Source organism: Leptodactylus fuscus, chromosome 2, assembly GCF_031893055.1.
Source record: "Leptodactylus fuscus isolate aLepFus1 chromosome 2, aLepFus1.hap2, whole genome shotgun sequence".
Taxonomy (NCBI): Eukaryota; Metazoa; Chordata; class Amphibia; order Anura; family Leptodactylidae; genus Leptodactylus; species Leptodactylus fuscus.
The window spans coordinates 130,681,245-130,825,423 of record NC_134266.1 but is presented as its reverse complement, the minus strand read 5'-3'; the positions used below and the strand labels follow the sequence as shown (position 1 = coordinate 130,825,423).

The 144,179-nt window shown below is 41.9% G+C and overlaps 3 protein-coding genes across 5 annotated transcripts in view; 2 read left to right on the top strand and 1 right to left on the bottom strand.

Moving 5' to 3' along the window:
• The window catches only part of GRHL3 (grainyhead like transcription factor 3), a 15,805-nt gene extending 2,538 nt beyond the window's left edge, over positions 1-13,267 (top strand). Inside the window, exons 2-16 of the mRNA XM_075262747.1 lie at positions 3,611-3,797; positions 4,092-4,153; positions 4,403-4,724; positions 4,815-4,894; positions 5,179-5,326; positions 6,165-6,276; positions 6,417-6,511; positions 9,161-9,319; positions 9,473-9,548; positions 9,754-9,887; positions 10,450-10,478; positions 10,600-10,688; positions 11,078-11,163; positions 11,776-11,840; positions 12,786-13,267. Coding sequence (XP_075118848.1) covers positions 3,611-3,797; positions 4,092-4,153; positions 4,403-4,724; positions 4,815-4,894; positions 5,179-5,326; positions 6,165-6,276; positions 6,417-6,511; positions 9,161-9,319; positions 9,473-9,548; positions 9,754-9,887; positions 10,450-10,478; positions 10,600-10,688; positions 11,078-11,163; positions 11,776-11,840; positions 12,786-12,900 — 1,759 coding nt within the window. The 3' untranslated portion in view covers positions 12,901-13,267. The remainder of the gene's footprint in view (positions 1-3,610; positions 3,798-4,091; positions 4,154-4,402; positions 4,725-4,814; positions 4,895-5,178; positions 5,327-6,164; positions 6,277-6,416; positions 6,512-9,160; positions 9,320-9,472; positions 9,549-9,753; positions 9,888-10,449; positions 10,479-10,599; positions 10,689-11,077; positions 11,164-11,775; positions 11,841-12,785) is intronic.
• Positions 13,268-49,509: 36,242 nt separating this feature from the next.
• On the bottom strand, positions 49,510-111,312 carry STPG1 (sperm tail PG-rich repeat containing 1). Its single transcript, XM_075264633.1, has 7 exons — positions 111,208-111,312; positions 101,879-101,977; positions 97,512-97,691; positions 87,088-87,199; positions 74,772-74,940; positions 70,802-70,992; positions 49,510-49,597 (listed from the first exon to the last, which is right to left on the bottom strand). Exons 1-7 carry the CDS (start codon positions 111,310-111,312, stop codon positions 49,524-49,526), a joined length of 930 nt encoding a protein of 309 aa, XP_075120734.1. The 3' UTR covers positions 49,510-49,523.
• Positions 111,313-119,692: 8,380 nt separating this feature from the next.
• NIPAL3 (NIPA like domain containing 3) lies at positions 119,693-142,419 on the top strand. 3 transcript variants are annotated; one of them, XM_075264598.1, is made up of 12 exons: positions 119,693-119,736; positions 124,477-124,696; positions 127,093-127,161; positions 129,615-129,786; positions 131,316-131,375; positions 134,288-134,433; positions 135,702-135,798; positions 135,944-136,079; positions 138,303-138,391; positions 139,075-139,138; positions 140,920-141,014; positions 142,026-142,419. In XM_075264598.1, exons 2-12 carry the CDS (start codon positions 124,610-124,612, stop codon positions 142,211-142,213), a joined length of 1,203 nt encoding a protein of 400 aa, XP_075120699.1. In that variant the 5' UTR covers positions 119,693-119,736; positions 124,477-124,609; the 3' UTR covers positions 142,214-142,419. The 3 variants fall into 3 exon arrangements, with proteins under 3 accessions (XP_075120699.1, XP_075120700.1, XP_075120698.1); XM_075264599.1 differs by having other exon boundaries at positions 119,694-119,736; positions 124,459-124,696; positions 134,312-134,433; XM_075264597.1 differs by having other exon boundaries at positions 119,694-119,736; positions 124,459-124,696.
• The last annotated feature ends 1,760 nt before the right edge of the window (positions 142,420-144,179 follow it).

The window sequence follows — 144,179 nt, the reverse complement described above, 5'->3', positions numbered from 1 at the left end:
CACACTACACATCTCAGTCTTCCTAAGTGTCACCTTAATTAAAATACTATTGTCAGAATGGGCAGTAGGTTCATGGACATGAGATGTTACCCTAGTAACATACGAGGGTAGTCTGATAAGTTTCCGACCTAACAAAGAAATAAGACATTTTTTTTTTTCAAATTTATTTTTATTTTTCAACATAATCTCCTTGTAATTGTATACACTTCTCCCAGTAATGCATCCCATCTCTTTAACCTGTCCAAAAAAAAGTTGGTATCTTTCTCTTCAAAATAGTTGTTCACGAAAGTTATGACTTATTCATTTGACGAAAATTTCTGTCCTCCGAGCTCAACTTTTAGCCGAAGGAACAAAAAAAAGTTGTTTGCAGCTAGATCTGGTAAGGAGGGTGGTCAAGTAGTTCAAACCGCAGTTCATGGATTTTCGCCATGGCAGCCGCTGAGGTGTGGGCTGGCGCATTGTCCTTTTGCAAATGGGGCCATTTTTCCTCAATTTCGCTCTCAGCTTGTCAAGTAATGTCGCGTAGTATGCTCTTGTAATAGTTTTTCCTTTTCAAGAAAATCTATGAAGATAACTCCATGACTATCCCAGAAAACAGTTGCCATCACTTTCCCAGCCGAAGGAACTGTCTTTGGCTTTTTTGGAGCCAATTCTTCTTTCGCAGTCCACTGTTTTGACTGTGTTTTTGTTTCTGGGGTGTAATGGTGTATCCAAGTTTCATCCACAGTAATTAATCGGCACCAAAACTCCAATTTATTGCGCCACAGAGCTTTTCAAATGTTCATCCGAACACGTTTTTGGTCCGGAGTGAGCAATCGCAGCACCCAGCTTTCTCATCCCTAAAATTTGAGCCAATATGTGGCAAACACGTTCTTTCGATATGCTCATAGCCTCTGCTATCTCTCTAACCTTAATTTGATGCTTCTCTAGCACCATTTGGTGAACTTGAGCAATGTTTTCATTCGTGGTTGCAGTTTTTGGCCGTCCCGAACGTTCATTGTCAATCAAGCTGGTACGACCACAATTAAATTCAGCTGCCCAAAATTTGACGGTGGCACATGATGGTGCAGAGTCCCTGTACACAGCGTCTAACTCGTCTTTAATTTACGAAGCCGTATTGCCTTACAAAAACAAATGTCTAATGACAGCTCGGTATTCAATTTTATCCATTTTCACAAAATCACTCGCATCGACTCACTTCAGTGACTGTCAAAGAAGAACCGCTGGTGCAAAATGGCTGAAATTTTTGTGAGTACATTCCAACGCATGCGCGAACACATTCCCCAACTTTGGTTGATGAGTGTTGCCATCTACATGTGGAGGTCGGATATTTTTCAGACTACTCTCGTATAGTTAGACTTGAGTATCATATACGAGTATGTTTACAGGGTGGAAACCTTTTCCGGCATGTGAACTCTCCACGCGGCTAGCCGCAATGGGATGCCGATGCAGCATATTGGCTTTCTGTCACAGCATCCTGCTCTTGATTAGGCCTGAATGAATGGGCCTAATTGGGAGTGAGTTTTGAGTCGCAGATGCCGTAGCTGAGTCAGCTACGGAATCTGCGGCAAGATAGGGCATGTTGCTGCTTTTTCACCGCTAACTAGCGGGAGGGGGGGAAGCGAGCAGCTCCCATTGAAGTGAATGGGAGCCTTTTTCCAGGAGGATTCTGCGTCAAAATCCGCCTGCAAAAAAACTGTGTGAACATACCCTAAAAGCAATATATAACGCTGTCTCTTTAAAGTTATTGTTTGATTGTTTTATTCACGTGTCTCTTCCTAGTAAATGTATGTGATGAATATTTATGCATGACTCATATGACATGACAAGAATAAGTAGCAGGAGCACCTGCATAAATAACAGAGTTAAATGGATTGGTGGTGATTAGATATGAGCGAGTATATTCGATTGAATACCTCCCCTCCATAGACATTGGTGTTAAAAAAAAAAAAAGGCGCCAGGGGAGGTTGGAGGGGAAACGAATATTTCCTGCCTTTCCGTATGGTATTCGACAGAGTACACCAATAACTATGCAAATGGAGGTTTTTAATCAAATACTACTATTCGATCGAATACTATTCGCTCATCTCTAGTGGGGATCTGTTAAACAGCAGTGATCATCTGCAGAGCTTCTTGGCCTACACGTTATTTAGAACCTGAAGATGTTCAGGTAATAAGTTTTAGATTGGCACGAAGTACCATAAGCCAGGAATAATTTGCCTCTTCAGGAGGTGAAAAAAGAGTAGATACACCCAACAGAGCATATAACATGAATCTTTCAGTAGCTGAGCCCACCTACACAATATTCGTGAAGTAGAACACACCCTGAGCTCTCAGCCCACACCTTCAGTTAGTCCCTCAAACATTCAATTACTTCATTGCCTACCTTTGCTGATACCAGACACAAGTGGAATTGTTAACACTTTCTAGCAGTATTGGATATTGTTCACCCTTTAGTGTAAAGAAACAGTCACATGTTCATTTTATATCTGGTTATGGTCATTTCTTGAAAAATTGGATCATTGTGTTCTTGAATGTGATTCAGTCCATGTAAAACATATAATGCATTATAAAAAGCATATAAAGCATTAATGAACCCAAAGTGATTTTAATTCGAGTATACTATGATTGAACTACACTCCCTTTTATTCATTCAGAGACTAAGGTCCAGGGAGAGGGCACTATTTGTAGTGTTCTAAGTATAATATGACTGACATACACTTTTCTTCAATTCATGGTAGGCCAAGGCCAAAAGAGATGAGTCATTTTAGTGTAGAGGCCCATCTAAAAGAGGTCACCTTGTTTGCAGATGGGTGTACACTATTTAATCAAAATGTAGACCAAGAGCCTCATTTCCATGTGTTTTTATATACAGTAGGAATTAGCAGTCATGCTTTTGATGCTAGCAGAGGGCCGTTGTAACCTTTGGTGTAAGCATTGACTGACCGTATTTCTGGTTGTGCATATTATTAGTGCCAGTTGGGCACTATATATCACAAATATGCATGTTATTTATATGCAATCATGTTAGCAATGCTCTGGCCAGAAGGCTCTATATAGTAATATAGCTTATCATGATTTCCAAACTGGATTAACTATAGGCATGTTAGAGTACACATTTGTCCATTTCATTATGCTGGAGGGACTGAAAAAAAGTGTTTTCCTGGCTAACAAAAGGAGCAAGTTAGGAGCGGCAAAAAGTACAGAAATGACAGGCGAGAACAATGTATAGAGTACATATGAAAGGAAGAATGATTGAAGATAGATAGGTATTAAAATAACACCGGCAGGTGCCTTTCCAGTCCACTGAACCTGTAACCTCTCTAAGACGAGCTGGAAGCCCTGAGCAACCTATGTTTGCTTTACCATAAAGCTTCGGCTTGTGGACTCATAGGAGGAAAATTAGTAACAATACAAGCTTGTCACCCCATTAGCAACTGTCTGTCTGACTTAAGGGTTGTGGTAACCACATTCCCCTTCTAGGGATCATATTTAGTAGAGATATGAAAGCCAGGGAAAGAAAGGTTAATTATGTAAAACTAAATAAATTCTATATAAATTACATGTATATTCATATGTATTCACAATCTGAGTTTTCTGTTGTCCTTAGTTATCGGCCGGTCATGCTCCTGCAGAATGATAACATACACCTTCAGAAGTACCCGTGCTCCAGCGAAGATGAAGCTTGGTCTAAGTATTTGGACAACCCTATGACAGCAGCTACCAAAGCAATGATGAGAGCTAATGGGGATGATGAGGGAGTTGCTGCCCTGAGTCTTCTCTATGATTACTATAGGGTAATTATTGCCATTGTGCATTTATTTTCAATAATCACAATATCTGTTATCCCCTGGCTAGACTGAAAAGACATCCATGAGTGACATAATGTTTATGCTCTATTTATCAGTCTCAGACATGTCTAATCCATCTCTTGTCTGGTTTCGCCACTGATGCGTATCATTGTCCTTCATTTTAACACTATCATGTCTAAATGTCTAATACATGATAGCTATATAATAGTCAACATTCATACGTGTGGAGCATATATTAAGCAATTGGTATTTTATACTAACCATTGTTATATTTCTTAGGTACCTAGAGAAAAAAGAATAATTTCTCCCAGTTCAGCAGACCGTTGTGAACAAGTTAAAAGGTGAGACTCTAGAACTAGACGGAGAGGATCCGAATTAGTATATGGTGACGGGAACGCTGAGTACTTGTGACTCATGCCTGTCTCAGAATCATAGAACAGTCATCACACCCTACTATTCCAGAATAAGTTATAATACCTATTTCATAGTAATGATACATTTAGTATAGTGGGATAGTTAAATATAAAAATGAACTTATAATGCAACTGTAATACATCATTATGTGTCGTTTTTTTTTTTTTTCTCTATAGGAACAGCATCGACTATGATTCAGACATTTCATCCTTTGATAACTCTACCCATATTCTGAAATTTCTAACTGATACCCAAGAATATACAGAAGCACCCAAAAAAAACAACTATGTAACACTGGACTGTCTTATTAACCCTAACAAACTGTCTTTATCAGCGAATGGCAACAAAGTAGCCAATGATACACATCAAGATTTTATGACTACACCATGTGATGTGTATGAAAAGAATCCACTGAACAATCTCTTTGAACCTCTGCATATATCACAATCTCAACAAAGATGGCAGCCAGACAGTACCTTCAAAGAGGACCCACCAGAGGTACATATTATTATTATTATTTCGTTACAGAGCCCTATATACTGTGCCTAAAAGATCAACTCTAATAAATGCACTTTTCTTTGGTTGTAGCCTCTTATATTCAGTGACATACTTAGAAGTCAAGCAGGAGCCACCTGCCATGAAAACTACGTACCTGGGGAACCAAATCAGTAAGTCTCATGCAGTGGTCTTTAAGGATACTTTCACTCTACATACAATCTAAACTCAAGGGAAACAATAATATGGGTGGGATCACCAAAGTAGTTAAGAAGTAATAATTTTGCAGATGTGAGTCACATTGTATTCCAAGCAGTTCCTGGAAAATAACCTCCACTCATTTGTGCCATTAGAAAGTATACTTTCATCATGGCCATTTCTACAATCTATTTATACGTTAATGCTTAAGAAATGGGCATCTATACTGAAAGTCTTAATGTTTGTGTTATTTCTGCAGTGACTTTGAGTACACACTGGAATCCCCCAAAGCTATTCATGTGAAGTCTGGAGATTCTCCAATGGCATATCTCAACAAAGGTCAGTTCTACCCTGTCAACCTGAGGATGGCGGACACTAGAAAATGTTTGTCTTCTAATAAAGTCAAGGTATGTCACAAGTGCGAACCTGGGCCTTCGGCTGTTATCAATTCAGTGAATAAATAATACATTCATAAGAGCTACACTAATATTTATGAACCTGGGAACATAAAAGACGGTAGACTATGCAACCAAACAGTTAAAACTGCACTTAAGGTATAATAAATGGGCAGAAATATAGTGAACATTGATAAATAGGACCACACAATACACAAACTCAGGGACAAAAAGACATTATGGAATGGAACAAATGCATCTATTTCTGATAGTCTAGTAAAATGCCATGAGTCATTTACAATACAAGCTTCATTCTCCAACACAAACAGAACGAGTCCACAAGCGGCGTTTACTTACGGAGATGTCTCCCCTGACAAACTACCTGCTTTTCAGCCTTTGTAAAAACCCCTTTTAGATGTTAAAACAATCTATAATGAAAGACTAATGAATATCAGTCGCCGTTTATGTGTGCTCAGCAAACTGTGTATGTTGTCTAGTGGGATATTACTATGCATATGGAACCTTAACTCATGATAAATCTAGCCTTCCATAAAATTGTCCTTTTTTCGCACTAACATGCTCATGGATGCCAGAAAGGAGATTGTAGGAGACTTGTTTGAGCACTTGGCAATTTAAAAAGCATACAAGTGTATTATTGAGCTTACATGTACTTTACAAGCATAGCATAAAATAAATACATAACCCACTAAGTAAATCCACAGACGCACAGTAAATTAGTCATAACATATCCTCCACTAGTCAACAAGGTTGGTTAGTCAGACGTATAACACTATTTGATTTAGATCCTATGGTTCTATATCTATGTAACCACATATCCCTTCTTTAATAGAGTGTTGTAATGGTGGTCTTTGACAATGAGAAGAATCCAGAGGAACAGCTAAAACGTTGGAAGCATTGGCATTCCAGGCAGCCAACAGCTAAGCAGAGGGTCATAGATGTTGGTAGGTTGAGCTTTCTGTAAAGATCTATTTATCTATCTATATGCTTCTAAGTTTAAATATACTAAATTAGATTGCTTTTCAATTTGGATATGTGAAATAGAGATCCACAGACTTATGTATATCAATATTATTCCCTTTAGCTGACTACAAAGAGAACTGCAACACTGTAGAGAGCATTGAAGAAGTAGCTTATAATGCTTTGTCCTTCGTGTGGAACATTAATGACGAAGCTAAGGTACAGTCTAGTTTATGCATATTATGCTATTAGTGTTAAACTGTTTGCTTTATTCTATCAAGTAAGTGCGTAGTAACCTTGTTCCAGACCCTAACAAATCATAAGAAAACAAAGTCATTTGATGGTGCTAAGTACTTTAACCCCTTCCCGACATGCGCCGTAATAGTACGGCGCGTGTCGGGTCTGTAACTATGGCGACCGCCCGGGAGCCGGGCGGCCGTCATAGCCGCCGGGTGTCTACTGCTTCAAGCAGTAGACAACCGGCTCTAATGCCTCCGATCGGTCCCCGGACCGATCGGAGGCATTAACCCCTCCGGTGCTGCTTTCAAAGGCGCCGGAGGCGCCATTTTCCCGGCGGCGCATGGGCGCCGCCATTTTGGCAGGGATCGCCGGCTCCTGGAGCATGCTCCAGGGCCGACCCCCCGTTGCCATGACAGCCAGGAGCCTTGTTAAAGGCTTCCAGCCGGTCTGCAAATTCTCTCTTTTGCAGGCTGGTGTATACAGCCTGCAAAAGAGATGATGCTTTTTTGCAATGCATTGCAATGCATTAGCATTGTAATGCATTGCATTAGTGATCAGACCCCCTGGGGCTCAACACCCCTAGGGGGACTAATAAATGCAAAAAAAAAAAAAAAAAAAAGTAAAAAAAAATATAAAAAGTATTAAAAGTTCAAATCACCCCCCTTTCCCTAGAACAGATATAAAAGTAGTTAAAAACTGTGAAACATATACATGTTAGGTATCCCCGCGTCCGAAATCGCCCGCTCTACAAATCTATACAAATATTTTTCCTGTTCGGTAAACGCTGTAGCAGGAAAAATAGTCAAAAGTGCCAAACCGCCGTTTTTTCACTGTTTTAATTCTGATAAAAATTTGAATAAAAAGTGATCAAAGCAATAACATTTCCCGAAAATGGTAGAACTAAAAAGTACACCCGGCCCCGCAAAAAAAGACGCCCTATGCATCCCCGTACACCTATGTATAAAAAAGTTACGTCCGTCGGAATATGGCGACTTTTAGAAAAAAAAAATTTTAACACCGTTTTGGAATTTTTTTTAGGGGTCAAAATGTAAATAAAACCATATAAATTTGGTATCCCTGGAACCGTACCGAAACACAGAATATAGGGGACATGTCATTTTGGCTGCACAGTGAACGCCGTAAAACCAAAGCCCGTAAGAAAGTCGCAGAAATGCATTTTTTCTTCAAATCCACCCCATTCTGAATTTTTTTCCTGCTTCCCAGTACATTATATAGAATAATTAATGGTGGCATCATGAAGAAAAAATTGTCCCGCAAAAATTAAGACCTCATATGACTCTGGGAGCGGAGAAATAAAAAAGTTATGGGGTTTAGAAGGAGGGGAGTCAAAAACGAAAAACGAAAATCAAAAAATGCCATCGGTGGGAAGGGGTTAAAAAAAAACGACATTGATAAGGTCAAAGCCGTGTTTGACTAATTGACCAATAATCCCTGTAACTGTCATTGTCCTAATTGATATGAGCTAAGGGTTAACGACGAGGTATCAGGAAGAGGTAGCAGAGGAATGTGTGCTGACGCACTTTTTATTAAAAACACAGGGGTTAAATAGTAGCAGAGAAAGGAAGTGATATAACAACAACATAAATGTTCATATTCATTCCTGATTGGTATGGTACATCTCAATCAAACAGAAAAAGTTTAAGCAGTTCCATATATAGCCAGCTACTACTGATTCTGCGTGTTAACCTTGGGGAGCTGTCTTCTGGCAGCAAGCCAATCATTTGTTTTTCTTGCTCCCATCCTAGATACAGGCGCCATCTTATCATATAACATTATACCAGTTTCAAGCATAAGCAACCATATCTAGCATTCAGCTTTTAAAGATAACAATGTTTTTCATACATTACATGATTATAAACTTCACAACATCACATATTTGTTTTCAAGAAGTTAATTGGGTTTTTCCACAAGCATAACCATAGTTGGCAACCGATAGAGACAACAGATGGCACCACTAAGATGAGTTAAAATCTTTAAAACTCTGCAATTTTTTAATTATTCACATTTGCAAAAATCTTTAACTTTTAATTGCCTAAAAATTGAAATATTATGTTCATCTGAAACCCCGTTTAAGTTAGAAAACCCTTTTAAAAGACATAAACTAATGTGAATTAGAGGTTTGTTTGGTTTTTTTGGCTATTATTGAATTCTTCTGGATAAACCCTGAAATCGTATAGTGAGTTTCCAGCTTTTAAAAATAAAATGTCTCTTTAGGATAGATGAGGTTGATATACACCCCTTGGAATAAGGTAGAGAGACAGTTACTTGGCAGTAGAAAAAAAATATGAGAAAACCGTTTTTGATGCAATCTTTATTCCCACGCTGAGAAGAGGCTCTCTCTATGGGTGGGTTTGCTGCCTCAGGCAAAGTGAATTGTTAGGATTTGCACGGATTATCTCTAAGGGAGGAAACTGTTGGAAACATTGGCATAAGGACAGGTGAATTGACTGTTTGAAGTTTAGATTTACTTAGCAACAAGGCTTAGCTATTGTGTTAGGTATATACTACTGCAGCACTTCCCAATTACCTAGATTATAAGTAGTGAATTATATTATATATGTGTTGTTTTTATAGTGTATTAATATGTTAATTCATGCTTTCTTTCAGATATTCATTGGTATCAATTGTCTGAGTACAGACTTTTCATCTCAGAAGGGTGTTAAGGGCGTGCCTCTAAACCTCCAGATTGACACTTATGACTACGACACTGGAGTGAAGAGACTCATTCACCGGGCCGTCTGCCAGATCAAAATATTCTGTGATAAGGTATGACTAGCTGCAAATGAAGCATGTAATAGTGGTTATTTTCCCGAGGACGGTATGCAAATAAGCCTGACTAGATGATGATCAGTCTACCGGAACTAGCAATTTAATGTGACCTCTCCAAAGATTGATAACACGTACTCCTTAAAATTTCAGGGTGCTGAACGGAAGATGCGGGATGAGGAACGGAAGCAGTTTAGAAGGAAAGGAAAGGGTGCAGATGCAAGCAAAGGTATATATACTTCAACAGACATGTAAAATGTTACGTTTGTCATTCCTTATTTCTATTATAATAAAATCCAATGGTAGCCTGTGGGAACACAATGATATTGCTGACGTTTTATATCTCACATCTCTCTACATAAAGAAAATAAATATGGTTTCTTTAAATGCTTATTCTCAATAACATGATAATGATCAATGCCTTAATTGTACAGATATAAAAACAAATGTGCTCCCGGGATACAGAGGAACAGATATTACATATTTCAGGCCAGTGACAGATATGGAAAGCCAACCAGTCTTGTTCATCCCAAATATTCACTTCTCCAATCTTCAAAGATGCGGCATTGTAAGTATCTTTATTCATGCTATTGCAAAGAACATAGACATAGGGGTACAGTCTCAATCAGGTTCTATGGGTAGAATGGGTTGCTGCCACATAAAATGGCACCAGTATTAAAAATGACACTGGGTAGGCGGTCACCTTGGTACAGAATTTTGCATAGGGCGCAAAGGCTTAAAGTCACACCTCTGAAAGGGATTATGTATGTTGGGTTTTTTAAAGACTAGCTGGTATTATGTATCTGTGTAAATGTTACCAGTGTCATACATATATCCAGGCGGGAGGCTTTGTTCATTGTGTCAGGATCAGTCAGCCCTTCTATGTTGTGTTTAGAATGTCGACCACTTGTGTTAAACCATCTTCTGAGTCAACAGCAGCCGCAGGAATTCAACAAGACAAACACACCTTTCAGTGTAGGATTTGGCTAGGAGAGTTATGGACAAAATACAATGGCTGCCCTTTTAAACACAGACAGCATGGAAGCACTAGAGAATGTGTTAGAAATCTCCAATTATTTCAGCATTTCCATGAGTGTGACTTGACACATTTTCCTTTACTATCATTGCAGGTACTTCCCACTGTTACAGATAATGACAGGTAAGGAATTTTTTCATGTTATCTCGCCTTTTCTCTAAATTAATACTTCTAAGACTCAATAGAAATTATAAAGTATATTTAATTACTTTCATTAATATATTTCATTTGTATTGATTTACAGGTTAGCATTAAAGAGAAATTGTCCGTCGTTCACAGATACTTTTGATATTACACCTCCAAAGCAACAGACATCGGAAGAGTCTCAAAGAGGTATACAAGTGTCTAGACGTAAATCTTATAATAATGTACATCATTACTAAATTGCTGAATTCCATTGATGATCAGTTAAGTTCAATCAGCAGATAGAAGTCAATGCCGTAGCTCTTCCATGTTTAACCAAAAACAATAGTTTGCCCATGTACATCTATGCCTAATACTGCAGCTCAGCCCCCTCCATTTTTCTGACTGGTAGGGTGCCAATGATTTGACTCCCAGCATCAATGTATACTCCAAGAAACCTCCGTAGACATCTCCTTTTTACTTAATTTCTGTGAAAAATATATGTTAGATAGAACCTCAGTATTCATAAATACAATAAAGTAATAAAAAAATCTCAAGGTCTTCTTTGCTAGCTTATTTTAAATTATTTTTACCTGCAGTGCTATTGTATGTACGACGGGAAACAGAAGAAGTTTTTGATGCCCTCATGTTGAAAACGCCAGATCTTCCAGGTTTACGGAAAGCAGTAAGTGTAATTCTTTTCTGACATTAAATAGTAATCTTTAGGCAGGGGTGTAGCTAGCAAACACTGGTAACTAGTACACTTTTGACTTGGGCCACCCCACCCTCACACAGTATAATACCCCATTTCCTGGCCTCCACGCAGTATAATCACCCCTTTACTGGTGTCCACACTGTACAGTATAATGTTCCATAATGGCCTCCATAATGTATAATGCCCCAAAGCAGCCATTCACATAGCATAATGTCCCATACGACCCCTCCACACAGAAAAATGTCCCACAACAGTGACCTCTTGCGCGCTTGGCTGAATCTCAAATTTCTGGAGTTCTTCACCCACTATTATACTTTGGGGTTTCTACCAGGCCCCCAATGTCGTGGGCCTTATAGTAGCTTCTATGGCTGCTACAGCAGTAGTTCCACCACTGTTTCTAAGACTATTTCAGAAGCACAGGTTCCCTTCAGAAGTTCACATTGGCTTTGACTATCCCTCTATTATGTAAATGTTAATTATTGCCCCTCACCCTGAATTATCAATAGATCATCATAAAGCTTCATAAGGCAAGGTCACAAATGCTAGCACTTAGCTAAAATACTGGATTTTTTTTTTCACCAGCTCTCAGAAAAGTATGGTGTACCAGAAGAAAGGATCAGCAGAGTGTTCAAGAAGTGTAAACGAGGGTAAGACCTTTTTCTTTCATCGCTTTTGTCTGATTCGTAACTTGTACAGACATATTAGCTTCCTACTGGAAAGCTTTGCGTTTTTTCTTATTGGAACTACTCATTATCAGCCCAGACCCTCCCAACAGATAAGGGCAGGTAGAAACAAGTAAACTTTAATAAGGTAACTTTATATAAACTGAAATACTGTATTGCCAATGTTTTTGGCAGATGAGATATGTGTGTTTGAAAATCAAAGGTTATGTTTGAGTCAGGTGGAGGTTTAGGAATGTTTAACCCATAAAAAACCCATATTGTGCTGGCAAATACAGTTCTGCCTCTGTCATTCCTTCTGCAATATATTAACTTGGCTTCTTGTAAATGTGCTCTAGAAGGGGATAAATGCATTTATATCAGTGTGGTTATTACATATGTAGTAAACAAATAAAAAGATTACATGATGCATTAACATGCTTAAACCAAAGTATATTTTTTAGCACATGGCAATATGCAAATAAATACACATATTCAGGAAACCAAAGCTGTAACACAAGGAAGTATAGAAATCTGAAAAATCTGAAGACAGAAAGATATAATCAGGTTGCAAGCCCTGCTGACTTTGTTTAAAAAAAAAAAAAAAACGAAAAAAAAAGAGGCAATGTTGTTACTGGCCACCAGCCAAAGGTCTACTTTCCAGCAGTATGAAACTAAAGAATGAAATAAGTAGTTAGCTCCTTAGGTTACACAATCAGCTTCACAAGAAAAGTCACGCATCTGAAATACATCTTCAAGACATGAGATTCTCAGACAGTCTTGGTTGTAAATTGAATACAAAAAAAAATCCTTTTGGCATTACCATAGAAGCTCCTCAAGGTCAACGACTCTCTTTAGGTTACACTGATATAGAAAATACAAGTCCGTTATGCTTTTTGTGACTTTAATTTATTTTATATGTTTCTCTTGAAGGATCCTGGTGAACATGGACAATAACATTATCCAGCATTACAGCAACCATATGGCTTTCCAGTTTGAATGTACAGATATAGATGGGAACATTCAAATTATGCTTAAAGAATTATAACATTCCTTATGGACAATCATGAAAGACTCATAAGCCAAGGGATGAGACCCCAGCATAACTGACCTCAAAACATTGCTCAATGCTTGCACTTGACCCAAGTGAACAGAGCATCATACCACCAAGTATTGTGAAGCCAGTGCTTCTTGGGAAAACTGATATAGGAACGTCTGTGTCAAGCATGCTGTCTAAAGAAACTTTGTAAAATATGGAATTATTATTTTATGGTATCCATAACTCTGGTGGATTCAAGGCTTGGGAAGACAACGGAATGGACATTAGCCTCACGTACATCTAGTTTCAGCATGAAGATGAATGTTTGTAAACTTTTAGCTCATGCACCAACAAAAGAGTGGTTGTGTAGTCGTAAAACGCTAACATAGACCTGCTTAGGTAGCAAATAGAGATGAGCGAGTAGTACTCGATTGAGTAGGTATTCGATTGAATACTACGGTATTCGAAATACTCGTACTCGATCGAGTACCACTCGCTGTTCGAATGTAAAAGTTTGATGCAGAACCAGCATTGATTGGCCGAATGCTATACAGTCGGCCAATCAACGCTGGTTCTTCTCCTACCTTTAGAAGTCTTCTCCGTGCAGCTTCCCCGCGGCGTCTTCCGGCTCTGAATTCACTCTGCCAGGCATCGGGCCTGGGCAGAGCCGACTGCACATGTCTGCTTGTAGTACGGGCATGCGCAGTCGACTCTGCCCAGGCCCCATGCCTGGCAGAGTGAATGAAGAGCCGGAAGATGCCACAGGGAAGCTGCACGGAGAAGATTTCTCGGAGGATCCAGTCCAACCCTCACTCGTGGACTTGGTAAGTATAATTTGATCGAATGTTGCCTACCCCTTAAACGAGCATTCCCCCCCCATAGACTATAATAGGGTTCGATATTCGAGTAGTCGAATATTGAGGGGCTACTCGAAACGAATATCGAACCTCGAACATTTTACTGTTCGCTCATCTCTAGTAGCAAACTGAATGTCACTTACAGTCATGGCCAAAAGTTTTGAGAATTATACAAATATTAATTTTTACAAAGTCTACTTCTTCAGTTTTTCTAATGGCAATTTGCCAGAATGTTATAAAGAGTGATCAGCTTAACAGCAATTACTTGCAAAGTCAATATTTGCCTAGAAAATGAACTTTATCCCCCAAAACACATTTCAACATCATTGCAGCCCTGCCTTAAAAGGACCAGCTAACATCGTTTCAGTGATTGCTCCATTAACACAGGTGTGGGTGTTGATGAGGACAGGGCTGGAGATCAATCTGTCATGATTAAGTAAGAATGACACCACTGGACACTTTAAAAGGAGGCTGGTGCTTGGCATCATTGTTTCTCTTCTGTTAACCATGGTTATCTCTAAAGAAACACGTGCAGTCATCATTGCACTGCACAAAAATGGCCTAACAGGAAAGAGTATCGCAGCTAGAAAGATTGCACCTCAGTCGACAATCTATCGCATCATCAAGAACTTCAAGGAGAGAGGTTCCATTGTTGGCAAAAAGGCTCCAGGGCCCAAGAAAGACCAACAAGCACCAGGACCGTCTCTTAAAAGTGTTTCAGCTGCGGGATCGGGCTACCAGCAGTGCAGAGCTTGCTGAGGAATGGCAGCAGGCAGGTGTGAGTGCATCTGCACTCACTGTGAGGCGGAGACACTTGGAGCAAGGCCTGGTCGCAAGGAGGGCAGCAAAGAAGCCACTTCTCTCCAGAAAAAACATCAGGGACAGACTGATATTCTGCAAAAGGTACAGGGAGTGGACTGCTGAGGACTGGGGTAAAGTCATTTTCTCTGATGAATCCCCTTTTCGATTGTTTGGGACATCTGGAAAACAGCTTATTCGGAGAAGACGAGGTGAGCGCTACCACCAGTCTTGTCTCATGCCAACTGTAAAGCATCTTGAAACCATTCATGTGTGGGGTTGCTTCTCAGCCAAGGGAATCGTCTCTCTCACAGTCTTGACTAAAAACACAGCCATGAATAAAGAATGGTACCAGAATGTCCTCCAAGATAAACTTCTCCCAACCGTCTAAGAGCAGTTTGGCGATCAGCAATGCCTTTTCCAGCATGATGGAGCACCTTGCCATAAAGCAAAGGTGATAACTAAATGCCTCAGGGAACAAAACATAGAGATTTTGGGTCCATGGCCTGGAAACTCCTCAGATCTTAATCCTTGCAGAGGTCCTGAAGAAGAAGTGTCAACACTGCAAATATTGACTTGCTGAATTAACTCATTCTAACTGTCAATATAAGCTTTTGTTACTCATAATATGATTGCAATTATATTTCTGTATGTGATAAAAACATCCGACAAACACACATAAAAACCAGAGGGCAGAAGATCATGTGAAAATATAATATTTGTGTCATTCTCAAAACTTTTGGCCATGACTGTACATCTACGTCTTTCTTTCATACTAGCTATGAATTCACCCTGGTGGATGCACCAACAATATTCTGTGCATATTCAGTACCATTAATACGTCAGCTATCCTGTGGTAGTCACATACTTATATCATGTGCCACACATACTGCTGCTTATGTCAGTAAGTCTGGAAGCTTATCACATTGTTACATTAGTGTATATTTTGCCTTGCTGCTGATATTAATATTACATTTTTAACACTTTTATATGCTAAACAGCTGCCAGTTTTGCCTTGAATGTCCTTTTGATTTTAAAACTACTGTTTTATACATTTCTCATTGCTGGTTTATATTATTTTTACAAATATATAAATGTATATATGTTTTCAGTTTTATTTGCTTTATTTACATGCAGAAATGCATGTTTGCCATTTCAACAACATGTCTTATCACATTTCCATCTTTGTATATTTTATTCTTATGATTTTATAACTTACAATCACTTGAAGGGGCAAATAAATGTTCCTTGAAAGTTTTAAAGTGTCATTTAAAATATGTCTATTAACCACATATAAAAATGTGGTGTGGTTAAGGCCCGTATTACAAGTCTAGCTTATCTCCTGTTTGTATACCATGTTTCTGGTAGAAATGACTTGTGTAATAAGATTATTTATGGCTTTCAATTTTGCAACTGCTTAAATATACCTCCTTAAAGTGGCCACCTAACTATTATCATGTGTCACCCTTCCACAGTGTAGGAGATAAATGTTTATCAGTAAGAAGGTGCAGGTTAATTTCCTTAGTTAGGCAGCCTGAAGTAGAAAGCAGTGGATGGCCATACTCTATCCAGTACAGGTTCGCATTCCCTGGGTCCTGAGTAACAGTATCTGTCAAGTTTATTTGTGACTCTTGTTGGGCATGTCCCATGGTAAGACCCCATGGTAGCCCTGGCAAGACTTTTGCACTCTTTTGGGAGAAGTAGTCAGGCTGGTCCATTCAGTTGGTTGATTCACACCATCCTCAGACGGCTACTGCATTATGAGGAACCGGAGGTCTAGTCCTTGATTCGTAGTATGAAGCATCAACTGGGCAAATAAAGTGATTCCCGTTTATGTCTAAGGTCTGGGTGACTGAAGCTTCTGGCCAGAGAGTGTTTTACCTTGTGTATCAATCACTTGTCTTGCATGCCTAGAGTCAAGATTACAAGTTTTAGCTACAGTATACAAGAGAAGCTGGTGGTTTTCCTTCTAACATAACTACACTACACCCCCAGGTCCCTGCCGGGTCTATAGCTGTCTGGGATATTACAACACTACAACTTTTTGCAGTTCAGAAAACTGAGAAGTCCAGGGACAAGCCATAGTATATCTTGTGTAGAGGTCAAAGGCAAAAGACACTTCAGTGGTGTTCTTATCAGGATCAACACTGGATAAAGCCACACCATTTTGAAAATCAACTGAAGGTGAATAATGAGGAACCCTGAGTCAAAGGAACATTACACATTCAGGCGATACAACACCTATCACATGCTGCCTAAAGGGAGTTGAGAGCCTGTCACTATAGTGAGGATAATCGCAAAACTAAAGCCATGGACACAGATGATGGGTAGAAGAAGTGACACCGAAAGATGGAAGGACAAACTAGAGGAGCCTTTGACTAAGTGAAGAGAAATGGAATGAAGAGGTACCAGGGATGGAGCCCTTTGCCTGGAGCAAGTAACACTTGGGGGGTTCTGTGCACTGGAAGAGGTGGCAGGGGCTCAAGGCCAAGATTTACCAAAAATCTAAGTCTATACAAGAACAGCAGGAAGACTGATTGCTGTTGACTTCCTGGGATGGAAAAACAATACCCAGTTGTTAAAGACTGTTATTGCTGTTATGTTTGATATATACTGTCAAAACACTTGGAGCAGCCAGTGATAGAAAAGATGTAGCCAGAGAATGCAACTGATGGTTTGGGCAAGAAGCACCCAACCTAAAAGCACTGTCTCTGGCAGGATTTGTATAAGAACCATGTCTCCCTAAGCATGGGGTGGTTTAGTAAGGGTAAGTTAACCTCTATGGCAGCATCATTTTCCACAACCCAGAGAGGTAATGGTTAATTTTAACTTAATTTGATTTGCAGACCCTAGTTTATTCAGGGTAAGGTAAACAATAGATAGAAGTGAGGCAAGGGTTAACTTTGTTGCTCCTCTGTCTCCAGAGCTCCCTATTGTTGAGGACCACAAACTTCTTAGTTAGGCAGCCTAAAGTGTGAGAGACAGTGGATGGCCACACAAACAGGGTAGCATCCCCTGAGAATGGAGATGGTTCAGTGTTATATTTGTATGTGATCATTGTAAGGATGTGCTGTATAACCACTAGTGATGCAAAGTGTATATTGTTGTGTTTCCTTTTCAGGTATAAAGTGTAGAGGCAGGGCATTACTATCTTCAGGTGACAATTGGTTATTCTAGGATAAGGACTCTTTATAAATTGGAGAGCCGTCATGCTTTTTCAGGGAAACATCATCAGTTCCATTTGGTTGGTCAGTCCACACTATCCTGGAAAGCAGATACTGCATCATGAGAAAGTATAGACCTAGTTCATGTGTGTTAGAGAGTTTCACCTATTGGAACAAACGTTTTACTCACTGGCTTGTGTGTAAGATCGGGGAAATGGAAGTTTGTGAACAAAGAGTACTTTACCTTGTGTATGCTGATCACTTGGCTTATTTGCCAACAATCAACATTAATAAAATTTTGTTTCTGGTATATAAAAGTGGCTGACGGACATGCGCAGTCAGTGATTTTGTATGAAGACGCAATGGGAGCATGAGAGAAAAGATGGTCCGAAAAAGAAGACTGAGTCATTGCTGGAGAGTTTGTAGACAGTACAGGGGACGCCCCCAGTATCTTTTGAGTGCAGGGGAAAGCACCCAGTGCTGTCTGAAAACTCATTTACATATGGAAGAAAGAAGAAATTTCTTCAGAACAGTGGCCTGGATCAGAATAATAAAGGTAAGAGAAGAATAGCCTGTCTTAAGGCTACTCCGACATGTACTTCATGTTTGACGCAGACCTTCACCCCTCATGTTGAATCACTAGCACGTTCATGTCACCTCCACCTAAAAAACATCTCCAGAAAAACACTTATTGTCTCTCTGATTCATTCTCGCCTTGACTACTGTAACTCTGTACTAATCGGTCTTCTCCTCACTAAACTCTCCCCTCTACAATCTATTCTGAATGCAGCGTCCAGGCTCATCTATCAGTCTAGACGCTACAGCGATGCCTCTGGTCTGTGCCAGTCACTACATTGGCTGCCTATTCATTATAGAATAAAATATAAAGTTATCACTCTCATCCACAAGGCTCTCCATAATGCCGCATCTCCCTACATTTCCTCCATCATCTCTGTCTGCCGCCCAACCCGTGCTCTCCGCTCACTCAATGACCTAACACTTACATCCTCTATTATCAGAACCTCCCACGCTCGTATATAAGACTTCTCCCGAGTTGCACCACTTCTCTGGAATGCTCTACTCCGGACAATCAGATTAACTCCCAATTTCTACAGTTTCAAACACAAACTAAAGACACATCTTTTCAGACAGGCCTATCACAATTTCTAACATAAACCCTTCCATACCATAATTAGAATCCCCAAAATTTAACCCACTTCTGTCCCCGCTCCCACATTTCCCCACATGATATGATGTCATCTCATGCTAACTTTATAGGTCCAAGCTCCATCCACATGTTAAAGGACACCACTAGTGACGGCTCATAAAGATTTATGTTTGTGTAATGACAGCCACCTCTATTACAAAAGTGTCTGACCTCTGTATAAGCAATGCCGCCCCTGCTACCTCTTGTGTCACCCCCTCCACCTCATAGATTGTAAGCTCTTGCGAGCAGGGCCCTCAGTCCCATTGTGTGAAATGACGTTCTTTGTAATGTATCTTTCTGTCTGTATTTGAACCCTACAAATTGTACAGCACTGCGGAATATGTTGGCACTATATAAATAAAATTTATTATTATTATTATTATTATTATTATTATGTACTTAGTTATAAAAGGGTATTCTAATGAGAGAATCTCTTTAAATATGGTTATGATTTGAAAAGCATATTCCAAAGGGTCAGTTATTGTGCAATTAATCTCTGTTGTACAAGGGCACAGGTATTTTAGGGTTGCTTACGTTAAGGCGTTGCCTTATATTACTGAACTATATCACAATAATATATCACAATGTCTGGTATTCCAAAGCTTGTTTTCGTGAGATCAAACAGGAATAAAAACATTGACATGTGATGGGGAATTCAGAACATATACCTTACAGTAAGAAAAAGAAATTCGCATGACATGGAGGATCAACAGAGATGCCAGAAGATAAAAAAAGAAAGGTGTAATAGACGGAAACAGGTGCAGTTTGTCAACATTCTTTATAGGGTCACTGTATGTTCATGCAATCTCGATTTGCACTGAGGAAATCTCACAGAATCTGAATCCCAAACCCACAGTTTATATGGGGATTTCTTCCATGGATTGGCCAGGGTATCTGCCCACAGATTAGCCCTACTGAGCCATACCAATAATATATATTCCATGGATGTCATAATCTGTGGTATAATTATTATGCCACTTGCATTTTTTTCTGCAGTCTGTGAATGGGACCAAACACATGGATTGACGTGGATTATACCAGGATATAACATTTCTAAACAGATAATATGTAAATGTCAAATGATAGTTTACAAATACTTAACAATAAATATCTAGAAAATAGTATTTTTAAATATTAATTTTCTTTTATGCTATTACTTCTCCTTCCAACCATAAGTGGACTGCCTTGAATATTTGATATAACACTTTGGCATAACACATTAAAATACTGATTCAGAATTTTTCTGTAGATATTATGTAAATATAATAAATCGGATGATATCTGTGTCTATCAACACAGAAAAACTGCCATTAAAATCAACCTCTATTATACTATGTGTACATACTATGAAGAATATTTTCTAGAAAGGTATGCTACTTCAGCATCACCAATCCATTCAATCCCTTAGAGTAAATTCACATGGGTTTTTTGGACTGGAACCTCAGGTGGAGGCCACCTAAGGTTCTGGTCGAAAATACGGGTAGCTGTGACTGGATGCCTAGTCGGGAGGGTGTGTCTTCAGGCGGATGTCGTGAGGCGAATCCGCCTGAAAGAATGAGCATGTCGCTTCTTTTTCCGGGAGCATGAAAAAACAGCTTTGGGAAAAAAAAAAACTGACCGGCTCCCATTGATTTCAATGGGAGTCGTCTTTTTGATCAGGATTTTGAGGCCGTATCTGCCTCAAAACTCAAAACTCTGTGTGAACTTACCCTTAGTGAGAGGAAAAAATCAGTTTGGGTGTTTTGGGATTTTTGTGACAATTTTACTACTATAAAAAAATAAATAAATCAAAATGGTGGTATAACCAAAATATTTGCATTGAATGGAAATAGATAAGTTATCTTGTGTGAGTCACTGTTAAAAGCATTTAGAGATATGCACTATAGCAGCCACATGGACTATTAATACAACTGTCTTGTGATGTGCATTTTGGTCTATGGTATAGCTCTCTGTTACCTTTGCAGAGGTCAGTGTGCAGTGAAGGTAATATCTTATTTGAAAAGTGCTTGGGTAAAAGCTCCCCTGTCTGTTTCTGAATGGATTGCACTGAATGATACTATTTCTGAAAATATTATACACCAGCAGGAGAAGAAACACCACTAAAGCACTTTTCAGCTAATTTGCATAATATTAAAATGGAGCCGCAGAGCAGAATAAGAAAGACATCATTGGAAAGTGTAGAACCAGCTCTATTAGGTAGTGTCATTAATTTGATACCAATTTTCACGCTGAGAGATTCCCTTTAACTAATATTCCATTATACCAGGGGAAGGCAAGCTTCGGTACTCCAGTTGTTGTAAAACTAAAACTCCCAGAATGCATACTAGCTCTGCTGTTCTTGGACCTCCCTTGGAAGTGAATGGAGAATATTGGGAGTTTTACAGCATCTGGAGTGCCGAAGTTTGCTGACCCCTGCATTATAATTTGTAATTGGTATTTTCATGCCATAATTACAATGATAGAGGGGTGTATCAAAGTTCTGATTTCAATGTAATATTGGTCGGAGGTCAACTGATAATCTCTAGAGATGAGCGAACACTATTCGGAAAATCCGTTCCGAATAGCACGCTCCCATAGAAATGAATGGAAGTAGCCGCTTCCATTCATTTTTATGGGAGCGTGCTATTCGGAACGGCTGTTCCGAATAGTGTTCGCTCATCTCTAATAATCTCCCTAAATGTAAAGGGCTGTTAATGTTAAGTCAGTTGTGATGGAATTGCTATTGAAGCTATTTCCTAATTCACAGCAGGTAATTGACAGGACCAAGAGACTACTCCCAAAGTATTCCCTAGAACCTGTCATGAAGGAGGGATGGCTTTGGCTACTAAGAATTCAGGTTAATTTGGGGCTTAGTTTGGCTCTTTTACCCATGTCCCTCTAGGTCCCTTGATGAGTGCTTGTAATTTAGGATGAAATGTGTCAGGTCTGATAATGAGAATTTGGGTGTATTTTTTCAGGATTCATTTTGCTGGACTGTTCTATGTAAGAGCAGTAGCTATTAGTAACTGTTCGGTAAACGCCGTAGCGGGAAAAATGGTCAAAAGTGCCAAACTGCCGTTTTTTCACTGTTTTGATTCTGATAAAAATTTGAATAAAAAGTGATCAAAGCAATAACATTTCCCGAAAATGGTAGAACTAAAAAGTACACCCGGTCCCGCAAAAAAAGACGCCCTATACATCCCCGTACACGGACGTATAAAAAAGTTACGGCTGTCGGAATATGACGACTTTTTTTAAAAAAAAATTTAACACAGTTTTGGATTTTTTTAAGGGCTCAAAATGTAAATAAAACCATATAAATTTGGTATCCCTGGAATCGTACCGAAACACAGAATACAGGGGACAGGTCATTTTGGTTGCACAGTGAACCCTGTAAAACCAAAGCCCGTAAGAAAGTCGCAGAAATGCATTTTTTCATCAAAACCACTCCATTCAGAATTTTTCCCCTGCTTCCCAGTACATTATATAGAATAAACAATGGTGGCATCATGAAGAAAAATTTGTCCCAGGAAAAATTAAGACCTCATATGGCTCTGGGAGCGGAGAAAAAAAAAAAGTTATGGGGTTTAGAAGGAGGGGAGTCAAAAACGAAAATCAAAAAATGCCATCGGCGGGAAAGGGTTAACTTCACATACTTCTGTCCCAAAGTCACTATGTAAAGTTTCTCACAACACCGTATATATAGCAGCTCAAATACAAATTAACTTCAACATAAAAGTCTCACGTATTCTCAGAATTACAGCAAAAACAAGATACAAACTTACATTTCATATCCCATACCTTATACACAGTACGAAAACCTTACCCACGCCTGTATATACCCACTGCTACAATCACCGCAGACGAAGTCGCGGATACCAGCTAGTATATATATATATATATATATATATATATATATATATATATATATATATATATATATATACATATGTATATAGATATATATACTGCTCAAAAAAAATAAAGGGAACTCTCAAATAACACATCCTAGATCTGACTGAATGAAATATTTTCATTGAATACTTTCACTGAATACTGTACAAAGTTGAATGTGATGATAACAAAATCACACAAAAATCATCAATGGAAATCAAATTTATTAACCAATGCAGGCCTGGATATGGATTCAACCCCCAAATTAAAGTGGAAAAACACACTACAGGCTGATCCAACTTTAATGTAATGTCCTTAAAACATGTCAAAATGAGGCTCAGTAGTGTGTGTGGCCTCCACGTGCCTGTATAACCTCCCTACAACCCCTGGGCATGCTCCTGATGAGGTTGCGGGTGGTCTCCTGAGGGATCTCCTCCCAGACTTGGACTAAAGCATCTGCCAACTCCTGGACAGTCTGTGGTGCAACGTGACGTTGGTGGATGGAGCGAGACATGATGTGCTCAATTAGATTCAGGTCTAGGGAACGGGCGGGACAGTTCATAGCTTCAATGCCTTCATCTTGCAGGAACTGCTGACACACTCCAGCCACATGAGGTCTGGCATTGTCCTGCATTAGGAGGAACCCAGGGCCAACCGCACTAGCATATGGTCTCACAAGGGGTCTGAGGATCTCATCTCAGTACCTAATGGCAGTCAGGCTACCTCTGGCGAGCACATGGAGGGCTGTGCGGCCCTCCAAAGAAATGCCACCCCACACCATTACTGACCTACTGCCAAACCGGTCATGCTGAAGGATGTTGCAGGCAGCAGATCGCTCTCCACACCATCTCCAGACTTTGTCACGTCTGTCACATGTGCTCATTGTGAACCTGCTATCATCTGTAAAGAGCACAGGGCGCCAGTGGCGAAGTTGCCAATCCTAGTGTTCTGTGGCAAATGCCAAGTATCCTGCACAGTGTTGGGCTGTGAGCACAACCACCATCTGTGGACGTTGGGCCCTCATACCATCCTCATAGAGTCGGTTTCTAACCGTTTGTGCAAACGCATGCACATTTGTGGCCTTCTGGAAGTCATTTTGCAGGGCTCTGGCAGTGCTCCTCCTGTTCCTCCTTGCACAAAGGCAGTGGAAGTAGTCCTGCTGCTGGGTTGTTGCTCTCCTACGGCCCCCTCCACGTCTCCTGGTGTACTGGCCTGTCTACTGGTAGCTATAATCTCAGCTATAAACTCAGTTATAATCTTGTGTCACCCCCTCTACCTCATAGATTGTAAGCTCTTGCGAGCAGGGCCCTCAGTCCCATTGTGTGAAATGACTTTCTTTGTAATGTATCTTTCTGTCTGTATTTGAACCCTACAAATTGTACAGCGCTGCGGAATATGTTGGCGCTATAGAAATAAAATGTATTATTATTATTGTAAGATAGTTGGCATTGGTAAATGTATATTTGATATATCAAACTAAAAAACAGAGTGTCTTTTAATATGCAACCTTTTTCTAATTCAGTTTTTATGATGCAGTTTAACTATGTGACCCTCCCCTGGGGATGTTCTCATACTTACCTGTGGTATTTCACTAAACATTCCACCAGCTATCTCCACCATCCTTTCTCCAGATATTATGGCTGTTTGGCTCTGCCCACAGCTAAAGGTATAAGCTGTAGGTAAGATAGAAAAGTTAATTTGCCATTATAGTAACTATTCTGGGGTGTTTATGATTAATACATTGCATGCCTTCATATCTCTCTATATACTATTTGGAACAATTGTTATATGTATTAGCTTTACTGTTTGGTCATTATAATAGGCTACATTTAATGAGTCTAATGATGAGCAGTGTAAAATGTCTTATATTTTCTTTTGGCACATGTATGCATTGTTGGTAGCCAGCAGAAAAACGTGACCTATGCATGTTTTTTCTGGTAATTATCCAGTATTCAGATGTTGCAAAGTTTAAAGGGGTTTTCCAGGCTAAAAATACTGATGCAACAAACACACAGATATGGTCAGCACTGCCAAATAACATGAACAAGAAACACAGTTGCGTGTTTCCAAGGCTGCGATAGAAATGCAAACACAAAATGTTGCAATAGCACTCTGCTTGTACCAAGAACCTTATGGCAAAAAACTACTGTATATAAGGATGCATGAGAACGAGGTTCTGAGTCAACATTTTGAGAAATAATATAATAATTTATGGTGCACATTGTCACATCTTAAGCCATAGCAATTTTTAGCTAAGCCACCCCCATTGCTGAGCAAGGTGCCACGAGGGTCTACAACATTTAATAAATGTGGTGCAAGACATGTATAGCAGTTTCTACTGCATACTGCATAATTCGTGCACATTTTGAATAGTAAATCTTTCATTTATTTTTACTAATGGACATATGTTAAAGGGGTTGTCTAAGACCAAAGGCTACTGAATACTGATTGGTGGGGTTCTGACACCCAGACTGCATCAAACAGCTGATCTGGCTGCAGCAAACCATATACAAGGTATGCGGTCGGAAGCCCCCCAGTGCTGTTTGAGCGCTGGGGCCCGCCCCCAGTGCTGCAAAGAAACTCATTTGCATACTGACAAAAAACGGGTTTTCAGGAGAACGGCAGCATGGAGAAGACAATGAAAGGTAGGAGAATAGCCTTTCTCATTCACACGACCATACTCAGCAGGTCCGTAACTGTCCGCAATTGTTGATCTGCATAGTATGGTAAGGTTAAATTGCTGTGTTGCGATAAATTAGTGAGTTTTGGGTTGCAGTTTGGGCACTTAGTCTCTAAAAGGTTCGACATCACTGGAGTAGAGCATGTAGAAGTGTCTCATCTAAATATAAACTACATATGCCACTCTATTCTCTTGCAGTATGATCTTTACACACCACAAGTATATACACTACCTATGCAAACCCATGTAAAATAATCTAGTGACACAAAAGAGAGAAATACCTGTACACATAAATCTTTCATAATAATTAGAGATGAACAAATAGTATTCGAAGCTCTAGTTTTGAATAGCTCGTTCCCTTAGGAATGAATGGAAGTGGCCAAACACCAAGGGGTTAAGTGCCGGCCGCTTGCGCCGGCCGCTTCCATTCATTCCTATGGAGCGAGGTATTCGAAACTAGAGTTTCGAATACTATTTTCTCATCTCTAATAATAATGCCTTTTTCAGGACCACAGGACAATCCTAGTGTGATGACAATAGTTCTAAATATAGGATGAGCATACACATAAGCAAATAAGCGAACAAAAGAATATGGCTCTGCTGTCGTCATTGCCAGGATCACAGCCCAGTCTCTGTTGCAGATCTCATCAATTTTTGATCATATTACATCCAGCATTATATCATGCTTTCCAAAAGAAACAAAAAAAGATAATGCAGATGTTAAAAATGTTATCATAATATAGATGCCTTTTGTATTGCTGTCCTGCTTACAGTGTATCAAGAAATCCATCCAAAAGACCATAGGCTAGATAAAGTATATTTCATGAGTATTCAGGTGTGCTTAAGATAAGATAAGATTATCCTTTAATAATCCCACCATGGGGAAATTTAGGGTGTTACGGCAGCATGGATAATACAGTAATATATTACAAGAAAGAACACATACAAGCTCAGAATAACAGATAGAAAAGATACTAGGAGTAGAGATGAGCGAGTAGTGTTTGATCGAGTAGGTGTTCGATCAAATACTATGGTATTCGAATTACTCGTACTCGATCGAACACTACTAGCTGTACGAAGTTTAAGGTTCGATGCAGAACCAGCGTTGATTGGCAGAATGCTATACATTCTGCCAATCAACGCTGGTTCTTCTCTTACCTTTCCGAAGTCTTCTTCGCGCTGCGTCCCCGCGTCTTCTTCCGGGTGGAATTCACTCTGCCTAGGCATCCGGCCTAGGCAGAGCCGACTGCGCATGTGCGGGCATGCACAGTCGGCTCTGCTCAGGCGTCGGGCTCTGCATGTGCAGTCGGCTCTGCCTAGGCCGGATGCCTAGGCAGAGTGAATTCCACCCGGAAGAAGACACGGGGACCCTGCGCCAGGAGAAGACTTCAAGCAGAATCCAGCTCCACCATCACTCGTGGACTTGGTAAGTATGATTTTATCGAATTTTGCGTACCCCTGAAACGAGCATTTACCCCCATAGACTATAATGGGGTTCGAAATCCGTTCGAACAGTCGAACAGTGTGTGGCTGTTCAAATCGGATTTCGAACCTCGGACATTTTAGTGTTCGCTCATCTCTAACTAGGAGTTATAGCAACTAAAAAGAAAAAGAAAGACTTCAGGATCGTTTAGTTTTCTGTGTGAAGTGATGCTGAGTATACAGCCAGACCGCGGTTGGGAGGAATGATGATATGGTTGAAATCTCCAGACACAAGGAGGAATAGGAGTATTTGAAACCACCCCAATTTCTGATGTGAATAGAAATATAAACTGAGATTAGACAACTCCAGGATTGTGTTGTATTTAAAGGGGTTTTCTGAAACTATGATGTCCTCTTCTCAGGCCAGATACCTCATGTCCATATGTCAAAAAATTAAAACATAAAAATGAAAAAAGGCTATGGTGGGAAGGGGTTAAAGTGATATTCCCATGAACATAACGAAGTTTGTAGATAATTGAAGTTAAAAAATGTAAAACAATTTTGCTAAGTTTTAAAGATCTTCTCTAACCATCTTAGCAATGACAGTGTGCTGCTAATGGCTGCAAACATGACTGCAGGAACTTTCTATGGTCTGGCTCTTGTTAGTAACTTTGACAATAAGAAAATTATTGCTGAGTTTCTCACAAATCCCAGAGCATAGAAAGATATAAAAAATATTTCAAACGCTGTAAAATGTTTAATTATTTATAATATATTTATTATTTATATTTGCAAAAACCTTACATCTTTCATTGTCTACTTTAAATAGAGTTATGTTCATGGTAATACCCCTTTAAGTATATTGTCCCCTATTATCTTTCAATAATCAATTTATTAACACATAAAACATACATAATACCTTTAGACCCTGCAAAAAAAACCCCAAAAAACGTGAAAATCTAGAAGAACGGGAAAAACCAGTATAAAGACTAAGTAAGTCTCCTACATCATTCAATCAGCACCTAAGGAGCAAGAGCACTGGAGGGCTTCTTGTCCCTCATTAGCTTTACCTTCAGGAAATCTGTTGTTGACTGTCTGTCTCCAAAGTCCCCTAAGGGGGTGGTATGACATTAGTCACCTCTGCTAGCTTTTGACATATTTATTGTTCCTTTGAGAGCCAGGAATGTGGTTTTATTGTAACTCATTTTCAGAGATTGAATGCATGACCCTGATAATTTACTAAAGCACCTGTATAATCCAGGTACACTCTAAAAATCACAGAGTATGTTTATTGTTGCCAAAATTCCTATCGGTAACAGATCTAAAGAAGACGCCAGTAGCTAAGTCATGTGTCTTCTATACAGCCAGAAAGGTTCTGGTGGATAAAGAGACTAAAATGGTAATTGTGACAAAATACAGCAAAGGAATTGTATATATGTTATATCATAGGCAGCCCAAAAGTGTTCTGCTTGTAGGACTTTTCTCTCTGCATGTTTCGTGCGGAAACCACATGGACCCCATTACAGTTTGTTTGTGGGTTTCCCAGTTAACCGCTTTTTAACGCGTATAGGTTTCAGTTCTGGGGGTCCCCAAGTGGACTCCCCAAACAGAACCCGAACATGGATGTGAATCGGCCTTAGATCAGCATAGGAACCTTTATGTTGAACAGGTGCCAAAACCATACAAGCTTTGCTTAGGCTATAATGCAACCAGGGATGGATTATGATAAGGCCAAAATGTGTAGTTGCCTGGGGCCTGAAAAGACAAGGGGTGCAGTGCCAAGTAACTGCCACCACTATAATCCAACCTTGTAATCAACTGTATTGGCATCTGCAGATACAGTTCATTACTGTAGCAGGGCACGGGAGTCTAACTGGAGGTGAGTATTTGTTATGTGTGATCCATGTGACCACTGAGGCCCAATCACAGGCCTCAATGGCTCCTAAAGTCATTCAGAAGGCCCTGAAAAGGTCCAAAAAGAACAGGGACCTTTACCAAAGTCCAAGTCACACTGTGTGCAGGGGCCAAGAAGGAATCACTGTGGGATATTATACGATATGGGGGCCACTATGAGACAAAATACTGTGTGTAGGGTTCACTATAGGACATTTTATTGTATGGAAAGCCACTATGGGACATAATGGTGTGTAGAGGTCCACTATGCAACATTTCATTGTGTGGAGAGCCATTATGAGACATTATTCTGTCATGGGGATATTTGGAATGAATGTGTTCCCCTGTTTTCTGAACAGCCTGGGGCCCCTGGTATCCTTATTCTGCCCTTTTTTGCAACAGTAGTCATGTCTCCATAAAGCATGTTGAAGATATACTAGAAAGCTTAGCTATAATTTTTTTTAAAAAGCGCCCAAAATTATTTTCATGAGAAACATATTATCTCAGCTGTTCAAGAAAAAAAAGTGAGTGGAATGCAGAATAACCCAACTTAAAGAGTCCACCACCTTCCCCAAGCAAATTCACCTGCCCATGTTATGTTGAAGAACACATTACAGTGATAAACAGCATAATGTTAGATTTGGAGCAAAAGAACGTTAAAGTCTTAGAGTACTGGTTTTGCTACTCAAGTAATAGTGGGAGGATCAATTCTCATTGCACGGCGTGGGAAATTGTAAGGGTCTGAGTGGAAAGAAGAAAACTCCAGGGGGCTGAAGGTCAAGATCCCATTGCATCAACTGCCTCATTTGCATAGGACTTCAAAGTTGTTCTTTTGTGGGAAACCTACAAAGTGACACACATAACAAAGGTATATTGTTTAGCACTGCATTGTGCTCTGTAACATGGAGTGAGAAGTGAACATGTTTAGGGGAAGGGGACAGATAAGATCATGGGAGATACAAAGGGTGTTGGGCGTGCGATCACCATTATTCATCACGGCATCATGGGTTAATCAGCCTGGAGATGGAGTATCTTCTGACTCCATCGGCTAGTTCCAGGCTTCGACCCGTGGCATCACAGCGCCATACTATTACAACAATGAGCATTAACTATATAGTATAGTTATAGTTATATATAGAGAGTCATGTAATAGTACAGTGCAGAGTGTTTCTCCTTGCCTACTGTACACCTGATGAAGGGATATGCTTATCCCGAATTGCGTTGTGACAAGAGTGGCTTATCTACAAGAAAACCTCTGGTAAGCGCGGATATTTTATAGCAAGTACTGGCATCTTTGGCCCATTGTTTTACAGTGCAGAGTAGGAAGGGGTTAACGGCTAAGGCCCCATGATGCAGAAAAGCTGCTTTTTTTGTTCTGCAGTTTTTTGAGCCAAAACCAGGTGTGGATTGAACAAAAGACAGAAGTATAAGTGTTCCCTTTCTAATTCTCTTTTCTTTTACAACATTTGTTAAAAAAATGCAGCGTTTCTGTAATGTGGAGTCTCAGCCTAATGGTTATTCCCAATACTGGCAGCTTAGCAAAGAACTGGAAGCTTGGAGCCCACACTCTAGTGAATGCTTCTTTCCTTGTATGTATAAAACAACAGCCTGGAAAGAGGGAGAAGGTAACCTGATTGTTAATAAATGATTAGAGGCAGTATTTGTATCAGCTCTGTTGCAGTATAAATCATATGTGAGATCTAGTAACATTAGCTCTAAGTCTGAGAAATATATCAAAGTTTTTCAGCTATTTGTCACAATATAGGGATAATATATACAATATATGCCATCCTGCAAAAGGAGTATACCAAAACACAAAGATTGTCTTGTCGCTATATATGCTATAATATAATCTACTGAGAATCATGCCTGTTAGCCATAACCTTGGAGCACTGTTCTTCTTCTTCATATGTTGTGATTCTTCGGTATGCTGTAAACTACATTGCAAATGAAAATTGGCTACCAACATACAGTGAAGTAGAAATGAAGATTACTGAGGCCACGATCCATATTGCATCTGTAACCTTAGTGTCAGGACACGGAGTCGCCGCGGTCTCCTTGCTGCGCGGCGCCTCCCCTGGTGACGTGTTAAGAGTTCTGTTGGTTGCGCTTAGGTGATTAAAGGTTAAATCTTTTCCCTACTCTCAGTACTCTATGCCATTAGCCCTCATAGGTTTTGGGTGTGTTTTTCTCTGCTGTTATTTAAACCCACCCAGGCTTGTATCCTTGCCAGCTATTCACTTTGTGTTCCCTGGTCTCCTGCTCGGTCAGATATCCTGTCTGTGTCTCTTTCAGTCTATGTATTAGTTGCTGTGTACCCGGCTTGTATTTGACTATTCTTTTGCCTTCTGATTTGGCACTTCATTTTGATATCCTGGTTTAACCCTCTCTTGTCCGACCTCGCCTTCTCTATTGTGTTCTCGCTGGGACTTGTTGTCCTCCCTGGTTCCATGCTATTTTGTCTTTTGTTTTGCATTGCATTTTACACTGTGCTTTCTGCTTAGGTGTGACCCTTGTTACTCCAGCCGCTAGCACTTTCAGGGCTTCCTCTTCCTTCACCCTAGCCGCCTGGACAGTATCGTAGGAGTCACGGCAGGCGCACTCCAAGTAGGGAGTGCATTGGTCTGCTTCACCTCAGATACAGTCCTATGAAAAAGTTTGGGCACCCCTATTAATCTTAATCATTTTTAGTTCTAAATATTTTGGTATTTGCAACAGCCATTTCAGTTTGATATATCTAATAACTGATGGACACAGTAATATTTCAGGATTGAAATGAGGTTTATTGTACTAACAGAAAATGTGCAATATGCATTAAACCAAAATTTGACCGGTGCAAAAGTATGGGCACCTCAACAGAAAAGTGACATTAATATTTAGTAGATCCTCCTTTTGCAAAGATAACAGCCTCTAGTCGCTTCCTGTAGCTTTTAATCAGTTCCTGGATCCTGGATAAAGGTATTTTGGACAAACAATTCAAGTTCAGTTAAGTTAGATGGTCGCCGAGCATGGACAGCCCGCTTCAAATCATCCCACAGATGTTCAATGATATTCAGGTCTGGGGACTGGGATGGCCATTCCAGAACATTGTAATTGTTCCTCTGCATGAATGCCTGAGGATTTGGAGCGGTGTTTTGGATCATTGTCTTGCTGAAATATCCATCCCCGGCGTAACTTCAACTTCGTCACTGATTCTTGAACATTATTCTCAAGAATCTGCTGATACTGAGTGGAATCCATGCGACCCTCAACTTTAACAAGATTCCCGATGCCGGCATAGGCCACACAGCCCCAAAGCATGATGGAACCTCCACCAAATTTTACAGTGGGTAGCATGTGTTTTTCTTGGAATGCTGTTTCTTTTTGGACGCCATGCATAACGCCTTTTTTTATAACCAAACAACTCAATTTTTGTTTCCAAAATGAAGCTGCCTTGTCCAAATGTGCTTTTTCATACCTCAGGCAACTCTATTTGTGGCGTACGTGCAGAAACGGCTTCTTTCTCATCACTCTCCCATACAGCTTCTATTTGTGCAAAGTGCGGTGTATAGTTGACCGATGCACAGTGACACCATCTGCAGCAAGATGATGCTGCAGCTCTTTGGAGGTGGTCTGTGGATTGTCCTTGACTGTTCTCACCATTCTTCTTCTCTGCCTTTCTGATATTTTTCTTGGCCTGCCACTTCTGGGCTTAACAAGAACTGTCCCTGTGGTCTTCCATTTCCTTACTATGTTCCTCACAGTGGAAACTGACAGGTTAAATCTCTGAGACAACTTTTTGTATCCTTCCCCTGAACAACTATGTTGAACAATCTTTGTTTTCAGATCATTTGAGAGTTGTTTTGAGTAGCCCATGATGCCACTCTTCAGAGGAGATTCAAATAGGAGATCAACTTGCAATTGGCCACCTTAAATACCTTTTCTTATGATTGGATACATCTGGCTATGAAGTTCAAAGCTCACTGAGGTTACAAAACCAATTTTGTGCTTCAGTAAGTCAGTAAAAAGTAGTTAGGGGAATTCAAATCAATAAAATGATAAGGGTGCCCATACTTTTGCACCGGTCAAATTTTGGTTTAATGCATATTGCACATTTTCTGTTAGTACAATAAATCTCATTTCAATCCTGAAATATTACTGTGTCCATCAGTTATTAGATATATCAAACTGAAATGGCTGTTGCAAACACCAAAATATTTAGAACAAAAAATGATTAAGATTAATAGGGGTGCCCAAACTTTTTCATAGGACTGTATAACAGCATAGTTCTAGCCGCAGGGCCTACGACCCCTTATGTCATTAGTTGCACAAGTTTTGCATCCCAGCTGTGTCATCTCGTACCGCCTGACCCTGACCCCAAATCCTTAAACTTAGTTTCCATCTACGTTACAAGCCTGATGGCCAAGCCAGCAAACGTGGCTACTGTTCAGATACATTTCTCATGTGGAAGAATCTCTCATATTAGAGGTACTTTAGATGTAGATGTAGAGTTTGATGAAAATTAACATGTATAGGTCTCCACTGAATTTTCCATGAAATACAGTTTTAGCATTTATAACCAACTACACAAATCGTGCCCAAAGATACACAAGAGAACAGGGGTCAAAATTCAAGACCATGCTAAATGGAGGAAAACTGGACATTGCTTATCTGTCATTCAATCAGTCCATTAATCCCATAAATCTGTGCCTAAATAGAATACACAAAAAGGACTGTATGATGGGTCAGTGGATAGTTTTGTTGCCTTGCAGTACTTTAGTACTCATAACAATTTCTTCCTCTGCAGTTTTATGTTCCCTGGTGTCGTTGTGGATTCTCTCCAGGTACATTGATTTTCTTCCCCACTCGAGAAATATACTGATAGATTTATCAGTATATATATATATATATATATATATATATGTGTATATATATATATATATATATATACAGTGTATATATGTATATATATATATATATATATATATATATATATATATATATATATATCTGAGACATGGAAATGAGACTGTGAGACGCATTGGGATCACTGAATGGCAATCTTTAGAATATGCGGGTATTGTAGAAGCAACACAAATAATTTTACTGTTCAATGTTTGCTCAAAGGTTCCTGCATGAATCCATCCTGAATAACTCCATGCAGGTTGCCTGCTCTGAGCTGCCTCAGAATAATCGGGTAGAAACCAGTATATACCTATCAATCCTCAGGGCAATGACTTTTATGTTTTGCGTGTATACATTATTCATTGCAGTTAGCGAAGGGCATGGGTCACAGATATATGGGTTTTTTTTGTTTTTTTTTATGTAGATTGTGAGCCGCATATAGGGATCACAATGTACATTTTTTTTCTTCCTATCAGTATGTCTTTGTAGAATGGGAGGAAATCCACACAAACACAGGGAGATACATTTTCAGTGAGTACGACGGGGAATGTGTTGTTCTGCCTCTTTTGGCACATTTCAGCATCATCCGTTTAGCCCTTTGTAACACAGAAGCTTCTCAGTCACATAACAAAACCCCTGTAATCATAATTGCCCGATGTAGCAGAGCTTACGCAGCACTGTAACACACCTCTGTAGGCTCTCCATATGCAAACATGCACATACAGCTGGATATCATATGCAAATGAAGAGATATAGCAGAGCCGAGACACGGGAGAAGACTGATCGAACTTTGGCACATTTCAGCAACATCCATTCAGCCCTTTGTAACACAGAAGTTGCTCAGACACTGACATAAGAACACCCCTATAATCCAAATGGCCAGACGTAGCAGAGCTTAGGCAGCACTGTAGCACAGCTGAGTATGCTCTCCATATGAAGAGATGTACATACAACTGAGTATGCTGCGCATGTGCTGCGATGTAGCAGAGCCGAGACGCGGGAGCAGGCTGATCATCCATAACAGCAATTGGCTAAATATAAGCGGCTCAGCGCCAACACCAACCCGCAGACGAAGTCGTGGGCAGATATATATATATATATATATATATATATATATATGTATATATATATTAATAGTGCTTTACGCTGAATAAACATGTTATCAGCAGATCCAGTAGCTAATAACACTGTTCTATAGGATGACAATGGAACAAATGAATAAGCAAACTGGAGCTGAAAGCCTATTGTTTGCAGCCAAACATCTGAGCGTGTATTAGACCTGAAATACATATGATTGTAGGTTTGGGACATGGCTGTCTATATTTATGTAGCACTTATAAAAGCTTAGACATGAAATAACAAAATCTCATAGCATAAAAATGTACCAAACCTTTAGGGATGGGAAGAGTATCTGTCAGATAACTTCAATAACAAAATAAAGACAAGGGAATGAGGAAGACGTCTTGTGACAGATAATCGCATTAGAACAGTCGCCTCATTTTCAGTAGGTGTTTTATTACACATGGATGAAACACACGTATGATTAGCTGCTACCACGCTGTGCCAATAGATACTTCTAGTTTCATGAGGTCTACTTGGTTAAACTTGGCTAAATGGTTATTTGCTGACGGTTACACACCGTGATGGCACCCCTGACATTTTCCAAAAAATAATTCCAATTACACATGCTTTGTTATACACGTGTTTATTACCTTTTTGTGTAGTGTATTGGAACAACACCAAAAAAGAGAAAAAAAAGCAAATTGGACAAAATTTCACACAAAACTTAAAAAATGGGCTGAAGAAAATTGTTGACACATTAAAACTGTCAATAAATAACTTTGTTTCAAGCATGTGATGTGCATTCAAACTCAACTATGGCAAGTAACATGCAGCCCCAATGAAGTTCCAAAGAAATCCAAGCTGTCCTGCAGGCTCAGGGGGCATCAGTGTCAGCGCAAACTATCCATCCACATTTGAATGAAATGAAACACTATGGCAAGAGACCCAGTAGAACCCCACTGCTGACACACAGATATGAAAAGCTAGACTGCAGTTTGCCAAAATGTACATCTTTGGATTTTTTTCTCTTTTTTTGTGTTGTTCCAATACACACTAAGGTAATAAACATGTGATAACAAAACATGTGCAATTGCAATAATTTTATGGAAAAAATTTCAGGAGTGCTAATACTTACAGCCTTGATTGTATATAATATACACTGGGCAAGTTTTAGGGGATATCAATGGGCCCGTCAATATATCTTTAGAGCAGGGATTCCATACATACTATATATGTTTAGTGTAACTCATACCTGCTAAGCCATTTGACTTCAGAAGTCTGCTTGGTTTCCTATGAGGTTTGAATTGACTTTATACTTTGGGGTATCAGCTAGCATGACACTAGTTCCCCCAGGTTTGTATGTGGTGTAAGTCTGTAAGTTGTTAATACCTGAATGTACTTGCCTATTATCTTTTCCCTTCTAAAGATTGACTAAGCTTAGAACACACTGTAAAACAGTGTATCACACAAACCTTAAAATATATGTATGCAGAGAAACATCCTCGAAACACTACCTCGATAAGGCCACCCCCAGGAGTATAACTAGCAAAGACTGGGCCCCATAGCAAACTTTTGACTTCCACACCCAAACAGCATAGTGTCCCCTTTCCTAGTGACCACACAGTACAATGCTCCCTTTACTGTATAATGAATGGAGGACCAGAGGAGTGCCTCTTCAGTACCTTAAGAGATTCCTGAGGCTCAATTACAGGGTCACACCGCTGTCAAGATGCATAATAATCTCTATGTGACCCATGTGACTACTGAGACCCAATTACAGGACCCAGGAGCGCCTAAGCCCAGTAGAGGCAAGCAGCACTGTTTTCATGTTAGATCACCTCCTCTGGGTCCCCAATCATTATAGCCTGGGGTAAAAAGAGACCCCAGAGTAATATAAAAGCAGTTTCATTTCATACATGTTCGAGACAAATAAAACCACCAGACAAACCTCGCGAGATGAATCACGTGAGATTTGCCCTCAAAAATTAGTGCTGTGGTCCTACTTAACAATCTCTGTTCTTGAATACAGCTGCCTCCACTTCCTCTTCAGTCTCCAGGAGATCCTGTGCTACATAAATTTATTCTATTTTATCATAGTCTCCTATTTATGAAGTAGGCTTCTTGTCTTCTTACTGCCTACCTACGAACCACACCAAAGTTATTCTTATTTTTCTAATTGCTCACAAAGACTGGTTTGTTTTCCAGCATTGTCCTTTCCAAATTAGTGTTGTGTCTTCCAGGTCAGAGCTTGACAAATAATAAAGCACTGTGTTTTAAACTGAAGAATGGGTTTTTCAGTGAGTTACAAGTAACAAGTCTCTAAATTAGGGTAATCTAGAATCTCACAAATATGAGAACATAATGTGGAGACAATCAGTTATGAGATTCTTCTGACTGTATTCAATTTCCTTGAAGGGCCTCCAAAGAGGAAAAGAATGATGACATTTTGGCCATTAGAATCAAAAGCACCCACCATTTTTGGATGGAAATAAAACTTCTAACATATACTCTCTTTCTGCAAGATGTCCCCTTAGACCCACTTATCTATGTGGTTAACTTGCCCCTAGTCATCTTGGCAAATGAATGACCCAGTTATTCTTTTACCTATGCACTACTGCTAAAACACTGGAAGAGTGTTCATTCCCCTACAGGGCCTGCTCTTGTTGCCCATATGAAGGATGTCCACAGCCTAGAATTTTTGACAGCTACCCTCAACAATACGGTGAAGCATTTCAATCTGTTTGGTATTGTATCTTACAAGGTCTTTAATTCCTCTCCTCCTCCCCACATCTCCTCTTCGTTGTCTCCCCATGTCCTTTGTGGTTCATATTTACTGCTTAATTTGACTTATATTTGTACCTGTCCTTGAATGGTGCCTGGTATGTTATCTTTTTCTGTACATTTGTGGATTTTCTTATAACTTTATAAACTCAATAAAAACTACAGTTTAACAAAAAAAAATCTAAAGAATATAGAGCTTAAAGAGGTTAACCAGCTTCCAAAAATGATCTACAAATACTTCTATATAAGTGCTAACTAACGGTTCCCTTGTGCAAACTTTATTGGCTTTATTTTACTTGCTGCTCCTTGTATCACTGTTATTTACATGCAGTGAATCTGTGAACAGACTATATTTCCAATGATGTATCTGTCTTCTCTTACTGTGTTTACCCCTCCTTTCAAACATACAGAATGACAGCAGACAGATGCATCATGGGAAATGTAGTTTATTCACACATTCACTACATGTAAATAAGAGTGATACAAGGAGTTTCAAGTATAATAAAACCAAGAAAAGGCTGCACAAGGAAACAGTGAGTATTTAGCACTGCTGTGGATGTATTTGTGTATATTTTTTGGAAGCTGGAAAACCCATTTAATTCACAAGACAAGCTGGGATCTACAGAATGATAGATATTTTGCAGCTACTCTGGCAAATTGGTAGAGGCCCCAAATAAGAGACACAACTCTAATTACCTAAAAAAAAAAAATCAGGTTTTTCAACTTTTTTCATTTTGTTTTAAATAGTACATAAGTTCTAATAAAAGAAATCCATTTTCTTTTTCTTTTTTTTTATGTAGATTGTGAGCCCCACATAGAGCTCACCATGTACACTTTTTCCCTATCAGTATGTCTTTGGAATATGGGATGGAAATCCATGCAAACACGGGGAGAACATACAAACTCCATGCAGATGGTTTTTTGCCCTTGGCGGGATTTGAATACCAGGGCCTAGCGCTGCAAGGCTGCAGTGCTAACCACTGAGCCACCGTGTGGCCCCAAAAGAAATCTATTTTCAGCATTTGCTAATAAGTTCAGAGCCTGGCAGTTCAAGATCTTGTCTCCCCTTATAATTGATTGACAGACCATTATTTATAATCTCGTACCCTCAAGCTACTGTGCTGCTCAATAAACTTAGCCATATGAGGGGTTATTTTTATCCCAACCAAACATGGCAGCAATAAGAATACGGGGCTCATTCTCCTGACCACTACAATGTAGTTTCTAAAAAACACTCAGAAGAAGCTGTTTGTACCATTTCCATAATTCATACAGAAGTAAATAGGAAAATAGGATTTAAAGAAACAACATAGCACAATGAGCGCTGTTTCAGTATGTCCTATCGCAGTAAACAGGTGTTACAGAGACAACATAGCTCCCAATCATCTCTATGGAACTTAGTATGTCATACTGTGCTATGCTTTTTCCTTAACCCCATAGAGACACAGCCCAAAAGTGACTTAAGGACCAGGCCTCTTTTTTCAAAACTGACATGTGTCACTTTAAATGTCAATAACTTTGAGACGCTTTAACTTACACAAGTGATTCTGAGATTGTTTTTTCGTAACACATTGTACTTCATGTCAGTAGTAAATTTTCGACAATATGTTTTGTCTTTAATTATGAAAAAATAGGAAATTTGGTGAAAATTTTGAAAAAAATGCAGTTTTCAAACTTTGAAATTGCAAGCCTTTCAAATAGAAAGTCATACTACCCAAAATTTTTCATAAATATAATTAACCATGTCTCTGATTTATGTAGCAATCAAATTTTAATCACCTTTTCATTTTTTTCAGAAATTATAAGGCTTACAAGTCAAGCAGTAATTTTCCAAATTTTCAAGAAAATTTCCAAAACACATTTTTCAAGGGACTAGTTCAGTTCTGAAGGGAAATTGAAAGGCCTCTCTAATAAAAACCCCCCAAAAGTCACCCCATTCTAAAAACTGCACTCCTGAAAGAATCCAAAACAGCAGTTAGAAAGTTTCTTAACCCTTTCAGCATTTCACAGCAATTACAGCAAAATGGAGGTCAAATTTACATTTTTCAATTTCTGTCACTAATATATTCATTTAGCCCTAGAATTTACACATTTACTACGGGTTAAAGGAGAAACTGCACCCCACATTTTGTTACACAATTTCTCCCGAACACGACAATACCCCGTATGTGCTGGTACCCTAATGTACGGGCACACAATCGCTCTCAGAACAGATGGAGCACTAATTGGATTTTGTAGGCCAGGTTTTGCTAGAATACTTTTCAGGCACCATGTCCCGTTTGCAGAGCCCCCAAGGTGCCAAAACAGGGGAAACCCCCAAAATGTCACCCCATTTTGGAAACTAGACCCCTCAAGGAATTTATCAAGGGGTATAGTGAGCCCTTTGACCCTACAGGAGTGTAGCAGAATTGGCCCAACAAAAGGAAAAGTAACATTTTTTGCTATAAAATGTTGCTTTAACCCCAAATTTTGCATTTCCACAAGGGGTTAAAAGAGAAAATGCACCCCACAAATTGTCAAGCATTTTCTCCCAACAACAGAAATGCCCCATATGTGGATGTAAAATGATCTATGGGCACGCTGTGAGGTCCAGAGCGGAAGGAGCGCTATTGGGATTTTGGAGGGCAAATTTAGCTGGAATCTGTTTCAGGCACCATGTTGCATTTGGAGAGCCCCTGAAGTGCCAGAACAGTAGAAACCCCCCCAAAATGACCCCATTTTGGAAACTAGACCCCTCAAGGAATTTATCAAGGGGTATAGTGAGCACTTGGACCCTACAGGTGTTTCACAGATTTTTTTACCATTGAGATGTGAAAATGAAAAATTACTTTTTTTATAATAAAATGTCACTGTAGCCCCAAATTTTTCATCTTCACAAGGGGTTAAAGGAAAAATTGCACCCCACATTTTGTTACACAATTTCTCCCGAACACGACAATACCCCGTATGTGCTGGTACCCTAATGTACGGGCACACGTTCGCTCTCAAAACGGATGGAGCGCTAATTGGATTTTGTAGGCCAGGTTTTGCTAGAATACTTTTCAGGCACCATGTCCCGTTTGCAGAGCCCCCAAGGTGCCAAAACAGGGGAAACCCCCAAAATGTCACCCCATTTTGGAAACTAGACCCCTCAAGGAATTTATCAAGGGGTATAGTGAGCCCTTTGACCCTACAGGAGTGTAGCAGAATTGGCCCAACAAAAGGAAAAGTAACATTTTTTGCTATAAAATGTTGCTTTAACCCCAAATTTTGCATTTCCACAAGGGGTTAAAAGAGAAAATGCACCCCACAAATTGTCAAGCATTTTCTCCCAACAACAGAAATGCCCCATATGTGGATGTAAAATGATCTATGGGCACGCTGTGAGGTCCAGAGCGGAAGGAGCGCTATTGGGATTTTGGAGGGCAAATTTAACTGGAATCTGTTTCAGGCACCATGTTGCATTTGGAGAGCCCCTGAAGTGCCAGAACAGTAGAAACCCCCCCAAAATGACCCCATTTTGGAAACTAGACCCCTCAAGGAATTTATCAAGGGGTATAGTGAGCACTTAGACCCTACAGGTGTTTCACAGATTTTTTTACCATTGAGATGTGAAAATGAAAAATTACTTTTTTTATAATAAAATGTCACTGTAGCCCCAAATTTTTCATCTTCACAAGGGGTTAAAGGAAAAATTGCACCCCACATTTTGTTACACAATTTCTCCTGAACACGACAATACCCTGTATGTGCTGGTACCCTAATGTACGGGCACACGGTCGCTCTCAAAACGGATGGAGCGCTAATTGGATTTTGTAGGCCAGGTTTTGCTAGAATACTTTTCAGGCACCATGTCCCGTTTGCAGAGCCCCCAAGGTGCCAAAACAGGGGAAACCCCCAAAATGTCACCCCATTTTGGAAACTAGACCCCTCAAGGAATTTATCAAGGGGTATAGTGAGCCCTTTGACCCTACAGGAGTGTAGCAGAATTGGCCCAACAAAAGGAAAAGTAACATTTTTTGCTATAAAATGTTGCTTTAACCCCAAATTTTGCATTTCCACAAGGGGTTAAAAGAGAAAATGCACCCCACAAATTGTCAAGCATTTTCTCCCAACAACAGAAATGCCTCATATGTGGATGTAAAATGATCTATGGGCACGCTGTGAGGTCCAGAGCGGAAGGAGCGCTATTGGGATTTTGGAGGGCAAATTTAACTGGAATCTGTTTCAGGCACCATGTTGCATTTGGAGAGCCCCTGAAGTGCCAGAACAGTAGAAACCCCCCCAAAATGACCCCATTTTGGAAACTAGACCCCTCAAGGAATTTATCAAGGGGTATAGTGAGCACTTAGACCCTACAGGTGTTTCACAGATTTTTTTACCATTGAGATGTGAAAATGAAAAATTACTTTTTTTATAATAAAATGTCACTGTAGCCCCAAATTTTTCATCTTCACAAGGGGTTAAAGGAAAAATTGCACCCCACATTTTGTTACACAATTTCTCCTGAACACGACAATACCCCGTATGTGCTGGTACCCTAATGTACGGGCACATGGTCGCTCTCAAAACGGATGGAGCGCTAATTGGATTTTGTAGGCCAGGTTTTGCTAGAATACTTTTCAGGCACCATGTCCCGTTTGCAGAGCCCCCAAGGTGCCAAAACAGGGGAAACCCCCAAAATGTCACCCCATTTTGGAAACTAGACCCCTCAAGGAATTTATCAAGGGGTATAGTGAGCCCTTTGACCCTACAGGAGTGTAGCAGAATTGGCCCAACAAAAGGAAAAGTAACATTTTTTGCTATAAAATGTTGCTTTAACCCCAAATTTTGCATTTCCACAAGGGGTTAAAAGAGAAAATGCACCCCACAAATTGTCAAGCATTTTCTCCCAACTACAGAAATGCCCCACATGTGTATGTAAAGTGATGTATGGTCACACAGTGGGAGAGAACAATAGTTGGAGGGTAGATTTGGCTGCAATTGGTTTTAGTTACCATGTCACATTTGCAGAGGCCTTGAAGTGCCAAAACAGTGAAAGCCCCCAAAAATGTGACCCCATTTTGGAAACTAGACCCCTCAGGAAAATTATCAAGCGGCATAGTTAACACTTGGACCCTATAGGAGTTTCACAAAATAATTAACTATTGGGATGTGAAAATGAAAAATTTCCTTTTTTACAATAAAATGTTGCTTTAACCCCAAATTTTGCATTTCCACAAGGGGTTAAAAGAGAAAATGCACCCCACAAATTGTCAAGCATTTTCTCCCAACTACAGAAATTCCCCACATGTGTATGTAAAGTGATGTATGGTCACACAGTGGGAGAGAACAATAGTTGGAGGGTAGATTTGGCTGCAATTGGTTTTAGTTACCATGTCACATTTGCAGAGGCCTTGAAGTGCCAAAACAGTGAAAGCCCCCAAAAATGTGACCCCATTTTGGAAACTAGACCCCTCAGGAAAATTATCAAGCGGCATAGTTAACACTTGGACCCTATAGGAGTTTCACAAAATAATTAACTATTGGGATGTGAAAATGAAAAATTTCCTTTTTTACAATAAAATGTTGCTTTAACCCCAAATTTTGCATTTCCACAAAGGGTTAAAAGAGAAAATGCACCCCACAAATTGTCAAGCATTTTCTCCCAACTACAGAAATTCCCCACATGTGTATGTAAAGTGATGTATGGTCACACAGTGGGAGAGAACAATAGTTGGAGGGTAGATTTGGCTGCAATTGGTTTTAGTTACCATGTCACATTTGCAGAGGCCTTGAAGTGCCAAAACAGTGAAAGCCCCCAAAAATGTGACCCCATTTTGGAAACTAGACCCCTTGACTTCAGTGACGTCAGTGTTAAATTGCACCCAAGTATAGCAAACATTTGGATGCAGCTTGTATGGCAATAATTTATTTTGCAGAAATTACTGCATAACCGTATGAAAGTAATTGTGTGCAGAATACGTGATGGTATAAGGAGGCGATATTCCATGGAAAATAAATTCTAAAATTAATATTCCATGGAAGTGTGGTACAATCTAAAGCACTCCTTCATGCACAAGCCAGGTTTATCAGGGCAGGTGTCACACTGATAAGTGGTGTCTCTCCTTATTCCTCTTTTGTAACACACTCTGCATCTTTTTTGGTTTTTCCCTTTTTTAGCAGTTTGGGGGACTTCGCCGGGAAAATGTTGCCCTGGTACAATACGGGAACCTTGAGTTTCAGAAATACTGGGGCCTGGCACTTCTAGGTCCCCAAATATCAGGGTCTTGATAATTGTCTCCTGAAACTCAAGGAAAGTTCCTGTGTGGCCTGCACATCGTGATAGCACGTACGCGTTATACAATGCCATCTGAACCATGTGCACGGCCAGCTTTTTGTACCACACTCTTGTTTTTCGCATGGCACTGTAGGGCTTTAGGACTTGATCAGATAGATCAACCCCTCCCATGTACTTATTGTATGCCAGGATGCAGTCTGGCTTGGAGACAGTGGTACTGGTGCCACGCAGAGGGACAGAGGTGCTGCCGCTGCCATGAATTGTGGTCAGTACAAAAACATCCCTCTTGTCCTTATACTTGACCAGCAGCATATTCTCATTGCAGACGGCACTACTCTCACCCTTTCTGAGGCGCTGCTCAATATGTGCCCTAGGGAGGCCTCTTTGATTTCTGCGCACAGTCCCACAAGCTGCAGTTCCTCTGGAACTCAGGGATCTAAAGAGTGGGATGCTGGTGTAAAAGTTATCCACATAGAGGTGATAACCCTTGTCCAGCAGTGGGTGCAGCAAATCCCACACAATTTTCCCACTAACTCCTAGGATTGGGGGGCAGTCTGGGGGCTCAATCCTTGTGTCCCTTCCTTCATACACCCTAAATTTATAAGTGTATCCTGAACTGCTCTCACATAGCTTATACATTTTAATGCCATACCGTGCCCGCTTACTGGGCAAGTATTGGCGGAATTTTAGCCTCCCTTTGAAACTGATCAGAGACTCATCAATTGCAATGTTCTGATCAGGGATGTAGGACTCTGCAAATTTGGTACTAAAGTGTTCAATAACTGGCCTAACTTTGTATAAGCGGTCAAAATTTGGGGCATCTTGGGGCGGGCACTGGGAATTATCATTGTAATGAAGGAACTTTAGGATACTTTCAAACCGCTTCCTGGTCATAGCCATTCGATAGATTGGAGTGTTGTGCAAGACATCTGTACTCCAATACTGATGAATTTTAGGTTTTTTCACTATGCCCATATGCAGAATAAGACCCCAGAAAATCTTCATTTCTGCTGCATTTACTGGGGTCCAGTTCTGTGGCCTGGCATAGGAAGAGGTGGCATTTTGTTCCAAAAATTGTACAGCGTACAAATTCGTTTGGGCCACCATAAGATCTACAAACTCATCAGAGAAAAAGATTTTGAAAAAGTCATTTTCTCTGAAGCCCTCAGTCTCAATTTGTATTCCTGACCGGGCAACAAAGTCAGGAAGCTGAGGTTCAAAATTTTCTGGTGGTGGGGTCCACATGGGCTCTACAGGTGTGGCAACTAAATCAGCAATTGTTCTGGGGCGCCTCCTTTGGGGTTGCTCATCACTGGATGAGGAGGAGGAGGAGGAAGAAGAGGAAAAATAAAGGAATGGGGCATTTTCCTCTTCTCCCTCGCTGGCGGTATCAGTGTCAGAGGCCAGTATGGCGTACGCCTCTTCTACTGAAAACCTTCTTTGGGATGATTGGGACTGTTGGGACATTTTTGTGTGTGTGTGGTGTTTTACTTGAGTATATAAAACTTTATTTCTTGAAACTTTATTGAAAATTCAAAGTGTGGGGTGTGTGTTGTGCTTTAACACGTGTATTTGATGTAAAAAAAAAAAAAAAACCTGCAAAAAAAGTACAGATGTGATCACTAACGTTTATTTGTTACTGATCACTGTGCTGAGTAGCACAAAGGAAAAAAAAAAGATTCTTTTCTTCTAACTAAAATTGAATTAACTAGAAGAAAAGTGCGCAAAAAGTACAGATGTGATCAGTAACGTTTATTTGTTACTGATCACTGCGTTGAGTTTAGCACAACGGAAAAAAAAAAGATTCTTTTCTTCTAACTAAAATTGAACTAATAAAATATAAAATAGACGGAGCAGTCTATATATATTTTATTACTAAGTCTAACTAGAAAAAAAGTGCGCAAAACAGTACAGATGTGATCAGTAACGTTTATTTGTTACTGATCACTGCGTTGAGTTTAGCACAACGGAAAAAAAAAAGATTCTTTTCTTCTAACTAAAATTGAACTAATAAAATATAAAATAGACGGAGCAGTCTATATATATTTTATTACTAAATCTAACTAGAAAAAAAGTGCGCAAAACAGTACAGATGTGATCAGTAACGTTTATTTGTTACTGATCACTGCGCTTTAGAAAAAAACTGAGTTTAGAAAAAAATTCTTCTCCTAGCTAAAATTGAACTGCAATAATACAGATAGAAGTGTGTGTATATATATATATATATATATATATATATATATACACACACACACTATATCTTTATTGCAGAAACTAACTAAAAAAAAAACCCCAAGAAGGGCTTTCCAAAAAAAGTTCTGCTGGTAAAGTGTTAATTTTACCAGCAGTCAGGAAGAAGGGGGAGGGAGGCTCTGTTCTGCACCTACTGGCTAGGTGCAGATTGCAGAACTTTTTAGGAGCTGATGCAGCCAGACGTGAGAACAGAGGTTGGTGGAGAGGGGGGATGGGAAGGGGATGGGAAGGGGATGGGAATGGGGATGGGAGGGTGGAGTGGCTGGTGGAGTGGCTGGGGGGAGATTTTTAGGAATGACAGGAGAGGGTGGCTGGCAGCAGCAGCAACGGAGCTCTGATCAGATCAAATATGTCACTGAAGACACGCAGCAGCAGCGGTAACGCACAGAAGGCTCACAGGGCAGCACGGAGGTCTACTCTGCTCGCAAGTCCCAGGGGAACTGACATGGGAAGCAAAGTGACCCCCGGTTAACACTGTCCTGCAAGCCTGCAATTGGTTGATCGGCCGTGACACGTGCCAATCAACCAATTGCAACATCTGGAGGGTTGGGGCCACTGTACGCCCCCCAAACACTCGACAGGGATTGGTGGTATGTATACCTCCAATCCCTGTCACTTTTACTGACATCTGCCGGCGCAGATCCAATGATCTGTGCCGGAAAGCTGCCGGAAAGCTGAAATTTACCGATCTGAATAGATCGGTCATTTTCAGCAATCTAAGTGGCAGGGAGGGGGTTAAACCTCCCGATTCACGTGGAGAAGGTTGTCTGCTGTCATGGACAGCAGCAACCTTCTTACAGTTAGCGTCTCTTGAGACGCGGAGACTATTTATAACCATGACGTACTATTACCTCATGGGTCGCTAAGTACCAAGCTCCCATGAAGTAATAGTACGTCAAAGGTCGCTAAGGGGTTAACTTCCGTTTACCTCTATGGAAGTTACGAAAATAGTATAAAACACCCATGTGATGTCTGTGAGAACTCCTGGTTTTTGGCCGAAATCTTGAACTGGAGAAGGAGCTTTATTAGGCTCAGAAATGATCCAATGTAATTGGAGTTAATTGCCATATGGCAACAAAATGTTTTCCTGCAAATGGAGCATTAGTTCTACTTCATGAAAATACAAGGGGAATTGCCTACAATTAGAGATGAGCGAGTACTGTTCGGATCAGCCGATCCGAACAGCACGCTCCATAGAAAAGAATGGATGCACCTGGTACTTCCGCTTTGACGTCGAGCGGCCGCTTCGCCCCCCGCGTGCCGGCTACGTCCATTCATTTCTATGCGAGCATGCTGTTCGGATCGGCTGATCCGAACAGTACTCGCTCATCTCTACCTACAATGTATTGCATGTGGTTTAAGGCAAGGTTAGAAGCTGCAGTATGCGCTAGTCGAGGCATTATTTTTTAATTTATTTTATTCTGCCTTCATTGTGCCCCCATAAGATCATGAAAGATCTTTGGATGGCATTTTAACATTTCATTTTTATTTTTGCTGATTTTCCTGTTACAGTCTGAACAAGCCATCAGAGCTGATCTGTGATCTGGCAGCTTCTGCAGCTTCCCAACATCCAGTGATCACATAATCACTAATACAGCTAAAGGAAGTATAATGGCTGCTTTCTGAACTGTATACTATATACTAACTGAGTGTAATAATGCAGTGAAATCAATGGCAACCTGCAATCTACTAGAGCTAACACCTATGAGACAGATATGGATCTACACTATAGCTAGCACTGAGCTCCGCATCTGAGGACCCCTCCATCAACACACAATGAATTAATAACAAGCATTATGGCTTTTGGAATTTTATTTTATTTTTTTTAAATGTAAATTGTGAGACCCATATAGGGATCACAATGTACACTTTTTTTTTTCCTATCAGTATGTCTTTGTAGAATGGGAGGAAATCCATGCGAACACGGGGGGAACATACAAACTCCTTGCAGATGTTGTTCCTGGCGGGATTCGAACTCCAGTGTAGCAAAGCTGCAGTGCTAACCAGCTTTTGGGATTTTGATGGATCCTTTTCACTTCCATTGGATCAATTACCTTATTTTTCGGACTATAAGACGCACTTTTTTTCCCCAAAATTTGGGGGGGAAAGAAGGGTGCGTCTTATAGGCCGAATGTGGCGCCTGGCATCCGCTGTAATAGAGAGGCGGAAGCCGGCAAGTGATAGACGCCATTACAGGTGCCGGGGCCTGAGACATCGTTGCCCTGCCCTGCATGAAGCCAGCAGCGGGAGGCGCTCCTCCGTCCCCCCTGCCGCTGGCTTCATGCAGGGCAGGGCAGCGATGTCTCAGGCCCCGGCGTCTGTGATGGCTTCTATCCCTCCCCGGCATCCGCCTCTCTAGTACAGCGGATGCCGGGTCAGTATCAGCGGCCCCTTCTCCCCCGGGGCCGGTCCCCACCGGCCCCGTACCTGTGACGTTGCAGGCCGGCTCCTGCGCGGCGATATCGCAGGAGCCGACCTGTTCGGGTGACAGCCGGGAGCCTAATGAGGCTCCCCGGCCTGTCACGGCTATATATTAGTATTGCGGCTGGGTCTATGACCAGCCGTAATACTAATACACAGAATGTCCCATAGACGGCAATACAGTTGTATTGCCGTCTATGAGACTTGCAATCAAGTGACCGCAGGTTCAAGCCCCGGGGGGGGAATAAAATAGTTAAAAAAAAATAAATAAAAAAAAAAGCTTTAAAAATATATAATAAAAATATGAAATAAATAAAAGTTCTAAATCACCTCCTGTCCCTAGAATATATATATATATAAAAGTAGAAAATCATATATCATAAACCACCGGGTTTTTTTTTCAATAAAAGGTGATCTAAGCAATAGATATTCCCCAAAATGGTATAACTAAAAAGTACTTCTGGACCCGCAAAAAAAAAACACTCTATGCATCCCCGTACAGCTGCAGGGTCACCTGTCAATGTGGCCTTGCAGCTGTTGCAAAACTACAACTCCCATATATTAAATATTTTACCATTTTTTGCTTCAAAATTTTTTTTCCCTATTTTCCTCCTCTAAAACCTGGTGCGTCTTATAGTCCAGTGCGTCTTATAGTCCGAAAAATATTTATTTATTTTACACAATAGACAATGCTTTTCTGGTCATCAAAAACCAAAACGAACCTGACAGATCTGGTCCCAACAGGAATGTCAACATAGCGGTAGGCATACAGCAAGGGGTTATCTAAAGCACCTATTTTTAGCAGCCAATTAAAGAAAATTATCTGAGATCAGATACAAGTGCAGGTACAAGTAAGTGCAGAGCTGTTTATATTCATATCAACATATTCGCAGGTTATATGCTTAAATTTAGTAGATTCCTTTTTGTTGATTTATTACGTGGACCATTATCCTGCTTTGGTTCATTTTCTGTTTCTATATGTGATGGGTTATAGATGACAGGAGAGTATGTTTAACGCAAGTTTCCCAGATATGCTGCTTAGCTAGGCAGTTCTGTAGAGCTGGGCTCCGTGTGTGGCCTATGCTGGGACCCACTTCTTCTCACTGTTGTAAAGAAAGGACTGTTTTCCTGGGACTTCGGGACGATAAGCACCTGTGGGTTGACAGCACAGAAAAGAAACACATAGATGATGGTCAGTGCCAGTAGAATACATGCAACAGATGAGTAATTTTTTTTTAAACTTTTGATTTTATTATTATAGATAATGTTCCTGTCCTGTTAAAATAATGGTTCAACAAATAGTGTAACAAAGTTTGTATTTCACATTACAGACTTTACAAAGTATGCATTTGCTTACTAATCCTTTGACCTCCCTGTCCACAGTGTGAAGCAAGCAATTTTGGAGAAATGATAACATATCTGTTGTCATTTTGTATTGGCACATCCTCCTAACCAATGCAGGAACTGTAGGACTATATCTGAGCAAATTCACATATGGCAAGTTAGTATGTGCTATGTACAGAAACAATTTTTGACAGTCATTGAACACTTTATAATATTTATGGATGCTGTATGCAGCACATGGATGCTGTATGACACTGTCATGGCAATCTTTACGCAATAAGAGCACTCTGTATCCATGTACTGTACTGTACTCTGGCTGTATGTATGCACATGAATATGGTAGATTCTAGGGTTGAGCAAAATGTGGCAAATCTGCAACTGATTTGTGACTTTTTGCTTTCCCATAACCTGAGTGGCATATGGCATAGTACACAGTCCAGTCATATTAATGTGACCACCGCCTACTTTTGACGTCAACATTAAACAACCAATCGCAGAAGGCACGTGTCATCAGCCATCTGGGTGTACCCATCATTGTGGAAAGCACGATGGATCATCACAAGTATGCATCTATCCTTGCGGACCATGTTCACCCCTACATGTGAATAGTTTTTCCTCAGGATGATGGCATCTACTACCAGCAGGACAATGCGACGTGTCATAAAGCTCGCAGTGTACGTGCGTGGTTTGAGGAGCACCAGGATGAGTTTACTGTACTACCTTGGCCAGCAATTTCTCCGGACTTGAACCCAATCAAGAATCTGTGGGACCAGCTCGATCGGGTTGTTTGCGCCATGGATGCTCAACCGCGTAACCTAGTGCAGCTGGCCATGGCACTGGAGTTAGCATGGCTCAACATCCCAGTGAACATCATCACAACATCTCCTCTCTTCCTGCACATCTCGCAGCGGTCCGCTCTGCGAAAGGTGATAATTCTGGATTTTGACAGGTGGTCACATTAATGTGACTGGACCGAGTATGATGAGAAGGGATGACAATGTATATTGCTTATTGAGGTAGGATTCTTCTTTTTAGTACATGGCTGAAAATAAAAGAAGGGATCTGATTGACTGATGGACTATTATGGATATGAGGTGCTATACCAAACCTATAATCTACTATTTTAGACTTTTTATGCTAAATGTTCATGAGAAAAACACTGTATTCAGAAGTCACTATAGGTAATTCAGGTCTAATGACTGGTTCACATCTGTGTTTGGTATTCCATTCGGGAGGTCCACCTGGGGAACCAAACGCATTGATAAGCAGTGATCAATTAAAGCAAACGGACACCATACACTATAATGAGGAATGTGTGTTCTCTGCGCGGTGTCTGCATGAGTCATGGGGAGAGGAAAGTTGTTCATTAAGTACTTTTCTCTCCGCACGTTCTGTACGGACACCGCACAGAAAACACAAGGACCCCGTTATAGTCTGTGGGGTCCATGTGCTTTCATTTTTCACCACTTGTCAATGCGTTCTGTATTCCGTTTGGGGGGTCCCCAAGCAGACTCCCTGAATGGAATATCGAACGCAGATGTGAATCGGCCTTTATTTTTCTCTCCTATAGAAAGTAAGTTGTTTATATCACATTATTATCATGAGTCATTGAGAACAACTTCAGATCTTCGTATGTATTTAACACATAAAGGATAATCAAATTATCATGATTTATTTCATACATTTTAGTATAAATTGAGCTGGTAACCAAATTTTTTGCCCAATTGTGGGGTCAAAAAAATCTGGTCATATAACTATAGCTAAATAAGGGGATTTTTTTGATCTGCAAATGGGGGAGTGTCCTACAATTGTAATTAGAGGGACCCCATCACTCTACCAAAGATAACTGGGGGGTGAGGGTGGATGGAGGTGGCATTCTAGAATAGGTGGGTTTGACAGTTACATTAAATGTAAAGTTTCATGGAATTAATGGTGCTCTAAAAATAAATAATAATAATAATAATAATATTTATTATTATTATTATTATTATTAATAACATTAACAGAGACTAAAGCCCATAAAACAGAAACAAATTAGTTCCACAGCTCAGCCATAGCAAGAAGAGAGCAGATTTGATATGTAAATGCATGTTTGAGAACAACTTCAGAAGACTACATGTTGTTGGAACATCTAGGATATAGCTAAAAGGTGACACATACGTGCAGACTTACAGACATTTACTGTGCTGCCCAGCTCACTGTAAGAGCTACAACCAATAGTACTGTGTCAGCTGTAAGATCAAAGAGACATTATATATAGAATAAACCTGCCTGTTTTAAATAGAATTATTTGTAGCAAACCACATGAGACATCAAAATGTTATTTTAAATGATAAGAAACAATAGCATTTCCTGTTATAGTATGTTGTATGACTGACTGCCCAAAGAGTCCAACTGGCTGTTTAACAGGTGAGTCAGCTCACGTGAGTGTTGACAAATACAAAGACATATACCAATCCTTTACCTAGCCTTTTAAAATAGATACTTGGAAGACAGAATGAGCATAATGATTTCTTAAAACTCTCTGTGGAAAGGAAATCTCTGAAGAGACTAGGACAAGATGTTGCTCACTGGTTAGCCTGAGATTGACAACATCAAGGACAACATCATCATTATAGAGATTTCCCCATGCTTGCACCTGGCTTTCCTCTAGGTATTCTGCTTTCTTCCCACACACCATACTGCTAAGCCCTTTAATATAAATTCTAAGTTAACTTATATGAGACTATGATTCTGCACTTCTGCAGGACGCACAACAAATAAGGAGGGTGCTCCCTGACTGATGGTGTTTATAAGGTGGCTAGCACTTCTACAACCTTTTTAGGTACCATCCTCTTAAGGGGTTGTTCCTTTCCCCCATGGAAATGAATAAATAAATAAGATCCCCTTCAAATCAGGGCATCTGTAAATAGTCTTAATAGTAGGCAGGGTTACCATCCAAGAACAATTGATAACCAAATCACCAGGGCCACCAGAATACCAAGATCAGAGTTATTAAAATACAATACCAAACAGGAGAACACTCGGGTGCCCCTGGTTGTCACATGTAACCCCCACCTGGAGACGCTGAAAGGAATTACACGCAAATTACATCCACTACTGCAAAAAGACAACCATCTAAAATCCATATTTCCAGAACCCCCTCTCCTGTGTTACAGACAGCCACCAAACCTCAGGAATATGATTATTAGCAGCTCACTGTCTCCTCCAACTAACAAAGGAACATTTCCATGTGGACAGAAGAGGTGCAAAACCTGCCCGCACATACTGACTACGGACAAAATAAAGATCCTGAACTCTGATCGACACTACAAGATCCCAGGTAACTTCACCTGCAGCACACCTAATGTAGTGTATTTGATATTGTGTACTAAGTGTCCTGAGGGCCTGTATGTAGGTGAGACAGGACAGTCACTTAGGATGAGGATGAACTCACACAGACATACGATTAGAGAGCAAAGAATGGACCTCCCGATGCCAGAACACTTCTGTAATCAAAATCATAATATGACCCAGGATATGAAGATCCTGGTACTAAGGGGGAATTTCAGAGACAGAAAAGATCGCCTCATATGGGAATTTAAACTTATGAAGACCTTTCGCACTCTCCAACAAGGTTTAAACAGGGCCCAGGGTTTTATGGCCTTTTATAACCACTAGACACCACGTCACTGATCAAAGAAGCCATAAACCCAGAGAACTTTCCTGCAAACTGATATATATGTGTTTTTTTTAAAAAACTGTTTATGTTCTGTTTTCCATCTATTTTGCATCTAACACTCCATTTCTCTGTATATACTGTATATGCCTACCTTCAGACATTGTGTTATACCATCCTGATGAAGGGACCTTTATAGTAGTCCCGAAAGCTCGATATGTCATCAAAAAACTTTTTAAGTTAGCCATTAAAAAAGGTATCAACTACTGAGGACTTCTCTCAGAAAATTTCTTTCATTCTAGTAGGGTAATGTGAGAGAGTGAAGGGTGTGATCTGGGAAGACAGGTATGTCCCAGCCAGGCAGCTAAAGGGTGTTTGGTAAAGGCCCACACCAGGGAGGTCAGCTGGGTAGTCAAGGCCTGATAACAGTCTGTGTGTGAGGACTAGGAGGGTGGCACCACACTGACAGAGCTGACCTCTCCAGACCAAATCTACAGAGCAGGTACTGTGCCACCCGTTGTTGTTGCCAAGGTGGGAGACTGGTCTCCTGTATAGTCAGGGAACAGTTTCCTTATGTTTAAGTTAGTTCTCAGCCAAGAAGGGTTTTGTTTTGGTTATTTGTGCCTTTGCAAAGACAGTTAATGCACTACAAGTAAATAAAGGCTGAATTTGTGTGTAACCCAGTGTCTGTGTCCCTGTTTCCTGCACTGCTACAAGCATCTACCTGAGCGATTTCCCACAGTAAGGAGTGCAAATCCATCTGTTAAACATATCACCTTCTCTGTTAGTTAAAAGCACCATGTGGACTTACATGCCTGTTTTCTTTCTGACTAGATGGCCAAATGGGACACATTCTAACAATATATTTGTCCTGGTGTCAAACTCCCTTTAATACTTAATACAAGTCATGGGTTGGAAATATAAACATCTCATACTAAGAATGAAATCTTTATTTAGTTGCATTGTCTGTGTAGGTCTGTACCTAAGTAGTAAAGCCAAGAAACTAAATTGCTAATGGCAAAAATCCTGTTGTCCTGTTTAAGGCTGTGTTCATATGACATTTTTATTATATGTTTAGTGTGTACACCAGAAAAGTTCTGGACGTCCTCGCTGGGGCATCATTGCTTAAGGCCAAAAGAGGATCCTTTTGATCCCCATAAAACTGTTAAACCTCAGTATACTGCTAAAAATGGTCTTAATTGAGGGGGTGACATCATGTGTGGATATACCAGTTTATTTCTGGGTATGTGACGGTGCTGTAAGCTCCACTTTTTATATATGGATAGTTATGTCACTGAAGGTTCCTTGGGCAGAACTGCACTATCTGATGGACAAGAGGGGACACCAGTAGCCATGACAGTAAGCTACTCTCCTTCTGCTGTTGCCAGGAGGGCTATATAGTGCAGTATGTTGCAGCCTTCTGTTGATATTATATTTAGAGATGAGCGAACACTAAAATGTCCGAGGTTCAAAATCTGATTCGAACAGCCGCACACTGTTCGACTGTTCGAACAGATTTCGAACCCCATTATAGTCTATGGGGGGAAATAATCGTTTCAAGGGTACGCAAAATTCGATAAAATTATACTTACCAAGTCCACGAGTGACGGTCAGGCTGGATTCTCCTTGAAGTCTTCTCCCGGCGCAGCGCCCCCGCGGCGTCTTCCGGCTGGAATTCACTCTGCCTAGGCATCGGGGCCTAGGCAGAGCCGACTGCGCATGCGAGGGCATGCCCGCGCATGCACAGTCGGCTCTGCCTAGGCCCCAATGCCTAGGCAGAGTGAATTCCAGCCGGAAGACGCCGCAGGGACGCTGCACGGAGAAGACTTCTAAAGGTAAGAGAAGAACCAGCGTTGATTGGCAGAATGTATAGCATTCTGCCAATCAACGCTGGTTCTGCATCGAACCTTAAACTTCGAACAGCTAGTAGTGTTCAATCGAGTACGAGTATTTCGAATACCGTAGTATTCGATCGAACACCTACTCGATTGAACACTACTTGCTCATCTCTAATTATATTCTAATGGCAGGATCTAAATGTGAAATCTTTTATGTTTTAATTAGACTGTAATTACAGGCAGCATTTATTGAATCCATGTAACATGTCCCAGGAAATGTTTTTTTTTTTTTTTTTTACATGAATGGATGTCAGTAAGTTCCATCCGTTTTATTCAGTGACGTAAATACCAGGGTAGCAGTGGTAGGGCTGACAAAGGGCCCAGAACCTTAAGGGGCCCCTGAATTTTATTTAATAGGCCGTTATGTTTTGGAGTTTCCCCAGCAGGTAACAGGCCCTATTAACTCACTGATCCCTGCTCCTGATCACACCCTCCTGAACCTCTCCTTCTGCATCCCATATTATGTCGCTGGGGCCCCCTGGAGCGCATAAGTAATAACAGAGGAGGCTGTTAGCAGGACTGGGGATCAGTAAGTGAGGCCACGGGCCCTGGAACCTCAACAAACACCGCTAGCATTATATTCTGGTATTATACCACTAGTTTTATTAATTGGTTTAATGCCTTCACTAGCAGCTTTCCTAGTGCATATATGAAACTGATAGACTAAGCATGGTCTGAAAACAGCCTTAGGCCGCTTTCAAACAGTCAGCATTTGCTCAGTATTTTGAATGAGTATTTGTAAGTCAAATCCAGGACTGGAATCCACAGAGAAAAGGTGTAACAGATAGATTTGCATCTCTTCTGAGTTTTGGACCTACTCCTGGTTTTGGCTTATAAATACTGATTCAAAATACTGCCATGTATTATATTACTTACGCTGGGTTCACACCAGCGCATGATGTCCATTTCCAGGTTTCCGTCTTCTGACGACAGAAGATGGAAACCTGGCAGACCGTGTCCGGCCGTGAGTGTGATGAAACAGTTTTTTTTTTTAACCAGACACAAAGTCCTGCATGTCTGACTTTGTGTCCAGTTAAAAAAAGAACGGTTTCACCGCGGAGACCAGAAGACGCTCACCGGCGCTCACGGGCTGACACTTTCCAACCCCATTCAAATGAATGGGTTTGAAAAATGACTGCAGGTTTCAGTCTCCTGTCCAGTTTCGGGCAGGAAACGGAAACCTGCAAAACGGAGACCAGGGCTCAGATGTGAACGAGCCCTGAAATACATCTTGGGGACAATTTTCCCTAGTCTGAATTTTTCAAGAGATTCACAGTGCAATAAACAGTTTGTGGACAATCCACTAGGCTCCCTTGCATAATTTAATCTGAAAAATCTGCATTCAAAAATCCACATCAATTTCCCCATCAAAATATTTTACATTAATCAGAACCATTAAACTTGCATGGCCATCAGTAAGATTATTGCATCACTTTCACATACAGCATAACATCTGGACCAAACACAGCCGCAAGTTCACAATTAATTTCATTTGCACAGTGCCTTTCACTCACAAGAGAGATGCTGCAGATAAAACTCCACTGCTTACACAATATTGTCTTTATTGCTAAACTGGCTGTGTCAATAACATATGGCCTGGCATAATAGCGCTTCCACAACAATAAACTGGGATCATTTTTATGTATGGAATGCTCTCATGTTCTCTTTCTGTAATATATGTTTATTTGTACTTGTTAACACAACAGGAAGAGGAGGTATGCTGCATTGGGTGTGCGTGTTATTTTGCAAAAGGAGTTGTCTTTCCTCCTAACAACATGAATAAACAGAAAGGCATCCTAATTCATTCATTATGCAAACGCTGCAATCTTCCACAGACCTTTAAGTGGGTCACACTGGAACACCTTGCATTGTCAGCTGTGAAATCCATGTGGATTATTATGATATATGAGCGCCACAGATTACATTTACCCTTACTACTCTCTCAACATTTGATGGATTGTCACTGTGAAATGACTCTACCCTAAAAACATATTTTATATTAGGCTGTGTTATTACATACAAGTACTATCCCTTCCTATGAAAAAAAAGACAGGTCAGCAGTTCTAGTTATTTGCTTTAGTGTTAACAGAAATTACAATGAGTGAAAATAATGAAATGTAAATCTCTGATCCTTGGAAATAAATGCACAACTAACTCAGTTTTACAACACAAGCATCATTCTCTCCAAAGTAACCTAAGTTTTTTTTTTTGTAACCAGTGACTGTGTTAGAAATATTGATCACTCTCATGATAAAGTGACGTCTGCACTTTCTTTTCCATTCCACTAGCCTGTTGGAAAGGAAAAATGGACACAGCCAGGTTGGTGAAAACAAGGACATGAAAGTAGCCCAGGAGACCCCATTGACTATAATGGGTTATGGAAGGTGTCTGTTTTTACACAGAAATCACTGGACGATAAAGTGCTGCAAGTCTGATTTCTGATTGTTCTGTGCCGGATGGACAACCAAAGCACAAGATACCATATCTCCCAACTTTTGAAGAGCAGAAAGAGGAACAAGATTTGCAGTGCGCGCAGCACGCCATGGCAAACTTAGCTCTGCCCACTTTTATGTTGACTCCGCCCATTCTCATTCATTTTTCATGTGCTCCCACACAGTATAATCCTCCTACAGTCACCCGTAAATTATATGTCCCCCCTCCATCTCTCCCCCAGTATCATATAACCCCTTCATCTGCCCCCAGTTTCATGTTCTCCCCTCCATTTCTGCCCCCAGTTTCATGTCCCCCCATCTCTGCCCCCAGTTTCATGTCCCCCCATCTCTGTCCCCAGTTTCACATCCCCCCCATCTCTGCCCCCAGTTTCATGTCAACCTTCCAATCTGTCCCTAGTTTTGTGTCTCCCCATCTCTGCCCATAGTTTCATGTCCCCCCTTCTCTGCCCACAGTTTCATGTTCCCCCATCTCTGCTCACAGTTTCATGCCGTTCCGTCCCCCGTCCCCCGTTTCATGGGCCCCCTTCATTATGTTCCTCCTTAATTATTAACACAAAAAAACACTTATACTCACCCTTCCAATGCTCCTCCGCCGCTCTCTCCGCAGTCTCACACACTCACATAGTTGTAGGCACGATGTGACATCATCACATCGTGCCTACACATGCAGGAGCCTATGTATTCAACTCATCGGCGTCCGGAAGACACCGATGAGTTGAAACCGGGACATGCCGACCACGGGACAGGACACTGAATCCGTGAATATTCCGCGGAATCCGGGACGGTTGGGAGGTATGAGATACCCTTAGATCTCCAGGACTCGAAAATAACATGGAGCAACGTTGTATGGGTCTATAAACAGCAGCCATGGCATAATAAGAACCTATACTGTACACAAATTGCCATGTATACAAGACTGTATGGTATATGTAAGGTGATATTCACAGCTGCGCCTTATCTACGCTTGGGGTTTCCGTCTCTGAATCCATTTAAAAAATGAAGAGAGAAATGTCTTGCAAGCAGGACTTTTCTCTCCACATTTTTCTGCCTTTTTGGGCGGAAACCCAGCAGACCCCATTATAGTCTACAGGTAACCACTTTTTTAAAAAAAAAAGTGGAATAGGCTTCCGTTCGTGGGGTCCCCAAGTGGACAACACAAACAGAATACCGAACACAGGGGTGAACCTATTGTAAGAAAAAGAAAATACATTATGATAAAACATGGAGTCCTACAGGTCTGTATTACAGACTTATATGAACAAGGTATGTGGGGTCCACACTTCATGCACACGCCATTACCATTTGATTGAAACCTGTACATGGTATGATTCCTCCAGCAGTACCAACTTGTTAGAAATGAAAACCACATGAGTAATACTTGCTTTGTGAATCTTTAGACATTTCTCAATGACATTGTACTGTAAACTTTTTAAATAGTAAATAACTATGTGCCAGCTTCCTAAAACTCTATGCAAGACAATTCAACATTAGCTGATTGTACAAAACAAAAACAGCAACAGTGACATCTGCAGGTAGGAAGGTGATATTTCTTAATGTGGATGAAAATTATGAAAAAAAAAAATAATTAATTTCTATTTAATTATTTATTTAACATTTTGAGTGAAACGGGTAGGAAATCTTATGTCCTAAAATGCAGGGAACATAAATATAAATGCAATATTTTCCTTGACACATTTCCTTGAAGCATTCAGTAGTGAAATGGTTAACCTTTGTAAAGTAAGAACATTATGTGCTCAAACAGCATTCCTTCAGAGAATAAGGCATGCATTCTGTTTAGCATGATACATCTTCATGCATTCAGGCCTTTAGGCAGTGACAAGATCCACCATTGTGGAATGTGAACTTAAAGGAACTTCTGTTTGCCAATAACAATGAAAATTTTGACGGAAGTGGATTAAAAATAAATTGACATTAATGACATTTTGTCTTTAATCCATTTTGGCCCAGTTTTGTTTCAGATTTTGCTGTGGTTTTTTGAGGTACAATAAGTTCAAAGATAAGGAGGTAGTAAAAGGGAGCAGAAGAAACTTGGGGGGGGGGGGGGGGAGCAAACTGGAGAGCTAGGAAAAGAGCCAAAAGGAAGATACAAAGTAGGGATAGAGGTGAAAGGGGAGAGGATAAGGGAAGAAATAGGATGAAAAAAGAACCAAGCAACAAAAAAGGAGGGTTAAGGAATAAAGAAGGTCTCACATGTGGCTCTGGACACCAAAACAGAGAGAGAGGTACTCACACAGAAGCATGCCCAGTGGAGAGTCAGTGGCGCAAAACTCCCAATAAGCCTATCTGAAGGTCCCGGTTTAGGAGATCCTAAAGAAGAGTTTGGTATTCACAGAATAAATGGAATTCCATCCAGAAGTACCATGCTTTGTAGAATATATATATATATATATATATATATATATATATATATATATATATATATATATATATATATTATTATTATTTTTTTTATTTTTTTTTATTCAAAACTTTATTGCAAATTTTTTCAAAGACATACAATAACAAACATCAGGGCCTACAAACACCTGAAAACATAAGAGGACAAAATTAGACACAATAAAATAAACACCAATGCAAACAACACGTAAAGACACTGAATCACCGGGCGAACCCCCGGAAGAGCCAGTAATGAGAAAAACAGAAGAGTAGAAAGGGGGGGGGGGGGGTGAGTAGAAGACAGACCAACAAAGTTCTCCACTTCTGATGGATCGAGAGAGACTGATGAAGAAAGCCCTGACCCAAGCAAAGCTGCTTCAAATGCATGCACTCACATTGAAAATCGGATCGCTAAAGAAGTGACTGCAGCTGTACAGATTGCCAAGGGTTGAATTTTTTGGTTTATCAACTTCCAGATACTATCATGGGCCTGGCTGCTGCTGCTGCTTTTGCTCCTCCTGGAACATGTGGCACTGGCAGAGGAGATGGAGTGCTATTTGAATGGGCAGAGGCCACCTGGGTACACTTGCGGCTGGTAGTTGCAGTGCTCTCCCTAAACGCTACGGCAGGCTGGTTATACATCCTAACCTGATAATATTCTAATTGTTCTGCCCTTTGTGAATCAGGGAAAAATTCCCCCATTTACCTTCATAACAAGGGTGTAAGAGCACTGCCATTTAGTATTCATCCCTCTGCTTGATGCTAATAATACACCAATTGCTGTGTAAGCAGCGGAACATACAGCCTACCATGCTTGCCAGTGTATGTGCGGACCCAGGGGCCTGCCATGATTGGTGTTGTTAGCTAGCATGGTCGCATTCATTATCATCATCTTCTTCTTGAAACAGTCAGGATCAGCCTCCTCCCCTGGCTATGCCTGTGACATATTAAGGGCCCTCTCTGCATCCAAGAGAGAATCTTCCTCCTCTTCCACTCTAGGAGTCCCAGTTTCTCTACCATAATAATGACCCTGACCCACATCCTCAACCTTCTCCATCAACAGAGAACAATAAGGTTGATTAAGAGGTGGAAACTAGAGATGAGCGAACAGTAAAATGTTTGAGGTTCGATATTCGTTTTGAGTAGCCCCTTAATATTCGACTACTCAAATCAAATATCGAACCCTATTATAGTCTATGGGGGGAAAATGCTCGTTTCAGGGGTAGGCAACGTTTGATCAAATTATACTTACCAAGTCCACGAGTGAGGGTCGGGCTGGATCCTCCGTGCAGTCTTCTCCTTGCAGCGTCCCCACGGCGTCTTCCGGCTCTTCATTCACTCTGCCAGGCATCGGGCCTGGGCAGAGCCGACTGCGCATGCCTGCACTACAAGCGGACTTGCGCAGTCGGCTCTGCCCAGGCCCGATGCCTGGCAGAGTGAATGAAGAGCCGGAAGACGCCGCGGGGAAGCTGCACGGAGAAGACTTCTAAAGGTAGGAGAAGAACCAGCATTGATTGGCAGACTGTATAGCATTCGGCCAATCAATGCTGGTTCTGCATCGAACTTTTACATTCGAACAGCAAGTGGTACTCAATCGAGTACGAGTATTTCGAATACCATAGTATTCGATCGAATACCTACTCGATCGAGTACTACTCGCTCATCTCTAGTGGAAACTATTCCTCCTCTTCCATGCTTGGTTACATGTGTAAGGGTTTCCTGTAAGATATTCAATAGAGGATCTACTGTATTTCCTTGAGAAATAATGGTGGCTAGGTATACTCCATTGAGTGGAGTGCATGCCATCAGTTGTTGAAACGCAGTGGAATCCACTAAGTGATACGGCAGCGACTACACTGCCAGCAGCTTGGCCAGGTATGTGTTAAGTTGCAGAATTGTCGGATGACTGGGCGCATGTTGGTAATACAAAAAATTTGCAACAGCACTCTGCTAGCACCAACCGCATTACGGCAAATACCTACTGTATAAAAATATACATAAATATTAGGTTCTAGGTGTCTACATTTTGATCAAATTGTAGCTGTAAGCATGCCTTCCCCATCATGGTGACCTCTGTTAGGTTGGGTCCCTACAGTAAAATGACTCACCTTTCTTAGGACCTTTGCCTCCATAAATTATGGTCAAATGTGTTTATCAGCCATATCAAATCCCACATAGATCACAGCCTCCTCTCTATGGACCTATAGTCTCTGAATGAGTAGGGGAGTATAGTTCACCCATATTATGCTCTAATTAAAATTAGCCTTGGACAGATGGATGCTGTGCCCAAAGCAAAATGGAAGTGTTAGGAGTCGGGCTGGAACCACCGCAGCGGCATGCAGGGGCTGCTGGACCTCTCCTGTCTTGGATCACAGCCCTCTCCTTCCAGTTGTTAAGGAGTTGGGCTGGAATCTCTGTGCTAAATAATCAAAAACTTCATCAACATTCTCGGAAGTATAACAATCCTGCAGCTACTGACAGTGCCACCAGAACCAGAAGCAGTGTTGCTTTTGCCACCCACATTCTTATTGTTAGTAGTAGCAGTACTTGCAGAAGTGTTTCCTTCTTCCCCTCCTTTTGTCTGTCGCCTGCCATGTTTTTTTTCCTCTCATCATTTTCCTCACACAGTGCTTAATTATTAACAAAAAAAAAAAAAAACACTGAAGTTACGGAGATTATTTTTTTACGTTAACGAAGGATGCACAAGTAGTACCAAGGCCACCACTACAACTTTACTGTACAACTATATCTAGAACTACATAAGTGCAAGTAGTGCACTTGCACACACTGAGAAATGCCTAAAATATTGGTTCAGATTAACAATAATGCTCTGTCTCCTTCACACTGTGTTTTCTAAAGATTAGAGCAGGCTAGACAGTATTGTGTGAACACACCAAAAAAACAAACAAAAAAAAAACACTAAAATAACAGATATTCTTTTCTGACATTAGTGAAGGATGCACTACACAGACGTGTGTGCATTTCCACCATTACACCAACTGAGGACTGGTCACGAGTGCACAAATTTATATAGTCCTATATGACATCAGCACTGTAAGGTCCACCTACCACTGGCTGGGATTGTCAGACACATGACTTTGTCTGCTCAGTATTTTCTGGTCTAACATGTGAGGGCCAGTTTCTTGTAGCGTGGCCATTTCTGTGTAATGTCTATGACAGATGCTAGAATAAAGTGGGTAAGGAGCAGACTGCTCCTTATTGTACAAATTGTACAAACAATTTGATTGTTTTTTAATCTCAGATTATATACACTGAAGCCGCTCAGAAGACGGCTCATGTGCAGTTCCTTACTTTGCCCTGGGGATCGGAGGCATTGTTCTTCTAATAGCATTCCACCTTTTTGTGACATATACTGGTCGCCTGTGCCTGCACAATAGAGCTGGAATGCCAGCATGTACAGTAGAGCGAGCGTCATCCTGTGCATCATATGCCGACCGCTCACTCTGCTGTGCATGCCAGCTTTTTGGCTCTATTGCCCAGGTGTGGGAGGCTGGCAGACATCATGAAGAGGAGGTGCCGGCCACCCAGAAGAAGTGATGTCCTGTGCCCAGAAGGTCTGGACCAGAAAATAGGAACTAAAACTAAAAGATCCCTGTAACGTCACCGGAAAACAGGAAAATGTGCCTGGGGTGGTCACATGACCACCCTGGCAATCTAGAAAAATACCGATTTTTGTAAGATCAATATATCCCGGACAATCCCTTTAAGTGTTGGACAGTATACGATTATTTGCAGTGATGGTTAACATGAAATGAGTATTATGTAGCGATAGGTGATATTTTCCTAAAGTGTCTGTAGGTCCAAATTGATTCAGGTTAATGTGTATATAGGTTTAATTTTATATAGGACTTAAAGGACCTAATCTTTTTGATCTCTTACTGCATCAATTGCTACTCAAGATTTAGTTTCATAGCTCGGTGCTACCATACATTACATCTAGTTACATAATACACAGGGCACTGTCACTTGTAGTTTTAAACAGAATCTATCACTGGGAATATGCATTTTAAACTCAGGAACATTGGAATAGCCTTTCTAAAGGTTATTCTACTCCTACCTTTGGTTCAGTCCTGAATGCTGCCGTTTTTTAAATAAATAGCTTTTTCCATCTATACAAATGAGGCTCAGGGAGCACAAGGGACGTTCCTCCTGTGCTCCGAGCACAACTTCGTCATGACTTCAATGTTGCATCCTGGGCTGTTGAATCACACCTCATGAGGTGTCTTGGTCATCCTCTTCACTGCTTAAGCAGCGATGCTATCTTCAGCAGAATCAAAATTCTGTGTATACACTGTACATAAACGCAATACGCTTATGTAGGAATAGAATAAAAATGGCCACTGAACATGCGCTGTTGGTTCTGTCACTTTGGGTTAAGGCAATATCTAGTGACCTCAAATAAAAATAGGTACTCTGCCATATCAGGCTATGGATGTTAGGAGTATTTAGGTTCTTTAATTTCTATTTTTCTTACCTGGGGAGTTTTTGGCTGCGCGGTGTCTGGGGTGGCATCCTGGCGCTGCGGGGTTGTCCTGTCGTGGGTATTGGTGCACACCTTCTGACTTGCACGTGCGCACTGATGGTAGGCAGCTTTATCTCCTGGTTGATTAGTCTGTCCTCCCATTTGCACCTGGGAGGAGTGGTCTCTACTCTGTATTTAAACCCATGCCTCCCATGGTTCTGTGCTGAGTGTCGCTTTTACAGAGTTAGGCCTTAGCAGGAGGAGTAGGTGGTGTTCTGGGATAGAGGAAGTTCCGTGGTTGATTTTTGGGAGGTTTGGGTGAACGAGTTGGTTTGTGTGTCTTCCCTTCTGTGTTCAACAATCCTCCCTCTGTGTATAATTGACTGTGTGAGTGAATTGCCTTATCCTTTGATTTCTACTCAGTTTCCCTGTGTTTGTTTCCTAGTGTAAGGTTCCTTCCCATATTGGTTTGGGGGAATCCTTTCCCACATTTTTCCTGTGTGCTGCTTGTGTTGTTAGTCAGTGCACACCCTTGTCAGTCCCTGTCAGTAGCAGCTTCACTTGTTCATTAGGGGTGACCCCCTTTAGTCTCCAGTCCCTAGAGATCTTATAGGGCATTCCTTCTCCCACTTCCCTCTAGGCCTACGGAATCAGTGAGAGAGGAGCTGTCGGGGTCAGGCTTAGCCTGAGTACAGCCGACCCACACCCGTGAGGCAGGGACCGGGATAGCTAGTGGGAGTAGTGCAGGGCGAGATTCCCTACTGCTATCCCTTAGCCCTGTTGCAGCTACCTGGACTGACATAACAGTACACTCAGCCGGTAAAAAAAAAAAAAAAAAGGTTCGTTTGCATTATGACGGACCTGAAACAGTTGTACCAGGCGGTGCAGCAGATTTCCACTGAGATGGAGGGGATCAAGCTACGAATGGATGCCATCCAAGCTTCTGGCGTATCTCAAGTACAGCAGTTGGCTCAACACACAGCCTCTCAGGTGGAGGGCATACAGAGGCAGGTGAGTAGCACCCCTGTGGGTCGGCCTCTGGAGCCAAAAGTCAGCTTACCTGAACCCTTCCGAGGTAAGAGGTCAGATTTTTTCCGATTTCAAAAGGACTGTCTTTTGTATTTCCGGCTAAGGCCGTTTTCCTCCGGTTCTGAGGTACAGAGAGTTGGGATTATTATTACTTTATTGAGAGATGATCCCCTCATCTGGGCACATTCGTTACCAGCCGACTCAGCTTGCTTACTAACTGTAGAGGCGTTTTTCTCCACAATGGGGTTACTGTATGACGACCCAGACAGGGTACGCACGGCTGAGTATAACCTACGACGTGTGGTGCAAGGGGATCACGCTATAGAGAAATATTGCACAGAGTTTCGTAGGTGGGCAGCAGAAGTACATTGGAAGGACCCCGCTCTACTTAGTCAGTTTGAGACAGGGCTCTCGGACCAGGTTAAAGACCATCTAGTTTCTCACCCTGTTCCGGGAGATCTAGATGAGGCCATGCAGCTGGCAATTAGAGTTGGACGGCGCCTCCGGGAGCGTGGAGACAAGAGTCCTGGGGGGCTTAGCCCTCCTCAATTCTCTGTTTTTAGAGAGGACCCGGGGGACCAACCCATGCAGATTGGGGCCACTGTGCGAAGTGCTAGACCCAAGAGTGAAGGGTCCCGCACAGTACGCTGTTTTGTGTGTGGAGGGATGGGACATGTAGCAAGGGTATGCCCCTCCAGAGAATGGTTCGCCAAGGAGAGTAATAACCCCAGGTCTATTGAGGGTAAAGGGAGAAAACCTACTAAGGAGGGAGGTGTGCATATTTCCTGTACTCAGACTGCCGGGTTGACCCTTGAAGGATGGGTAAATGGGCAGAAGTGCCGGATTTTGGTTGATTGTGGTTCGGCAGTCAACCTTATTGACTCAGAGTTTTGTGAGCAATTAAGAGTGAGTCCTATGGTCTTGGAGTCTCAGATACCGGTGTGGGCTATTGATAAGACCCCTCTACAGCAAGCTGTCATCTCCAAACAGGTGGAGGGTTTGGAGTTTATTGTGGGTGGCCACAGGGAAGAGATTGACTTGTTCTTGTTGTCTAAGTTACCAGCACAAGTAGTTTTGGGGTGGCCCTGGCTAAAGCAGCATAACCCTATTATCAACTGGGAGACCGAGTCAGTAGTTTCTTGGGGGCAGGGGTGTAATGGTCGATGTCTGCCCATATCCGTTATGTCTTTGTCTATAGACAATTTGCCTCAAGAAATATGTGAGTTCAGGGAGGTCTTTGAGGAAAGGGCAGCCAAGACATTACCACCACATCGCACCTATGATTGCTCGATTAAATTTATACCTAATGCAGTGTTACCCAAGACAAGGTTGTACAATCTCACTATTCCGGAGAGGGAGGCGCTCAAAGAGTATATTGAGGGGAGTCTAGAGGTGGGGCATATTCGCCCATCTAAGTCCCCAGTAGCAGTGGGGTTTTTCTTTGTAAAGAAGAAAGATGGAGGGTTGCGCCCTTGTTTGGATTTTAGGGAGATTAACAAAATCACGGTGCGGAATCCCTATCCCATTCCGTTGATCTCGGATCTATTCAGCCAGATTACGGGAGCCCGCTGGTTTAGTAAAATAGATTTACGTGGGGCGTATAACTTGCTGAGAATCAAGAAGGGGGATGAGTGGAAAACAGCGTTTAACACACCCCTAGGACACTTTGAGAATCTTGTGATGCCTTTCGGTCTAACCAATGCGCCTGCGTTTTTTCAGAATTTTATTAATGATGTACTAAGTGCCGTCATAGGGAGGGGGGTTGTGGTCTATCTGGACGATATACTCATTTACACCCCGGATTTGGAGACTCATTGGGAGAGAGTGAGAGAGGTTTTAGATCTCCTGAGGGTTAACCAATTAAGTGCTAAGCTGGAGAAATGTGTGTTCGCGGTCAATAAATTATGTTTCCTTGGCTATATCCTATCGGACAAGGGGTTCGAGATGGACCCTGAGAAGGTCAGGGCAGTCTTGGAGTGGCCGCGACCCGAGAACCTAAAGGCGGTCCAACGGTTCTTGGGGTTCTCCAACTATTATCGCCAGTTTATCAAGGGATTTTATGAGGTTGTGAAACCTATCTCGGACTTGACTAAGAAGGGGGCTGATTGTGCTAAGTGGTCGCCAGAGGCGCTAGCTGCGTTTGAAGAACTGAAGAAGCGATTCTCGTCCGCTCCCATTTTGAGACAGCCGGATGAGAGGTTGGTCTTCCGAGTGGAGGTGGATGCCTCCTCGGTGGGGGTGGGAGCAGTACTTTCTCAGGAGTTCGAGGAGGGTACGCATCCCTGTGCCTTCTTTTCTAAGAAATTCTCTGCCTCTGAACGGAATTATGACATCGGAGATAGGGAACTACTAGAAATAAAACTAGCGTTCGAACATTGGCGTCATTTCCTGGAGGGGGCCAGAAGGCCAGTCCAGGTATTTACTGACCACAAGAATTTGATTTATCTTGGGTCGGCGAAGAGATTAAATGCACGGCAGGCCAGATGGGCTCTATTTTTTGCGCGGTTCCATTTTAACGTGACTTATGTGCCGGGTTCAAAGAATGTTAAGGCTGATGCTTTATCCCGGTATATGTCGACTGAGGAGGAACGAGAGGCGCCTGCCACTATTCTTGGGGATGGCGTGGTGGTAGCAGTATTGGGCGCGAAATTGGAGAAGGCCTTGATCGAAGCGCAACACGCTGCACCTTCCAAGATACCTAGAAACAAGCTTTTTGTCCCAACTACTCTCCGACAAAGTCTCCTGAGGGAGTGTCATGAGTCGGTTCTTGCTGGTCACCCGGGGGTTTCAGAGACCATGAGATTGGTGTCTAGGAATTTTTGGTGGCCAGGGTGGAGTAAGGAGGTCTTGCAGTTTGTTCAAAATTGTTCGGTCTGTGCAAGAGCCAAGGCGTCGCATACCCGTCCCCACGGTCTTCTACATCCATTGGAACCTCCTAAGGCACCTTGGACTCATCTGTCTATGGATTTCATCACGGGCCTTCCGGTGTCTAAGGGTTTCACGGTCATTTGGGTAGTCGTTGACCGCTTCACGAAAATGTGCCATTTGATCCCGTTTTCCAGGCTGCCATGTGCCAAGACACTATCTGAGGCGTTTATTAAAGAGATTGTAAGGTTGCATGGTCTTCCTGAGGAGATCGTTTCGGACAGGGGACAGCAATTTGTGGCTAAATTCTGGCGGGCTTTTTGCAGCAGGTTGGGAGTTACACTGTCGTTTTCCTCCGGGTTTCACCCAGAGTCTAACGGACAAACAGAGAGGAAGAATCAGGATGTGGAACAGTTTTTGAGGTGTTTTGTTCGAGAGAACCAGAATAATTGGGCTGCCTTTCTCCCCCTGGCAGAATTTTCCCTAAACAATCATGATTCCAATGCCACAGGTACCACACCCTTTTTTTGCTCCGGTGGTAGACATCCTGTTTTCAGAGTATTTTCTTCCATTTCTTCCCCAGTTCCGGAGGAGGAGCTATTTTCTAAAAAGCTGCAAGGGGTATGGTCCCGTATCCGAGAGAATCTGGTGCGGGCGTCGCACCAGGCTAAGGTCCAGGCGGATCGGAAGAGAGGAGAGTTGCAGTTCTTCCCGGGTGAGATGGTTTGGTTGTCCACCAAGAATATCAGGTTGAAGGTTCCTAGCAAGAAGCTGGGTCCCAGATTTGTGGGTCCTTTTAAGATCATCAAGATGGTAAATGAAGTGGCGGCGCAGCTGCAACTACCTAAAAGGTGGAAGATAAACCGGGTCTTCCATGTCTCCTTGTTAAAGAAGGCCAAGAAGGGAACGTCTCCAGTTAAGGTTCCACCAGTTTCTGAGTCCGGGGAGTATGAGATATCCCGAGTTCTGGATAGCAAATATGTTCGGGGGAAGCTATGGTATCTGGTGGCATGGAAGGGATACGGTCCTGAGGATAATTCTTGGGTCCTGGAGTCGGATATGTCAGCCCCCAGACTCGTGGAGAAATTCCACAAGGAGTTCCCGAAGAAGGATGCTCCTAGAGAATCCGGAGTCTTCTCCTTGAGGGGAGGATCCTGTTAGGAGTATTTAGGTTCTTTAATTTCTATTTTTCTTACCTGGGGAGTTTTTGGCTGCGCGGTGTCTGGGGTGGCGTCCTGGCGCTGCGGGGTTGTCCTGTCGTGGGTGTTGGTGCACACCTTCTGACTTGCACGTGCGCACTGATGGTAGGCAGCTTTATCTCCTGGTTGATTAGTCTGTCCTCCCATTTGCACCTGGGAGGAGTGGTCTCTACTCTGTATTTAAACCCATGCCTCCCATGGTTCTGTGCTGAGTGTCGCTTTTACAGAGTTAGGCCTTAGCAGGAGGAGTAGGTGGTGTTCTGGGATAGAGGAAGTTCCGTGGTTGATTTTTGGGAGGTTTGGGTGAACGAGTTGGTTTGTGTGTCTTCCCTTCTGTGTTCACCAATCCTCCCTCTGTGTATAATTGACTGTGTGAGTGAATTGCCTTATCCTTTGATTTCTACTCAGTTTCCCTGTGTTTGTTTCCTAGTGTATGGTTCCTTCCCATATTGGTTTGGGGGAATCCTTTCCCACATTTTTCCTGTGTGCTGCTTGTGTTGTTAGTCAGTGCACACCCTTGTCAGTCCCTGTCAGTAGCAGCTTCACTTGTTCGTTAGGGGTGACCCCCTTTAGTCTCCAGTCCCTAGAGATCTTATAGGGCATTCCTTCTCCCACTTCCCTCTAGGCCTACGGAATCAGTGAGAGAGGAGCTGTCGGGGTCAGGCTTAGCCTGAGAACAGCCGATCCACACCCGTGAGGCAGGGACCGGGATAGCTAGTGGGAGTAGTGCAGGGCGAGATTCCCTACTGCTATCCCTTAGCCCCGTTGCAGCTACCTGGACTGACATAACAATGGATTCATAAGAAAAATAATAATCATGTTTCTGCATAAATAGCCATTTTAGATGTAATGGAATTCAAAACTGTGGTCATAATATGGCAATGTTGAAACCCTTAGTATCTAACCCGACCTGTTCAAATGAAACTTACTTAATATAGGTTAGTAGCATGGGTTTGTGCCAGTTTTGTTGCTAAATTATGGTGAATATAAATTTCTTAAGATCACATAGTGTGCAGATTAACAAATTAACCTGGTCCTGGAACATCTGCTGCAGTGGCATCTCCTGCCCAACGACTGGTGTTTGATACAAATACAGCGCTGGAAATGTAATGTTTGGGTGGGCCTTCAAAATCCACAAGGTCATAGTGTCCTGGACCGGGGATAACTGGTGTCTTGGGCACTGGGACTGCAGGTGCTGAAAAACAGAGGTAATGTTTCTTCCTAAAAGGCAAAAAAATGATCTTTTATTACAGTATATAATATTTTGTATAATACAAATACACAATCAGAGAATAGTCAGTAACAACTTATATACTTCAATTTTTCTACATGCATCTGTCATGGATCTTTAATTATTTCTGTAGATCGAGCCAAGAGCACACCTCACCATGGTGAACAATGACCGTGAATATAAATCAGCAGTCACAGATCAAAGGGTGTGTCTAACCATTCTAGGGCAGGAACTGAAACTATATATTTCGCAAGCTTCACACAAACTACTATAAAATTTAATATTTTATTAATATTAATATCTAATAAAGCAAATACACTCCTGTCCATATGATGCATGCTAAAGCTAGTGCTTTATTTATCAAAGCGATCTTTTGATAACAACATGACTCCAGTTAGTGTTTACTACCAAAAAGACCTCTATCGGTGATTACCGTACCATGCTCAATGTACATCTTGTACTTATTTAAACACTGTAATTTTGTTTATTTTTTGTTCGTTTTGCAATAATAGTAATTGAACAAAGGATGTTGGGAAAGGGTTAAACTGAGTTCACCATGTAAAATACAGTCTAAGAGCAGGACAGTATTGGAATACTAGTGGAACCCATAAGGGCTAAAAATGCAAAGCTTTGCAAATTTACTTGAACATCCTTGACTAAGCTATAGCAGCTTATATTTGGGAATAACTCAAAATGAGTCTGTCAGAAGAAAAATCATTATCAAACTTAGAACAGTACCTTATAGGGGTGTTTATATACTTTCCAAAGATCAGGGGCGTAGCTAACAAATTACTGGGTCCCATAGCAAACTTTTGACTTGGCCTCAACCCCACACAGTCTTTCCTGGCCTCCACATGTTATAACGCTCCATTTACACACAATTTAATGTACCACTTTGGCCCCCTTCCACACAATATAATGTCCCATATTGGCCCCTCCACACAGTATAATGTTCCACAGTGACCCCCAAACAGTATAATGTTTCATAGTGCACACAGTATAATGTCCAACAGTATCCCCCAAACAGGATAATGTCACATAGTGGTCTCTCCATAAGGTATAATGTCCTATAGTGGCCTCCACATAGTATAATGTCCCATAGTGCCCCTCCACAAGGTATAATGTCCCATTGTGGACCATTCACACGGTATAATGTCCTATAGTGGCCTCCACATAGTATAATGTCCCAAAGTGGTCCCTATGGTGTTTGTTGTAAATACTGTAAAAATAAAAAAAATGTTTGGTGTTCATGTGTTCATCATTCACAAACTATTATTATACTCTGGGGGTCTCTTCAGATCCCAAATATAATGATCACAGTCCCAGGGGAGATATTCAAACATGAAGAAACAATATTACTCACCTCTCCTAGGCTACAGCATAGGTCTTCAGGTGCCTTCAATGATGTCACAGACGTGGCAGGCCAGGCTTACCCACATGTCATCATAGAAGAACGGAGGGTCTCATTATCATACTGAGACCCCACAGTATAATAGCAAAAGTTTCAATTCAGAAGTGTTATGATAAAACAAAACCATTCAGGCAAACCTTGCAAATTTTCTTGCCACAATCTTACCAATCTCAACTCCTGCCCATGGCAACCTCCGCTTTCCCTTAAGCCCTATGTATCCCTGTCAGCGATGTCTAGAAGTTATTCAACATCAGCAACGTGATATGGGATGTATGTGGCTCCCTGGAGGGCTGAAGGAGAGGTGGAGGTAGCCATGGGCAGAGTCGGGGACAGATAAGTAAATAGGGGCCGATACCTGCTGCAGTTACTCCAGGAGGTAAAGGTGTATAAATGATAAATTAAAAAAAACCCACTGGCCCTCTAAAGTCTTCTGCCACTACCAAAGATGCATTTCTTATTCTGCATTGCAGATCCAATTTCATGAAAATGTATCTTTTAACAAAGCTTAGCTGAAAAGGGCTTTAGAGTCATGTCCTATTTTGCCAGGGCTTTGGTCTCTGCTCCAGATAACTGCCCATAACTACAAAGTGTGACAAAGTGGAAAATATCACTTCAGCAATAATAGGGGGAGAGCAGTAAGTGGCAATTATCTAAAGCAGAGAGTGAGGCCATGGAGGGAGAGGACACAGCCCTAAAGATCTTTGCAGCTATTTTGCATAAACATGAAATGCTAATTTTCATAAAAATGGAGTTGCAATGCGGAATAAGAAAGGCATCTTCAAAAAGTGTAGAAGCCACCCCACAAGATACTGTCATTAGTCTGATACAGATTTTTCTGCTGACAGACTCCCTTTAAAGCATACCTCCATTTATAAACAACATATTTCTTTAATAATATGTCATGATGCAGTGTGACTCAAGTGACTGCAGAGGCCCAATCACAGGCCTACGGGATATGGTGGGACATTATATTGTGTGGCGAGGCCACTATTGGACAATACATTGATTTACAAGTGGTTGGATTCAGAGATGATTTGTTATTAGAAGAATGAAGTATGGTAAACGGCCTGAATAAAGAGAACTGCAAGATGAAAGAAGATCAGCCTTAGGTAATAAATAGCTAAGAAGAAGACGCAGAACATTGCCGGAAGTTCTGATGACAAATACTGCACATGTTGTATTTAGTGAATGAGTCGTTTGTAGCATACACTGAAAACTGTGTAGAGTAGTTCAGTATTTGCCTCAGGAGTTCATATTTTGTTCCTCATAAAAAAGGAAAATATATTAACCCTTTCAGGACCAAGTGTCATTAGGGTTGAGCGATCGTGTTCGGAAAAAAATCGGATTCCGATTGGCGATCGAGAAAATTTCACAATCGCGATTGGAATTCCGAACACGATCTGTTTATGTGGGATCGAGATCGGTGATCTTTTCCCACAATGCCTTCACACTGAGTATATAGTGTATACTCAGTGTGAAGGCTCCGCTGCAGTTACATAGGAATGAATGGAAGCAGCCGGCACACAGCCTTAACCCCCTGCGCGCCGGCTGCCTCCATTCATTCTAATGGGAGACTAAAGCTACTTACCTCCAGAGATGGCTAGTCCGCTGCTCCTCTGCTCTTCGCTTTGCTGCCGGTCTAGCTGCCGTCTTCTTCTACTGGCTGCCCCCTCCCTGCCAGATTAGGAGAGTGTGGGCGGGTTAGGAGACGTCTCCCCGCCCTGTACCCGCTCACACTCTCCTAACCCGCCCACACTCTCCTAACCTGGCAGGGAGGGGGCAGCGAGGCGGAGAAGACGGCAGCTGGACCAGCCATCTCTGGAGGTAAGTGGACACCAGGGGGGACTAAGTAGCTAGAGGATTAAAAAAAGATCCTCTGGATACTTAGTGATTCACTACACAGCGTGGATTCTAACAATATTCAGATTCCATGCTGTATAGTGAATAGGATTGCTTTTAAAATCCGAACTCCGATTAATAAAAAAATCCCATTGACTTGCATTGGGATCGGAATTGGGATCGAGATCGGGTTCGAATGAAAAATGATCGGAAATCGGATTTTAAAATCGATCCTGAAAAGTCAGGATCGGCTCAACCCCAAGTGTCATTGATGCCCCAATGCTCAGGCCAAATTTAGCACTTTTGTATGCATTGCAATTGTATGCAATATCTTTTTAATGGCTTTGCATATCCCAACTATTTTTATCGTGTTTTTCATTCATCATAAAGACAAGTATAGAAATTTATAACGAACGTTATTGGGCAGTATGATCCCTTTACATTTGAATTGCTATCACAAACAAACCAAACCAAGGGAATAAAAGCTATACCCTCTGTACACAACACTCTATGACTTACGGAAACGGAGTTTTCTTTCTTATTTCAGGAAATTCATATGGATCATAGCTGGTTGGCCCAGGGAAATCTGAGATCATGTTCAAAATGTCCCGTGACGTCTTTGACTTGAAGCATGAAACCAGGACCTTGGGAGACTCTTTAGTTAAAGAGTCATTTATTGTATAATGACCTAAAATGACATATTCATATGTCAATTATGAAGGTTAGGTTTGGTGTGGCCCACATTTATAAAATACAACCTTCTACAACCTACAATAGTGGACATGTGAAGACTGATGGTTTTACGTGGAAAAAGAAATAGTGTAAATGTTTGTAGATGACTTGCTACTTGAATCAAAGTAACAGGAGTTTCACGCAAATACATTAACCTAGCTTTCCACTGGTAAGTCATCTGTAGATTAACAATTCCTACAAAAGAATTCAATTTATTCTTATGCAAACAGTTACTTTTTGATATATTTATTGTAATGTCTTTTCATAGGAAAGCATTGAATCTTACCCAGTGTAAATTTTGGCATACAATAAAAATGTTCACCCTATTTATTGTTTATTTATTTAATGTTCACCCTTACTTATTTTTAACAAAATCAAACATTACCAATAAAATCTATGCGTCATTTTATGTACAGAGAAGTGATACCAAGCACTTTTGTAATATACTTTATTACGGAACTAAAGATAGTTTTGTTTATCTTTCCATAAAATAGCCTGGGAAGTGGCTCCCCCAAGTAACTTAGCATTACGAAAGAAAATTAGTTCATGTTAGTTAACACTTCTGACTCAGCATGGGAATATGAAGAGACAGCTGAAAAGATTAGCATGTATAGGACCACAGGCACTATTTAGTATGTACAGTACAATGCATATGTAAGACCTGTCCAGATCATAGTGTCATAGTTAGAATTAAATGTATAATATATAAAACAATCTGTGCACACTCCTCAGCCTCATGAAAAATGTTTCTCAATAAACTACTGCCAGAGGTCCCTTTTGCTCTGAGTGAACTGCAGATCAATGTACAAGGAAAATGAAGCGATTATCTCCATTAAAAAAAAAAAAAAAAAAAAAAAAAAAAAATTACACTTGAAGGGTCAGACATCAACAGAGTGATGTGCCCCAGAAGACTGCATGATTTGTAAGTTCCATCAAAAACTCTGGCACCCTTTAAAAACGTTAGCACTCTTTGAATTTCTTCTTTATAAAATGTAACATTCATTCTGGCTATGAGTAAGGGACAGGTTTGGTCCTGAATAGAGATGAGCGAACAGTGTTCTATCGAACTCATGTTCGATCGGATATTAGGCTGTTCGGCATGTTCGAATCGAATCGAACACCGCGTGGTAAAGTGCGCCATTACTCGATTCCCCTCCCACCTTCCCTGGCGCCTTTTTTGCTCCAATAACAGCGCAGGGTAGGTGGGACAGGAACTACGACACCGGTGACGTTGAGAAAAGTAGGCAAAACCCATTGGCTGCCGAAAACATGTGACCTCTAATTTAAAAGAACAGCGCCGCCCAGGTTCGCGTCATTCTGAGCTTGCAATTCACCGAGGACGGAGGTTTCCGTCCAGCTAGCTAGGGCTTAGATTCTGGGTAGGCAGGGACAGGCTAGGATAGGAAGGAGAAGACAACCAACAGCTCTTGTAAGAGCTAAATTCCAGGGAGAAGCTTGTCAGTGTAACGTGGCACTGACGGGCTCAATCGCCGCAACCCAGCTTTCCCAGGATCCTGAATGGAATACACTGTCAGTGTATTCCCGTATACCCGATATATACCCCGATACCCGTTCCAACGGTGTGCCCCCCCACCTTCACCCCAGAAATACCCTGCAAGTCCCCTAGCAATAGAATTGGGGCTATATACACCCACAATTTTTACTACTGGTATACAGTGCCATTGTCTGACTGGGAATTCAAAGAATATATTGGGAATACAAATACCCTCATTTCTTGCTACTGCCATATAGTGCCAGTGTCTGACTGGTAATTCAAAGAATATATTGGGGTTACGTGCACCCACAATTTTTACTACTGGTATACAGTGCCATTGTCTGACTGGGAATTCAAAGAATATATTGGGAATACAAATACCCTCATTTCTTGCTACTGCCATATAGTGCCAGTGTCTGACTGGGAATTCAAAGAATATATTGGGGTTACGTGCACCCACAATTTTTACTACTGGTATACAGTGCCATTGTCTGACTGGGAATTCAAAGAATATATTGGGAATACAAATACCCTCATTTCTTGCTACTGCCATATAGTGCCAGTGTCTGACTGGGAATTCAAAGAATATATTGGGGTTACGTGCACCCACAATTTTTACTACTGGTATACAGTGCCATTGTCTGACTGGGAATTCAAAGAATATATTGGGAATACAAATACCCTCATTTCTTGCTACTGCCATATAGTGCCAGTGTCTGACTGGGAATTCAAAGAATATATTGGGGTTACGTGCACCCACAATTTTTACTACTGGTATACAGTGCCATTGTCTGACTGGGAATTCAAAGAATATATTGGGAATACAAATACCCTCATTTCTTGCTACTGCCATATAGTGCCAGTGTCTGACTGGGAATTCAAAGAATATATTGGGGTTACGTGCACCCACAATTTTTACTACTGGTATACAGTGCCATTGTCTGACTGGGAATTCAAAGAATATATTGGGAATACAAATACCCTCATTTCTTGCTACTGCCATATAGTGCCAGTGTCTGACTGGGAATTCAAAGAATATATTGGGGTTACGTGCACCCACAATTTTTACTACTGGTATACAGTGCCATTGTCTGACTGGGAATTCAAAGAATATATTGGGAATACAAATACCCTCATTTCTTGCTACTGCCATATAGTGCCAGTGTCTGACTGGGAATTCAAAGAATATATTGGGGTTACGTGCACCCACAATTTTTACTACTGGTATACAGTGCCATTGTCTGACTGGGAATTCAAAGAATATATTGGGGTTATAAATACCCTCATTTCTTGCTACTGCCATATAGTGCCAGTTTCTGACTGGTAATTCAAAGAATATATTGGGGTTACGTGCACCCACAATTTTTACTACTGGTATACAGTGCCATTGTCTGACTGGGAATTCAAAGAATATATTGGGAATACAAATACCCTCATTTCTTGCTACTGCCATATAGTGCCAGTGTCTGACTGGGAATTCAAAGAATATATTGGGAATACAAATACCCTCATTTCTTGCTACTGCCATATAGTGCCAGTTTCTGACTGGTAATTCAAAGAATATATTGGGGTTACGTGCACCCACAATTTTTACTACTGGTATACAGTGCCATTGTCTGACTGGGAATTCAAAGAATATATTGGGGTTATAAATACCCTCATTTCTTGCTACTGCCATATAGTGCCAGTTTCTGACTGGTAATTCAAAGAATATATTGTGGTTACGTGCACCCACAATTTTTACTACTGGTATACAGTGCCATTGTCTGACTGGGAATTCAAAGAATATATTGGGGTTATAAATACCCTCATTTCTTGCTACTGCCATATAGTGCCAGTTTCTGACTGGTAATTCAAAGAATATATTGGGGTTACGTGCACCCACAATTTTTACTACTGGTATACAGTGCCATTGTCTGACTGGGAATTCAAAGAATATATTGGGAATACAAATACCCTCATTTCTTGCTACTGCCATATAGTGCCAGTTTCTGACTGGTAATTCAAAGAATATATTGGGGTTACGTGCACCCACAATTTTTACTACTGGTATACAGTGCCATTGTCTGACTGGGAATTCAAAGAATATATTGGGGTTATAAATACCCTCATTTCTTGCTACTGCCATATAGTGCCAGTTTCTGACTGGTAATTCAAAGAATATATTGGGGTTACGTGCACCCACAATTTTTACTACTGGTATACAGTGCCATTGTCTGACTGGGAATTCAAAGAGTATATTGGGAATACAAATACCCTCATTTCTTGCTACTGCCATATAGTGCCAGTGTCTGACTGGGAATTCAAAGAATATATTGGGGTTACGTGCACCCACAATTTTTACTACTGGTATACAGTGCCATTGTCTGACTGGGAATTCAAAGAATATATTGGGGTTATAAATACCCTCATTTCTTGCTACTGCCATATAGTGCCAGTTTCTGACTGGGAATTCAAAGAATATATTGGGGTTACGTGCACCCACAATTTTTACTACTGGTATACAGTGCCATTGTCTGACTGGGAATTCAAAGAATATATTGGGAATACAAATACCCTCATTTCTTGCTACTGCCATATAGTGCCAGTGTCTGACTGGGAATTCAAAGAATATATTGGGGTTACGTGCACCCACAATTTTTACTACTGGTATACAGTGCCATTGTCTGACTGGGAATTCAAAGAATATATTGGGAATACAAATACCCTCATTTCTTGCTACTGCCATATAGTGCCAGTGTCTGACTGGTAATTCAAAGAATATATTGGGGTTACGTGCACCCACAATTTTTACTACTGGTATACAGTGCCATTGTCTGACTGGGAATTCAAAGAATATATTGGGAATACAAATACCCTCATTTCTTGCTACTGCCATATAGTGCCAGTGTCTGACTGGGAATTCAAAGAATATATTGGGGTTACGTGCACCCACAATTTTTACTACTGGTATACAGTGCCATTGTCTGACTGGGAATTCAAAGAATATATTGGGAATACAAATACCCTCATTTCTTGCTACTGCCATATAGTGCCAGTGTCTGACTGGGAATTCAAAGAATATATTGGGGTTACGTGCACCCACAATTTTTACTACTGGTATACAGTGCCATTGTCTGACTGGGAATTCAAAGAATATATTGGGAATACAAATACCCTCATTTCTTGCTACTGCCATATAGTGCCAGTGTCTGACTGGTAATTCAAAGAATATATTGGGGTTACGTGCACCCACAATTTTTACTACTGGTATACAGTGCCATTGTCTGACTGGGAATTCAAAGAATATATTGGGAATACAAATACCCTCATTTCTTGCTACTGCCATATAGTGCCAGTGTCTGACTGGGAATTCAAAGAATATATTGGGGTTACGTGCACCCACAATTTTTACTACTGGTATACAGTGCCATTGTCTGACTGGGAATTCAAAGAATATATTGGGGTTATAAATACCCTCATTTCTTGCTACTGCCATATAGTGCCAGTTTCTGACTGGTAATTCAAAGAATATATTGGGGTTACGTGCACCCACAATTTTTACTACTGGTATACAGTGCCATTGTCTGACTGGGAATTCAAAGAATATATTGGGAATACAAATACCCTCATTTCTTGCTACTGCCATATAGTGCCAGTGTCTGACTGGGAATTCAAAGAATATATTGGGGTTACGTGCACCCACAATTTTTACTACTGGTATACAGTGCCAATTTCTAACTAGGAATTCAAAATGCGCAAGGCTCCCGGAAAGGGACGTGGACGAGGCCGTGGGCGAGGTCGGGGGAATGGTTCTGGGGAGCAAGGTAGCAGTGAAGCCACAGGGCGTCCCGTGCCTACTCCTGTGGGGCAGCAAGCATTGCGCCACTCCACAGTGCCAGGGTTGCTTGCCACATTAACTAAACTGCAGGGTACAAACCTTAGTAGGCCCGAGAACCAGGAACAGGTCTTGCAATGGCTGTCAGAGAACGCTTACAGCACATTGTCCAGCAGCCAGTCAGACTCTGCCTCCTCTCCTCCTATTACCCAACAGTCTTGTCTTCCTTCCTCCCAAAATTCCGAAGCTTTACAGAACAATAACCCAAACTGTCCCTGCTCCCCAGAGCTGTTCTCCGCTCCTTTCATTGTCCCTCAACCTGCCTCTCCACGTCACGATTCCACGAACCTAACAGAGGAGCATCTGTGTCCAGATGCTCAAACACTAGAGTCTCCTCCATCTCCGTTCGATTTGGTGGTGGATGACCAGCAACCCACCCTCATCGACGATGATGTGACGCAGTTGCCGTCAGGGCATCCAGTTGACCGGCGCATTGTGCGGGAGGAGGAGATGAGACAGGAGTTGGAAGAGGAAGTGGTGGATGATGAGGACACTGACCCGACCTGGACAGGGGGGATGTCAAGCGGGGAAAGTAGTGTGGATGTTGAGGCAGGTGCAGCACCAAAAAGGGTAGCGAGAGGCAGAGGCAGAGGTCAGCAGCTTAGGCGAAGCCAGGCCACACCCGGAATCTCCCAAGATGTTCCAGTTCGTACCCAGCCCCGAAAAACTCCCACCTCGAGGGCACGTTTCTCGAAGGTGTGGAGTTTTTTCAAGGAATGCGCCGAGGACAGATATAGTGTTGTCTGCACAATTTGCCTCTCGAAATTGATTAGGGGCTCTGAGAAGAGCAACCTGTCCACCACTTCAATGCGCCGTCATTTGGAATCCAAGCACTGGAATCAGTGGCAGGCAGCAACGGCAGGACAAAGGCCGCCTGCCGTTCACGCCACTGCCACTGCCTCTGCCACTGCCTCTGCCTCTGCCACTGCCACTGCTGACTGTGCTGGCGATGCACTCCAGAGGACGAGCCAGGACACCACTTCATCTGCCTCCGCCACTTTGTTGACTTCTACCTCATCCTCCCCTGGTCCTGTCTTATCTCCTTCTCCTGCACCATCAAAGGCACCATCAGGCGTTTCTTTACAACAACCCACCATCTCTCAGACATTGGAGCGGCGGCAGAAATACACTGCTAACCACCCACACGCGCAAGCCTTGAACGCCAACATCGCTAAACTGCTGGCCCAGGAGATGTTGGCGTTCCGGCTTGTTGAAACTCCCGCCTTCCTGGACCTGATGGCAACTGCGGCACCTCGCTATGCCGTCCCTAGCCGTCACTACTTCTCCCGGTGTGCCGTCCCCGCCTTGCACCAGCACGTGTCACTCAACATCAGGCGGGCCCTTAGTTCCGCGCTTTGCACAAAGGTCCACTTGACCACCGACGCGTGGACAAGTGCATGCGGACAGGGACGCTACATTTCACTGACGGCACACTGGGTGAATGTAGTTGAGGCTGGGACTGCTTCCCAAACTGGCCCGGTGTACCTCGTCTCCCCGCCTAACATTCCTGGCAGGGACACGAGAAGAACACCCCCCTCCTCCTCCTCCTCTACCGCCTCCTCCTCCGCCACCGCCTCCTCCTCCGCCACCGCCTCCTCCTCCGCTGTTAGATTGACCCCAGCTACGAGTTGGAAACGTTGCAGCACTGGCGTTGGTAGACGTCAGCAGGCTGTGCTGAAGCTGATCAGCTTGGGGGACAGACAGCACACTGCCTCCGAGGTGAGGGATGCCCTCCTTGATGAGACGGCAATATGGTTTGAGCCGCTGCACCTGGGCCCAGGCATGGTCGTTTGTGATAACGGCCGGAACCTGGTAGCAGCTCTGGAGCTTGCCGGACTCCAACATGTTCCATGCCTGGCCCACGTCTTCAACCTAGTGGTGCAACGTTTCCTAAAGAGCTACCCCAATGTTCCAGAGCTACTGGTGAAAGTGCGGCGCATGTGCGCCCACTTTCGCAAGTCGACAGTAGCCGCTGCTAGCTTAAAATCTCTCCAGCAACGCCTGCATGTGCCACAACACCGGCTTTTGTGCGACGTCCCCACACGCTGGAACTCAACGTTTCAGATGTTGAATAGAGTGGTTGAGCAGCAGAGACCTTTGATGGAATACCAGCTACAAAACCCTAGGGTGCCACAAAGTCAGCTGCCTCAGTTTCACATCCATGAGTGGCCATGGATGAGAGACCTTTGTGACATCCTACGGGTCTTTGAGGAGTCCACAAGGAGGGTGAGCTCTGAGGATGCGATGGTGAGCCTTACAATCCCGCTCTTGTGTGTTCTGAGAGAATCCCTGATTGACATCAGGGATAACTCAGATCACACAGAGGAGTTAGGGATAGCATCCGATCCGTCACAGCTGGAGAGTAGGTCCACACATCTGTCCGCTTCACTGCGTTTAATGGAGGAGGAGGAGGAGGAGGAGGAGGAAGAAGAGTTGTCCGATGATGTGATGGTGATACAGGAGGCTTCCGGGCAACTTCGAATCGTCCCATTGTTGCAGCGCGGATGGGTAGACATGGAGGATGAGGAGGAAATGGAGATTGAACTTTCCGGTGGGGCCAGAGGAGTCATGCCAACTAACACTGTGGCAGACATGGCTGAGTTCATGTTGGGGTGCTTTACAACCGACAAGCGTATTGTCAAAATCATGGAGGACAACCAGTACTGGATCTTTGCTATCCTTGACCCCCGGTATAAAAACAACATCTCGTCTTTTATTCCGGTAGAGGGGAGGGCCAATCGCATCAATGCTTGCCACAGGCAATTGGTGCAGAATATGATGGAGATGTTTCCAGCATGTGACGTTGGCGGCAGGGAGGGCAGTTCCTCCAGTAGGCAACCAAGTTCTCACCGGTCCACACAAACGAGGGGCACACTGTCTAAGGTCTGGGACACCTTGATGGCACCCCCTCGCCAAAGTGCCGCCACGGAGGGTCCTAGTGTCACCAGGCGTGAGAAGTATAGGCGCATGTTGCGGGAATACCTTTCCGACCACAGCCCTGTCCTCTCCGACCCCTCTGCGCCCTACACGTATTGGGTGTCGAAGTTGGACCTGTGGCTTGAACTTGCCCTATATGCCTTGGAGGTGCTGTCCTGTCCTGCCGCCAGCGTCCTATCTGAGAGGGTGTTCAGTGCAGCCGGTGGCATCATCACTGACAAGCGCACCCGTCTGTCAGCTGAGAGTGCCGACCGGCTCACTTTGATAAAAATGAACCACCACTGGATAGAGCCTTCATTTTTGTGCCCACCTGTGTAAAGCACCCCAACATGAAACTCCATGTCTGTACTCAACCTCTCCAATTCCTCCGCATCCTCATACTCATCCACCATAAGCGTTGCACAATTCTGCTAATACTAGGCTCCCTCCAACATGATTTCCCCCAACTCTGCTGGTTAGAGGCTCCCTCCACCCTGATTTCCACCAACTCTGCTGGTTAGAGGCTCCCTCCACCCTGCTTTCCCACAACTCTGCTGGTTAGAGGCTCCCTCCACCATGAATTTGCCCAAACTGGGCTGTTTAGAGGCTCCCTCCACCATGAATTGGTCCAAACTGGGTTTTTTAGAGGCTCCCTCCACCATGAATTGGTCCAAACTGGGCTGTTTAGAGGCTCCCTCCACCATGAATTTGCCCAAACTGGGCTGTTTAGCGGCTCCCTCCACCATTAATTGGTCCAAACTGGGCTGGTTAGAGGCTCCCTCCACCATGAATTTGCCCAAACTGGGCTGTTTAGAGGCTCCCTCCACCATGAATTTGCCCAAACTGGGCTGGTTAGAGGCTCCCTCCACCATGAATTGGTCCAAACTGGGTTTTTTAGAGGCTCCCTCCACCATGAATTTGCCCAAACTGGGCTGTTTAGAGGCTCCCTCCACCATGAATTGGTCCAAACTGGGCTGTTTAGAGGCTCCCTCCACCATTAATTGGTCCAAACTGGGCTGGTTAGAGGCTCCCTCCACCATGAATTTCCCAAAACTTGGCTGTTTAGAGGCTCCCTCCACCATTAATTGGTCCAAACTGGGCTGGTTAGAGGCTCCCTCCACCATGAATTTGCCCAAACTGGGCTGTTTAGAGGCTCCCTCCACCATGAATTGGTCCAAACTGGGTTTTTTAGAGGCTCCCTCCACCATGAATTGGTCCAAACTGGGCTGTTTAGAGGCTCCCTCCACCATGAATTTGCCCAAACTGGGCTGTTTAGCGGCTCCCTCCACCATTAATTGGTCCAAACTGGGCTGGTTAGAGGCTCCCTCCACCATGAATTTGCCCAAACTGGGCTGTTTAGAGGCTCCCTCCACCATGAATTTGCCCAAACTGGGCTGGTTAGAGGCTCCCTCCACCATGAATTGGTCCAAACTGGGGTTTTTAGAGGCTCCCTCCACCATGAATTGGTCCAAACTGGGCTGTTTAGAGGCTCCCTCCACCATTAATTGGTCCAAACTGGGCTGGTTAGAGGCTCCCTCCACCATGAATTTCCCAAAACTTGGCTGTTTAGAGGCTCCCTCCACCATTAATTGGTCCAAACTGGGCTGGTTAGAGGCTCCCTCCACCATGAATTTGCCCAAACTGGGCTGTTTAGAGGCTCCCTCCACCATGAATTGGTCCAAACTGGGTTTTTTAGAGGCTCCCTCCACCATGAATTGGTCCAAACTGGGCTGTTTAGAGGCTCCCTCCACCATGAATTTGCCCAAACTGGGCTGTTTAGCGGCTCCCTCCACCATTAATTGGTCCAAACTGGGCTGGTTAGAGGCTCCCTCCACCATGAATTTGCCCAAACTGGGCTGTTTAGAGGCTCCCTCCACCATGAATTTGCCCAAACTGGGCTGGTTAGAGGCTCCCTCCACCATGAATTGGTCCAAACTGGGGTTTTTAGAGGCTCCCTCCACCATGAATTGGTCCAAACTTGGCTGTTTAGAGGCTCCCTCCACCATGAATTGGTCCAAACTGGGGTGGTTAGAGGCTCCCTCCACCATTAATTGGTCCAAACTGGGCTGGTTAGAGGCTTCCTCCACCATTAATTGGTCCAAACTGGGCTGGTTAGAGGCTCCCTCCACCATTAATTGGTCCAAACTGGGCTGGTTAGAGGCTCCCTCCACCATTAATTGGTCCAAACTGGGCTGGTTAGAGGCTCCCTCCACCATGAATTTGCCCAAACTGGGCTGGTTAGAGGCTCCCTCCACCATGAATTGGTCCAAACTGGGGTTTTTAGAGGCTCCCTCCACCATGAATTTGCCCAAACTGGGGTGTTTAGAGGCTCCCTCCACCATGAATTTGCCCAAACTCTGCTGGTTAGAGGCTCAATCCACCCTGATTTTCAAAACAAATGTTGGTGCCAACCTCAACTTACTACAAGGGCCAAATTCACTGCTGGTGACAAGCTCTCCTCACTGCAAGTGCCAAATACACATGTTTCAAGGTGTTTTCCTACTGTCAGAGAGGTGGTATTGAGTGTGTAAAGTGTGTAGTTGTTAGGCTGTGATGTTGGGGTAATAGAGGGTCTTTGGTGTGTTAGATGCCCCCAGACATGCTTCCCCTGCTGTCCCAGTGTCATTCCAGAGGTGTTGGCATCATTTCCTGGGGTGTCATAGTGGACTTGGTGACCCTCCAGACACGGATTTGGGTTTCCCCCTTAACGAGTATCTGTTCCCCATAGACTATAATGGGGTTCGAAACCCGTTCGAACACACGAACATTGAGCGGCTGTTCGAATCGAATTTCGAACCTCGAACATTTTAGTGTTCGCTCATCTCTAGTCCTGAAGCATGTCAGCCATTAGCGATTTTTTAATCCCTTTTGTGTTATTTTTCTGATCTTTCTACACTTTTGTATTTAATTTTTCTATAAATTTTTAAACTAATGGATTAAAAGCTACATTTTATAAAGAAGAAATTCAAAGAGTGCGGACCCCTTTTTCTCTATGTTGGAATTTGCATGATATCGCTCCAGGAGGTCCGGGGTGTGGGACGTGCACCTTTGAAGAGCTCTCAAAGACAATCTTGGTGAGCCAACTGACCATTTTTTCTATTTTTGTTTTGCTTTAAAAACGTTGCTGTTTTCTGCCTGAAAAATGTCTCTAATGTTCTTATCACTAGGTGTCTCTCTTCTGGTTAATTTGAAATTCACTTCCTGTTACTAGGGAAGTTCCATCCATAGATGCAAGACAGCTTCACAGTGAAGGGTTTTGTTTTGACTTCAAACAGTGAATGCCAATGTAAGGGGATGATTCTCCTCATAGACTCCACACGTCTGCAAACTTCTTTTACTATGTACTGGACTGAACATATTGCACATATCACAGCACAGACACACATATATATATATATATATATATATATATATATATATATATATACACACACATATATATCCATATATATCAAAAGAAAATGGGACAAATTTCTGAAAGATGTATATCTGGTATTTTCAAAAGCATCCCATTCTGATCAGTCAGGTTGTAACTTATCACATTGATAAATTATCGTGCAATAGTAATTCAGATTATTAATGCCACACAGAAAGAAATGCTATGTTCTGATCAGTGGGAGTTCTAATGCTGAGACCACCACTGATCATGAGTGATACTATGCCCAGTGGTTGACTATAAACTACAGCACAACTGTTCCAAGCAATGGAGCTGTGCTTCTATACTCTACACATTGAGTGGTCATAAAAGCTGCTGTGCCCGGAGCGCCACACATCAGAAAGTGATAGTATACCCATCCCTTTCCATCACAACTTACAGGGAGAAGGTGCTTTTAAATTTTTCAGCTGTATAGCATCCCTCTTTGTTCCTGAGACAAAAGCTGCATGTGCCGATACATTATTACTTGGATGGCAAAAATTTACAGATACCTAAAGAGAAAGAAAAAAAAATTAAAAAGCATATTTATAAAGAAAAATATGAATATGCTGTGATTCATTTCTGTAATACAAAAGTATTATCAGTCAGTGACCAATCTTATCAAATGTGAATAAGCTTAACTGCAGTCTTGAGCTTTTAACATCATGATAGTTTAAGGTCCAACATTTGGTTGAAATTAGTTGCCATATATTGACGAAAGCTCTGAATCCCTTGCATAGACATAGGCCCAGATCTAATATAAATTAAACAGTACAAACAGACAAGCAGTCTGAAAAAAACTGCTGCTGGATGATAAATCTGGCATATCTTTAGACTGTCTATGTTTTTGCTGCCTTTCAGTTGACTCACTTTGACGATTTTAAGACAGAATATTGGTGCATTTTTGGTACATTATGGCACACTTAAACCAGCACCCCTACTAAGAATCTACAACTACATGTCTAGTAACGCTAGGTTCACACTAGCGCCCGGAGTCCGTTCTGAGCTTTCCGTCTTCTGCATGCAGAAGACAGAAAACGTAGGGGCCGGATGTACTTTTTAGTTCTACCATTTTCGGGAAATGCTTTTGCTTTGATCACTTTTTATTCAAATTTTTATCAGAATTAAAACAGTTAAAAAACTGAGGTTTGGCACTTTTGACTATTTTTCCCGCTACGGCATTTACCGTACAGAAAAAATATTTTTATAAATTTGTAGAGCGCGCGATTTTGGACACAGTGATACCTAACATGTATGTTTTTCACAGTATTTAACTACTTTTATATGTGTTCTAGGGAAAGGAGGGTGATTTGAATTTTTAATACTTTTTTTAAAAAATTTATATATTTTTTACTTTTTTTAAATTTATTTTTTTTGCATTTATTAGACCCCCTAAGGCTCTTAAACCCCAGGAGGTCTGATCACTAATGCAATGCATTGCGATGCTAATGCATTACAAAAATGTCATGGCTGTCATGGAAACGTGACGTCGGCAGTAGAGCTTGCTCCAGGTGCCGGCGATCACCAGCAAAATGGCGGCGCCCAAACGCCGCTGGGAAAATGGTGCCTCCGGCGCCTTTGACCACGGCGCCGGAGGGGTTAATGCCTCCGATCGGTCCGGGGACCAATCGGAGGCATTACCGCTGGCTGTCTACTGTGTAACACAGTAGATACACGGCGGCTATGGCGGCCACCCAACTCCCGGGCGGCCGCCATAGTTAAACACCCGACATGCGCTGTACTAGTACGGATGTTGGGAAAGGGTTAATATTCTGAACAATGTACTAGGAACCTGGAAACAAAAAATCAGAATGAGGTGGAAAAACTTCATTTATGCAACTTTCTTACGGGCTTTGTTTTACGGCATTCACTGTGCAGCCAAAATGGCATGCCACCTGTATTCTATGGATCAGTACGATTCCGGGGACACCAAATTTGTATTGTTTTTTTTTATAATTTAGTCTCTTAGAAAATTCACAATTTTGCTAAATATTTTATTTCTTGGAGTCGCCATATTCAGACACTCGTCTGAACTTTTTTATGTTTTGGTGTATGGGGATGCATAAGGCATTTTTTTTTTGTGGAGACAGATGCACTTTTTAGTAATACCATTTTGGGGAATAACTGATATATTTTTTATGTTTGTAGACCAGGCATTTTTGGACACAGGATGTATTATTATTATTATTATTATTATTATTATTTATTTAATGTATTTAATTTATGTATTTATTTATTTAACAGTCTAGGGGAGTTTCACTACATAGCTGTTGAGGATGATCATAAACCAGCCTCAATAGCTATAGTACAACAAGCCTGAGAGCCTTCATAAAGCTCCCAGCTATCAAGGAAAAAGGACAGCTCCCATGTAACGTGAACCTGCACCCTCCGCGCTTTAATCCACCAAACTGATGTTTGCCACTTCCAAGATGGCCGCCGTGACACTTCCGGTCGCATAATGACGTCAGACGCCGTTCGTAAGTGCACAGAGTAGAACGAGGAACACCAGCAGCAGGTTATGAACCCCAGAGGGAGCTGCTTCTGCACACATGGAGACCCAGAAACTACCCCCGGACCATCTGGCTAGGGGACCCCTATCCTGAAGGGTGTTGGCCATGGACCAGGGGTTTGGGAAGGAGGGCAAGCCAGAGACTCTCGCCTCCCTGCCACAGGTATGAGATCCTCTCTACCTCCTGCCTCTGAGAGAGACAGGAAGAACACTGGAGAGGGGAGGCGGGCTGGGGACCTATAACCTCTCTATCTTCCTATCCCTCTCAGAGGTCAAGAGGGGAAAAAAAAAATACAAAAATTATTTCAATAACCGAAAGGAAAAAAATGTTATGGCCTTCAAAACCTCATGTACAAAAAATCCAAAAAAGTGTTGGATTCTGAATCAGAGAAAATGGCTCGTGCCTGTAATGGTTAAGCAGGATAAAGAACTAGAAATTCAATGCAAATTTCTGCAAAACTAACTTTCAGTTTATTGCCATCATACACTTATATAAAGCAAAGAAGCACTGCATGTTTTTTTTTTATATTACACTGAAAGAGTAAGAAACATCATAAGTAGAGATGAGCGAATACCATTCGATCGAGTAGGTATTCGATCAAATATTAGGCTATTCAAGATATTGGATTTCAATTGAATACCACGTGGTAAACGCAGTAAAAATTTGTATCCCCTCCCACTTTCCCTGGTGCTTTTTTTGCACCAATAACTGCATGGGAGGTGGGACAGAAAGCAGGAAAACGTAGGCATTGAAAAAAATAGGAAAAAGTCATTGGCTGGCTAAATCAGGTGACCTTGGATTTATAAGAATAATGTCAGCCATATTCATGTCAGATGCGTTTTGGTGAGATAGGGAGAGACATTGTATTGAGGGTGAGATGGAGTTTAGCCATTGCAAGGCAGGAAAAATTACAATCAATTCTTTTCAGAGCTACACTGCAGGAACAGTGCACATACACTGAATCTGCCAAAGATGCGTCAGGGTAGCATCAAGGGACGGGGACTTGGACGTGGAAATCCATCTGGGGATCCAGTCCAGAGTCCAGCTACTGGAGAGGGTCTGCCAGAAGTGCCCCTTGTCATTAGCACAAGGGGAGGAGGATGGGGACATGGACGAGGAAATCCAGCTGGGGATCCAGGCTGCAGTAGCTCGACTGCGGATCCAATTATCTACTGGAGAGGGACAGCCAGCAGTGCCACAACATTAAGCAGGGTGCAGGATACCCCGCTGACGAGGCCCAAGCACCAGGAACCTTTGCTAGAGTGGATAGCATATATTGTGGACCCGCAACCAGCATGTCCCATCCACAGTACTTAGGAGACACAGTTCCATGTGTCTGTACCAGCACACAAGTTCCTCCTCCTCCTCCCACACACCACCTTCACCATTAACAAATAGTTAAAAAAAAAACATTAATGTTTTAGGGCTCACCCCAAGGGCCTGAAAATTAATGTTTTAGGGCTCACCCCAATGGCCTGAAAATTAATGTTTTAGGGCTCACCCCAAGGGCCTGAAAAAAAATCTTTTAGGGCTCACCCCAAGGGCCAAAAACTAAAACTCTGCTGGTTAAAGGCTCAATTCACCCAAAGGGACTAAAACACTGCTGGTGCAAGGCTCAACTCACCCAAAGGGCAAAAAACACTGCTGTTGCAAGGCTCTACCCACCCCAAGGGCCAAAAAATAAAACACTGCTGGTGCAAGGCTCTACTCACCCAAAGGGCAAAAAACACTGCTGTTGCAAGGCTCTACCCACCCCAAGGGCCAAAAAATAAAACACTGCTGGTGCAAGGCTCTACTCACCCCAAGAGCCAAATGTAAAACACTGCTGGTGCAAGGCTCTACTCACCTCAAGGGCCAAAAAAAATAAAACACTGCTGGTGCAAGGCTCTATTCACCCCAAGGGCCAAAAAAAAATAAAACACTGCTGTTGCAAGGCTCAATTCTCCCCAAGGGCCAAAAACACTGCTGGTTAAAGGCTCAATTCACCCCAAGGGCCAAAAACACTGCTGGTTAAAGGCTCAACTCACCCCAAGGGCAAAAAAACTCTGCTGGTGCAAGGCTGAACTAACTTAAAGGGCCTAAAACTATGCTGTTAAAAGGCTCAAGTCATCTCAAGGGCCTCAATCTCTGCTGGTAGCTCAGCTTAAGGGCCTCTAACTTAATTTGGAAGGGCTCACGTGAAGGGCCAGAAAAGTAATTTTTGGAGGTCTCACCACATCACACACACATAAACAATGACAGTTAAGGGTGGGGGCTTTTGGATTTCCCATTGCCTATGCCATCTGTGGTTGTCAGGGGCAACGTGATTTAAAGGGGTGCATGCTAATGTTTCTTTAGCTTTAAATTTGTGTTTCTGTCTATACTATTGTGGAGGAAAGAAGGTTTCCAAGTATTTTTCCACTTTCATAGAGGTTCTATTGAGTTTGGAAAGTGTCTAGTTGATAGGCTGTGATAGTGGGGTATTCCTGGGACTTGGGCATGTTAGATGCCCCCAGGCATGCTTCCCCTGCTGTCCCAGCTGCATTCCAGAGGTGTTGGCATCATTTCCTGTGATGTCATTGTGGACTTGGTGACTCTCCTTAGTCGAATCGTGGTTTCCCCTGAAACGAGCATTTTTTTCCCCATAGACTACAATGGGATTCGATATTCGGTCGAATATCGACTATTTCACTACTCCATCATCTCTAATCATAAGGAAAACAAAGACATTGATGTTTTGAATCCAACTATGTGATAGGATGGATTGGTGGATTACACTTGCAGTTTGTCTAGTGGTTACTCAGCAACCGATTCTGTAATGGATTAATTCAATCTCAGCAAATCATCCTTACTAGAGATGAGCGAACAGTGTTCTATCGAACACATGTTCGATCGGATATCAGGGTGTTCGCCATGTTCGAATCGAATCGAACACCACGTGGTAAAGTGCGCCAAAATTCGATTCCCCTCCCACCTTCCCTGGCGCCTTTTTTGCACCAATAACAGCGCAGGGAAGGTGGGACAGGAACTACGACACCGGGGGCATTGAAAAAAATTGGAAAAAGTCATTGGCTGCCGAAATCAGGTGACCTCCATTTTAGACGAATAGTGGATTTCAAATCCGGGTCATATGAGAATGTGAACTTTGTGACTATGAGACAGGGATAGCTGTACAGGCAGGGATAGCTAGGGATAACCTTTATTTAGGGGGGAATGTTATTAAAAATAACTTTTTGGGGCTCTATCGGGTGTGTAATTGTGATTTTTGTGAGATAAACTTTTTCCCATAGGGATGCATTGGCCAGCGCTGATTGGCCGAATTCCGTACTCTGGCCAATCAGTGCTGGCCAATGCATTCTATTAGCTTGATGAAGCAGAGTGTGCACAAGGGTTCAAGCGCACCCTCGGCTCTGATGTAGCAGAGCCGAGGCTGCACAAGGGTTCAAGCGCACCCTCGGCTCTGATGTAGGAGAGCCGAGGGTGCACTTGAACCCTTGTGCACCCTCAGCTCTGCTACATCAGAGCCGAGGGTGCGCTTGAACCCTTGTGCACACTCTGCTTCATCAAGCTAATAGAATGCATTGGCCAGCGCTGATTGGCCAATGTATTCTATTAGCCTGATGAAGTAGAGCTGAATGTGTGTGCTAAGCACACACATTCAGCTCTACTTCATCGGGCTAATAGAATGCATTGGCCAGCGCTGATTGGCCAGAGTACGGAACTCGACCAATCAGCGCTGGCTCTGCTGGAGGAGGCGGAGTCTAAGATCGCTCCACACCAGTCTCCATTCAGGTCCGACCTTAGACTCCGCCTCCTCCGGCAGAGCCAGCGCTGATTGGCCGAAGGCTGGCCAATGCATTCCTATGCGAATGCAGACTTAGCAGTGCTGAGTCAGTTTTGCTCAACTACACATCTGATGCACACTCGGCACTGCTACATCAGATGTAGCAATCTGATGTAGCAGAGCCGAGGGTGCACTAGAACCCCTGTGCAAACTCAGTTCACGCTAATAGAATGCATTGGCCAGCGCTGATTGGCCAATGCATTCTATTAGCCCGATGAAGTAGAGCTGAATGTGTGTGCTAAGCACACACATTCAGCACTGCTTCATCACGCCAATACAATGCATTAGCCAGTGCTGATTGGCCAGAGTACGGAATTCGGCCAATCAGCGCTGGCTCTGCTGGAGGAGGCGGAGTCTAATGTCGGACCTGAATGGAGACTGGTGTGGAGCGATCTTAGACTCCGCCTCCTCCAGCAGAGCCAGCGCTGATTGGTCGAGTTCCGTACTCTGGCCAATCAGCGCTGGCCAATGCATTCTATTAGCCCGATGAAGTAGAGCTGAATGTGTGTGCTTAGCACACACATTCAGCTCTACTTCATCAGGCTAATAGAATACATTGGCCAATCAGCGCTGGCCAATGCATTCTATTAGCTTGATGAAGCAGAGTGTGCACAAGGGTTCAAGCGCACCCTCGGCTCTGATGTAGCAGAGCTGAGGGTGCACAAGGGTTCAAGTGCACCCTCGGCTCTCCTACATCAGAGCCGAGGGTGCGCTTGAACCCTTGTGCAGCCTCAGCTCTGCTACATCAGAGCCGAGGGTGCGCTTGAACCCTTGTGCACACTCTGCTTCATCAAGCTAATAGAATGCATTGGCCAGCGCTGATTGGCCAGAGTACGGAATTCGGCCAATCAGCGCTGGCTCTGCTGGAGGAGGCGGAGTCTAAGATCGCTCCACACCAGTCTCCATTCAGGTCCGACCTTAGACTCCGCCTCCTCCAGCAGAGCCAGCGCTGATTGGCCGAATTCCGTACTCTGGCCAATCAGCACTGGCTAATGCATTGTATTGGCGTGATGAAGCAGTGCTGAATGAGTGTGCTTAGCACACACATTCAGCTCTACTTCATCGGGCTAATAGAATGCATTGGCCAATCAGCGCTGGCCAATGCATTCTATTAGCGTGAACTGAGTTTGCACAGGGGTTCTAGTGCACCCTCGGCTCTGCTACATCAGATTGCTACATCTGATGTAGCAGTGCCGAGTGTGCATCAGATGTGTAGTTGAGCAAAACTGACTCAGCACTGCTAAGTCTGCATTCGCATAGGAATGCATTGGCCAGCCTTCGGCCAATCAGCGCTGGCTCTGCCGGAGGAGGCGGAGTCTAAGGTCGGACCTGAATGGAGACTGGTGTGGAGCGATCTTAGACTCCGCCTCCTCCAGCAGAGCCAGCGCTGATTGGCCGAATTCCGTACTCTGGCCAATCAGCACTGGCTAATGCATTGTATTGGCGTGATGAAGCAGTGCTGAATGTGTGTGCTTAGCACACACATTCAGCTCTACTTCATCGGGCTAATAGAATGCATTGGCCAATCAGCGCTGGCCAATGCATTCTATTAGCGTGAACTGAGTTTGCACAGGGGTTCTAGTGCACCCTCGGCTCTGCTACATCAGATTGCTACATCTGATGTAGCAGTGCCGAGTGTGCATCAGATGTGTAGTTGAGCAAAACTGACTCAGCACTGCTAAGTCTGCATTCGCATAGGAATGCATTGGCCAGCCTTCGGCCAATCAGCGCTGGCTCTGCCGGAGGAGGCGGAGTCTAAGGTCGGACCTGAATGGAGACTGGTGTGGAGCGATCTTAGACTCCGCCTCCTCCAGCAGAGCCAGCGCTGATTGGCCGAATTCCGTACTCTGGCCAATCAGCACTGGCTAATGCATTGTATTGGCGTGATGAAGCAGTGCTGAATGTGTGTGCTTAGCACACACATTCAGCTCTACTTCATCGGGCTAATAGAATGCATTGGCCAGCGCTGATTGGCCAGAGTACGGAATTCGGCCAATCAGCGCTGGCTCTGCTGGAGGAGGCGGAGTCTAAGATCGCTCCACACCAGTCTCCATTCAGGTCCGACCTTAGACTCCGCCTCCTCCAGCAGAGCCAGCGCTGATTGGCCGAATTCCGTACTCTGGCCAATCAGCACTGGCTAATGCATTGTATTGGCGTGATGAAGCAGTGCTGAATGAGTGTGCTTAGCACACACATTCAGCTCTACTTCATCGGGCTAATAGAATGCATTGACCAATCAGCGCTGGCCAATGCATTCTATTAGCGTGAACTGAGTTTGCACAGGGGTTCTAGTGCACCCTCGGCTCTGCTACATCAGATTGCTACATCTGATGTAGCAGTGCCGAGTGTGCATCAGATGTGTAGTTGAGCAAAACTGACTCAGCACTGCTAAGTCTGCATTCGCATAGGAATGCATTGGCCAGCCTTCGGCCAATCAGCGCTGGCTCTGCCGGAGGAGGCGGAGTCTAAGGTCGGACCTGAATGGAGACTGGTGTGGAGCTATCTTAGACTCCGCCTCCTCCAGCAGAGCCAGCGCTGATTGGTCGAGTTCCGTACTCTGGCCAATCAGCACTGGCCAATGCATTTCTATGGGGAAAAGTTAGCTTGCGAAAATCGCAAACTGACAGGGATTTCCATGAAATAAAGTGACTTTTATGCCCCCAGACATGCTTCCCCTGCTGTCCCAGTGTCATTCCAGGGTGTTGGTATCATTTCCTGGGGTGTCATAGTGGACTTGGTGACCCTCCAGACACGAATTTGGGTTTCCCCCTTAACGAGTTTATGTTCCCCATAGACTATAATGGGGTTCGAAACCCATTCGAACACTCGAACAGTGAGCGGCTGTTCGAATCGAATTTCGAACCTCGAACATTTTAGTGTTCGCTCATCTCTAATCCTTACCACAACAGAACATGAAATTATTTTTAAGAAAGCGGTTCTATATATAGTCTAATAAAGTTACTGATACTTAACGCTTATAGTTACCTATGTTATATATGTGTTATATTCTAGAATCGTATCTGCATTGTATTCTTAAACAACACAAAATATATTATGTAATAACACAATTGTAAATTATGTATACTAATAATAAGTGAAAGTACATGAGATACTGAAGAAGAGTTTTCAAAAATGAATAGTACAGGTGATAAATAGGGATATTCTGAACTGTATTATTAAGGAAATTTGTTTACTGCTCCACTTATTAAACTGTCCTAATGATATTTATCTTCCTCTCCATATCCAGCCTCACACACAGAGCTCTATGGAGTAGGGAGGGGTGAAGTGTGATTCTCCTTCTGCATCATTGGCTCATTCTGTGTACTAGTAGCCTACAAACATAGCAGTGTTAAAAGTTTACAGAATAGCAGAAATTATAGTGGGGGGTGGGGGTCTCTGCCCTTCTCTTCATAAACGAATATATAGAAAGTAACTCTGCTTGAAAAGTGGAGAAGAAAACATTTATTTAATAAAGATATATTACAAAATTCCTTAAAGGTGTATTCCCATGATGCTTGTTCACTAACCTGCAGGCTGTTGTGCTCTCTTCACTTCCTGCTTCTCTCGGCACATAGGTGGGCGGGGTTTCACTTGCACGGGATTGGTTGTAAATAAATTACCACAGTGTGAAGCTGATGTAGCAGAGCTGGATTTGAGTCAGTTTGCATTACATACAGAGGTAACAGACTCCCTATCTCAGCCCTTATCAGCCAAATCCAATTAAACCGACTGATAAGAGCTCAGAAATCCCGGAGCTCTCACCTCCCCTATCTGAGAAGCTCTGCTACTTAAAAGACACAAACAGCTCAGAGCTGCTCCCTGCCCCCCTGAGAGCAGGCAGCTACATCACTTGACAAATGAGCAGATAATCCCAAGCGCCATAGAAACGGAGTGTAAACAATGAAGTGAATAAATTAAGATAGTGGACAAACAAAGCAGTTTTGATAAAGCAATGTATTTAGGAAAAGTCTTAAATCCACATAAACTAGCAGTATAGATAGGATCCTTGTGATGGGACAACCCCTTTAATTTCATCTGTGCTCTTCATGTCTGTGAGGTCCAAAATACCTCCCAAACAATTGATAGTGCTGTGTAGGGGCCTTTGGTAAGAGCAGAAACATACCTGTGTGGCCACAAACCAATGAGGCAAAGCAGAGACACGTAATTTGATTGATATGCAAATAGGCCTGCAACTGCTGAGGGGTAGACCTGACTTGCCAGATTTATTTGCAGACAGCTGGAAGTGATTTGGTTCTCCACTGGCATCACTGCCCACCACTGCTCCAGTGGCTGTGAATTATATTCTAAGCCTCTCCCTGTATCACAGCTGTCTGTAGGCAAAACTCTCAATTCAGACCAAATGCAGATAATCTCTATATTGCTTCATTGGTTTATTACACAGGCCTGTTATTGGTTTGGGAGGTATTTTAGACCTGACCAATTTCCTTTAAGTATAAAAAAGATAAACATTCAAAAACGTGTTACCCTTACATCATACTGATTTGGTGCTGGTGTCAGATGTTTTGTATCCTTCACCTTGATGGCAATAGGCTGATGAAACATGCTGGAGTTATTATTGTTAAAATCCTTCTTTGAAAATAGTGAACTTTGTATACAGTAAGAATTTGGACCTGGAGAGCGTGTTGTTCGAACTCGAGAAGTCCTAGAAACCTAGACCAAAGAAATAGATCATATGAAGAAATATAAACCATTATCATATGAAGTGTACAAATAATACATAACCAAAGAGTTCTTACTTTATTTTCATATATCATACTTTTCAAGGACTATGAAACCCAAAATCTAAACAAAATAAAGAATAAATAATTCCCTATTTAACACCTTATGTCATCTCCTGAGTTTTCTTCCTCTTCTTTTCTCTTATATCATAAATACAAAGTATGAAAAATAAATGCCGGGGTTTATGTTTATTAAATCCACCTAGAGTTATTAAAATGTAGTCATTAAGGGGCGTCTATCATTGGTGTCAGTGGTTTTGAGATAAGACAAGCCTGAATAGCCTTTAAAAAGGCTATTCTACTACTACCTTCTCTTTTTAGATTCTCCCTGCTGTTCCGTTGTAATCCTGGTTAATAACTTTATGTAAATGAGCCCACGGAGTACCCTGGGTGTTCCCAAGGGCCTCTAAGTACCCTCCTGAGTCATACCTTTCATTCCACCCCCTCCAGTGCTTGTCCTCTGTCTGCCCTCTTACTTCCCGCATACTGTGCCGCAAACTACACCAAAATGGCCATCGGACAAGTGCAGTAGCAGAGGAGGAGGAGGGGAGACGGAGCACAAGCACTGGAGGAGGCGGAATGAAAGGTATGATGCAGGGGATGGTTGGAGGCCCTGGGGAATACACAGGGTGCTCCGTGGGCTCATTTACATAAAGTTATTAACCAGGATTACAATGGAACAGCAAGGAGAATCTAAAAAGAGAAGGTAGTAATAGAATAGCCTTTTTAAACGTGCACCGTCCCATGACTCATTGCCTGAGTGCTGCCTGATCTACATTTTTGGCCATTTAAAACATAAACTTTTATTAACCTCTTCTCGATACCCACTGTACTATTACGAGGGATGCCGGGTCTTTAAAGATATAATGTACTGCAGAGACTTGGCGAGAATGCCTGCGTCCACTATGATCACAGACATTGCTATCTCCCAGGGCCTGCAAAGTTAAAAAAAAAAAAAAAAAAAAAAAAAAGGCCACCAGGCCTTATGAGCAGTTCTTTAACAAACTGTGGGGTGCTTTTTCTTTTTTTTATCCCCTTGTAAAAATCTAAAATTTGGTGGTACATTGCCGGCTTATTGAAAAAAAAAAAAAAAATTCTTTTTTTATGTCCTAATGCAAATAAAATCTGTGAAACAGCTGTGAGGTCAAAATGCTCACCATACCCCTTGATATATTCTAGGAGGGGTGTAGTTTCCAAAACAGGTTCACTTTTTGAAGGTTTCCATTGCTTTCGAACTGTAGTGACTCGGCAAATCAGATGTCACCAGACAACTATCGGCACTCCATAATCCAAATAGCGGTCTTCCTATTTCAAGTCCCGGTACAAGCAAGATATGTAACCTTTTTCTTCTTTTCATCTTCAGGGTCAAAGGTGTCAGATCTTCGTAGATCAGATATCCATGGCCTTTTCTAAGGCCCTGGTCAAAGCCACCAATATTCTCTTCCCTTTCTCTCTGCTGAGTCCTGATGAGGCCTAGAAGAGTGCCTTGATTTATGCCTCTGCTATCTGTATGTAAAAGTAACTCTGCAATTTAGATTAAGCACAGAAGTACACTGCTGGTCTGAGTTGAAAGCCTGGAAGTGGAAACAAAAGGAAATCCTGAGATGGCAAACCCTTTAAAAGGGGTTTTAAGGCCTTAACAGCATTTTTATACTGACGGTCTATTCATAGGGTGGCACCCGGAATGCGTACTAATCAGTTGATTCAGCTGCTTTCAGGCACCAGAAGGTACTGCAATGGACAAGGCAGGAAGCGGTTTTGTTCCTTTTCAAGTAATAGGTGCAAAGCAGCAGCGCCTTCATTCTATTGCAGTAATGCCAGGTTACTGCAGCTCTATTATTTTACTAGAAGGAGAGTAATCAGATGTCTTGCCCCCTTTATAGCAGTATCTTCCTAGCACTGTTTTGTTGACACCTTTGCACACTCTTTACATTCTCTCAGTCAGATTAAGAGGTAGTCACCTGGAATGGTTTTGTAACAGTCATGAAGGAATTCCCAAGGGTGCAGAGCACTTGATGGTTGTTTTTCCTTCACTCTGCAATCCGACTCAATCCAAACCATTCAATTGGGCTTAGATCAGGCAATTGCGAAGGCCATATCATCAGACGTAGAACTCCATCATTATCATTCATGGTCAAGTAGCCCTTACATAGCCCAGAGGAGTGTTTAGGGCCATTGTCCTGTTGAAAAACAAATGGTGGGCCCACTAAGCACAATTCAGATAGGATGGCATGTTGCTGCAGAATTCTGTGGTAACCATGCAAGTAAAGTATGCCTTCAATCTGGAATAAATCATCAACAGTGTCATCAGCAAAGCACTATCACACCTACAAATTCATGTTGCAAGGGATTAATGACACATGTAAAAAAACATTTGCTGATCTTTTCTATATCTCACAAAGACAAAGTTGAAACCAAAGTTTTCAAAATTTTTACTCATCAGAGCAAAGTACAGATTTCCACTGGTCTAGTGTCCATTCCCTGTTTCGTGGCTCAAGCAATTCTTTTTCATCTTGTTCTTCAGCAGTGGCTTCTTTGCAGCAATTCAACCCTAAAGGCATGATATGCAGATTTTCCTTTGAAAAGTTGATGCTGTGAATGTGTCTGGTACTTGATCTCTGTGAAGCATGTGGGCTCTAATTTGAGTGTCTGTTGCTGGTAACTGTAATGAATTTATTCTTTGCAGCAGAGGTAGCTCTTGGTCATCCTTTCCTGAGCCAGTCCTCATGAGAGACACTTTCATCATAGCGTTTGATGGTTTTCAAGATGGTACTTGAGAATATATTCAAAGTTATTGAAATTCTTCAGGTTAACTGACCTTCAAGTCTTAAATAATGATGGACTGTTGTTTATCTTTACTCACTTGCCATAATGCGCATTAGAACAGTAACTGAATAAGGATAAACTGTTAGGAATGGGGCTGGGGCCTCTGCAACTATGTGAGGAGGTTGCCGACTCTCTGCCCCCTCCGGTCCTCTTCTTCTCGGTCTCAGGAGGCAGACGGGAACCTCCGAGGCACAGAGCAGGGGTTGCTGATCCCTTCCTGAGCCGAACACCTTACTTCTGGGGTCGGGGGGTCAGTTGGTGGGCTGAAGCCTATTTAAGAATGGCTCTTGCTCCAGCTCACCACTGGCTATACAGTTTTTCTGGAAGTTAGCTCTCCCATGCCTGTATCTCATTTGCCTCTGTCCTCATCCCCGATTTACCTTGACTCCTCTCTTGCCTCCTGATTGTGTACCGTGTTGTCTCCTGTTGATGACCCTGACTTCCCTCTAGACCTCTGCACCTTGAACCTGAACTGCTCAGTTCTCCTGTTACCAACCCAGCTTGCCTAATCTCCCTTTTGGATTATCTTCTCTACTGCGCTGACCTCCTGTTGTTTCCCCAGCTCGTATGACAACTCTCTGGTACTCTGCTACCATCTCCTGACCACAGCTCTCCACAGCCTTCTGGTTCTTCAGACCGCCGCATCTTGGATATCGCTGGTAAGTGAACCCAGTTTCTGGTCTTGCTGTGACTTTTCGTGCACTGTGCATCCAGCTTTCCCTGGCCGTGCCGCCCTGCCCGGCAGAAGATTCCATGTCCATCCCCACCATCAGGGGCTCTGGTGAACATCTCTGGTGGGTTGGGTTTGGTGCGGTCCGGGGTGAACTGGACGTTCAACACCATGTTTTGCCATTTCTGTTCAGCCTTTCTGGTACTGGTTCTCACTATCTGTTCTGTGCTGCATCTGATTCCTAACATAAGCCCTGTATAGATCTGTATACTAATGATTCCTTTACAAACAATAGTGATGACCTCAAATTATAAAGGCAAGAAATTCCACAAGTCAAGTGTTGAAAGGCAAACCAGTTAATTGAAAACCTTTTGAGGTGACTAGAGAGTGCAAAAGAGTCATCCAAAGAAAAGGAGCTACTTTAAAGTATAAAAAATATAAAACATGTTCTGGTTTAACACTTTATTTACTACCTAATTCCATATATGTGCCTTGATAGTTTTTATGTCTTTCTCAATATGAATCTACAATATAGAAAATTATAAAAAGAAACAAGAAAAACCACGGGATGAAAAATTGTATCCATATTTTTACTGGTACAGTATGCATCTGAATTTTTTTACCCTTGATGGAAATGCTCCTGTCCCTTTACTTGAAAATGAAACACTATCAGTAATTGGTCCTTTTCCAATATTGTACGATCCTGGGCCTGGATTTTCATTCTGCCAAAGAAGAGAAGAATTTATATGTCACATTGAGTTTCTTTTACTCCAACATTACCCTTCTGTACTTAGCTGTTCTACACCAAAGTAAGGCTAAGGCCTCATGTTGCGAAACACAGCTAAAAAACGCTACTCAAAAAAAAACGCAGCGGAAACGCATCATGTTTTTTCCACAGCGTTGTCATTTGTTTTTCCGGCATTTTTCTTCCGTTATTTTTTTTCTGCAGGTAAAATTGACAAGCTGTTTTTTCTGCAATGTTTTTTTTTTTTTACCACAATGTGTTGATGGGATTATCCAGAATCTTATTCACTTTGCTGTTACTGTAAAACAGAGTTGCTGGGCAATGTTCAGTATAATGCACCACTTGCATTAAAGGGTCTCTATCAGCAAAATCATGCTGTATAAGCCCCACATATGTGTGAATAGCCTTTGAAAAGGCTATTGAGACACCGCTAAAGTTATTTTACCCCCCATTTTAAAATAAAACCCTAAAATCATATTTGTAAATTATACTTATCGTGCACGGTGGGCGGTGTTGCACGATCCGACATCATCTTCTGGCACGCCTTCCTCTTCTTTCTTCTTCTTTCGGCAATGCCCTCAGGTCCTGGCTCTTCCCCGGCTTCATCATCTTCTTCCTGCGGTTCAAATCCGATTGGTTCAAATCCGGCGCGTGCGCAGTAGTGCTCCCTCCGGAGCTGCTGCACATGCTCCGGTGCCATTTTTCTCAATGGCATTGCGCAAGAGCCGGATTTGAACCAATTGGATTTGAACCGCTGGAAGAAGATGACGATGAAGCCGGGGAAGAGCCAGGACCGGAGGGCATCGTCGAAGATAACGTCGGAGTGTGCATCACCGCCCACCGTGCACGATAAGTATAATTTACATATATGTTTTTAGGGTTTTATTTTAAAACAGAGGGGGGGGGGGTAAAATAACATTAGCGGTGCCTGAATAGCCTTTTTAAAGGCTATTCACGCATATGTGGGGCTCATACAGCATAATTTCGCTGATAGAGCCCCTTTAAGATTGTGAGCATGCAAGTATGTATTCCCTAAGAGCCATTTTTCCATAATATCATGATGTACTAGAGGGCAGAATATAAAGCCAATACAAAAGACATTTTTGATAAGCAAATTGACTTATTGTACAAATTTATTAAAAAGCCTGATGATATCAGAGTTGACAGAAAAGGCCAGAAGTAAAAATTGTAAATAGCGCCTGGAAAAAGTTTTTCTATGCATGTTTTCCATATTGTCCAAAAAATGCATTGTTTAATTCATTATTATTCATTGCAAACTTATCAACACAGAAAGGTTTATAAATTCTGCAGAGTACAGCAATATGTTATATATAATGCAAATAAGAAGAAAAAGTCAAAATAAATTCTGTAGGTTAAGAATCTTTTTAAGACTAAGGCCCCATGTAGGTACAACAGTACAACACATCACGGTTTTTCCTGCAGCGCTTTTCACAGAACATCCGCAGAGGTTTCCTCTGCAGATTTTCTGCTTCCATTATACCTATAGGTAGACCGCTGCCATTTTTGTAGGTATAATTGACATGCTGCGATTTCCAAAACTGCAACGGTTTTGGAAATCGCAGCATGTCCACTGGGCGATTTTTTCTGCAATGTGTGGATGGGATTCACTAGAAATTTTTTAGAAACTTTGCAGGGACTGTAAAATGCAGGTGCCCCATGTAGCATTAAAACCGCAGTGATTTACTTTAATTGCAATGGGATTCTGGGTAATCCCATCCACACATTGCAGAAAATGATCTGCAGTGGAAATGCATAATTAATAAATTGGTGCCTTGAGCCACATAGTGACTAGCTTGCGCGTTTCGGAAAACACTTCCTTCCTGACGGGCTACGGCTAAGGAAGTGTTTTCCGAAACGTGCAAGCTAGTCACTATGTTGCTCAAGGCACCAATTTATTAATGCATAATGCTTGTTGAAAAAGAACCTTGGATTTTAAACTGGATTTTCATTAAAAGTTAATTTTTATTGAAGAAGGTAATGCTGGATTTTTTACACTTCAAATCCTATAGTGAAGAATGCCTTGGTGAAATGTGACTCAGGCATCTGAGTAGAAGCGGCTCAGCCATGTTGAAGACTATTGCTGTCTCCCATCATGAGATCCAGGGGAGGCGATCTGTTTCCATGACAGTCAGAAACCTTATTAAGACTCAACCCTATCTTTAATATGCTATTACAGGCTGTCTGCAGAGCAAACACAATATCATACAATGGTGAAAACAGTAGAATGTTCAACTTGCCCTGCTTTATCCTGGACAACCCCTTTAAGTTTATTAGTCATAGGATCAGAACAACAGACTGAAAAATGAATAGAATGATGGAAGGAGACAGCACATTCTGTCTGCATTATCCATCATTCACTGTAATGTAAAAAAAATAGATAAAAAAAACATGTAAAGACAAGATGTAAGCTTTACCAGGACTTTATCTTGTATTTGAAAAGTGAACAAAGATGGGAAAAAGATTCCACCTTGTTTCCATATTATAGTGAATGATGATAGATGAAGGCAGCATGTGTTCTGCATACACCCATCATTCTTTGTTTTTTAGTTTGTTGTTCTGATACTTTCATGGACAATAGACTTATAAAGGCCGATGCACACTTAGACTAAGTAACAGGTTAATACAGGAGACTTGCAGCATGTCCAGGAAGGCTACAAAACTTTTGCTGTTATTTTTTTTTTTTTTTTTTACCTTTCTTTTTGTTTTGGCACTGCAACCTAAACGTCATAATACATCAGCGACACTGAAATGAACAATTACATACTGACTAAATAGCAGATGTGTGGGCAGGGAATAACTCAATTTTCTCTCTCCCCAAGTGACTCAGATCTCCTTCAGGGCTATTCAGCAAAGAAAACAGGGAGGGATATGAAACAAAACAAAATTCATACTCACCCTGACTTCTAAACACTGACAGCTTAAGCTTTTAATGAAACCTGGATCCACGTCACCAAGGAGGAAGTTTTCATCGGTATGTGTAAGTTGGGACATAAGACACCTGTGTATTTCTTAAGGAAGGTTGCACTAATTCTGACCAAGATGCTCAGAACAAGCCCATTATTTGACAAGAGCAGAACACGCCTATACACTGGCCAGTCATTTTGTTTACTAGTCGATACAAAGGTGTCCATGTTGAATTATATAAATAGGTTTTTAGTCTACTTCATTTGTAGAATCATAAAAAAGGCAGAAAATTGATCATCACTAACTTCGAGGTATACCATAAAATAAATATAGATGAAAAACTAATAAGAGACATAATAGAAAGCAAAATTATGATATACAGTGCTGTGGGTTTAAGGCAAGCATGGAAACAGTTGATGCAAATTAATGTTTTACTTAAGTATAAAGAGAAATCTGAATAAAATCAGTATTTGGTGTGACTACCCTTTGGTCAAGAAGTCCTTGAAGTGATGATGTGGCCCACACAGACAGAAGCATAACTTGGGGGGGGGCATATGTTGTTTCTTCCCAATATGGGGATACTGGTACTATAAACAATATATTATAGTTGGGGGATCTGGTATAGATTTTGCATTGGGGTTCAGGAGCTTCATGTTACGCCCCTGCCCACAGGGTTCTGTTATCAATATCTGGGATTATATGGAGAAACAGAAGGATTTGAGCAAATCTATTTCCAAAGAAGACCTGTGCTTAGTTCTATCAGGTGCTTGAAGAATATCCCTGTTCCTTCAATAGCTATGTGCAGGAGAAGAAGAATGTCTACAGTTTTGAAGGCAAAAGTTGTTGACACCAAATATTGATTTGATTTAGATTTCTCTTGATCTATTTTATTCATTCACTTAACATTTTGACAAGAATAAACTATTAACACTGCTATTATTAAAATAATTATTGCTTCGCAGCACTTTTTCCACACCTGCCTGAAATTTTTGCACAGTACTGTATAAGACAATGGCGTATATCACCCTTATTTAGGATATTTATTGTAGGGCTACTGTAAAGTCTCTTCAGACCCCCAGAGTATAATAAGTGGAGGCCTCACCTCTCCAGGGCTCAGCTCTCTGTTCTCTGCGGTACTCTTCCAGCCTCTTGGTTGACGTGATCAGGGCAGGTGTCATGACACCAAGTGACCCATGTAACCATCGAGGCCCAATCACAGGTCTCAGCAGTCCCTGACATCAGTAAGGAGGCCCAAAGAGGCACAAAGAGAACAGGGAGTCACGCCTAAACCCAGGAGAGGTGGGCAACATTGTTTTTTATGCTTGATCACATCCCCTGACCCCAGCTTATCATTAGTCTAGGGTCTAAAGAAACCCCAGAGTATAATAATGGCAGTCCCGGTTCATACATGTTTGGTCTGATTGAAACTGATAGGTGAAGCTTGCCAGGTTTGCCCAACACATAATCTCCTCCTGTAGACTCCCATGCCCCACAACAATAATCAACTATGTCAGCGGGTTATAATGGGGCAAATGGGGAATTACTTGCTGTTGGGCCCCAGGCTACAACCCATTTCGCCTTTATTCTAATCCAGACCTGGGGTTGTGTACTTTAAAAGTGTGTTTAGTGTAAATAATAATTGATTAATCATAACTGAAGTAAAATGTAAAACACGTTTTACAGTCTCTGCCAAGTGGATGGGACTCTAGTGAATCCCATCCACAGGTTGCAAAAAATACCTGCAGCGAAATGCTGTGATTTCCAAACCCATTGCTTTTTTGGAAATTGCCGAATGTCAATTATACCTAAGGAAACATTGGCGGCTCCCTATAGGTATAATGGAAGCAGAGGTTTCTGTGAAAAGCACTGCAGGAAAAATCAGGATGTGTAGCCACCGTTATTTTTCCCGCAGCACTTTTTAGCTGCGTCCTACTATGTAGGGCCTTACCCTTAATTAGGATTTTTATTTAGGTCATAATTGTCAACTCTATTACCAAGTATGTGTGAATTTATACATACGGTAACCTAATGAATGGGTTTGAAAACTGACTGCCGGTTTCCGTCTCCTGTCCAGTTTCTCGGGCAGAAGACAGAAACCTGCAAAGCGGAGACCGGGCGCAGGTGTGAACCCGCCCTTATATGTTTGTTTGTTTTTTTACTATTTTTACATATGGCAAGTAGCACAAAATTGGATAAAGAATGTATGTTTAATAACTTGTAAACTTACTATAGTGGAAACACCTCAGGGATTATTGCTTAAGAATGTCAAAAAATAAGGAAGGATCGCAATGAGGAGGGTGTTGCCTCAAGTATGACTTCAGACAGTTATAACGAAAGATTGATTGATGATAAAGGCTTGCTAGAATTCTGATGGAGAAGTTGTTATTTTTAACTACTAAAGGTATATCCGTAACAAGACCTAAGATGAATCACAGATAAATGAATATTACATGTTGGTTTTAGATTATTAGGCATAATTCAAAAAGCCCTATGTATTCAATGATCCATAAACTGATTTTAATTGAAACTCAGAGGTGGGTATTGATATCAAAGAATTATTAAATAAGGTCTGCTAAAAATCAATCTCTAGACTTCGACAGGTGGATTTCTAGCTGATATTTTTAGCAACAGGTGGATGTCTAGCTTATATATATTCCTTTTAGACCTACAGGACTCACACACACTTTCATAATCCTGCTTAATTCTTCTTCAGATCAGATGCCAAATACATTGTAACACTACAAATATGAATATTAAAGGGAGTGTTACTCATAGTGCTACAAAGACTGTTCTGTTGACAGACAGCCGGGACACAGGAATAAAACACTTTTTTCTGTTTCCTGATTGGGCGGATATTAGCTTTTTCTCTTAGGCTGGTCTTACACGACAGTAAGTTTAGTCCGCAAATGGTCCGCAATTGTGGGTTTTCAATTGCGGAACATTTGCGGACACATTGTATTCAGTGCGGCCTCTTACACCACTGGATATTTTATCTGTGGTGTGCTGTGCCGTGACCAAGGTCCGCACTGAATACCGCAGGTCCGCAAAAGTCATGGACATCACAGCACAGCACGAACTGTCCCATAGAACTCTAGAACTCTTTGGGCGTGTGCAGCTGGACATGGACGTCTGCAGAATGACTTTTTGGAGTGTAATTTAGTGTTGCTGACCAGCAAATTGCGGACCACAAAAACCACTACGGTCGTGTAAGACCAGCCTTAATATCATATGAACTGTTGGGGGCAATGAGGGTTATTTGAGTGTGCTTATAGTTCAATAGGGAGTCTTGTGGTGACAGATTCCTATTAAAGATATAGTCATATACAAGAACCAAATACACATTTTGATCTTCCTATTAAAGCCTCATGAAGTATAATCTCTGCTGGACAAATTTTAATCCTCTCCTATCTCCAATACCCACATTACAAATATAAATAGTGTAATCTAATGCATGCTATATCAGACATGTCAAGACCATACAAAATATTTAACAAAAGAGCCGTTTAAATTCCCAAGCCTCTACGGCACCACCACTCTAATGGTCCCCACCATATTTTACGTGCCTGCAGTGATTATGTCCCTCTCTACAAATGTGACTGAAACAGGTCTTCGCTGACCTCAGCAGCCATATGCCATACAGTACTGAGGCCAGTGACTGGATGCAAAGGTCATGTAGGAAGATATCAGCACATCAGTCAAGGGGAACCTGACTGGTAATTATTGGCTCTTTTGTCATTGTCATTAAGCATGCAGTAATTGCATTCCTCGTAGTTAAATATGTATACATATACTGCCTCTCGTTCCTAATATTTCTCTAGCTTTCTGTTAGTGTTTTAGGACTTTCGCACAATAACCACACATAGTCAAATGAACTGATTTCAATTTTGAGGATTAAGAAAGCATTGTGTACCATGTACAGTATTCACTCAGGTGTGTACTGGTAAAATTTCTGTTGCGGCACACTTGGCACACACAGCAACAGGATTACATACGTGACTACATATGAGGACTTGCACAAACACAAAACAGGCACAGAGCCATAGCTAAATTGCCTCTATTATCTTAGCAAATGCAAATCCCTTCTATACAATATTTTTACAGTCAAAGACAGTGCCTTTTGTCACCAAAACAGTGCCACATAAGTGCAGCATGCCATACACAATATGTACAAACGTGCAGTCCATCACAAGTCCTCATAATACAGACTCCAAGCAACAAACAAAATGAAGTTTTAAAATTTCACCTCCATTTTGCCTGAATTCCTAACACTAAAGGGTTAACAATGGTTCCAAAATGCTGTTGTGAATAATTTGAGGGGTGCAAGGGGTCACCTGAAGGAGTTTTCTAGTATACAGGCTCTCAAAATCACTTCAGAAACAAATTGGTCGTTCACTCATTTCCGACATATTTTTTTCTATGTGGAGCTGTAGCCGCCAGGTTCTTTTTGTGTTGTAAGCAATGATGGAGATGGGCAGCCCCCTTTTAATTGTCATAGCATTAAACACAAAAAAGACAGAGTAGGATGCCAGGTGCTGATTCTGATCACATGACCTGGTGACAGAACCAGTCTGGAAATATGTACCATCATCTCTCTGCTTTGTTTGTTCAGTGGTATGATGTGTTTATGATTTGTAAAGTTAGCCTCCATATACACATTCATACCACTGAACACAAACCAGATGAAGGAGGGTGCCAGGTGCTTGTTCTGATCACATGTCCTGGTGTTGGAACCAGCATAAAGGCTTAAATAGGTTGTCCAGGAAAGGTTTAAAAAAACAAAAAAAAACAAAACAGAAAGATAGAAAAACAAAACAAACAGAAAATAAAACCCCATACACTCACGTGCCCCAGTGTTCTGCGGCCTCCTAACGCAGTCCAGTCCTGCTGTTCCAATGTTTTCTTGCAGCAAAAGTCCCTTAGGGAGCCTTCAGACGGAGTTTATGCTCGCTCATTCTGAACATAAAAATCATTCAGAGTGAGCGGCGTAAAAAACAGATCCCATTGACTTCAATGGGTGCCGGCATACGCGTGCATATCACAATTGAAAGCAATAGATAAAAAAAAAGCCTCCCATTGATTTCAATGGGTAGCGCGCATATGCTGGCACCCATTGAAGTCAATGGAATCTGTTTTTTATGCCGCTCACTCTGAACGAGTTAACGTTCAGAATGAGCAAGCGTAAACTCCGTGTGAAGGCTCCCTCAGGCTGCTTTTACATGACCGCTGAGGCCTCAGCCTCAGCAGTTACGTGCAGCAGTAACTTCCACTGGAAGAAAAAATTGGAGCAGCAGGACTAGAACTCGCTCGGAGGCAATGGAGGACTGGGGACAGTCGAGTAGGGAGGCTAAGAATGCTGTATTATGGACACAGTTTTCATAAGGCTCCTGCAATTAATACAAAAAACAAACATATCTTAACATTTATTATAGTTATCCTTCCAGTGACTGTGTATGCGTGTACTGAAAGAGATGACATGACCTGTATAATATTTATTGTTTATTGGTTAGGGTGGTAAATCTATGAGTGGTCAGATTGAATTGGGATATATTGTATGTGTATTGGTGGTAGCTTATATTGGTGTCAAGACAAGAGGTGTCTATTATCCCTGTGATGAAAGACGGGACTTGACCATTTCTATATTATTGGCAGAGCGGTTATGTCATACAAACTTTTAAAAGCTTCTTTAGGTTTGAGGTCCCACAATGTAGAAACAACTTCTTTGTTGCCGATTTTTTGAGCCAAAGCCAAGAATGGCCCCAAAAACAATGGGAAATGTATAGGAAGCTCTTATATTTCTACCTTGTCCTCAATCCACTCCTGGCTTTGGCTCATAAAACCGCACCAAAATCTGTAGAAAAAAAAAACCCTGCATTTCCGCAACATGGGGGTTTAGCCTTACGCAGTTTATTCCTAAGCGCTGAGGATGCATGTCTGGCGGAAACATGTTGGAGGGGCTTATAATCTCTTAGTTTTTAGCTTAGCAGGCAATATGATAAAAACCAAACCAAACAAATGTTGAGTAGCCTGGAGATACATCACTGTTTGATATACAAACTATAACTGTTGGTGAATCAATATATATGAAAGTATCATTTACAATGGCTTTACCATCTTGGATTTTTAACTCTAATAAATGTTGTTTTAAGAGAGAGTTTTCTATACCATATCCATATGGATCTCACATTTAGGTGGAATACAAGTGGGCAATTTATAATTGTATATGTTTCTATCTTTTATTCCACTCGGATCATTTTGCTATTTTTGCATACATCAACAAATTACCTGGTTAAGACTGTATGAAAATCTCAGGGATCTTGAGTTAAAACCATTCCTCTCCGACTCAGCAACATACACAGTCTGGTATTTTGAGGGAATCGAAGAAGGCATTCTGAATCCTTAAAGAAGAGTAATAAGTAAGGGAAAAGTATTACGCATATAGCAGTATCAATGTTTAAGATTTTACACATGTTGTATTTCAAGAGCACCTGTTACCACCTCATATCTGTGAAACTAGAGATATACCGCTATGCTGCACTCATGCCATTGGTGGTTTTCTTTTACCTCAACATTCCCTCACAAATCACCCCAGCCATTGATTCTGCAGCACTAGGCCTGGAGCACTTGTCTATTTACTACTATTAATGCTGAAGCTAAAAGCATATACATGGCATTGATGGAGGAGCAGTGTGAATATATGCCACTAGCTTCATTGATGTCATGTGGTAACACGTACACTTTAAAGGGAATCTACAGTTTGGGGTCAATATTAAGATTACGTCATTCAAGGCTATCCATAGCCATTTCCTTATATAAGTGGCCCTGTCAGTATACTACAACTTCCTGCCTACTGAATATTAAAGACTGAAAAACTGCATTGTACAGTTATGTAGACACTAGCCTCTGCCCGTGACTTCCTCTGCGGGTTGTTGGCGTCGATAATCCGCCTATATTCAACAAATTGCTGCCATCGGTGGTTTGCCTGCTCCGGCATTTTGGCAGCTGTTAAGCTGGTTTGCCACTGAACTCATTCCTCGCAGTATGCCCGTGATTGTTCCGGCATCTTAGCAGCTCGCTGGGACACCATATAATGAGCGTGTTGTTGGCGCCAATGATCCCCCTCAGCTCCGCTTGAGGAGAACTCTGTTGACTTCTGTCTACGTTCATTTGTCATGCAGCAAATTAGATTTTCTTTTTCCCGACATGTTTAAAAGTAGCAAACTGCCAATTTGGATTAAAGGTGTTTTCCCATCTAGTGTGCCAACATGTTGCCTGGAGCTGATCAGATAATATGCAAATGCATGTACAGAATCCTTGAGGGTTAGCGTGTGTTTACACATAGAGATAACTTTTGTTACTTTTTTTTTGTAGATTGTGAGCCCCATATAGAGCTCACAATGTACATTTTTTCCCCTATCAGTATGTCTTTTTGGAGTATGGGATGGAAATCCACGCAAACACGGGGAGAACATACAAACTTCTTGCAGATGGTATTTTGCCCTTGGCAGGATTCGAACCAAGAACTCCAGTGTTGCAAGGCTGCAGTACTAACCACTGAGCCACCGTATGGCCCCCTACACAGAGAGATAATAGACCTGGCTGAGATAAGGCTACTGCAAGAGCAGTGTAATGTGAACATAAATCCATAACAGTCATGAAACCATGTCATTTACCGGGATAAAAAGTAGCCTATGTTTTAATGGAGGTTACAAACTATGTATGTTGCAAATTTCATTCAAATCCGTTCAGCCGTTTTTGCGGGATTGACACACAAACCTTCACATTTATAATATTAGTAGGATTTCATGGACATCTTAACTTGAAGAGTATGTTCCTACAACTTTGTGGGATATATACTAAAGTGGGAACTAGAGAAGGTCACATACAGTCATTACAATAAGGTGACACTTTGTTTCTATTTCTACACAGTATGTATAGTGGAAAGGTTACATTCTAACTCTTGTCTCTTACTGGGGGGTATTTTCTATATCATGAGGCTGTATTTAGACATTCCTAATAATAAATCATACACCCAATTTGACTCATGACCCTCTTGCCTGAGGACAAGGTGTAATCTCACCTATCATACAGGCATCTTATAGTTTAACCTCGCCCTCTAGTGACAACATGGAGGAAGTGCAGGAATTGGCTACAATTAACTACAGGGAGGAATATTGCATTAGTCATTTTAGTAACTTAGACCTTGGTTTTTAACAGTGCAGAAGTAGGTAAGAGAGAAATGTCTGATAAGATGAAGCTGGAATACAAATGCAATAGAATATGAACGCTCATAAGGATTTTCAGAGAGAAAACCTAAGTATAAAATCAGATGCAGAGTATAAGCACAAAGATTTATATGCGTGCCACCATAATACAGCTTGGTGTCTAAACCCTATCCATAAGGATAGAGCTGAAATCTGACCAAAATTATAGAACCCTGACAGACCCGAAAATAAGTCAGCAAGGTCTGTAGGGTACAGATTGGATTTTTCATATGACACTTCTGGAAAACGTGCATGGCTTTAACTAAAATTCATTGCTTATAATCCATAGCTTCTTGATGCTAATGGAAGACATAGAATTAAAATGTTCAGTGAGGTCATCTTGACAATAGAGCCAGTGTGCACATGACCTTAAAGAGGACCTTTCACTTCCTGTAATACACCGCTAGAAAACCGACAGTGCGCTGAATTAAGCACACTATCAGCTTTCCCGTTCTGTGCCCCGGTGAAGAGCTATCGGTGCCGGTACCTTAGCTCTTCACTGTCAGAACGGTGTTTCTGACTGTCAGTCAGGAACATCCTTCCTCAAAGCAATGTCTATTGCGCTGTACTGAGAGAGGGGGCATTGCTTACCATCCAGGCGCTGAGCGGTGAGGAACGCCTCCCCAGTGCAATAGACGCTGCTGTGAGGAAGGGCGTTCCTGACTGACAGTCAGAAACACCTTTCTGACAGTGAAGAGCTAAGGTACCGGCACCGATAGCTCTTCACCGGGGACACAGAACGGGAAAGCTGTACAGCAAATTCAGCGCACTGTCGGCTTTCTAGCAGTGCAGTGTATTACACCGCATGTGCCCCAGGAGGTGAAAGTTCCTCTTTAAGTAAGGTTGGGCGATTAGGACCTAAATCAAAAATCACAATTTATTGAACATTTTACCTCAATTACAATTAACTCCTTGGTGTCACAGTCAGTTTTGGACTTTATGACACAGCCCCATTTTTCAAATATGACATGTGACACTTTATGTAGTGATAAGATAAAATGGGAGAGACACCGAGCACCAATATAGTGTAGTAATTATAAACACTCTTGGTGATGATATGTAGTTAGTCTCTTACCTATTGGTGTTGTGAAATAGTCACAACTCCATATGAGCATATAAAAGGTGTTAAAGCAGCAGATCTTTCCCTTACGCTGTGAAACAGCGTGATACAATGATAGGTGATTCCTCAGGCAAGCCCGACAAGAGTGGAGGGGTAGGGAGTAAGCGCGCACACCAAAGTATGATCTTGAACAGTTTATTAAACACGACGCGTTTCGTGCACCTGCCCTTTCTCAAGTGTGATACAAACTGTGTAGTGGTGAATACCAGTATGCTGCTTCGCTGCTACTGCTTCGCAGTAGGCGTAACCCCACTCCTGTCGGGCTTGCCTGAGGAATCACCTATCACTTTATGTAGTGATAACTTTGGAACGGTTTAACTTTTCCAGGAGATTTTGAGACTATTTTTTGTGACACATTTTACTTCATGTTTGTTGCAAATTTGGGTCAATATGTTTGTGATTATTTATGAAAAATAGGAAATTTGGTGAAAATTTTGAAAAAAAGCTATTTTTATTATACCACTCAAATTAGTTAATAAACATAATTTACCATATCTCTGCTTTTAACCCCTTCCCGACATCTGCCGTAATAGTACGGCGCTGCCGGGAAGGACTTCCTGCAATCCGCCGTACTAGTATGGCGGCTGCATAGTGCGCACACAGAACCTGTATGCGCACAAAGCATTGCGGGTGTCAGCCGTAATATACGGCTGACAATACCCTGTAACACCCACGGTCGGAACCGGGTCCGGTCGTGGGTGTTAACCCCTGAGATGCCGGCGGTCAAACATAAAAAAAAAAAAAAACCCTCATGCAGCTCTTTGAATGAAAAAAATATAAAACATAGCTTTCGGAAGGCAGGGAGTAAAAAAAAAAAAAAAAAAAAAGGCTGCAGTGGGAAAGGAAAGCTGCAAGTAATTGGTAGCACTAGCTATGTAAAAGAAAGAGTTTTTCTTTTAGCCTAAATGCACTTTACAGATTGGGGCCAGATCAAACGGTAAAATTTGGCACTGATTTTGAGGCAGAATCCATGAAACGCAGCATCAAATTTTACACTAAATCACTGTTTTTAATGGAGGCAGAAATCGAAGCAAGATGCTGAAAACATAAGGATCCTACTTGATCCTGCTCTGTTGAGGAGATGAGGACATCACAATGATCCATTATACTCAATGGTGCCTTGCAAACATCTGTAGCTTTTAATGGATATTTATTTAAACACTGAGAAAAAAATTGTGGCATGAACTTTTTTTTTTCATTCCTCTACCCAGTAGAGTAGAAATGTGGGACTACATGATGGAAAGGGAGTGATAGGATTGTTTTACATGGGACTGCATGTTGAAGGAGGCTGAGGGAAGGGAGTGATGTGTTTACATGGGACTGCATGTTGAGGAGTTGAAGAAAGAATTATGTTTTACATGGGACTGTATCCTGGAGGATTAGATTGATGTTTAGGGTGGAATAGGGGTCCCTGGGGTCCATTAGCATCAAGGGATACGGGGTCATTTGAGTTCGGCTAGTATCTAAAGAAGGGATGGGGTCTGTGGGGTGATCCTGGCATCTGGGGGGCAGGGGTCTGTAGGGTGCTGTTGGCAACAAAGGAGAAGTAGGGGTCTGTGGCGGTGCTGCTGGCATCTACGGGGGAGCAGGGGTCTGTAGGGTGTTGCTGGCATCAAAGGAGTTTGGGGTCTTTGGGGTGCTTCTGATATGGTAAGGGGATTAGGGGGTCTTTGGGGAGCTGTAGAGGGACATTAAACTGTGGGGTTAGCAGCTGAAGGAGGACATTAAAGGGGTTGTCCCATAACAAGCATCCTATCTATACTGCTAGTTTATGTGGATGAGTTTTCCTAAATACATTGCTTTATCAAAACTGCTTCATACCTCCCAACTTTTGAAGGGTAGAAAGAGGGATAAAATGTGCGGCGCACGCAGCACGCTGCGGCAAACTTGGCCCCGCCCACTTTTATGTTGACTCCGCCCATTCTCATTCCACACAGTATAATCCTCCTACAGTCACCAGTAACTTATATGTCCCCCCTCCATCTCTCCCCCAGTTTCATATACACCCTTCAACTGCCCCTAGTTTCATGTCCCACCTCCATCTCTGTCCCCAGTTTCATGTCCCCCCTCCATCTCTGTCCCCAGTTTCATATCCCCCCAATTTTATGTCCCCCCCGTCTCTGCCCAGTTTCATGCCGTTCTCCCCCCCTTCATCTTCCCACAGTTTCATGTCCCCACGTCTCTGCTCCTGTGTCATGCCATTCTCCCCCCCCCTTCATCTGCCCTAGCGTCATGCTGTTCTCCCCACCCTTCATCTGCCCCAGTGTCATGCTGTTCTCCCCCCCTTCATCTGCCCCAGTGTCATGCCAACCCCTCTTCATCTGCCCCAGTGTCATGCCGTTCTTCCCCCCTTCATCTGCCCCAGTGTCATGCTGTTCTTCCCCCCCTTCATTTGCCCCAGTGTCATGCTGTTGTCCCCCCCTTCATCTGCCCCAGTGTCATGTCGTTCTCCCCCCCTTCTTCTGCCCCAGTGTCATGCCGTTCTCCCCCCCCTTCATCTGCTCCAGTGTCATGCCGATCTCCCCCCCTTCATCTGCCCCAGTGTCATGCCGTTCTTCCTCCCTTCATCTGCCCAGTGTCATGCCGTTCTCCGGTGTCATGCCGTTCTCCCCCCCCCTCATCTGCCCCAATGTCATGCTGTTCTCCCCCCCTTCATCTGCCCCAGTGTCATGCCATTCTCCCCCCCCTTCATCTGCCACCAGTTTCATGGGCCCCCTACATTATGTTCCACCTTAATGTTTAACATAAACAAACAAACTCACCTTCCATTGCTCCACTGCCGCCCTCTCCCTCATACACATAGTTGTAGGTGCGATGTGACGTCATCACATCGCGGCTACAAATGCTGGAGCGCAGTGTTAAAGCAGGAGCTGAGCTGTGACAGCTCCTGCATTAAAGAGGACCTTTCATGGTCCGGGGCACAGGCAGTTCTATATACTGCTGGAAAGCCAGCACACTGTCAGCTTTCCAGCAGTATATAGAACTGCCTGTGCCCCGGACCATGTAAGGTCCTCTTTGCCTATGTATTCAGCTCATCAGCGTCCATAGGACGCCGATGAGTTGAAATCGGGACATAGCTCTCACCGACCGGGACCACGGGACAGGACACCGAAATCGTGAGTGTCCTGCGGAAATCGGGATGGTTGGGAGGTATGCTGCTTTGTTTGGCCGCTATCTTAATTTATTTACTTCATTGTTGACACTGGCCCTTGGGATTATCTGCTCATTTGTCAAGTGACTTAGCTGCCTGCTCTCGGGGGGGGGGGGGGGGGGGGCTGACAAGCAACGGAGCTCCTCATATAGGGGAAGGGGAGGTGAGAGCTCCAGGATTTCTGTGCTGTCTATCTTCCGCTTTTCCACTTATCAGCTGGTTTAATTGAATTTGGCTGATAAGGGCTGAGGGCTTACTAATCGGACTTCCCCTCACTAAATTCTCCCCTCTACAATCTATTCTGAATGCAGCGGCCAAGCTCATCAATCAGTCTAGACGCTACAGCGATGCCTCTGGTCTGTGCCAGTCACTACATTGGCTGCCTATTCACTATAGAATAAAATATAAATTTATCACTCTCATCCACAAGGCTCTCCATAATGCCGCACCTCCATACATTTCCTCCCTCATTTCTGTCTACCACCCAACCCGTGTTCTCCGTTCACTCAATGACTTAACACTTACATCCTCTATTATCAGAACCTCCCACGCTCGTATACAAGACTTCTCCCGAGCTGCACCACTTCTCTGGAATGCTCTACCCCGGACAATCAGATTAACTCCCAATTTCTACAGTTTCAAACGCAAACTAAAGACACATATTTTCAGACAAGCCTATCACAATTTCTAACATAAACCCTTAACCCTCTTCTGTCCCCGCTCCCACATTTCCCCACATGATATGATGTCATCTTATGCTAAATTCATAGGTCCAAGCTCCATCCACATGTTAAAGGACACGACTGTTGACGGCTCATGAAGTCTTATGTTTATGTAATGACAGTCACCTCTATTACAAAAGTGTCTGACCTCTGCATAAGCAATACCGCCCCTGCTACCTCGTGTCACCCCTTCTACCTCATAGATTGTAAGCTCTTGCGAGCAGGGCCCTCAGTCCCATTGGGTGAAATGACTTTCTTTGTAATGTATCTTTCTGTCTGTATTTGAACCCTACAAATTGTACAGCGCTGCGGAATATGTTGGCGCTATATAAATCAAATTTATTATTATTATTATTATAATAGATAAGGAGTCTGTTACCTCTGTATGTAATCCAAGCTGACTCAAATCAAGCTCTGCTACATCAGTTTCCACATCAGCGTCATACTGTGGATCATAGCAGATAAACCAGTGAAGCCCCGCCCACCAATGTGCAAGAAATCCAGGAAGTGAAGAGAGTACAGCGCTTTCAGGCTGCATAACGAGTTATGGGAATACCCCTTTATACTGTGGGTGCACCAGGAGAGAGACTTTATACTGTGAAGTCAATGTGAGAACATTATAATGTGGGGGCATATAATATTAGGGTAATTGTGTGGGAAGCAGAAATAGAAATGGATCGGAATGGGTGGAGTCTATTCAGAAGTGGGAGGAGCTATACACCACAGGGCGCTGTGAGATCCCCATATTTTGTCCCTCTTTCTGTCCTTTGAAAGTTGGTCAGTATGAGCAGGGAGTATACTCAGCTGGTAAACCTAGCCTATCTCACTCATTCTCTTCACCACTTTCTCTCATGCATGTCTATATACTGAATCTGTCTACGTATGATCTATCTAATATTGGTGATACTGCAATGTGACAGACAATAGAGTCTGCATTCATTATCATATCCACTGCAACCTACCAGCCTGGGCATAAGAACCTACGTTTCTAATAATACCGCTGCTGTAAATGCAGAGGGACAGGAACATGGCAGGATAAATAATCCCATGCTTATGTTTGGAGGATACTTGCCTTGCTCTCTGTGCTGCTCTATCTCAGTAGACACATGGCAGTAGAGCTGTGTACATCGGTTGCTTAGCTACCCTATACCCCCCTCCCCTTCTATGTTACTACTCCCAGCTTTAGCTCTGCGCACACCCTCACAGTACGGGCAGCCTATTGTTCAGGACACAATGTCACACACGTAACCAGCCCACGTGACTCGCGCCGCACGAACACACTCATTTGAAAACAGTAAGATTGCCTCTTATTATAGTGATGACGTCACGGCATGACTAGTTCAGCCAGAAAATCGACAGCGCCACTCCCAGTTGATACTTCCTGAATCTCCGCCCCAGCTTTGCTCAGCCCCATTTACTATTCTGAACCAATAGCGGAGCCCGCACTCCTGGCTAACCAATGGTAGTAAGCCTTCAAAGACGAAAGACAACCCCAACGACCAATCGGATGAAAGTCATTGGAATACTGGGGAGAATACAGCCGCAGGAAGGGAACAGGTGAGTGGGATGTATAGGATGTATTAACTCTTTGTATTTGCTATACTATGTTACAGTGGAGTGTGGTCAGTGAGGGCCTAGTGTACATTGGCTCGGAAGGAGGGAAGTATTTCAGTTACCACAGGAAACATACGTAGTATGCAGCAGGGTCATTAGAAACTAGCCAGGTATGGAGGAAGTCAGTGGAGAAGTCAGCTGTTATCTCTCCAGCCTGTGCCACTGCTCGGCCTCCTCCTCAGCAGAACAGGAGCTTCCCTCCCCCCTCTCCAGCTCACTGTCTGCTCCTGTGAGAGGAGCTGTTAACTCTTGAGCTGCTTCATCGCTCTCAGCCTAGCCTCCTGGACAGCTCGTGCAGGCTCCCCCTGAGTGCAGACTTCCTGCTTCATCCTCTGCGTCTCCCAGGATTGCAGCAGCCTCCTCCCTGGACTGTGCTTCTAACTCCAGGACCTGAGGTCAGTTTGGTGTCCAGCTCTCCTGCCTTGCCTCCTGTACCTCCACAGCTGCTGCAGAACCTCTTCGCATTGTATATGCTGCTCCCCTGGTGGCCTCCCCTCTCTCTGCCTTCACCTGTGCAATTATGGACTCAGGGGCTGATGTTGCCCTGAGAGCAACCCCCTCCCTCTCCTCCCCCTATGCTGTCATGGACCCCCCTATGCTGTCATGGACCCCCCTGGCCTAGTTTCTCCATTGTTACCTCCACATTCTTCTGCTAATGTCTCCTATTCTCAGTCTGCCATTCCCCAGTGGGCCCTGCACCTGCCCACGCGCCAGGATTTCCAAGTTCTCATCGCTGAAATTACTACTACTTTTCGCTCTGAGATAGCAGAGCTGCGGAAGGACTTTAAACATGTGACCACTAGAGTAGAGACCCTTGAGGAGGATCATCACCAGACCCGGTCCTATGTTTCACAGTTACAGGACCCTGTTCTTGCTCAATGCAGGGCTGTTCAGGATATGCAGCGCCACCTTTAGGACTTGGACAAAAGGGGGCGCCGCAATAATATACTAATCAAGGGTCTCCCTGAAGCTACCCAAGACGAAGATCTTTCAGCCTCCTTGGAAGCAAAATTTAATTCCGTTCTTCAGAAGCCCCCCCCCCCCTCACAAAATTAAATTGGACCGAGCTCTCCGACCCAAAGGCACAGGTTCCACTCCACTGATGTTCTATGCTGCGTCCATGACTTCACCCTGAAAGAAACTATCCTATCTAAGGCTAGGGGCCTCAGGGAGATTGACTTTGACGGGGCTAAGGTCCAGCTGTATCAGGACCTCTCCTGGATTACTTTGCAGAAAAGGTGCCATCTTCATCCTCTTCTTCAGCGACTTCGTGATCATCAAATCCCCTATCGCTGGGGTTTTCCTTTCGCACTGACAGCCCGATTGAATGGACGCTCTGCTACTCTACGCTCCCATGCAGACCTGCAACCTTTCTGTGAGACTCTCGACCTTCCACCACCTGACATCCCTGACTGGGAACTCTCCTCTTCCCCTCCGCCCCTGCCTCAAGTTTGTAGTTCCCCACCATCCAGGAGACGGCGTTTCCCCCTCCCAACTTTGACTTTCAATGGTGGGAAAGCTCTCTCCGATATCTTGGGATCCAGCTTTCCTCTTCTTACTCCACCCCCTATTCAGTTAATTACCCTAGCCTATTTAATGAACTGAGAGCCCTCTTGGACAAATGGCGTCCCCTCCATATTTCGCTTATAGGTCGTATTAATGCGGTCAAAATGTCCCCCCTCCCGAAGCTCCTCTACTATTTTGAAACTCTTCCGGTCGCAGCCCCTCACTCTGAATTGCGCTCCCTTCAAAAATCCATCTTTAAGTTTATTTAGAATGGCAAGCGTCACCGCATACCTCATTCGGTGATGCTGTCTGGTAGGGAGGAGGGGGGATTGGCGGTACCACACATATTGCATTATTATTGGACTGCTCACTTGCACTGCCTGCCATTTTGGACAGCCCCGCAGGCCTATACCAAATGGGTTGAGATAGAGAAACTCTGGTTGGCTCCGATACAACCCAATACTTTTCTGTGGTCCCATTCCTCCCCCCTTCCATCCACTCCCCTTTTGGGTCCTATACGCTTCACAAGGACCCAAAAGTCTTTCCCCTGGCCTCCCAGTGTTCATCCATGATTTCCTTTTTGTTGAACCCCCTCTTACCGGATGGACTTACGTCAGCTGACTTAATAGAACTGCTGACGTTGGTGCTCAGGCCCTTTGAGTATTTTGTGTCAGAACTACATCTATCCGCCACTGAATGGTTGCATTACCAGCAGATTGTCCATTTTGTTTTTACCCAGTTCGGCTCTTTGAAGCTGTCCCCACAGACTGTCTTTGAAAAACTATGTCGTGCGGGTACCTCTACTGCAAGTCTTATCTCTGGTATTTATGGTATCCTCTCCTCCTCTGGACATCAGGGCCCCATATCGCAAAAATATATGGAGAGGTGGTCTGGGGCCTTGAACAGGCAGTTCTCCCCAAACCAATGGCAAATTATCTGGTCCCATGCAGCTAAATCATCCACCTGTGTTACATTTCGGGAGACCCAGTACAAGCTACTTATGTACTGGTACCATAGCCCAGCCTTGCTTCTCTCCCTTAACCCTAACATCTCTTCCCAGTGTTGGCGTTGCCAGGCAGGAGTGGGTACTCTGTATCATATTTTTTGGGACTGTCCAGGGATCCACCCTTTCTGGTTGGAGGTCAAGTCCCTTACAGACGCTCTATTTATTCAAGGTGTCACTTTAGACACCCTCATCTATCTCCTCAATCTCCCCCCTGCTCATCTGGGTGTTTACCCTAAATTGTTTCTTTATCTAAATTGTTTCTTTATCCTAAATTACCCTAAATTGTTTCTTTATCTAAATTGTTTCTTTATCTTTGTACCGCAGCCAAAAACTCTCATCGCTCTTTGATGGAAGAGTGCCTCTCCTTCCTCTGGCTCTGATCTTGTAGCCCAAGTTAATGATGGCCGTAGCATGGAGAACTTGACGGCCACACTTAACCATACTGTTGAGGCGTTCCAGGCTATATGGTCATCTTGGGACGCATACTGTATTTTGAATGGTCTCTGACTCCTTCCCCTTCCCTTCCTCCCCCAACCCCTCATTTCCACACTCAGGTTTTTGTGATGTGCATACATTCCCAGTCTATTTGACGGTATGTGCATTGCTTCACGTTCATGTTTTTTATGTTTTCAACTCTTATATTGTATTTTACAAAAATTCTTTCAATAAAAATTGCAGTTCAAAAAAAAAAAAAGAAGGGGGTATATTACACCTTCTCAGCCTGCATGGGGTCAGCTGGTATACACTAGACTAGGATGCTGGCTCCTCATATTCTATATGGACATGTTACAATATATAAGTCCATTCACATAATCATGACTTGATGTGATTCCAGCACTTAGATATGTCAAGGCTTTAAAGGGTGAGAACTATTAACCTGCATTGGAGTCAACATCAAAAATACAGACTATAATATGAGTTATATTACATATACTTTACTGGATGACTTTCCCATAAGAAACTGTTCTGAGTGAAGAGATAAACTTCAGGGGTATAAAGATAACATGTACATGTGCATTATCACACTACTAGATACTATTCGCCATCTAAAGACCTGCCCACTGCTGTTCTAATGTCCTAAAGTTTACAATATAAGCAGCTGAATACAGGTAGAGGAGCAGAATGATTGGCACTTCACATTCTGGGATGTTACAGACAGTTTTGCAAATATAAGTACGGTAGTTTTATAGATATTGTTCACTCACCTTAGTGCTGACAGTCTGTTGTCTTGATTGGTTCCTAATAGATTCAAGCACTTTCTCTGGGCAGAACCCAACCATGATTTCCTTATTGTAGCTGGGATATATTTTCATGCACAAAATGTACCTGCCTGATAACTTGTCCACAATAAGGAAATTATTCCTGGGTTTCTAACAAGTCCCAGACCATAGAAAATTCCTTCTTTCATGATCTTATCAATTGGAAACCAATCAAGAAAAAAAGTCACCTTTAAGATGGTTAAAGAAGATCTCTAACACTACTTATATTTGCAAAAATGTTTCACTTTTAATTGTCTACACACTTAAATATGGTTATGTTCTTGAGAAATCCCCCTAAAGCTGACATCTGTTTTTGGTTTTTTTTAGTCTGTTTTATTTGGTTGTAAAGCTTATCTTAGATGATGCTTAGAATGCAGACAATATCTCTGATGGATTTCTCAAAAACCAGACTGAGTACATTGCAATGTTTGAGAATACATGTAGGTTACAGAAAAAAATGGAGTACTTTATTATTATAAATAATAAACAATTGCAAATATATTTTTAGCCTCAACACTGCCAATGCAAATGTAACAAATTGCTCCAAAGGTGTCCATAGCGTAAGTAGATACCCAGTTGAGGGTCTCCATAGATCCTTGTCAGGAACTGCTTTCTTCGACCATCCCAGATGGACTATTTCTAAGAGAGAATATCTCCTAAAACTAGAAACCTACAGTAATACAGTGTGGGTCCATAGGAAGGTACTGGTGCCATGTTTATGGAACTGCATGAACCCGTACAAGATCATAACTAGCTATGACTCTAGAAGTCACTGATTTAGCGAAAGTAAAAAATGTCCCTTACATTGTGTGTCAAATAAAGGTAATTGTACTATTTTCTATTTACAGTATGTGCTCTTTTTTTTTTTTTTTTTTTTTTTTTTTTTTTTTTTAGGACAAGATGCCTTTTTAGGCCACAATATGTTGCTCTAAATGAAGAATTTAGGATGAGAAGGCTGAAGTGCACCTTCTGCTGGACAGCTGGGATATATGTTTTAAAACTGAATCTGAGGATGCAGTAGACAAGGGACAAACTAAAACCAAAAATGGAGAAAGCTACCGTCCCCTCCATTCAGATGGAAAAACTTTCAACCACTGAGGAGACGCCTTCTGAAAATTACTTCTCATACATGGTAACACTACGGTATTTATAATGTATACACATAAACAGTTCTAGGGTTTTTACAGGATGCTGGACTATCCTATCCCAGACACCCTGCACCCATGCTGGTCAGCTGTTTGAATAGGCTGTGGCATTCAAAGAAGCACTGAAGCCTTGTTACTACATTATATACCAAGTACAGTGTTGTACATCATATGAGTGGAATACAGCCGTAAAAAGGCCACGTTACTAGTTACTGTGATGTCAGTGGGAGAAGAGGAAGCAACGTTTTACCAAACAGGTGTTTAAAGGGTTTTTTAGGTATCTGCAAATTGATGGGTTATCTTTAATATAGGCTATTGATATCAGATAGGAGGTGGCCCAGCTGTTGGTGCCACAGTATAATAGTCCTCGGAAATCCCTTTATTAACCAGGCCTTTTTGGGTGTCCAAATTCCTTTTATTTTCAGTAGAATCCATCCATCAGACCTTTATATAGTAGAACATGAAGAGTTTAGTTCCTATTTTAGTCACTATGTGTATAATAACATCCCTAGTCACATACACATAGGGACTGAAATAGGGACAGTTTGGTACTTCTCTTGTAAGGGCAGGAATTATTGGATTCCTGGTTAGGGTCACAGTGAGGGCTTTTGCATCACTAAACCCCACGTGAAAAACCTATGGATGTTATATTACTCTCTGTATGAGCCCAAGTTCTTCTAACTGGTAAAACTATTCCAATTTATATTTTTCTCTGTTTATGGAAATGAATGGACCCATGAATACTTTTTTAAATGATTTATTAAAAATTAAGTTTTATTAGTACCCATATTTAAGTGATTACGATCCAAGCTCTGTTGTTTTTGTGTCTACCATCTGAAAGTCATAAGAAAACTGGACTACCCTCACCTGCTTTACTACAGGGGTATCCTTAACTAAAAGGAGTTGCTTCCAAAGAGTATAGAATACCAAAGGCTACAATCACATTTGCGGTTTTGTCATAGATTTGTTGGGTGGAATCTGCTCTACAATGCAAGTATATGCGGTTTTCCAAATCGTCTCTATACTAAATATTTTCTTTTTATAGATCTTGTGGTTTATACCCAGATATCTCCCATTATCCTTAATAAAGTTTTAAAGGGGTTTTCCAGGCTTATAATATTGAAGACCTATGTTTAGGATAGGTCACCAATATTAGATCAGTGGGGGTCCAGGGCCCCCTCCCCCACCCCGATCAACTGTTTGAAGAGACCTCAGAATTCAGGTGAGAGCTGCAGCCTATTCACTGAATATCAAGCACACTGTTCCATTTTCTGGCATTGATGGGTTGCAGCCTTGGCACACAAACCTTTTTTGTGCCAAAGTTTTGTTACTTTGCACTTTCTCCCCCATGTTATGAAAATGGGTGGGGCAGGATAGGGACACTTCAACCATCATATAAAAAAGTGGTGTGCATTATACCTGAAGTTTAAGTCAGTCACTGACTGGCATGGAATTCATTTCTTGGGCACAGTACCTCCAATGGTGCACTAGAATTATTAAGAGCCTCTTATTGATTCCGTTGCATCTCGCATCAGAGGAGGACTGAATTAAAACTGCTGCACAAAACACCAGTTTTAATAAAATCCCCCCACTGTGTAGGAACATTTAATATTGTAACTTAGCCCCATTTAGTTGAATGAGACTGATCTTTAAACAGACAAATGACCTTAACATAATCATATCTATATTTGTAGATAATTAAAAGTTAAACATTTTTGCAAATATAAGTAGTTAAAAATTCTGCAGAGCTTTAAAGATTTTCTCCATCCATCTTAGTGATGATTTGTCAGGAACCCAGCTATGATATCCTTATTGTAGCTGGGTTATCAGGCAGGGACACTACATGTATCAGAAGATATCCCAGCCACAATAAAGAAATCATGGCTGATTTTCTGACCTTAGAAAGTTCCTGCATTCATGTGACCACAAGATATTTATAGAAAATCTTTAAAACTCTACAAAATGTTTAACTTTTAATTATCTACAGATTTAAAAATAGTTATGTACATACCCCTTTAAGATCTCTGGCCTGTGAAACATAAGAGAGTGCCACTGCTGCATTGAGCGGCTGATCTGTCCAGGATATCTGACCCCCACCTATTAGGTATTATCGTGCTATGGTATATCATCAATATTAAAATACCCATAAAACCCCTTTAAACCTACAGCATGTCAATTTATACTGCAGATTTTCAAATCCAATTTCATCTCTTTCTGATTTTGAGCTGAAATGGCAAGTCCACTGCAAACTCTGCAAGAAGTCCGCTTGTATCTTGTGAATGTTTTATGCAAAAACAATAGATGATACAGAGGAACACCTAGTTACACGTAAGGCCTTATTTTGTAGAACTCCACAAACTAATCCCCTATATTTCTTTTATAGGACAATCTTATTGGATCTTTGCTGGCTATATTTGGACATCTTATTATTAGTATTGGACTCAATTTACAGGTAAGAAGTCTAGAAGCAGAATCCAAGTAATATAATTTAGTGAAGATGAATTAATGGAAATTATTAGATTTAGCATCTGTTACTATTTGTTTTATGCTGACATTACTCACAGAAATGACTCTGTTACAGGTAATGTCTGTTGCTGTTTATCCTTTGACGGATTACATCAACTGACATTAACAATGATAGTGTGAATGTAGCCTTACTCCTGTCTTTTCAGTAGGCACTGGCTTTAAACATCCTGTTGGCACTATGTTCTCTTTTCCACTGCTTTTTATCTGTAGCCTTGTTTCTGGTTAAGCTTTATTTAACTAGTGTTTATTGTAGACTTTTCATATCACTTTTAAGTTCTAATAAGTCACATAGTTCCCTGAAGCTGGCTAGCAAAAAAAGATTGATCACAGAGATAATCTGTGCAAAAATAGATAGTGTTGTTTAGCTGGCATGACATTAGTTGGAAAATGGTCTGTTTCAGAGATGACAATAGTCAGCTCAAAAAAAATGCCTCAAAGAGGTTGTCCAGGCACTTTTTTGAATACCTAGACAACTGGAGGAGGTGAAAAAATGTTTTAAAAAATCATATTCACCTGTCCCTGATGCTCTGGTGTTCTCCCGGCGTGTTCCGGTCATTCTGCTCCGGCATCTTCTCCAAGTGAAACTATTCACTGACCGTATGTTATGGATCCCTTCTGCTGAAGCCGCTGATGTGACTACTGGGGCTTCATATTTAACTGCTAATTTTTCTGGGTATATGTGTGTCTCCAACATCTACCACTGTATTGCCATAGAGTGGCTTACATTGCCCATAGGTTCCCATGTAAAAAGAAAAAAAAAATATGATGGTGTGGTGTACATTTATTGTAATGTACACCTCTGCCTCTGTGTACAATAGCAGAGCAGACTGCACCACTCCATACAAATGAATGAAAGGTCGATTGACACCAGACTGACAGAGGTCATAAGGACCCTCTTTTGGATTCCTTTGGGTGAATGGGGACCTATAGACACATTTGATGTACACACTAGGAGCTTTCTTGGGGTGTGCACCAAATAGACACAGGGTGAATTCAGCCTCACTCTTTATTCTGGTGACAAGGAAAAGCATGCAAGTAACAGATGTAAAGTCCAGAGTACACTGTAAATGATAACTATCAATATTCAAGGCCTCTTCCATTGGTGCACACAGTGGATTGTAGGGTTATGACCAGGGTGTGTGAATACTTGTAAGGCCTTTCCATATGATTTCTGCTGATTGCTACATATACTCCATGTAGCAGAGGCAAGGTCATTCAGCTTTGATATAAGACAGATTACATCCCTGTTGCATCATGTGCTTACTTTGAATGTTTACTTAGGAACTATGTTACACAATTTTGATTACTTAGTGTAATAGTCACCTACAGTTTCTGCCCCACAGTCTGTGTCATCTATAATGCAAGATGTAAACAGCCCCCCCCCCCCCCAACTTCAGTACTAAGATGACAAGCCACGCACAAAATCAAGTAGTCACAAACCTTAAGGCTAGTTCACACGGGCACAGAGGGGGCGGATTATGGCGCAGAATCCACGTCATAATCCGCCCCCTCACAATGGTGGTCTATGGAGACCGCTAGTGTTCTGCTACTAGCGGAAAAAAAAGAAGCGAGCTGCCTTTTCTCGTGGAGCTGTGGCATCCGTCTCGTGGCAGCAACCTCCGGAGTCGGCCCATTCATTTGAGCCTACTCCAGAGGGGGAAGACGTGACTGTCGGATGCAGGAAGTTGTAGCAGGCGGATTTTGGCCCGAGAGTGCCAAAATCTGCCCTTCCACTCCCCGTGTGAACGGGGCCTAAATGTGACAACCTCCCATTGACAGCCAGCCTTATTGCAACATATAGCTACAGTAAACATAACTGCTCTCTGGCTAAATTTTTCCATATCGTTCCTCAAGTCACAGTACCATCACAACAGATTTCACAGCCAGGGTGTGCCCCTCCTCTTATTGTACCATCTCTGACATGCCATCTGGAGGGGTTAAACCATAAGCAAACAGGTGGCGTAGGAAATATTCACTCAAGAGGTTGACAGGTCCTTGTTAAAGGGCTGTCGAGTTTTGAAAACGCATTTTAATTTACCCAGCCAATGAGTTTTGAATGGGTTTCCCTGTTGAGGACCCTCTTGTTTTTTGGATGGGTGTTTGAAAGAGCAGTACTTGCATTACACAGACAGACCATTGATTTCAATGGGCAATATATCATACTTAATTTCCCTTGTGGTAGCAATTCAGTGAAACTGAGCACTTTCTGCCAGATACTCCAATAGATTACAATTAAGGAACCTTTGGGCTTTGCTTTTTATCATGGAACCCTTCTAACAGTTGTAGGGTATCTTAAGTGAATCATCCCATCTTTAAGACCTGTCTTATTAACATCTATGAGAGGAAAAGTAATAACAAACCACTTTATCTTCTGTTTAGAAATACAGCCATGTGCGGTTGGCTGGAACCAAAGACCCTCGTTCTTACTTCAAAACAAAGACATGGTGGCTTGGTCTCTTCTTAATGATATTGGGCGAGGCAGCAGTGTTTTCATCCTATGCCTTTGCTCCTCTGTCTCTTATTGTACCCCTCAGTGCTGTCTCTCTCATAGGTGAGTACTCCAGGCAAGAAACTTTGTCTTCTAAAATCTCTTTGGCAAAGATGTGCATCCATGTTGTCACAGTAGTTCCTGCTATTCTTGTTTTCCATGTCCGTGTGATGCAAAGGAGTTCTGCAGAGTATATCTTATGTAAGCAAATACTGTATGTTTCATGTTGTCATTCAGTTACCTGATCCAGACTAAAGCCTTCCATATGCACACTGCTGCAGTATATTTAGTATCTAACTGTGATTTATTTATTTGTGTGCTCAGGTTGCGCCTGAAAGTGAGTCTGTCACCAGAGCGCTCAATATCACACCAAACTGATACTGAGCACCATCATACCTTCAGATAGGCCAGTAGATAAACTATTTCCTGAAGCTGGTTTTAGAAATCTACAAATAAGGATAAAGTGCAATGGGGCTTGCCAGAGTATCCATATTTCGATCCTGAATGTAGAGCCCCTGGAGGGTCTGATTTGCCCATTGCACTTGAGCATCATCTACATATCTCTAAAAATGGCTTTTTCAATGAAATAGTGCATCTGTTGGACTCTCTAAAGGTATGATGGTGCTTTGCATAATGTCTCCTACAATGCGCAGTGACTGCTTTTATATTGAGTTTCCTTGCGACAAACTCCATTTTATGACACGACCTTTGTATAGATGTTCATACACAGACATGTCAATTGGCCACTTACAGTAAGGCTGGTCTTACACGACAGTAAGTTTAGTCCGCAAATGGTCCGCAATTGTGGGTTCTTAATTGCGGACCATTTGCAGACAAATTGTATTCAGTGAGGGGCCACACGGTGGCTCAGTGGTTAGCACTGGAGCCTTGCAGCACTGGAGTCCGGGTGCTCAAATCCCGCCAAGGGCAAAAAAAAAACCCATCTGCAAGGAGTTTGTATGTTCTCCCCGTGTTTGCATGGATTTCCATCCCATATTCCAAAAAAAAGACATACTGATAGGGAAAAATGTACATTGTGATCACTATATGGGGCTCATAATCTACATTAAAAAAAAAAAAAATCTATTCAGTGCGGCCTCTTACACCACTGGGTATTTTATACCTTCGTGACCGAGGTCCACACTGAATACCGCAGGTCCGCAAAATCACGGACATCATGGCACTGCACAGACTGTCCCATAGAACTGTATGGGTGCGTGTACCTGGATATGGACGTCTGCGGAATGCCTATTTAGAGTGAAATTTAGTGTTGCTGATCAGCAACTTGCAGACCGCAAAACCACTACGGTCGTGTAAGACCAGCCTAAGTGCCAGAGAAAGCTGGAAAAGCCAACAGGTTATTTTAATTGAGTTTACTATATAAATTGTATGCAGAAACTCTTTCTAGTGGAAGTCCCTAAGAATCTTGCTGTGTGAAATGAAGCAGGAGGATTTAACCCTTTGTGTTTCAGTGGGTATTCATTCTTAATATGTAAACTGCAATATATGTCAAACAAATGTGTGTTTTCTTTTTGGATTTTTAAAAAAATTTTATTTATAAATTTAAGTTATTGTCATTTCTTCTTTTTCAGCAAGCTCGATTATAGGCATTATATTTATTAAAGAAAAGTGGAAACCGAAGGAATTCCTAAGTGAGTATTGATTTCATGGGGTCAGTCAGTCTTGATAAATATATAGTAATAAATACACATTACTGAATTAAATTATAATTAGTTAATCGGAGTTAATTAGTACAGTCTCCACAGATATCTCTTTAAGGCTTAGGCCCCATTTTGCGGAAATGCAGCGTTTTTGGCTGCTGTGGAAACACGTAATTAAAAAATGCTGTGTTGTACAGTACTAGCAAAGCGAATGAGATTTTGGCAAATCCTATCCCCATGTTGCAGGAAAAAACTGCTGCAGTAAAGCAACATTTTCATAAATGAGCTGCCATGGCTCTTGGCTATCCTCAGTAAAAAAAAAACAACAAAAAAAAAACTACACAAGCAGCGTTACCATTCCTGGATTGGAGAGAAGTTGTAACAATGTATAATGCGGGGCATGGAGGAGGGGAATGAGCAAAGGATATTTTCAAAATGGTATATATTTAAAAATTAAAACCTATTTTTTTCAATCATGGGTTTTCCCAGGAAACTGGTTATCCCCTAGCCTTAGAATAACTCAGACCCCCACTCATTAGGATTGATGAACAGGGGATTGTTGTACTGTTCTTCGGCTATTTCCAGCACTCCCACTCACTGACTGCTGACCTATTTAGAACAGGGGAACTAAAGTCTCCAGATCACTGGGGCCGGAGTGGTCGAGCCCCCCCCCTCCCAGTGATCTTCCAGTTATCCCCTATCCTAAGGATGGAGGACACTTTTTTTTTTTTTTTTTTTGTGGAAAACCTCTTTCAGTTGGATAGGTGAGATGGACCTGTCCCTTTAAATTAGGGCTTCAATTAGATGTTCTTCTAACACTAAGCTTTTATGCCCACTGAATGGACCTCTAAGCTCACAATTCAAGGTGACATATTGTATATAAAACAGAACCACCTGACTAAAATTGTAATCCATCTAATTACTTGTTATGGTTTGCTTATTTTTGTTTTATCCTGACTGTCTATATCATTAAATAATATAATTCCCTATAGTATAACAATTCTTGAATATCTTTTTTTTAATAACTGTAATTTGTTCTATTCCTTTTATTGCTACTAAAATGGAAGAACATATAACAATAAGTTAACAACTGGATGTTATTAGTTGGGGTGTTTTCCTACAAAGTCTGACTTTGTCCATTCAGTGCTACCAGTGTCACACTATGTAGGGGACACACCCTATGACATTTGGTAATATGGTAACACCTAGGTGTCAATTTTAGAATTGACTAGAAGTAATATGAGAATGGTAAAGCACACAGAGCTTAGAAAAAATCCTCCAGAAGTATTGTTTTGTTGGGTATACAAGTAATTAACAATGAATAATTTTTGTTTGCTACATCACCAATTTCAATTATCCACGTAATTTTTGCATTGGCAATGCATAACAGTGTAGATGTGTGTTAAAGGCATCTGTTCACATAACTACATTCAGTTTATTGCTGCTTACTAAACAAGTGAGAAGTGTTCGAGCATTAATGCTTTTTGCTTTGCTAACACTTTCTATGCACACTCTCCATGAATCTAGCTCTACAACTCTGTATTTGGGTTTTGTCCACAACTGATTGTTTCTGTGGTTTACATGCATTTTTTTACAACTACTCCTATGAACACACACAGGTGATATTTCATTACTTCTGTCTATGTCATTATCCACTAGCATATGTGATACGGCGTACTGGTTTGACCTAGTTTTATTTTGACAAACAGTACACACAGATCAGTTTTGGACACAACTGATGCACAATAGGTGTTTGATTCCCCCTATATTTAAAGGGCTACTTGGCATGGCATAAACTCTAGAGATGAGCATTGATTTTCTTAGTAATCATCATGTTTTCTATTGTCCACTTTATATAATGCAACTTTATTCTTTTAAGGGACACTAAAGTTAAAGGAGTTTTCCAATTTTATGATATTGATGGCCTAGCCTTAGGATGGATCAATATCATATCAATGGGTGGCCAACACCAGGGAAACCCACGATCATCTGTTTGCAGGAGTCTCTAGCATCGGAACTATACAGTGTATATAGCCAGAAAAGGATGGCTCTGTACGCTGTGCATTTATCATGCTATGCTATTGCAGCTCAATTCCTTTTCACTTGAATGGTAACTGAGCAGCTGTAATCTAGCATGGCCACTACAATATACAAAGTCCTCTGCTTCTGGCTCAATATGCTGTATAGTTCTAGTGCTGGAGGCTGTTGTAAGGGTGCGGGTTGCTGGTTATTGCAGACTGGCGACCTATCCTATGGCTGGGTCGTCAACATCATTAGCCTGGAAAACCCCTTTAAAAGATTTTTTTTTTTTATTATTTATTGTTTTTTAAACCGAAGAATATTCTGTTCTATCATATAACTTATATATCATATACTGTATATTCAGTATATATCATATACTGAATTTCCCCATGGTGGGACTATTAAAGGATTATGTTATCTTAATGTGTAAAAATTATAAATATCTCTTAGCTATCACAGGCGTCTTCATTAGGTTTGGGAGGAGACCAGGATTTCCTGCTTTTCCTGCAAGATGTCTAAGATTATTTGTTTCAGAAAAAAGAAGAAAGTCATGCAGATGTAGAAGTAGATGTTTTGTATCTATATTTTCTCCATCATTTCTCGATTTTTAGTGTTCCTTTAAAAACTTTTTTGGGGGAAATTTATGAAAACTATTGCAAGAGAAAGAGCTGTTGCAATCTGATTGGTTGCTGTAGGCCCCTTGCACCCATTTTGATAAAGCTCCCCCCTTTTCTGCACAAATCACTTTCACTAGTTGCAATTCAAATATTTACTGATTTTATGATCATGTAACTTTTTTCACACATTTTCAGCTGCATGTTCACTAACCAAGCTTCTGATTTCTATGTATGTCTTCTTCTCCTTCTTTCATCCTCCAAAAGGACGTTATATCTTGTCCTTTATAGGCTGTGGCTTAGCTATCATCGGCACGTATCTGCTGATAACCTTTGGGCCCAACAGCCATGAGAAGATGACTGGAGAGAACATCGTGAGACATTTAGTAGGCTGGCCATTCTTGCTCTACATGGTAAGTTCTGCATCTACACATGAAGAGGCGCAAGGGAATATAAGACTGCCATTAAAAGGGTTGTTGGGGGTAAGAGGTAACATCCTGCTGCTTCTGTTCTGTCAATCACTGGCTGTAGGGGTGACCCACCTAGGTCAGAGATCAGGAAGTAGACCTAAAATTAATCCTCCACCTCTGCCCTTCTGTTTTTAGTATTTTTTTTTTTATTTTTTAATTCATCCACAACATTTAACATACATGGTAAATGGGCAGCAGTTAGCTCTGCTAGGACATATCTGTTCCTGTAGTCTTAGCAGCTACATGAAATCGTAAAACTGAGCAGCAAAAAGATGCCTGCCACTGTCGGACAGACTCCACAGAGAGAAGGCAGGGATGGTCTATTACTATCCCTGACTTCCCAATTGCTGCAAAGTGCTAATTGAACATTGTATATACAGGTATGGGAGACACCATAATGAGGCTTCCTACCAGTCTTGTGATCTGCTGGGTGCTGGGGAAACCATATCAGCTCTGCAGTAATTGCTAGGACGTTCTATTCCTTGTATAACTGGGGATAATGTATCAGCCCCAGTTATGGGGGATATCAGGAAAAATAATAAACGATATGTTGCCTATGTAAATATTTCACTTTATTTTTAAATATTTCATGAGAATATTTAAAAATATTTAAATGAGAAAGCAAAAATAAAAATTAAATAAAAATAAAGCCCAATGTATCATCACTGGAAAAAGACACTAAAATCATTTGAATAAATGAAAAACCTGTTATAACCCTCTAAATTACATATACCAATAGAATCGAGAATGGCCCGGTTAAAAAAGTGGATGATGACAATTCTTTACAAAGTTACTCTAAAATGCAAATTTAGCATACGCTGGGTTCACACCAGCGTCTGGACTCCGTTATCAGGTTTCCATCTTCTGCATGCAGAAGACGGAAACCTGTCATGCTGAGCCCAGCCGTGAACCGTGAGCACCGGTGAGCGTTTTATGCTCTCCGCGGCGAAACCGTTTTTTTTTAAACCTGACACACAGTATCGTTGGCAGAATCCCTTTAATATGATTCAAGCAATTCTGGATGCAGCAAACCTTCAGCCTAATGTTACACTATCCATGGACATTGTCATTGATTTTCATGACTGACATGAATAGTTAACTGTACATTTTTAAGTACCATATACTGGTTATTAGCAGTCTGCAGATGAGAAGGACCTTGAGGGTTTTGTAGTTTTTCACAGGATCATTTATTTTTGTGTTTCTCATTGTAGCTGGTGGAAATACTTGCTTTCTGCTCCCTGCTCTATTACTACAAACAGAAGAATGCTAACTATTTGCTCATCATATTAATGCTGGTTGCATTGCTGGGTAATTGCTTTTTCATTTACTTTTTTCCATTTTATAAGATCTAATCTGTGATATAATTGTAATATCCCTTATAACTGGAATTTATATCCTGAAACATTTTGACTATAAAATATATACGCATCCTATTTGTTGTATTTTTCTGTAGGGTCCACCACAGTTATCACAGTGAAGGCACTCGCCGGTATGATTATTGTCTCCATACAAGGCACCATGCAGCTGGGATATCCCATTTTTTACATCATGTTTGTGTGTATGGTTGCTACTGCTATTGCACAGGCATCGTAAGTACTTGCCTCATTTTTTTCATACTTAAATAGGATCTTTCTCTACCAACTCCAGGACTTTGCATTATTTAATAGGTGTCACTGCACTGTTTCTGGCACTGTTGGTAATTTTTCTCTAGTCCCCATTGTTCAGTGCACTTTTGGTTTTGGTGCCTCGTGCTAATTAGGCTGGTTTTTTTGCTACAACAGACAAGGGGGTGTGGTTCAAAGCACTGACAACACCCACCCAACAGCCTATCAAGTACCAAAACTAACTGTACTGATTGCTAAAGAAAAAAATTCCAACTGCAGCAGGATCAGTAGAGTGCCAACTGGTGAATGGTGCAAAGAACTGGGGTTGGTATAGGAAGTTTCTCTTTAAGCACTCTTTTATAGTGGTATGGTAATGAAATGGGATTGTCTCCTTTTGGTATGCTGAGTGTATAAAGATTTTATCAGGTTTTAGCAACTGTTGCAAAGTAACAAGAATCCGTACGTATTTATTGTGTTGTATGATAGTGAGATGTACTGTACATAGAGCCACCACACATCTTCCGTTAATAGGAAAAATACGAAAAAAACTAAAGGCAAACAAATTTTAGATGATAATCCAAAAAAATATAATCAAAAACATGGACAATGGAATCATCATATGTAAAAGTATGATTTATTTGAAAATATTAAAAAACATTGATACAACACAGTACAAAAGACATAACCATATGCATATAAGGGGACCAATGCTACCTGTCAAAGAACATACGTGGTAGTTGAAAAAATGTGTAAATGTATAACAAAAATGTAGTCCAGCAAAAAAGTATAGTGATAAACAATAGCCTTTAGCAGAGAAATCAACATAAGTGAGTGTTTATATGTAGTGAAGTCATAGTGACAGCTTTCATATGGGAGTGGATATAGTGAGCTCTGCATAAGGACAAGTGTAAAAAATACTGTGGATGCTGGAAAATAGTGAAGTAATGAAGTCAGATCATAAAGGATAGTACATACCACAATAAGAACGCGCCCCGATGCGCGTTTCGCCGTAAAGGGGACGAAGCCTTTACGGCGAAACGCGCGTCGGGGCGCGTTCTTATTGTGGTATGTACTATCCTTTATGATCTGACTTCATTACTTCACTGTTTTCCAGCATCCACAGTATTTTTTACACTTGTCCTTATGCAGAGCTCACTATATCCACTCCCATATGAAAGCTGTCACTATGACTTCACTACATATAAACACTCACTTATGTTGATTTCTCTGCTAAAGGCTATTGTTTATCACTATACTTTTTTGCTGGAATACATTTTTGTTATATATTTACACATTTTTTCAACTACCACGTATGTTCTTTGACAGGTAGCATTGGTCCCCTTATATGCATATGGTTATGTCTTTTGTACTGTGTTGTATCAATGTTTTTTAATATTTTCAAATAAATCATACTTTTACATATGATGATTCCATTGTCCATGTTTTTGATCTTCCGTTAATAGTCACAGCTCGACAGGATTTGTATGTCCTTCATTCACAATGAATTCTACTTATTTGGCACGGAATCCAAACTTCAGGTATATATTGTGACATTTGGGGGTAGTTTAGCATCAAATGTTGCGGTTTTCCTGGCTTTACAGAGATGTTGGTGGTGCTGGGTGCCAAATAAACAGCAGATCAGGTAATGCAAACCAAAATCAGGGGCTTTATTCAGCTTATAACAGGAACAAAAATAACAAACAGCCTAGCCCACACACAGGGCAATACCTCACTTCTTGTACCCTGACTAAGCTACTGAGGGCAAGATACTTTGCTGAGGTTTCTTCTCATCAGTCTGGCTCGCACTGAGCTTAATGAAGTCCCTTCTGGATTCCAGTCTTCTTGGGACAGACCAGCTGTCTGTCTCCAACTGGCCCACAGTGCACCTGCTCCTGCAGGACACCAGCAGCACTCCCTCTCTGGAGTTGGTCTCCTTTTGGATTCCAGTTCTCTTGGGACAGACCTCCTGTCTGTCTCCAACTGGTCCAGACCACCTAACAGCACTCTCTCCTGCTGTGTGCACTCCCTCTGGAGTTGAGCCCCTTTCTCTAGTATGGGTGTATATATATATATATATATATATATATATATAAAATTTTTATTGTAGATGTAGATCAGTTGTTTTGTTTTATATTGCGGTGAATGTCTTCTTTATGATTACTATTGTGAAATACATGACTTACATTAAATGTTTTTGGTTAAATGCAGATTTCTATCTCAAGCATCCCTCTTGTATGATTCAGCCCTGATTGCAAGTGTAAATTACATCTTGTCTACAACTCTGGCTATATCCGCAGGTAAAATTAGTAGGACTGTAGTTTGGGGTTGTCATCAACATTCAGATAGATATTTATATTTCTACTGTTATAAACCAAGTCAGGCTCTGGAATAACTAAAGGAAAGTCTAATTTACACTGATCAGCTAAGTGCCCCATTATGATGGGATGTTCACAAAAGCCTTTTGCATAGTGGGGGGGGGGGGAAGTGGTGTACTAATGCACGTATGCATTGGTAGAAAAATAAAAATAGACAAAGTATGAACTGCTACTCTAAAAAGCTAGGGGGCGTTCACACTGCCGTTGGTGTCCGACAGCTAGTGTCCGCTGCTAATGTCCGTTCAAAATCTTTGCGCGGACATTAGCAGCGGACACTAGCTGTGTCCGTGACATTTTACATTGATTTAAATTGACATTGGGTGCATTCTTTTACTGTCCGTGTCTGTCCTTAACTGTCCGTTCCCAAAGATGTCGGACTTTTCCAGTGGACAGCAAAAACCTTCATGTCTGATTTTGCTGTCTGCTTGAAAAGTCGGACATCTTTGGGAATGGACAGTTAAGGACAGGACAGCGGACACTAGTGTGAACGCCCCTTTAAATATAGTGAAATATCCATAAGCACGTTGAAGTTTTATTATTAGTATGTATTAATAGGACATGTATTGTTATAAAAATCATATCTGTTTACTTCACTTTAAATATAGGAGCAGTATTCTATGTTGACTTCCGCAATGAGGATGTTCTACATCTGTGCATGTTTGCTTTAGGGTAAGTCCTACTGTTCAGCCTAATGTTAGGGTAAGTCTAATGTTAAGTCTATTGTTTGGTCTTGCTTTTTGATTGAATTCTTAATCCAGTAAAATTGTGTTTGTCTACCATCCATGAAACCGTAGGATTCTGGGTCTGCAGATTTCTATGCATGCTCTCACCAAATTAAGTACGATATTGTATTCCACTATAACATTGTGGCTTGTCTAGCTCTGGTTTATTGCATTAGTCTCATATTCTAAATATATAGTGCTGCACTTGTGCGCTGGAGATGAGTGTGAGCAAACTAGAGATGTTATGTCAGCTAGTGGAAATGCATTCTGCACAACTCTATAGACGATGCAAACTCTGTATGAATTAGCAGAATTTAAAAAAATAAATAAAAAGTAACTCAGTTTTGACATGTTCACTGTTCCTACAGTAACAGATTACGCTAGGTTCACACTAGCATTCAGCTTTCTGTTCTTCGGGTCCGCTCGGGCACCTGACAAAAGGGAAAGCTAATCCGCTTAAAAAGCGGTTACCTGCAGAAACCCATGGACCCCATGGGCTCTGTCGGGATTCCCCAAATGTAGTTCCAATGCTGATGGTTTAGGACACAGATACAGTTGCAACCTGTCGCCTATGACAGAGCAAGACGTAGGGCTGAAAATCACGATTGATTAAACATTTTACCTTGATTACAATTAAAGAACAATTATTCAGAGCACAAACTTCTTTTTACTCCCCCCTATAGTCAATGGCAATATGAAACAGAATGGCATGAATCCAAAATAAATTAAATAATCAATGTGATTAGGTGCTCATCGATTTAGTAAGCTGACTGTCAGTTTAATTGCCCAGCCATAGCAGGGAGGCATAGGCTCCATAACCTGATAAACTCTAGGTCTTATGATCATGTGCACATATAGTCATAGTCCTGGCACACATCATGGGTTGATAGAATTATATTGGGCCACCTATGCCAGACATCTGTTAAGGAATTAAGCAATGCAAGTATAGAAGGAGCACTATAATAAGGGGCTACACAACCTAATGTGTATTGGCTAATTGTAACTGTGTGGTTGATACAGTATGTCAACATTTGGGGCCCTATTTTAATCTTGCCCAGGGACACACTTTGTCTACAACTGCCCCTGGTTTAGGTCACCACGGTGATTGTCTGTAGTGGTGACCTGAACGCAAACTGAATGTCATCAAGGAGCAGTAACAGTGGGATCAGGTTGTTGGAGCATGAATAGGGTGCCATATATATCTTTTTAAACCATTTCCAGCCTATGTGTAATTTTGTATCGCATCAAACAACTGTTTAAATATTAATCAAAGAGGTTGTCCACTTTAAAAGATATTTTATGAAAAAAAAATATATTCGCCTGTGCTTCGGTGTCCACCCTGGGTGATCCGGTCATGCTGCTCAGTTGTCTTTTTGCTGTGGAATTCCTTGCCGGTTTTGATGTCCCAGTTTCCTTCACAATCGGCCTCAGAAAGGAAACGGAAGAAGTCACAGGTTGTAGGTCATGTGGCGCGTACTTCCATCAACAGAGCTACAGGATCGGATCTCGATCGAAGGCAACAGAGCACCAACATGACTATGGTGGTTTTCTTTATTTTATTTTTTTCCTCACCTACCCCGGCCTAATTAATAAATTACATTTTAGCCTGGACAACCCCTTTAAGAGGCTACAACCCCAGAACTTTTCGATATGGTTAACATAGACAACATAGCACTATTTTTGCAGAGTTTATCTAATTGTGTTTGTATCCTGTACCTTTTTTCAAAGGTGCCTTATTGCATTTTTGGGAGTATTTCTCATCACCAGGAACAGAAAGAAGACCAAAGCATTTGAACCCTACGTTGCCATTAATTCTGTGCCAGGTAAAAATGCTACTTGTAAAGTTTTCAGAAACATCAGATTTTTTTTTTCTCAGAATAGCAAATATGACATTGAAGTACAAATTAAAGGGATTTTCCCATAAACATAACCATATTTAACCCCTTTTCAACATGTGTAATAGTATGGCTGATGTCAGGTATTTAAATATGGCAGCCACTCAGGAGCCATTTGGTCTCTGCTCTATTATACAGCAGGCATTAATGTCCCTGGCACATTAGCATTGTAATGCATGGCATTAGTGTTCAGACCTCATGGAGTTCAAGGCTCCTGGGGAGTCCAATAAATAAAGTATTAAACATTTTTGAAAATATAAATAATTAAACATTTTGCAGAGTTTTAAAGATTTTCTGTAACCGTCTTAGTGGTGACAGTCTTTTGTCTTGCTTCATTGCCCATGGATACGTCCATGAATTCAGGAACTTTTTAAATCATATTTAGCAAAACTTTAATTATCTACGAGGTTATGTTTGTGTGTATGTTTTTAACCTGCTTTATTTCTTTATGCAAATTAACCCCGTGGAGCCTTCTGGGCGTTCCCCAAGGCCTCCGAGTCCCCTCATGTCATACCTTTAATACCACCCCTCCACTGCTTGTGCTACGTCTGTACTCCTCCTCCCCAGATATTGTGCCCCGCTGTTCGAGTTCTAATCTCAGCTCAAAGCTCAGTTCTCCAGAGAACTACACCAAAATGGCCGCTCGGACATGTGGCACTGCACATGTCTGGGTGGCCATTTTGGTGCAGTTCTCTGGAGAACTGAGCGTACTAAGTACTAAACAATATGCTAAATTCTCCCGAACCCTGGCTTAGTGTATTAATCTAATATTCTTAACGTGCAGTTAGTGATGACAATTTGCTCTGTATTATATGCTTAGATACCCTGATGATAAAGATGAGCAAAGTAGTGGTGTCAGCTAGTTACCCTATACTGCATCTAACATGCAACTATGGAAAGAACCTGTCTCCCATAATAATGTCTAATTCTTTGCTGTAGGAGTGACCACCATGCATGACAATGGTAGCACAGTCCAACCTGACTTTGGAAGCTCATTTTCATATGGAGCTCTGCAAAGCAATGACAGTTTATCGGAAATCTATACACCAGCTACTCTACCTGTGGTATCAGAAGAAGCATCACCAGGACAAGCTTATAGGGTCTATGAACACAATAAGAGTGAATAGGCTTCATTATCGAAAAGACTGGACAAAAGTGTAAATGAAGACTTTTTATTGTCCCCATGTATATACAGAATTTCAACCCTAATGTTGGATACTTTTTTTTCCCCCACATTGGAAGTTGTCTCTACTTGGCAAATTGTAAGTTCCATTTAGCTCTACCTCTGTGGATCGGTTCCTAATTTGATGAGATTCAAGGATAAAACTGCATTTAATAGACATTTAACTTATGTTTTCTTTTTTTTTTTTTTTTGCACACAGTTATTAAGTGTTAAGTGAAGAAAAACTAATATTAAAGAGAATTTTATGCTGAAAAAGTTGTAGTGTTGGTTCTGTATTTATTTCCTTACAAAAAGTATAATATCAAGATTTCCATACAATGAGCAAAAGTTTTAGAATGCTTAAACTTTTCTAGTTTTTTTACTTTAACCCAGTTCTAGTACAGCAAATAACATGACATTGTTCATAGAACTTTTGAATCATATATATATATATATATATATATATATATATATATATATAATAATATTAATATTTAACCTCAGACAATGACAGTGTCTGATCTCTGATTTTAACCAAATGCCTTTTTTTTTGTTTTTTTTGTTTTTTTTTTACCAGAGAACATATTAAAGGGGTTGTCCCATGAAAAGCATCCTATCTATACTGCTAGTATATGTGGATTTAAGACTTTTGCTAAATACATTGCTTTATCAAAACTGCTTTGTTTGGCTGCTATCTTAATTTATTCACTTTATTGTTGACACTGCTTTTGTATGGCCACTGGGCTTATCTGCTCATTTCCCAAGTGAATAGCTGCCTGCTCTCAGGGGGGGAGGGAGGGGCTGACAAGCTCTTCAGATAGGGGAGGGGGGAGGTGAGAACTCCGGATTACTGTGCTGTCTATCTTCAACTTTTACACTTATTAGCCGGTTTAATTGAATTTGGCTGATAAGGGCTGAGATAAGGAGTCCGATACCTCTGTATGTAATGCATGCTGACTCAAATCCAGCTCTGCTACATCAGTTTCCACATCAGCTTTATACTGTGGTAATGCATTTACAACCAATCCCTCATTACTGACTGCAAGCATAGCAGATAGCAGAGCAAGTGAAACGCCCCCCCCCCCCCCCACTGTGCTGAGAAATCCAGGAAGTGAAGAGAGCACAGAGCCCTGCAGAACAAGAGTTATGGGAATACCCCTTTAAGGACACAGCAAGCAAATTATCACGTTTTCAAATAGGAGGTACAATATTCCTACAAGTGACTCAACTTTTGGAGATTACTTACAAACACTCTGACTCTATGTAACCAGTGTTGGAACAGACTGCATTACAACACCCTCTAGGGTAGTATTAGCACAGTATCGCACTTGGACATCCTACAGTGAAATTACCAAGAAAGCCAAGGTGGCAGTCTGTACAGTTCACACTGAGTTTTTTGGCAGCGGATTTTGACGTGGAATCCGCCTCAAAATCCACTGCCAAAACCGGCTCCCATTGACTTCAATGAGAGCTGCTCACTTCTTTTTTTCCGCTGGGAAGTAGAGGAAAAAAGAAGTGAGATGACTAGAGATGAGCGAACAGTAAAATGTTCGATATTCGTTTCGAGTAGCCGCTCAATATTCGACTACTCGAATCAGATATCGAATCCTATTATAGTCTATGGGGGAAAATGCTCGTTTCAGGGGTAGGCAACATTCGATCAAATTACTCTTACCAAGTCCACGAGTGAGGGTCGGGCTGGATCCTCTGAGAAGTCTTCTCCGTGCAGCGTCCCCGCGGCATCTTCCGGCTCTGAATTCACTCTGCCAGGCATCGGGCCTGGGCAGAGCCGACAGCACATGCCCGCACTACAAGAAAATGTAGTGCGGACATGCACAGTCGGCTCTGCCCAGGCCCGATGCCTGGCAGAGTGAATTCAGAGCCGGAAGATGCCGCGGGGAAGCTGCACGAAGAACACTTCTAAAGGTAGG

Bases quoted from the DNA above. Each gene is read 5' to 3' on its own strand.
- STPG1 (XM_075264633.1), bottom strand. From the start codon at position 111,312: ATGCCTTCTTCGATTCCCTCAAAATACCAGACTGTGTATGTTGCTGAG. The intron at 87,200-97,511 runs GTAAGGGTAACA...CTTTCTCTTTAG, and splicing joins CAGCACCAAATCAGTATGAT to GTATCTGTAAATTTTTGCCA. The intron at 74,941-87,087 runs GTAAGTTGTGAT...ATGTCATTTTAG, and splicing joins TTTAAAAGCACCTTCTCCCT to GTCATTATACAATAAATGAC.
- NIPAL3 (XM_075264598.1), top strand. From the start codon at position 124,610: ATGGAGAAAGCTACCGTCCCCTCCATTCAGATGGAAAAACTTTCAACC. The intron at 131,376-134,287 runs GTGAGTATTGAT...ATCCTCCAAAAG, and splicing joins GAAACCGAAGGAATTCCTAA to GACGTTATATCTTGTCCTTT. The intron at 138,392-139,074 runs GTAAAATTAGTA...CTTTAAATATAG, and splicing joins AACTCTGGCTATATCCGCAG to GAGCAGTATTCTATGTTGAC.